This window comes from Sciurus vulgaris (assembly GCF_902686455.1).
Source record: "Sciurus vulgaris genome assembly, chromosome: X".
Taxonomy (NCBI): Eukaryota; Metazoa; Chordata; class Mammalia; order Rodentia; family Sciuridae; genus Sciurus; species Sciurus vulgaris.
The window spans coordinates 47,122,345-47,266,523 of NC_136471.1; the positions used below are offsets into that span (position 1 = coordinate 47,122,345).

The following is a 144,179-nucleotide window of genomic DNA, read 5'->3' on the forward strand; positions in this document are numbered from 1 at the left end:
TTAAATTCATGTGCATGTTTTTTTCTTATGAAAAGAGATTTGTTCCATATGTGCCATATGCAATTCCTTTCCATTATAGCTTCTCTTTCTTTTCCCCAGTTGGCTTATCTGGGTTATTTTCCTTTAAAAAGACTGTTCCTTCATAATAGAAACCTTGATGTCAACTGATGAAATAATCAATTTTTCACTTCATTCCTCTCATACAAACATGATCACTGTTAATCCCACAATACACAAGGTCGGTTTGTTATACCCATTTCACACATTAGCAAACTCAGTCTTTTGCGGTGCACTGCTAGAATTGGGAGAGCTTGGATGCAAGCTTAGTCCTTCTAAATCTGAATCTAGTGGGCTTCCTACTACACAAGGATATTACTGCAGAGAGAATATATCAAAAAATGCTAAGCTATGTACTAAAGACCATTAAAGAACAAATATACCAGGTGTGGGTTTGGAAAAATTGCTATCAGGTAGAGGACTCCCTGACTCCATGAAAGGGCCTACTTACTGCAGGCTAATATTCTCCCTCAGGCTAGCTCCAGAGCCAGTAAAGCAGAGGTCAGTGTGTACAGTAAAATCATAGACCTCCAGAAAATCTAGAACACTGAATTCCTGAGTTTTTTAGTCTAGGAAGCACTTTAAAATAGCCCAGCTATCACACTTTTGTTTTATTTTTGAACATTTTTTTCTTGTAGGTCTTACATTAGTGCAAAGAAGTGAATAAAGTGAATACTATTCCTATGTCCAATTTACAGATAAGCAAACTGAGTATCAGAGAATTCAAGTGACTTACCTAAGGTCACACAGCTAGTAAGCTGCAGAAGCCAGAATGTACTACTAAAGAGCATCAGGAATACACCTTGGGCTGATCAAGTTGGGTTTGTTTCTCCTTTCAGCAAAGGGAAACACCCCCACTGTTCCCTGTTGTGTGCATTTTCCCTCACAGCAACAAACAATAAGCATGACTGGGTCAAGCAAAGGTGTGCTCCTTGTGGTACTTGGTGGGAGGGCATTGATAGAAATGGAGGTTCATGGAACCTTCACCCTGCAGAAGTCCTCACTAGTTTGAATCCAGATCTTTCACTTAGTAATAGTGACTTTAGCTTTGGACTTTTTCTAGAAATTAGTTCCCTTGGGGAATTTTTGTTTATCTGATCAGATTCACATGGATCCTTGGTGAAACAGTTTGGAGGCTTATATCACATGCTCCTATGGTCTGTCTGCTTGTCTAATGTCTTTAATGATTTTGCTTTATGAAAGGAAAAGTCTATAGGGAAAGGAGAGGCACAGATTCAATAAGCTTGTCCTTGAGCTGTCCCTGGAGATTGAGGAGTTCAAAGGGCTTCTCAGACCATGTCCTTTGGAGGAACTTTGCCTCAAGTTATTATTTCAAAACCTTACAGAGATTTCTCAATATTGTCTTTGCGTCCCTAAGAACTGATTTCTTTAGTTTCATCTACCTAGAATCAGAGGATTTTGTCTGGTCCTGATCAGCAATGATTGGCCTTTGGCCAAGCACTAGAAATATAAAGTTCACCACCACCATCTTTACAGACTTTTGAGTTCTCCTGGGGTGTTCTCTGTCTAAAAATATACTTCTTCCAGGCTAAGCACCTGCTTCCCTCATGTTTTCTCACCACAATGCTAACTTGTACGCTTATCCCTCTGACTGGCACAATTTCACCAGGGACAATTTAAAATTGCAGTAGGCACTTTGGGGAGATTTGGACATGAACCAAAGAGGTACTTTAGAACAAAAAGCAAAAGAAACCCCCAGGAGGAGATGGTCTTTTTGGTCTACGAGAGATCATTATGTTTCATGTAGAAGATATCACTTCCTAGGTTTCTATACTTTAAAAATTAATTAAACAGTTTGATAAAATTGTCAAGGGCCCATGTTATGTCAACACCAGCTATATGCCACTCTTTCATGTCAATATCTCTCAAAGTCTGTATTTCTACATCTTAGTCATCTTCTCATAGAGAAAACATAACAAGTTTTTTTACAGTGGTAATTGCATGTTTGACTGTACCTAACTCATCCTTCTGTTTTGTGTACATTTTTTTCTGTTCCATTTCCTCTCTTTTTTCCCTGTCTTGTGAAACTTTAAAGATTAGTTGATCAAAAATTCAGTTGTCTTGCATACACTCCACAAATATCTTGTCCAGATAAAATCAAACATATCTAAAAATGTTTTAAATTTATTAAACTATTTTATTTTTTGTTGTTTTTAGATATACATTACAGTAGGGAAACTTACCTTTTGTGTGTATGTAAAAGCATATTTACATAATCACCTTGTTACTATAGATTTAAGAAAATAAGAGGCTTCAGTTTCAAGGCAAAAGAAATTGGATGTGATTCAGAGTATTGCCACACTTTTTTGTTTTGTTAAATTTCTCATAATTCAAACTTCTTTAATTTCTTATGTTGGTTTAATGAATTAAATTACCACTCTTTCTGTAACTTCTTTAAAATTAAATTATATGCATGAAATTGTCTTCAACTAAATGAAATCATAACAAGGAATATTGTTGAAAGGGGTTAATTTTGTGAAATTCTTTCAATGCCAGAAGTAACAAGGATTAAGTGTGTTAGTTAAATTGTAATTTCTTTATTTTTATTTTTAGTTGTAGATGGACACACTACCTTTATTTTGTGTATTTATTTTTATGTGGTGCTGTGGATCGAACCCAGTGCCTCACATGTGCTGGGCAAGTACTCTACCACTGAGCTACAATCCCAGCCCAAATTGTAATTTCTTTTTGTTCTTTATATTTATTCTTTAATTATTGATACATATTTGTATTATTTCAATTTGCACATAAAGCTAGTGTAAACATTCTTTCACATGATGACCAAATTGTAATTTCTTGATTCTCAGTTAACATTAAGATCTTAGACCTAAGTAATTATAATTAATTGAATATCTAGAAAGTTCAGAAAAAAGAAAGCAGATACACATAGATTTATATGTGTGTTTTTAATGGCAATCAACTAAGAAAATGTGTAAAAGCTTTTGGATAATATTTCATATATATTGTCTCCTAAAATTGTTGGAATGATAGTAAATTATTTTTTGTGGAGAAAATATAGCTAAACAATCCTTAATCTTCTACACTCTAGTTTTCAAAGAAAGAAAAGTTGATTACATTGATTAAAAATAAGAATTAAGAATGAATAAAAATGGTCAGGTACAATAAGAGAAAAATAGAAATATATATACAAGGTAATGGATATTATTTTCAGTTTCCTTATAAAGTTGTCATGTTTATTCAAATGATTAATATGAGATAGTTTTATTTAACATACTAACATTAATGATAGTTAAAGCTATATTTAAAAGCTTATGATTATAATCTATTTTATATTTATATATCTGTGTATAAGTATATACATATAAAGGTATATTAGTAATATTTTCCTATACATGAATAATGTGCCAAAAGAGTAAAGTTTGAATTTGATTCTTTTCTCTTTAGAGTAACCTCTTTTTGGCACCAAATTATTCTGCTAACTCCCAGAACTTTTAGACATATTCTGAAATCACTTTTTGAAAAGGTATTTACTTTTACACAAAAAGCTAATATCCTAATAGATATTGTGTATTGCTGAGTGGATTTTACAATGTTGACTATAAAGTTTTCTTGCTTGAGATATAGATATGACTTATACCTTGTCCCTCCTAACAGCTATTCTTAATTTTGCTTTTATCTAAATGTACAATAATGAAATAGTAAGATGCCTTTTATACTTGAACTGTCTTTGGAGTTTTCTAAAATGGCCATTAAGTCACCTAAAGATTTACCCTTGCATCTTATAAAAAAAATGGTAATAAGAATAATTAGGAGAAATTAAATTTCTCCTTTACTTAAGTCAACTGTTATGAAAACTTTGTCTACCAAACTCAGTATTAAAATAACTGGAAAAATTAATAATAGAATAATTGGCCAGATAGAAATAAAATATGCAAATATAAATATCTTTCAATGATGGAATACTTTTCAAGTTAAAAGAAATATAATAATATTTAAGTACAAAGTCTACTAAAATATCTTTCTGTCCACCCAAATTTTTTTCAAGACTTTCGATTCTAAAACCCTTTTTCCCTTTTTGTTCATGAAGTTACTGGATAGCTGCTAAAGGTACTTACTTAATTTCATGAGAATGGCCAGAAGTATATTACTTATTTCTGGCTTTCATTAGATTTAGTAGCTAAAGCATAGCTCTTTTGTCCAAGAGCTATAATAGCAATAGCACAACACATAAAAATTTCAATTAGCTTATTTATAGATCACCACTAAATGTGATGGTTCCCCATGCTGTGCAAACTCTTCTGGTTTTGTTTTTTTTTTTTTTTTTTTTGTGTGTGTGTGTGTGTGTGTGTGTTTGTATTGAGAATTGAACCCAGGGACACTTAAACACTGATTCACATCCCCAGCCCTTTTTTATATTTTATTTTATTTTATTTAGAGACAAAGTTGCATAGGGCCTCGTTAAATGGTTGAGGCTGGCTTGATCCTCTTGCCTCAGCCTTCCAAGCCACTGGCACTACAGGAATTCATCACCATGCCTGGCCAATGCAAACTCTTCTATTGACAAAAAACTTGTAATACCTTTCAGCTAGTTGCCTAACCTCCTATGAAAAATTATTGCTTCCCCTTTCACACCATCTCTGGGATACTCTAAACCCAATCGTGCCTCTTAATTTACTTGAAGAAGGAAAAATCCACAATTGCTAACTTTTATTAGGGAATTCATATCCTGCACAGACCTTCAGAGACATTTCAGCTCACTTTGAAGGAACTGTTTAACTCTACTAAAATTTGGTTAACTTAGAGGGACACAAAAATGGGTTCGCTCCCCTTATAATAAATGATACTTTTCCTGTCAATATAATCTGTGTCCTACTGGTTACTAAAGATATGTGGACATCAGGTATCAATGTCACATCCTAATGTAGTCCGTGTGTTCAGAATAATTTTTAGAGACTTTTATTTTTTAAGTTTTTAAAATCCGTTCTTTTTAGATATACATGGCAGTAGAGTTTATTTTGACATACATACATGGAGTATATCTTATTCTAATTAGGATTCCATTCTTGTGGTTGTACATGATGTGGACATTCACTGTGGTATATTCATATATGAGCATAGGAAAGAGACTTTCAGATATTTAAAATTACCATTCCTTCAAAAAATCATGTTTCTTTAAATTTTTTTAATTATCCCCAAATCACCCAATGACCTCCCAAATGAGACACACACATAGGCTACTTTGGAGAGTTATCTCAAAAGGGATAACTGATTACCTCTTCATGCATACTCCACAAAATGAGATTCCCACATTAGGAATAATATAACTGGCAAAAATGATGTTGAACTTGCTTCTGACCCCTAGCACCAGTCATATAACCTCTACTGTGAAAGCCCAACAAAATATTCTAAATTCAATAGCTAACATTGTTATGGACAATCACATTATCCTTGATTTCCTCTTAGTCAAAGGGAATTGTATGCCATCACAAATTCTTCCTGCTATGCATATATCCTACAAGATAAATAAAACGAGTGAAATTTTTTAAAAAACATTTGTTTCCTGGGCTCATAATCATTTCATTCCTGATGGTTGTTAGATTTTTGGTTGGCTGATGTGTCCTGTCCAGTTTCGAATGCTAGTGTATAACCATAGTTATATTGGGATTCAACTAGTCCTATAACAAAACGTGCAGAACAGACCAATTCTTGTCTTACTACAGACTACATTCTCTAAAGATATCTTGGAAATGGTGAAGATCTGGCTATTACTGATTTGCAGTCTGACTTTGTCTGCCCTCAGCTATAAGGAAGGCCCTAAGAAAAATACGAGCAGGCCCTATGAGTTAGGGCCTGGTCTGATCCTACCAGTTGGGCCTGGCTGCTCTCCTGCTAAATAATTTCACAGAACATCAATATCAGACAAGGCTACTCTATGACCATGGAAGATTAAGATGAATGGAAACCACTGTGTAATCAGATCTGAACACAGTCAAAACACGAATAGTATCTAAACCATAAACATGACCAAACTCCCCCTATTCTGGCTAATATGAATTATTGATACTTCTTTAATTATATCTATCTCTGCTTTCATATCCCCTTCTTATAGATGAGGTTTATTGTGCCGCCCAATTATAGAATTACCCTGCTTCCTGACAACATCCAATCCAGAACAAAGCCTTACTTCCTTTGGCCCTCCCCCAAATTATTTAAGACAAATCCAAATCCTAAAAAAATCATTCCTAGCTTTCTCTTTTGAGGCACCACATGATTCCCCATGGTGTGCATTCTCCCTCACTGCAATGAATAACGCATATATTACCTCTCTTTTATCCCACCAGGAAGACATTATTTTCATCCCCATTTTACAGATAATGAAAGTGAGACTCAGAATTTAAATAACATTCCCCAAACTACCCAGATAGTAAGCTGAGAAACACACAAGAACCCAGGACTCACTCTTTGCCTTGTGCTACACTGCCCTGAAAAAGAGGCATAATGGGAGATTCTACTGGGTTCTTGGCAATTCTTCTAAAGAAAATTCCATTTTCCAGTCAGCTATTTTTAGTTGACATATTGGCATATCTTCTCTGTGATAACCTTTGGCAACTTTAAATGCTCCCATTAACCTTGCACACAATAGTTGCTCGTTAAATTTGTGTATACATGCAATGAGTGGGTGGGTTATGATTTATCATGATGTGTGATATGATTTGTTTTGTGGCTGCACTTGGTTAATAGAATTACTGCCACCCTATCTGCACAGACCAAAATCAGGCAAACCTCTTTCTTCAGGTCCCTTTCAAGCTGGCCCTAATAGAGCTGAGGAGCTCAGCAGGCCATGGTGTAGTTGCTGCTAGCTCAGCGTAGGAGATTCCAAGGAGCATGAAAGGAGAGGCCAGAGCTCCCACTGTGGAACTTCTATTTAGTGCTGACAGAAGCAAACTGGCAGTCAGTCTCCCCACAAAGATGGAATGAATTCTTACTACTGTCAGCTTCCTGCCCACCTTGTGGTAGAAACAAGGAGTAAAGGGAAGGGTAAGAAGGGGTATAAGATATGGTGTTTGCTCTGGGAAGGGTACTTTAGCCACCCCCACAATGGGTACGATCTGCTCTCCTCTCCCTCCCATTTGGGACCAAGTGTTGAGATGCTAAGGGAAACACTCTTAAGGAGAGGGGAATGGATGTGCTGGCTGATACAGGCATGAAGCCCAGCCATGAAGGTCTTTAGATGAAGAAATGTGAGCATTCATTGATCTAGATGTCTACTCTGAGACAATTACCAGCCAAAAAAGTCTCCAGGTACAGAGGGTAGGGAATATGGGGGGGGGGGGAGGATGGAATTTGTAGTCATTTTTATGCAACAGGGGCTTGGGTATAGAAATCTGAAATGTGTACTAGAACAGGCTGCATTTGTTTAAGGGTAATTTATTTGCATTATACTGTCTTTTGGGGTGGCTTGGTAAACAGATGATAGTTAATATCAGTAAGAGTAGAGCTAAAGCTGTTCCCAGACATCCCTGCTTTTAGGAGTCATGAGAGGGGCTCCTTTTCTGGACAAGACAGGCAAAAGAGGAAATCCAAGAGAGATGAGACCAAGGAGGAGGTTGTGGAGTCTTGAAAAGAGGCCAGCAGGGGACAAACTATTCTCAGATATAGTAGGTCCTTCTGAAGGATCAGTTGGTAGATGGATGGAACGGGAGAATATCAAGCTAAGTGAAATATGCCACTCCCAAAAAACCAAAGGCTGAATGTTCTCTCTGATTTGTGGATGCTAACCCAAAACAAGGGAGGTTGGGGAGGGGAATAACAAATTCATTGAATTAGACAAAGGGAAATGAAGGGAAGGGAGGGGTGAGGAATAGGAAAGACAGTAGAAATAATTGGTGATAACTTTCCCAGCCTTGTATTTGTATACATGACCAGGGTAACTCCGTATCATGTACAACCACAAGAGTGGGATCCTAAATAGAATAAGTTATACTCTATGTATGTATATTCTGCCCAAATACATTCTAATGTCATGTACAACTGAAAAGGACAAATGAAAAAAGAATCAGCTGGGATAATGGCTGTTAGGATCTGCCCAAGACCATATTTAGAACCTTTTCCACAAGGGCACTGTGGTGGTAGTGGGAGGGGTGTGTGCTAGATAGATCTCACATGTTGGGGTTATAGGGATTACACATCCACTGTACAATTCCCTAGACTAAAACAGTGTCTTGGCATGGCTGCCTTTATGAAATAATCAGAGAATATCATAGATACAGGAGAGTATTAGGATCATTTGAATTATCTAAATTTCTTGAGATTTGGTCTTCCAAGCTTGGCTCTAGAAGGTTAGAGGACAGACTTGGCCCATCTGGACTTCCATTCTGCTGTTTATCCACAGCCACCACAGCTACCAACCTAGTTTGTGCTCTTTCTTGTAGAAAGGCCCAACCCCAACAATAACACAATGCCTCTTTCTCCTTCCCCAGCAGCTCAGCTGATACGGTCTGCATTTTTAAAAAGAACCTCCCTCCATCTTCCCTTGAACAGGAGATAATGAGTAGAAAAGAAAGTATCAACTAAAATCCAGTAAAAATAGTTACAAAGCACTGACAAATTATATTAGAGTCTTTCACTGGAAGGAAAGGGGGAGTTTCCCAACAAATGTTTCACAGAGTAGCAGTTCCACAGGATGGTGAAAGGGGTAATACAAAAAAGAGTGTTTTGTAGGCAAATATCTTTGAGAAAGGCTGGTACTATAGTTCAAATATGGTTTGTCCCCTCTAAAACTGATGTTGAAATTTGATCCCCAATTTGTAACCTTGTTGAAAGGTGGTGGGATCTTAAATAGGTGGTTAGGTAGTTAAAAGGGATTAATGCCTTTCTTGCAGCAGTAAGCTCTCACTCTCACAAGACTGGATTAGTTATCACAAGAGCAGGTCTGTCTCTTCTGCACATGCCTGCTTGCCCTTCCACTTTCCATAATTAGTTGAAGAAGCATAAAATCCTCACTACTGCCATGCTCTTTAACTTCCTAAACTCCAGAACCCTGGGCCAATAAATCTCTGTTCTTTAAAAATTACCCAGTCTCAGGATTTTGTTATATCAATCATAAAACAAAGCTAGCTAACCAAAGTTTTAAAAAAATTTCTTAAGAATTCTCAAAACTTCTACTATGTGCCTATGGTCTCCAAAAGATGAACAGAATAGAATTTACAGCTTGATGCCATTTATTAAGCACTTATTGTATGCTGCACTGTTTCATATGTATTAATCCTCATCACATAAGATAGATGCTACTATTATCTTAATTCTATAGATGAAGAAATTGAGGCACAGAGAGGTTATATAACCCAGCCAAGATCACAAGCTAGTAAACAGAAGAGCTGATAATTTGGGGGACTGCAGTAGAGAGTACTGGATCAGTGTGGCAGAGACTGCAAAGATGCTCATGGAACCCATTTCTTCTTAGTCCACCACTAAATTATACTTCCCAGACTCCCTTGCAGTGAGGTGGTCAGTCCTTTACTTCAGAATGTTGGCAGAGACACTTTAGTCCTCACCAGCCTGAAGAAGTTCAGAATGGGTTTGTCCCCTCCATATTCTCTCTTCCCTCACCTGTTGGCTGAATGCAGAGGAGCTACTGAAGTTCAAGAACATAAAAGATAGCTAAGCCACAGTATGAAATGAGTTTGGGTCCCTGAATGTGCAAATTAGAACCCACTAGCTTACCTCATCCCTACCCTCTCCAAGCAGCACTGCACTGTCATATGGATAAGAAATCATTGCTGATTGTATTAAACCAGTGATATTTGAGAGCTATTTGTTACAATATTTATCCTATGCCAACATATTCTATGCAATCAGAACATTCTTTTTTTCCTATAGCTTCTGCTGGAACAAAGATACTGAAGCATTTGTTTACATTGAGGAATGACAATGTAGTATAGTGAACACTAGCTTTGAAATCATTCAGAACTACATTAAAATCTCAGATCTCTCATCAGCTATGCAATTTTGTGCAAACTGCTTAACTATTCTGAGCTTCTGTTGCTTAATTTAAAAGTGGAGATGTTAGTGCCAAACTCACAGAGTAGGCATGATGATTAAATGAGATCACATAGAGAAAGTGTCTGACACATAGTAAGTGCTTTTTAAAAAGTAGCTATAGTCATTACAGGGAAGCCTTGGCACTCTACCTTACACATAATAGTAAGGATTGAATAAACAGAAGTCCCTTTTCTGTCATTCCTTCCCACATCCTGATAACAAAAGGGCTGGCTTGGCTTGGCAGCACCCTGTCTGGATTACTACCCTCCAAGCTCCCTCCTGTTTAATATTTTCTTGGCAGTACGTCACTTTACCTAATCCTTAGCAATGGTTCCATGCTCCATTCTCATCCTATTCCAGACAAATGCCAAGGCCCCAAGTGAAACTATTCTCTACTGAGAACTTGGCTCTTTAAAGAGTTTTGTGAGATGAATTATGCTCCTCTTCTAGACTCATGCCCTGAGCTCCACCTACTCTGGTGTCCTCAGAGCTGAATCCTATGCCTGGAATGGGCCAAGACTATGTTGCCTCCTCCACTCCTGGTGTCGAATTTAATGCCAGCTTCTGTGCATAGGGGTCAAATGTGGATTCTTCAAGTGTCAGCCAACATAGTGCCACTGAATGTTGCAAAAAGGCATGTGTAAGTCTTGCAAAGAACAGAAGAACACCATTGCAGAGAGCTGGTGCATGTTGGGAGGTGTCCACTGCAAGGGGATCCTTGATCTATGGCAGTATGTTATGACCCTGAACAGTGATCTAGAAATCTAAATTCACACCCACCCACCTCTGGGAGGTGGAGCAGGCAGGACAAATGTTTCTTGTGGCCTGTCTGTTTCCAGCTGTCCTCAGTCACCTTCACTATGACACAAAAAGAAAAAAAAATCATTTATATACGATATATATATATATCATATATATGTATATATATGTGTGTGCGTATGTATATATGAGTGTGCATTTATAAAAAGTTCAGCTATTTTTATTTCTGTTTCTCTAACGAAGGCCTGAATTTCTCAACTGTTTCTCCTGTGCCCTCTATGTACTGGAGTTTTCATTGACTTGAGACTCTTGTTCCCTTAGGCCTCAGGCTGATGAAGATCCTGAGGTAACCTCTTCCATGTGTCATGTTGGTGGGTGTCACTGAGTTGCATGCTCTTGCTGGGGGTATGGAGGGACTTCCCTCAGCCCCTGCATGCCATGACCACCTCCCCAACTCTCTCTTATATTTCCTGTTGTTCTTAACTATGAGGCCTATGGGCACATGACCCCTACCCCAATATAGATTATTCTATCTTCTGTGTAAAAACCACTGGGCCCTAAGCCCTCGGAGCCAGCACAGGAAGCACTTCCTAGAGGTCTTCAAGGCTTTAGGGCTGATCACACTATGCTGAGGTTGATCCAATGATCCATGGACAGAAACCTTTAAAAGATGCCATGGCTCCTTATCAGAGCAGGCGTCTAATAGGAGCTCTTTGCAGCTTGGAAATTTGGAACAAATCCTCCTAAACCTATTCTATAGAAGGTAGACTACATCTATTTATAGTTAATAGTTACTGAGTGTTTGTGTTTAGTAAATGCCCAACCCTGCTCTAACCACTTTATAAATAATTATGTACTGAATCTGTAAAAGCCCCTATAAGAAAGATACTATTATTATTCCCATTGTATAGGCAAGGTAACTGAGGCCCATAGAGGTTACATAGCTGGAAAAAAGTTTGGAACCTATACAATCTTCCTTCCAGATCCCACACTCCTAACCACAATAGGCACCACCTGGCTAGTATGACTATGCATAGACAAACCCCCATGGTGCCCTCCACCTCCTGAGTTAGCCATTCTTCACTCAGGTCCTGGTTTCCAATGTCTGGATGCTTTATCCACCTCAGAGAATATCCTAGCGTTTTGTTCTAGTAAGACCTCAGTACCATGTAGTCTTAGGGCATAGAGCAGGGAGACCCTCCCAGGAATATGAAGTGGGCCTGAAAAGGAAAAGTTAGTGGGGAAGGGATAGCAAAATCAAATATTGAAGAGTGAAGCAGCTAGTAAGGTAATGGGAAAGCAGAAGAGAATCCCCTTCTTTCCCCAGGCAATGTAACTGCTGCCCCAGCCTCCCCCACAAACACACATATGCATACAATCACATGCACATACTTCAGTGTTTAATTATTTTAGCAGAAGCGCAGAGCCAGTCTGCCAGAAAAGTGATTGCTTGTTAGTGAAGGAGCTTGGCAGATGTGCCCTCTAGCTCTGCTTTTGAAAGAAGCAAGAGCACTGGGGGCTGGGTGACCTGCAGAACTCCCTGGGTTCAGTGAGCACCTCCAGGGAGCACAGATGCTGGAATGACACTTGGCTACTCTGCAAGACTGGCTCATTCAAGATGTTGTGAGCATAGGGGGCCTCCTGGGCTTTTATTCTGGAAACTTCCTGAGGCTAGTTCAATAGAGTTATCCAAAAGAAGCCTCATTCCCTCTCAACTCTATTTATCCTCCTTCTTCTCAAAAAGTGGGCTACCTGAGGATAGAGCTCAGTCTCCATCAGTTTCCTAGGTTTTGACTCCTCTGTGTAAATATGCATTCTTGATGACTCCTCGGTACCCCAAGAATAAGCAGGCTAAACAGTGAAGCAAAACCTTTCCATAGTGCTTCTCTCCCAATGGTTCACCATCCTGTGTGATTAGAACCTGTCAACCTTACGTCATTAGATATCTCTCTTGGCAACTGGCACCTACTCTTCTTTCTCTTCCCTTACATTTACAGGCACATTGTCTCACATGTATCTATGTGACTCAGTTTACTCATTTGAAAAATGAAGATGATATTGCCCAGCATATCTCCTAGAAATTTTATTTTGTTTTATTTTGCTTTTTGCAGTGCTGAGGATCTATCCCAGGGCCTCATGCATGCTAAGCAAATACTCACCACTGAGCTCCATTCCCAGCCCCTCTTAGAAGTTTATGAGAATCTGATGAAATAAAGTTCTGAATGCCCTGGTCAAGTCCACAAAATGCTGTATGTGCTAGAGAACATGTTGATCTTACCCACCAGTCTGTGAACTTCTCATATGCCTGATGGTTGCTTTCTTAGTGCCCAGAAGAGTGCTCTATACATAATAGATACTCAATAAAATGATGCTTTATGAATTCAAACTATGACTGGGAGCATAGCATTTCAGAACTGCAAATAATTTTCAAGTCTCTGTTACCATAAAGTGCTTCACAGTTCAAACTGTAGACTAAGCCCTTCCCACAGTTCCCATGAGCAGTGTTAGGTGACACCAAATGAACCTAATTTCACTCATTTTTCTTCAGTGGGAGTAGGTCTACACTAAGCTCTAAGGAGATTGGGTCAAGGTACAGTTTCTTTTCTTCCCCACCATATATTAACGACAAGGAGGAAGCATGTGGCAATAGGTAGGGCCAACATTGATGGTACAGTATGATAGAGGGACAGCAGGAAACATGGAGACTCTTTGGTTTCTGGATCCTTGTTCACTTCAGATCTTTTTAGACACAGTCAATGTAAACACAGTGAAGGAAGAAGGCTGAGAGGGACAAGTTCACTCTAGTAGCAGGCAGATGGCCTAAGACTCAAGAGAGGGGAAATGATCAAAGACCCACAGATCTTTGGGACCTTTGAGATCACCTCCTTCATTTTACAGTTGAGGCCCAGAAACATGAATTAATTTATTTAAAGTCACAGAACGAAGAAGGAATATTGAAACTTGACTTGAACCCAAGCAGCCCAACTTATAGACCAGGGTTCATTTTATTCCCCATCATCCCAATGGGGGGTAAATATCTTTTCATTATATCATATCCTGTAGCCAATTCAATTTCCACAGTAATCCCAGGAGCTTGGAAGGGCAAAGGTTGTCATTCCCACTTATGCCAGAGGAAACTTGAGTTCCGGGAAGGTTTTTGCATTAATAATCACATGTATGGGTGGCATGACCAGGAGCATAAGCTAATGCTCCTGATAAGGCTGCTCTGGGGCTAAAGGCAACACAGCTGGAATCAGACAAACCTGGGTTTAAATCTCAGTTCCAAAGATTTCTGTCCATGAGAACTTGGGAGAGTTGCCTGCTTGTTTGTTTTTGCTTGTTTGTTTGTTTGTTTGAGGCTCAGTTTTCTCAATTACAAACTAGGGAATGATAATAGTACTAACCTTTCCAGGCTGTTGTGAGTGTTAAGTGAAGCAAAGTATGTAGAGTTCCTGGCATAGAAGCACAGAGTAAGTGCTCCATAGCTCACCAAGGTTTTCTTTTTCTCTGCACCCTCCCAAACTTAGTGTCCTGTGGGAGAAGGAGGGAAGGAAGCTGATAACAGAAGCTGAGAAAGTGAACTTTGGGACATATAACTACCAGTGTTCCCTTATCACCTGGACAGACCCCTTTCCTCCCTCCCTCATCTCACCAAGGACACTGGACTGAAGAGTATCTGGAGTGAACTGGATACCATTTGTGTTCCTGGGCAGGCAGCCTGCAAAATCTTTAAATACATTTTTTTTTTAAATCAGCAAATCCCAATTGCCTGACCTTGGAGGCAAAGAGACAGACAGATAGACAACAGATGTAGAGGCATGAGCCAGAAGGACTGAAAGCCCCACAGCTTGTGAGTGGGGGAGGAGGTAGAGGCAAAAACTAAGGCAAGGAAATAAATATGCACAAATATGGATGCTCGCCACATGATCGAGTCCCTTTTTCCCCAGACATTCAAGCAGCTTTTTGGCCTGGTAGGACCAGACTTCATTTCTCTAAATACCACTAAAATCAAGGTCAGTGACACCAGTTCAATAAGAATCCTACTATCAGGAGTTTGGTTCAGAAGAAGTGAAATGGAAATGATAAGCAATCACACTTTCTAAAAGCCCTCCCCCTTTTGTTCCCCTGTGTATACCTGTCTGCTCCTCTCCCATCTATACCACTTTCCTTGGTTTGTAGAAAAATTGGCTTGGTACTATCTAGAGACCACGACAAGGCAGTGTTATCCCTCAGTTATAAAATATGTCAGAGCCAGACTGGAAAATGACATTCCTGTCTGGATGCCTCCTTTGTCATGACTCAAGTCCCAGAGATTGCTCTTGGTAAATTATGCCCTTGAGAGCAGGGCTTTTCCCATTGCTTTTTACTTCTTCTTCTGTTTTTTTTTTTTTTTTTTTTTTTTGGTACTAGGGATTGACCCAGGGGCATTTAACCACTGAGCCACATCCCAAGGGTCTCACTGAGTTGCTTAGGGCCTCACTAAGTTGCTGAGGCAGGCTTGGAATGCCAATCCTCCTGCCTTAGCCTCCTGACTTTCTGAGATTACAGGTGTATGCCACCACACTGGTCCTTTCCTTCTCCTTATTGGCAGCAAATCCCTAAAGTCTATTCTCTTCAGAACCAGCCCTCTTGGGTTGAGACCTAGTTGAGCAAATCTGATGGGTCTCCAGCAATCAAGGCCGAAGCAGGTGAAAAAAGCACACTTTTCAGGCACTTCACTGCTAGGGATTCTTCAGCTTAGTGTTTGGGCTGTCTTCAACCAAACAGTGTCCCTGCCTTTGGGGTCATTTAGTATGTCCCTATTCAAGGAAGGCAGTTCCCCCAGATACCAGATGTCTTGGCTCTTGGGTTCCTAAGGTATATATTGAGCCTATCTCCCAGATCGCCTAGGGTAATCTCTGGGTAAGCATAGTGTTGGCTCTGTGAGTAGAAAATGTAAAGCTTCTCCTAACTCCTGAGAAAATGGGGAGGCTTTTCTCACCGATCCAGGACTGGCAGGCTGGCCTTACTGACTTACTGACTGGCAGCCTTACTGACTGGGCATCTTGGGTTAAATACTCAGCTCAAAGATGCTGGGATTTAGAACATGATGAACAAAGGCAGCTCACATCCCAATGAGACATATTCAGAATATGGAGGGCTCATGAAGGTCTCTAACCAGGTAACCTTGTTTCATTTCCAGAGCCCTCCAATAGGGGCATCTCCAGGTAGTTGAACTGGCATCCAATGACAGTGACAGATCCAAATGTCCAGGTTCTGTGGCCTGAATGTGTCCCCCAACATTCATGTGTTGAAAACTTAATCCTCAAAAAAATATTGTTGGGAGGTGGGCCCTTTGGGGAGGTGTTTAGAAGTTTTAAGAGCTTAATCTTGAGCCTCCCAGTCTCTAACACTGTGAGAAATAAATTTCTAATTTTTATAAATTATCCAGTCTGTGGTGCTCTGTTATAGAAACACAAAATGGACTGAAACAGCAGGTGTTTGGCTTCTGGGCTCTTAGTATTCCTTGCTCACTACCATTTCCCATTATAAGAAGAAAAAGAGTGAAGCAGGAAAAAAAAAAAAAAAAAACAACTTACATTTAATGAACAAATTGGTTGCCAGACACTGTCTTGAGCATGTTCTTACACTGTATTTCATCCCTTCTTTCTATTTTCTTTTCTGTTTTCTTTCCCCAGGATTGAGGAATGTGCCCCAAGTGCAAAGAATAACATTTAATGGAATTCTGTTAGTCACACTGTCACCATCAGTTCATGCATGGCTCACTTCCTTTTATATTTCTATTTTGTTTTTTTATTTCTTTCCCTCTTCATCATACTTGTTAGTCCCAAATCCTTACCTGATGGACATTCACTCTCATGTATTTGATTTACATAAATATTATTATTCCATACATCTTTTCTGCTTTTTTGCTTCATGTAATATGAAATTATAAGAGAGAGATAATTCTATTGATATCTATGGATCTAATGTGTTCATTTTAACTACTGCATAGTATTTTGTGATTCCACATGTTATATTTTATTTATTCATTTTCCTGTTGATGAATATGTAGGTTGTTTCCAATTCCTCCCTGTTACAACATTGCAACAAAAACTTTCATGCAAGCCATCATGTGGGGGATTTGTATTCAGAGGTGAAATTGTTCTGTCAGGATGTATATACAAATTTGAATTCTCTAAACACTTCCAAATTCCTCTCCAAAATGGCCATATCTATGTACATAATCCGTAGCAATATCTGAGGATTCCTGTCTCCCTATTTTGTTACTAATATTTATTAGTTTCTTCTTTTTAAATATTTTGCCAGTCTTGTGTGTACAAAATAAAATCTTGCTGGCTGGGCATGGTGGTACACACCTGTAATTCCAGTAGCTCGGGAGGCTGAGGCAGGAGGATCATGGGTTCAAAGCCAACCTCAGCAACTTAGTGAGAATCTAAGCAACTCAGTGAGACCCTATCTCTAAATAAAAAATAAGAAAAGGGCTGACGACGTGACTCAATCGTTAAACACCCTTGGGTTCAGTCCCCAGCACTCCCCCCACCAAATAGTATTTTACTGCTGTTTTGTTTTTCCCTGATTAAAATGAGGTTCACCAGTTCTTCAGATGAATATTATCTGTTTATTTGAGCTTCCCCTTCTGTAAGCTGCCTTGCCCATTTGTTGTTTTCTCTATCAGATTTCCGGTCTCTTTTTTGCCTCACATTTTCTGGATATTTATTTTTTTGCTCATATATATCACAAGTATTTCCTTCCAATCTGTCACTTTTCTATTCAATATGCCCACTTTGTCCTTGGTAGAACAGAGATCTTTACTTTAAATGAACTATAATCAAATCCACCTACTTTTCCCCTTATGATTTGTGCCCTCCCCACTTTAATAGAACCTTCCTACCAAATGCTGCAAAGATAGCCTCCTACATTTTCTGCTAATAATCGTTTAATTTTGCCTTTTATGTTTAAGTCTTCAGCACTTCTAGAGTTCACTTCATATCTGATGTAAGATAATAACTTAATCTTTTTTTCTATTTAATAAGTCAATTTTCCCACTATTACCACATTATGCCTGTTATACACAGCATGGGCCTCTCTTGTGGCTCTCAGTTCATGAGTAGTAAGTTAAGATACATTCACTGAGTTCCTACTGTGTTCAGAGCCCTGAAGAGGGATACTAGTGGAGCTTATGATGCAGAACCTGCCTTCAGGAAACATGCTCATCTAGCTGGATAAATAAAACATGGACACATAAAAGAATTTGAGAGTCTACATAAAGCCACAAATAGATGAAGTCAAAGCCACAAATAAGTGAAGTTTAAAAAAAGTCCTTGGAAGCTGAGAATACAAGTTTGGGAAATTCAAAGGGAACAAGATACCTATTCTAGGCTGGAGTGGATAAAAGGGCTGGATTAGGGGTACAGGGACACCATTTGATATCTTCTTCTCTCTGAGATGCTCATTCAATCAAGGTAGCTTTATGCAGTTGCCACAGAATGGAAAAGGAGAGAAAAGACACTGAGTCTTTAACATATGCCATGTTTTGGCCCTGCCAGTGCACTAAAGGTTTCCTTCCCTTCGTATTGCTTCTCAGCCCCAGGGTACCAATTAAAAAGGAAGCAAAATCAGTTCTGACTGCAGTTCAGGTACCTGGTCCACACAATCTCCCTGAATCAGCTGTCTCCCTTCTCAGAGGCATGGATTGAATTGAACTATTTGTAAAATAATGATAATAGAAATAGTAACTATTATTATTAGTAGTAACAATATTACTAATTATTATCATTATCATTAGCAATAATTATAAAAAGTAATCGTTATAACAATTATTATAAAAACTTCACAACCTTTCTGGAGCCCATATTTCCTTGACAAATCTGCTTTACCTTGTCACCAGTAGAAAGGCAGCTGATTGAGAGAGCTTGTGAACTGGAAGCCTGGACCCCAGGTCAAAAAGAACCTTTGAGTGTGGGAGACACAGGACAGAAGTTTCAGGACTGAGCTGCCTCCCTTCAGCCTAAACTATTGGCTTTTAGTTTTCCTATGCTTCTCCTATTCTTTGGTCAGAAAGAAAAATCTATAAAGGTTTTAGAGAGCTTCAGCATCCCACCCCCAACAGTCCTTCCCTACCTCAGGATATTACACCATGCCACAAAGGTATCTTGTGTTCCAAACTTGGCCCTCCCAGGTGTCTGCATTGCAAAGAACACACCAATTATCCTCAGCAGGGCAGCCTGCATTTAGTGTAGCCTGCATCAGGAGCTGATTTTGCTCCTAGTAATCTTCTGCTTTAGTGGTTTGAGACTCTAGAGGGGCAGGCAAGAGGGGAAGGGGAGGTGGGGGAAGAAAAGCAAACAGAACTTCATCAAAACCAACAAGCAAATATCTCAAACTCCCAGCTCCTTAATCCTCCCAGGGCCTACTCCTCACCATGGCAACCAGTAGGCTTCCAGGCCTCCTCAGTCCTCAATCCAGTTGTTAGTGGAAAGCGGAGGCTGACTTCTTTGCCTGGGATGATTTCAATACTGGGTAAATTAAACTGGTCCTGGGGAGATGGGAAGCTGAAGAAGGGAAATGGCAGAGAGAAGGAAGGGAAGACTGAGGTGACAACTGGCAAGTTTCCATTAGGCAACATCTCTCAGGAACTCTCTTGGGAAAATGGTAAGGATCTCTAATGACAACTTGTATTAACCCTCAACAGTCTTGGTGACAACCAACCCTGCCTCTGTCTTCCCAGTCCCCTCAGGCAAGACTCTGCAGTGTAAGGGAATCTGCAGCATGTGTGAGTACTAGTCAGCTCTTTGCAGTACAAAGGGATTTGCTTTTTCCTTGACCAAAAGTAAGAAGAGGAAACAGAAAGTAAAAGTCAGCGGGGTACCCACTTTCACCTTGCTAAGGAGGTAGCTGGTCAATGGTGAGAGTATAACTCTCCAAAGAAACAGGAAGTACACTCACTCCTCAGGAAAGATTCCTGGCAACTGAGCATCTCTGACCTCCAACTCTGCCTCACCAAGCTTCCCCAAAGTACTGCTGCTACAGGGCTCATTTGCTTCTGTCTGACCACTACAGGACACTGACCCTCATGGACAGACAACCACCTTCCACTATAGGCAGTCCTTCAAGTCACATCACAAGCTGTATGATTCCAACTGGCTATTACCTTGGTAGCTCTTTTTCCTAAGACAATGAGGCTGGAGTTGGGCATGGGGCAGGTTCCAGATTCACTTACCTACCCAATGACCTGTGAATTGACTTAGTAATCAAACAAGAGGTTAGTCCCCAGGTATCTCACATTGGTCCTGGACCACAGAAGTATGAATAAATTCTTAGAACCTTTCCTAAATTCATGCTTTGATAAGGAAAGGCAAGTTAGTAAGTTGGGGGGTGGGAGTGGGCAGAGAACTCAGAGGAGGACCTGGATGTTTTGTTCATGTCCACAGCTAGTAAAGGGCTACTGCTCATTTGGTTTTCCTAGTGGTCTTAGTTTCTCCCTTTAAGAAGGAAAATAGACATCCATTATTCCTTAAAAACAGTATGATTCCCTGTGTTCGATACCATGTGTACATTCTTCCCCATTTCCTTAATGAGTAGCTGAGTCCCAGAATCTGAAAAAATAATCATCTTCCCTTCATCCTCAACCTCCAGGACCCTAATAACTTAGAGATAATAATTTATGAGCTGGAGTAGAATCTTGCTTTTGCTCACTCACCAAATATTTATAGAGGGTTACCAGACTAAATTCCATAAGGGCAGGTGCTTTTGTTCACCACTGTGTCTCCAGTGCTTATTGGCACACAATATTCAGTGAAGATTTTTTTGTGTGTGTGTGAAGATTGTTTTTGAAATGAAATGTACTATGTATATAATCTCAGAGTCTGTTGATCACTTAGCATAACAGTAGCATGTAAAGCCTTCTTTTATTGAAATACTACTATGCACCAAGACCTGTTAAGTAGTTTATGCGCACACTAAAATTTAAAACTGAATACAACCCTGCATGGCAGAAACTATTTTTTTTAATTTTTTAGTTGTGGATGGACCTTTATTTTATTTACTTACTAAGTGCTAAGGATTGAACCCAGGGTGTCACACATACCAGGCAAGTTCTCTACCACTGAGCCACCAACCCAGCCCAGAAACTATTATTTATTCTATTCTACAGATGAGAATAATGAGGCTCAATGGTTATGAAATTTTCCAAATTCACATGGTTAAAAAATGGCAGATCTTGGTGCCAAATTCAGATCCCTCAGACTCCAATCCTGCCTTTCCGCCTTTCCTATACCACTGGTGTAAGGGAAGTGCCTTGAGACTAAGGTCACTATTTGTGTCCCTGACATGCCAGTTAGCTTTCCACAGACATAGTTCCTTGGCCACATTCTTTATTACAAACCTTAGCAAATTAATTTGCTCAAAGGGGCCCAGGTAAGAGCTTGTGGGTTTCTAAGTGCACCTTTCAAATTGTAAATATCCCTGACACAAGCAAAAAATTTCATGTTTTACAAAACACTTATTTATATATCCTATCATCTTAACAGCAATCATATGAGGGAGTTATGTTAGCTGGTACTCATTTTACAATTAAGGATATCGAGGCTCAGGGAGGTTATGACAATTGCCTAAGGTCAATCATTCAAAAAGTAGTAGAGCTGAGGCTCAAATCCACTCTTTCTTGATCAGAGAACATCAGAGCCTGAGACAGTGGAAACCCTTGGCACATAAAACATTGGAGATTTTATTTTTTGTCATGTGTTAATTCCCATTAAGACACTGCTGCCTTCTCTTTAGACAAGGGTGAGCTAGGGCCCCAGTGCTGTGTCCCAGTTGGGAGGAAAATTTGCATCTTCTATGCTCTGTCAGATTTAGGAACAAATCACCTTGTAGTAAAAGCCTTTTTTGTGTGTTCTTCACAAAGGTGCTAAGAATGACACCCATGGCTTCTCCCCAACAGGAACATGCAGTATGAGCTGGCAAGTTGCTTCTGTGTTTTTTTTTTCCCTTAGCACCTAAGTAAGCACTAAGAATGCATGTCACTCCTTCCCTCCATCAGTACTTTTTGAGGGGTGGGAGGATTGAACTCAGGGGCCCTTGAGCATTGAACCACATCCCAAGCCCCCCTTTTATATTTTTATTTAGAGACAGGGTCTTGCTGAGTTGCTTAGGGCCTGGCTTTTGAACTTGTGATCCTCCTGCCTTAGCCTCCCAAGCTGCTGGGATTACAGGTGTTCACTACTGTGCCTGGCTACACATCAGTACTCTTTCCCCTCAGAGTACTCTTAATCATTTGAAAGTTCAATGAATAAAGAAAACAGGCCACCACCCCTAGATATGACAATACTACTCTTTGGAGTTAGGCAATGATCATAAAGAGATCAGTGCTTCACTGGGGAAAAGTCACTAGATTACTGGGGATTTTGCACCAGCTGAAGTAAGATTAACTCCTAAGTGGCAAAAAGGATTTGACAAGGATCCCTTAGAATTCTGCCAGTGATTCCCATGTGGCCTTTCTCCTGCCACTGACCTCTGCTGCTGTCACACCATCCCCCCATTCCTCCCATAATAAGATGCAGTGGTTCTCTGCCTCTCCCACTGTCAAGGGACTCTTCTCTGAAAGGATAACATTCCCTGGGCTTCCTTCCCTGAATTATTCATCTTTGCTGCCTGGGCATGACAAAACTTCTCATTAAGAGCCCTGGATGGGAGGGACCTACTGGGCCCAGCCCCCAGAGCTAAGCCAGAGAGAAAGTCAAGGGGAGGAAGACGGGCAGTGGCAGGATGGGAGCAGCTCCCAAAGGGGCTATGAGAGGGACACCCTGACACCCAAGGCCTCGGAGGGCAAATGGAACCTCTGGAGGCTCGTGGCCACGAGATGAGCACAGTGCTAGTCTGGGCTGCCATCCTTCTCCAAAGCTTGGTTCCCACCCAGAGGCCTGCTCCCACCAAGGTTTTCCAGTCTTAGACTCTTCTGAGTGCTGAGCAGTCAAAGAAAACCCAATCATGAGACTCAAGAGACCTGGGCCTGACTCTGGCTGGAAACAGGGATGAGTTATCCATATTGTAGAGATGGGAGCCATGTGGTGGGAAGGACATGGCGGGATGGGGAGGGGAGACATAATTGCTAGCTCTAGTTCAGCCATTAATGGGCTGTGTAAGCCCAGGGCCATTGCTGGTCTTCCCTTCCCCTGAGTCCTTAGCTGTATGAGGAGGACACTATGTGGAGAAGGGATTCATTGTATGGTATCTGGGGAAAGACTGCAAGGTTCACATCTCAGCTCTGGGATACAATAGTGCTACCTTGAAATATTGCTACAAACATACATAAAGCAACCAGAACCCAGCCCTAATAAATTCTCAATAACTCTTGACTACTTGCATTTCCTAAGTCCCTCATTCTCTAGAGCTTGAACTATTGATGCACTTTCAGGTCTGTCTTTCCAGAGGGACCATCACATTTGTTTGCAGCTTGTCAGAGTTACCTCTTCAGAATACAGACAGATCAATACCTATCACTTGGGAGTTTATGCAAATGTTAATGTTATGCCCTCATTTCCTAGACACCCTTGAAAGCACTGCCATAGAGAACAATGCTCCTACCACTCACCCAGATTCTACACATAGTAGGGGTACACAAACATCAAGGAACCCCTCAGGGAGGCACAGAAGCTGGAAAGTCAGAGCAAGATGGGCAGCAAGAACCAGGTGCTCTCCTTCTTGCCCAAAACCTGGCTGCCTTGGCTTCACTGTAGTATGTTTTAGGAGTGACTTAAGATTCTGCCTAGGACTGGAACCTATGGAGAAAGGGTTCAGTCCTTGCTTTGTCACCTTTGAAGATATTAATAGTTGCTACAGACTGAATGTTTGTGAAATTCATATGATGAAGTGCTCACCCCTAGTATGATTGCAGATGGGGCCTTTGGAAGGTTTAGGTTCAAATGAGATTATGAGGGTGGGCCCCACACAATGGGATTATCATCATAAGAAGATGAAGAGAGCAGAATGCTTGCACTCATTTTCTCTCTATATCCTATGTGAGTCTCTCTTTTTTCTCTTTCTCTCTCCTATGTGAGTGCACAGTGAACTGGCAAGCATCTTCCAGTTAGGAAGTGGGACATCACCAGAACCCAGGCACTCTGGTCTCAGACTTCCAGATTGCAGAACTGTAAGAAACAATTTTCTGTTGTTTTTAGGTACCTAGCCTGTGGTGTTTTTATGGCAGCCCAGCTGACTAAGTCAATGGCATTGCTGCAAACTTTGCCAACTGCACTCCCAGGACTGGCCCCATTGAGGTACTCTCACCAGCATTGTCCACCAGATTGGGATGGGCACCAGTGTCCCCCCATTCATTCTTTCATTCATGTATTCATTCAACAAGATTTAGCTGGCATATACCCTGTGCTGGACCCTCTGCTACATGCCATAAGATGCACAGCAATGAGATAAACAGGCCTGGGCCTCAATATCTTGGATTCTAAATCTAGTAGAGAAAGGAACACATGAAGAAACATTTATATGGATATGAGACTACAAATTGCGATAGACACAATAGAATCAGGAAACAGGATGTTGTGACAGCCGGTAAGATCAATTAAAAGGCCAGGAAAGAACTCAGAGGAGGTAATATTTAAGCCTCTACCCCAGGAAAGAAAGAAGACACAAGCTAGTCAAGGGTAGGGGAGATCAGGCAGGTGACAATGAGATATGTCCTTGCCCCTGAGCCAGGGCATTCCTGAACCCTTTGTCTAGATAGAGTCAGGCTCTTTGAGGTCTGGATACATGCTGGCTTTCACTTGTATAACAAAATCTCTGGCTACCACCTGGGTTTTTTCAACCCTTCCCCATCAGACCACAAACTTCTAGAACCACTAGGAAAACTTTGTGAAGGTAATGACCAGGTTGCACCTCCTCCAGAGAACATAAATAATCAGTTTCAGGGTGAAGCCCAAGAATTTGCATTTTAATCAGGCCCCCAGGAAAGTGGTTCTAAAGTTGCTGGTATCTGGAGAATCTTCTGGATATAGGATGGAGAAGACAAGTTAGTGGCAAAACCCAAGCTAGTAAATGATGGCCAATGTTTAGAAGCCAGTGTGAAATTTCTGTGTTTTTTCTTAAGCTGACCAATCATCCTGGTTTGCTTTGTACCCACACAACTTTAGCATCAAAAGTTCTAGACCCCCAGGAAATCCTTTAGTCCTCAGCAAACCAGAATATTGGATCACCCAACTTTCCTAGAGAAATGTCCACCTGGATTCACACTGAAAAGGGAGGAGTCACTAAAATCTCTCCAATCTCTCTATGCCCAAGGGGCTAAGTTTGCCTTCTTATTCATCTGGAAAGAGGCGAACAGAAGGTCTTCCTCCAGTTCCCCAGCATGCACTCTTTCTTTTCTTTCTAGACAGGTGTCATGAAAAATGAAACTGTGACAACAAGTCAGTAGTTCCCACAGCATAACCAAAATACTGAAGATGAAAACACCAATGCTTCACCAAGGGCTAAACCCTGGTATTAAAAACTAAAGCAGAAAGAAACCATCAACTGACAGATTCACAGGGTAATAGAAAAGAAGACATATAGAAAAGAAGACATATTACTATGGCAACCAGCCTCCAAAGGCCCTCAGCACCTGCTCCTTTCTACATGAGATTTCCCCAAACAAGGATATTTCTTACTTCCTTGTTTCTCTTTCAATAAAGATGTTAATTTTATTTCCCCTCATTTGTGCTTAATGTTCCAGGAGCAATTTAGCTTCCTCTCAACTCTCATAGCCATTCCCTCTCTCTCCCAAACCTTTTCTTCCCCTGCATCCCCATCTTTTCCTTTCCCTACCATGTCTCCTCTGTTTTTTCTCTGTCCCTACAATTTCCTGCCCCTCTCCCCCAGGGCAATATTTCCAACTATCCCTTTTCCCGGAGCTAAGCCCTTATCCATGATGTTTCATCAGCTACAGTTCTAATGGCCTAGTAAGCACTGGTCTTTGCTCTGGGTGTGTTCTAATGCCCACATCCTCTGTTCTGGTATTCCCCCAACTCCATAGCTGGGGGACACAGTGCAAGTAAAACCACTTCAGCCCACAGAGCAAATGAAGGGAAAGAAGAGCTCCAAGGTCAAGAAAAGTAATAATTGCCATTTATTGAGTGCTGAATATGTGCCTGATGCTACTCTAGAACTTTATCATCACATTTAATCTTCACAATGACCCTAATGACATAGATATTGTTTATTATTTCACTTTAAAAATAGGGAAATGGAGACTGGTTATGAGGCTTGTAAAAGTCACATGGCTAGTAAGTGGTAGAGCAAGAATTTAAACCCAGGCAGTGTAACATCAAAGCCTGCACATTTCTGACTATTTTCAAAAGAAGTTTCAGGAGGGAGATCTTCCCTTCTTCTTTAAATGAGAAGACTGGTGTCTAGGCATATCCTTTAATTGGTATTATCTAAAATGTGTCTGGTTAATAAAAGGCTCTGGACAAAACATACGCACACACACACACACACATGCACCTGCTTTGGTCCACAGGAACAAGGAATCAGAAAGGGGAGTAAGGGAATGCAGGTGTCCCTCATTGTGAACCCCTCCTTTTTTCAGACATTCATTTAATACATATTTAGCCAATATTTCCCGTAAGCCAGGCTCTATTCAGTGTATCCAGAGGCCTCTGTATTGTTCAGTGGCAACTGTTAGGTACCAAAAGCCCTGTCTGTGAGGACTGGCTCTCCATTTGCCATCTATGACTTGTTTCTAGGGATAGTGATACTTACTAATTGACCAAAAGCATGACAACAAAAGTACAGAACATGGTGCCTGACAGAAAAGGGTCAACTTTGTAGAGACAGAATCATTTCTACATAGGAAAGTTCCATCCAAGACAAAGGGCAGGCTGAACTTTCCCAGAGATGGGATGGGTCTAGGGTACTGGGTCCCCTACTAACTCTCTCAGGTTGCACTTTCTCAAAGTTGAGGAACCCAAGGCTACCTACAGAATCTGCCTTCTTTTTTAAAAAACATTTTTAGGTGTAGCTCGACACAATTCCTTTATATATAATTTTTTATGTGGTGCTAAGGATCAAACCCAGTGCCTCACATGTGCTAGGCAAGCACTCTACCACTAAGCTACAACTGAAGCCCAGCATCTGCCTTCTTACCTCCTGGAGAGGGCTGCTTTCTCTTTCTACTTCTTGTGATCACACACCTAGGCCTCTGGAAAGTACAACACTTGGTTCCAAAACCAGTGTTCCATCCTGATAAAGTCTCGAGTTTAAGAAAGATGATGCCAAGACAACTTAATTACTGTCATCATATTGGGAGAAGACATGCCCGAGATTGGAAGGAAAAGTGGTCCCATGAAATAAAAGTTTAAAGAAATGGTTTGGCACCATTTGACCCAGCTATCCCACTCCTTGGCCTATACCCAAAGGACTTAAAATCAGCATACTACAGAGATACAGCCACATCTATGTTCATAGCTGCTCAATTCACAATAGCCAGACTGTGGAACCAACCTAGTTGTCCTTCAATTGAAGAATGGAAAAAGAAACTGTGGTATATATATACAATGGAATATTACTCACCTATAAAGAATAATAAAATTATGGCATTTGCAGGCAAATGGATGAAATTGGAGAATATCATGCTAAATGAGATAAGCCAATCTCAAAAAACCAAAGGACAAATGATCTCGCTGATAAGCGGATGATGACACATAATGGGGGGGGTGGGAGGGCGGCAAGAATGGAGGAAGGAAGGACTGTATAGAGGGAAAAGAGGGGTGGGAGGGGTTGGGGGGAAGGAAAAAATAACAGAATGAATCAAACATCATTACCCTATGTAAATGTATGATTACACAAATGGTACGTCTGTACTCCATGTACAAATAGAAACAACATGTATCCTATTTGTTTACAATAAAAATAAATTAAAATTAAAAAAAAAACGAAATGGTTTGGATAGAGGGGAGAATGCCAGGAAATAGACAATTCTGTTTCTCTTTCTTGCTTTCTCCTCTCTTATCCTCTTCTCTTCTTCCTCTCTTTGGCTCTGTTGTTTGGAGAACAGTTACTGAGTAAACAGTAGAGGAAGGAGTTTGCATGTGCATAATTTGCTGACTTGTGGCTTAATATAAAGGGACTCCTTTGAATTTAGTGCTGAATCTTTACAGCAAAGTGGCAATATGGGAGGACCAGACTGCCTGTGCCTTTTCTCCTCTAGGGAGCTCTCAAGACTACCAGGTGCAGAGCAGTCTAGGTATGCACACACGTGTCTTGTATGAAGAGGGAATAGAAGAAAAGCCACAGAACACAAAGCAGAGAACCAGTTTGGGCTTTTTGGTGGCAGACAGCAATGTGGCAGGGAACAGTTGGCTTCTGAGCCAATGTTTCTGAAATCTAATCCTAGTTCTGCACCAAATCACAGGATCACCTTGAGTCTTTTTCTTTTTTTTTCTTGATTTTTTTAATTTAATAATGTATTTTTTTATTGTAAACAAATGGGATACATATTGTTTCTCTGTACATGGCGTAAAGGCATACCATTTGTTTAATCATAAATTTACATACAGTAATGTTGTTTGATTCATTCTGTTATATTTTCCCTTCCCCCCATCCCTCCCACCCCTCTTTTCCCTCTATACAGTCCTTCCTTCCTCCATACTTCCCCCCTCCCTAACCCTAACTCTAACCCTAAGACTAACCCTACCCTCCCCCCCATTATATGTCATCATCCACTTATTAGCAATATCATTCGTCCTTTGGCTTTTTGAGATTGGCTTATCTCAATTAGCATGATATTCTCCAATTTCAACCATTTGCCTGCAAATGCCATAATTTTATCATTCTTTATGGCTGAGTAATATCCCATTGTATACATATAACACAGTTTCTTTATCCATTCATCAATTGAAGGACGTCTACGTTGGTTCCACAGTCTGGCTATTGTGAATTGAGCAGCTATGAACATTGATGTGGCTGTATCTCCATAGTATGCTGATTTTAAGTCCTTTGGGTATAGGCCAAGGAGTGGGATAGCTGGGTCAAATGGTGGTTCCATTCCAAGTTTTCAAGGAATCTCCACACTGCTTTCCAGAGTGGCTGCACTCATTTGCAGCCCCACCAGCAATGTATGAGTGTACCTTTCTCCCCACATCCTCGCCAATACCTGTTGTTGCTTGTATTCTTGATAATCGCCATTCTAATTGGGGTGAGATGGAATCTTAGGGTGGTTTTGATTTGCATTTCTCTTATTACTAGAGATGGTGAACATATTAACGCTCTATCTGAAGTATGATTAGCAAAGATATACTCCCACTCGGTAGGCTCTTTCTTCGCATTGCTTATAGTTTCCTTTGCTGAGAGAAAGCTATTTAGTTTGAATCTATCCCAGTTATTGATTCTTGCTTTTATTTCTTGTGCTATGGGAGTCCTGTTAAGGAAGTCTGGTCCTAAGCCGACATGTTGAAGATCTGGACCTACTTTTTCTTCTATAATCTGCAGGGTCTCTGGTCTGATTCCGAGGTCCTTAATCCATTTTGAGTTTAGTTTCGTGCATGGTGAGAGATATGGGTTTAGTTTCATTCTGTTGCATATGGATTTCCAATTCTCCCAGCACCATTTGTTGAAGAGGCTATCTTTTCTCCATTGCATATTTTTGGCACCTTTGTCTAGTATGAGAAAATTGTATTTATTTGGGTTTGTGTCCGTGTCCTCTATTCTGTACCATTGATCTAACTTTCTATTTTGGTACCAATTCCATGCCGTATTTGTTACTATTGCTTTGTAGTAGAGTTGAAGTTCTGGTATTGCAATACCCCCTGTTTCACTCTTCCTGCTAAGGATTGCTTTAGCTATTCTGGGTTTCTTATTCTTCCAGATGAATTTCATAATTGCTTGCTCTATTTCTGTAAGGTACGTCATTGGAATTTTAATTGGAATTGCATTGAACTTGTATAGCACTTTAGGTAGTATGGCCATTTTGACAATATTAATTCTGCCTATCCAAGAACATGGAAGATCTTTCCATCTTCTAAGGTGTTCTTTAATTTCTTTCTTTAGTGTCCTGTAGTTCTCATTGTAGAGGTCTTTTGCCTCTTTTGTGAGATTGATTCCCAAGTATTTTATTTTTTTCGAGGCTATTGAGAATGGGATAGTTTTCCTAATTTCTCTTTCTGAAGATTCATCACTTATGTATAAAAATGCGTTGGATTTATGGGCATTGATCTTGTAACCTGCTACTTTACTGAATTCACTTATGAATTCTAAGAGTTTACTGGTGGAATTTCCAGGTTCCTCTAAATATATAATCATGTCATCAGTGAACAGGGATAGTTTGAGTTCTTCTTTTCCAATCCGTATCCCTTTAATTTCTTTGGTTTGTCTAATTGCTCTGGCTAGAGTCTCAAGAACGATGTTGAATAGAAGTGGTGAAAGAGGGCATCCCTGCCTTGTTCCAGTTTTTAGGGGGAATGCTTTCAGTTTTTCACCATTTAGAATGATATTAGCCATGGGCTTAGCATAGATGGCCTTGACAATGTTAAGGAATGTTCCCACTATCCCTATTTTTTCTAGTGTTTTGAGCATGAAGAGGTGCTGTATTTTATCAAATGCTTTTTCTGCATCTATTGAAATAATCCTGTGATTCTTGACTTTAAGTCTATTGATATGGTGAATGACATTTATTGATTTCCGGATGTTGAACCAACCTTGCATCCCTGGGATGAAACCCACTTGATCATGGTGCACTATCTTTTTAATATGTTTTTGTATGCGATTTGCTAAAATTTTGTTGAGAATTTTTGCGTCGATGTTCATTAAGGATATTGGTCTGAAATTTTCCTTCCTTGATGAGTCTCTGTCTGGTTTAGGTATCAGTGTGATATTGGCTTCATAGAATGAGTTTGGGAGGGTTCCCTCCTCTTCTATTTTGTGGAATACTTTGAGAAGTATTGGAATGAGCTCTTCTTTAAGGGTTTTGTAGAACTTGGCTGAGAACCCATCTGGTCCCGGACTTTTCTTTGTTGGTAGGCTTTTGATGACTTCTTCTATTTCATTACTTGATATTGGTCTATTTAAATTGTTTATGTCCTCCTCGTTCAGTTTAGGCAATTCGTATGTCTCTAGAAACCTGTTGATGTCTTCGAAATTTTCTATTTTGTTGGAGTATAGATTTTCAAAATAGCTTCTAATTATGTTTTGTATTTCAATCCTGTCTGTTGTGATATTTCCTTGTTCATTCCGAATTTTAGTGATTTGGGTTTTCTCCCGTCTTCTCTTTGTTAGTGTGGCTAAAGGTTTATCAATTTTGTTTATTTTTTCGAAGAACCAACTATTGATTTTGTCAATTTTTTGTATTGTTTCTTTTGTTTCAATTTCATTGATTTCAGCTCTGAGTTTAACTATTTCCTGTCTTCTACTACTTTTGGTGCTGGTCTGTTCTTCTTTTTCTAGGGCTTTGAGCTGTAGTGTTAGGTCGTTTATTTGTTGAGTTTTACTTCTTTTATTAAATGCGCTCCATGAAATAAATTTCCCTCTAAGTACTGCTTTCATAGTGTCCCAGAGATTTTGATATGATGTTTCTTTGTTCTCATTTACCTCTAAGAATTTTTTAATTTCCTTCCTAATATCTTCTGTTATCCATTCATCATATAATAGCATATTGTTTAATCTCCAGATGTTGGAATAGTTTCTGTGTTCTACTCTTTCATTTATTTCTAACTTTAATCCATTATGATCTGATAGAATACAAGGCAGTGTCTCTATCTTCTTGTATTTGCTAACATTAGCTTTGTGGCATAATATATGGTCTATTTTAGAGAAGGATCCATGTGCTGCTGAGAAGAAAGTGTATTCGCTCTTGGTTGGATGGTGTATTCTATAAATGTCCGTTAAGTCTAAATTATTGATTGTGATATTGAGATCTATGGTTTCTTTGTTCAATTTTTGTCTGGAAGATCTGTCCAGTGGTGAGAGAGGCGTGTTAAAATCACCTAGTATTATTGTGTTATGGTCTATTTGGTTTCTGAAATTGAGAAGGATTTGTTTGACATACGTGGATGAGCCACTGTTTGGGGCATAGATGTTTATGATTGTTATATCTTGCTGATTTATGCTTCCCTTAAGCAGTATGAAATGACCTTCTTTATCCCTTCTGACTAACTTTGGCTTGAAGTGCACATTATTGGAAATGAGGATGGATACTCCAGCTTTTTTGCTGAGTCCATGTGCATGGTATGTTTTCCCCCATCCTTTCACCTTTAGTCTATGGGTATCTTTTTCTATGAGGTGAGTCTCTTGCAGGCAACATATTGTTGGATCCTTCTTTTTAATCCAATCTGCCAGTCTATGTCTTTTGATTGATGAATTCAGGCCATTAACATTCAGGGTTATTATTGAGATATGATTTGGTTTCCCGGTCATATGGTTCATTTTTAAATTTTATTTATTTATTTATTTGACACAACTTGGTTCCTCCTTTATTTGACAATTCCTTTAGGATAATTCCTCCCTTTGATGATTTGCTTCTTTGTTTTTCATCTCTTCCTCATGGAATATTTTGCTGAGAATGTTCTGTAATGCTGGCTTTCTTTTTGTAAATTCTTTTAGCTTTTGTTTATCTTGGAAGGATTTTATTTCATCGTCAAATTTGAAGGTAAGTTTTGCTGGGTATAAGATTCTTGGTTGGCATCCATTTTCTTTCAGGGCTTGAAAAATGTTGTTCCAGGCCCTTCTAGCTTTTAGGGTCTGGATTGAAAAATCTGCTGATATCCGTATTGGTTTCCCCCTGAATGTAATTTGGTTCTTTTCTCTCACAGCCTTTAAAATTCTGTCTTTATTTTGTATGTTCGTTATTTTCATTATAATGTGCCTTGGTGTGGGTCTGTTGTAATTTTGTGTATTTGGAGTCCTATAAGCCTCTTGAACTTGATTTTCCATTTCATTCTTCAGATTTGGGAAATTTTCTGATATTATTTCATTGAATAGATTGTTCATTCTTTTGGTTTGTTTCTCTAGGCCTTCCTCAATCCCAATAATTCTTAAATTTGGCCTTTTCATGATATCCCATAGTTCTTGTAGATTCTGTTCATGATTTCTCACCATCTTCTCTGTTTGTTTAACTTTGTTTTCAAGGTTAAATATCTTGTCTTCAATGTCTGAGGTTCTGTCTTCCAGGTGTTCTATCGTACTGGATATGCTTTCTATGGAGTTCTTAATTTGGTTTATTGTTTCCTTCATTTCAAGGATTTCTGTTTGTTTTTTTTTCAATATCTCTAACTCTTTATTGAAATGATCTTTTGCTTCCTGTATTTGCTCTTTTAACTGTCGATTGGTGCGATCATTCAATGCCTGCATTTGCTCTTTCATCTCATCATTCAGTGCGTGCATTTGCTCTTTCTTCTCATCGTTTGCTTCCCTGATCATTTTAATTATGTACATTCTGAACTCCTTTTCTGTCATTTCTTCTGCCATGCTGTCATTGGGTTTTATTGATGTAACATCTAGATTTGTTTGCGGCATTTTCTTTCCTTGTTTTCTCATATTATTCAGGTATCAGTGGACCGCTGAGATATTGCAGATTTCCTCTATTGACTTCCAATGTCCTTGAAGATTTCTATATATATATATATCCCCTCTTAGCCTTCAGTAGGCTGAAGTCTTGGAGGAAGTTGATAATGTAGTGCGCCACAAAGAACCTGCCTCTCTAGGAGTGGTGGCCTTCAGGTGGGGTATATTCCCTGCTAGTGGGCAGAGGAGCCTCCACTTGTTGACCAATGGTCGTCTAAAGGGGAACTAGGCTGCGGGCTGAGGCAAGGCCTGTTTGGGCCTGTGTCTCTGGTTTTACCGTGCTTGTGGGGAAACCTCACCCACCAGGGAAGACTCACCTGGTGGGGAGGTCTTGCTGGTCAGTTCCCTCCTAGAGGTTCCCCTCAATTTACAGCTACCGCCTGGGCTGGGCTGCCTTCCTCTGCACAGTTCCCAGGGCCCGACCCTACCTTCTGGGCTTGGGAGCCTCACCCTTCACAGATGAATCTCCTTAGGCTGCCCCTCCTCAGAGAATCTGCCCACAGGCCTGGAACCTTTGCTCCGCCCTAAGCGTGTCTCTGTGCGGCTCTTCCACCAAGAAGCCTCCTAGATCCTGGGACCCTGTTCTGCACCTAATCGCCTGGCTATGCGGCCCCTCCTCTGAGCAGCCACCTGGGGGCCCGTACAATTGCTCTGTGTCCCAGAGACCTGCCGCACGCCTCTTCCTCCAGACAGCCACCCAGTATTCCGGTGCGATCACCAGGAGTCCGAGCAACTCACTGTGTGCCTCCTCCTCCCACCAACCGCCCGTAGCCCTGGGCAATCACTCTGAGTCGAAGTGACCCTCCCTGTTCCTCCTCCTCCTCCAGGTAACCCCCCGGGTGTTCAGTAGCGGTCGCTCTGAGTGGCTCTGAATCCACGTGACCCTCTGCATGCCTCCTCTGGGCAGCCGCCTGGACCTCTGGTGCGGCCACTCGAGACCAAGCAACCCACCATGCTCCTCCTCCAGGCAGCCCCCCTGTGTTCAGGAGCGGTCTCTTTAAGTCCGAACAACTCACCACTCACCTTCTCCTCTGAGCAGCTGCCTGGAGCTCTAAAGCAGTCACTGCGAGTCCAAACGACCCACCATGCTCCTCCTCCTCCTCCTCCTACTCCTCCGGGCAGGCCCCGGTTTTCAGAAGTGGTCTGAGTCCAAACAGCTCGCCGCGCCGCTTCTCCTCTGGCAACTGCCTGTAGCTCTGGTGCAGTCACTTCGAATCCAAGTGGCCACGCTCCTCCTCCTCCTACTCCTCTGGGCAGGCCCCGGTGTTGAGAAGTGGTCTGAGTCCAAACAGCTCACCACGCCGCTTCTCCTCTGGCAACCGCCTGTAGCTCTGGTGTAGTCACTCCGAATCCAAGCGGCCACACTCCTCCTCCTCCTCCTCAGGGCAGGAGTGTTCAGAAGTGGTCGCTCTGAGTCCAAACAGCTCTCCTCGCTGCTCCTCCCCTGGGCAGCCGCTGGAGCCCCAGTGGTTGCTCCGAGTCCCAGCGCTGTGCCGAGCGGCCTCCTCTTCAATGCTCCCAGTTGTTCGAGTTCACTGCTCCAGCGGGGGGAGGGGCGTCTCGCCGGCAGCTCTACTTCACAAAGTTCCCTGCGTTCCGGGACTACCTCCCCATCCGGGACGCCTCCCCAATGGGAGAGACTCACCCGGCTGCTTTGAGTTGGTCCCAAGTCTCTCAATATCTCCTCTTTTGACTCCTGAATCCTGGATCAACATGAAATGCAGCCACCCTCTAGGCCGCCATCTTGAAACCCCCACCTTGAGTCTTTCATTGTACTTTTCGGGTCTCTTTTGTGGCTTTCAAAATGAGAGGTTTGTATTTGATCTCTCAGATCTAGTTATTTCTACCTTGGTGGTTTTGCATGAAATTTTGAGGGGATGGAAAATGCTAGCCCTTCTTCCTTTGCCCTATGCAACCCTCTCCTCTCAAATTTAAGTCATTCTCCCCACTTCTCACCAAATTAATAAGCTTCAGGCACCAAGTGGAATCCACAAGGCATTTCTAAATCACCTGAGAGGACAGTCAAAGCTGCTACAATCTCTGTTCATGGTTGAGGTAGGCCAAGCTACAGAGCAGGGTTAAAGAGAATTGGTTCCCTGGGGCAAGAGGCTATGGAACAATGAAGAATCCAAGCCTTTAGAAAAAAAATACATGTTCACTTCATCTATGATTCATCTGGTGGCTGAAAGAGCCTCCTTACTGGGATGGAGACAACTTCCCTATTAACCACAGCAAAGTTTGATTTGGAAGTTTTCATTTTTGAGGGGGTTGGTACTGGGGATTAAATCCAGGGATGCTTTACCACTGAGCAATATCCCCGGTCCTTTTGATTTTTTTATTTTTGAAACAGGGTCTCACTGAGTTGCTTAGGACCTTGCTGAATTACTGAAGCTGGCCTTGAACTCATGATCCTCCTGTCTCAGCCTCCAGAGTTGCTAGGATTACAGGCATGTGCCACCACACCTATCTTGAAAGGTGGTATTGATGAAACTATCCACTGTCCCATAATATTCTTTTGTTCCATAATATTTTAAGGAAATTTTAAGGATCTAGTTTGCTTCTCACTTGACTAGAACAGTCAGTTGGAGCCTACCTAGCTTTGTCCCCTGATTTGATGGTCAACTTGTTTGATCTTTGGAGAAAAGCCCTATATCATGACCAAGTTCTGTGGAGCACAGGCTGGAGAATGTGCAGTTTATTCTATAAAAGCCTCTAGGGTGGCCTTTGATTCTTTTTTGGTGGGAGGGGTGATAACGGGAATTGAACTCAGGGGTGCTTAACCACTTAGCCATGCCCCCATTCCTTTTTATTGTTTATTTTGAAACAGGGTCTCGTTAAGTTGCTTAGGGCCTTGCTAAGTTGCTGAGGCTGGCTTTTAATTCACCATCCTCCTGCCTTAGCCTCCAGTGTTGCTAGGATTACAGGTGCACACCACCATGCCACAGCTGGCCTTTGATTCTTAAAAAAAAGTAGGAAACCTGTCCTTTCATCACTTTCTACTCTCTTCCTGAGATCAGGGGAGGTACATGGCAGAATCAAGTGCTATGGTGAATAAATCATTCTTCCCCTCCTATCATCCCACTTGTTTAAATGAAGAGATCAATCTTGACCCTTGCTGACCATCAGGAGACTTCAATTCATCTCTAGAAGATGACACTCTGAGCATGCTAATTAGTAGAGGTTCAAGTAGGTACAGGACAATGGAGAGGGCAGAGAATGAGTATGGATTTGGACATTAGAGAGACACCTAAATTTTCCCTGGCTACTACCTAAAAAAAGGAGGCCTTGCATCATTACTACTTGCCTATCTCCATTTTCACCAAGTTGTGATCATGATACAGTTATGTTTGAGAAAGTGGAGGTAGGATGTTAGTAGAAGTACAAGATGAGATGGAGAAGACAGATGTACAGTGTTTAGCGTCTTCAATTTCCCATCTGTAAAATAGATCTAGGAAGGACCCATGATAGCAGATAAAATTGAACTTAGGAGGTAAAGATTCTGAAAGGTACCAAATAATTTTTCTGTATCCCACCAACTTGAAACAAAGAGTCTTCAATACCTCTGACATTACATTTGGATGCCAGAAACTTTTCTCTCATAGTAACTGCATGCACAGGGATGAGACAATCCCCTCAAGGCAAAGGGACTAGGAGAGCAGTTTGTTTCTGCTTGATCTTGAGTGGGATCTCAGCAAACCTTATGCCAAATTTAGGTCATCAAAAAGGAGGAAGAGGAGGAGGAAAAGAGGAAGAACAGGAAGAGAAGGGGAAGAAAATTACTTCAAATTATTTCCCTCCGGTAGCTGAGAATGAGTTAAGTTACCCTGCTCTTATTTCCAGTTTCTTCCTGGGTGCTTCTGTATAGGGCTAAAATAGTCATCCCTACTCAGTGAACCTTCTAAACCATGTCCTTCTACTTTATCATTTCATTGGCCTATTCTGTACATGGAGAAGACACGGTTCCCCAAGTACGTTTGCTTAAGGTAATGCAACTGAGCAAATTTCCTGGCTATGCGTTACTGCTTGCCTGAAAATGTCAAGACCTCAGCATCCTATTTGTCTTTCCTGAAACTGGAAAGAGGCTAGTTGTACTAAGTTTGCAGTTGTGAAACAGCACCTGCCTTTGACTCAGCAGTGGGCACACCGCTGTGGAAAGTGAGGGGATTATAGAACACGTGGGAGGTAATGCATGGTAGAAAGGCAATGTGAAGGTTACAGAAAGAAACTGACAATGGGCAGAAAAGAAAAGTCAGAGTTCTCAAAGCAACACTCGTTGTTTGACGATGATGTTGCTGACAGTGCAGGAGTGGATGGCAGCAAAAGATGATGTGTGTGACCTTCCGGGATTTGAAGTAGACTGTTGTCTGACTAGTATCTCTGGTAATTTTTTAGGAGTGCCTATCATTGATTATAATTTGTTACTTTGGGTCATATGCAGCATAATTTTGCAAAATGAATAATGCCCCCATACAAAAAGAAGTGGTTCAATTTGGCACCATACCTAGGAATTCCAATTATTCTGGGTAAGTGATTTGACTGTGGCTAGAAGGACTTCATTAGTATAGTTAATGTAGAGGCCACAGTCACAAATCAAAAGGACTGCTCATCACACCCCAACTTCTTTGGCCATAGTCACACTTTTGAAATATAATTGCTAGCAGCAGGGACATTACCCTCATATTATGACAAAGCATTCTATGTGTGTGTTTGCATGCACACTTGTATAGATATACAAATGATGGACCCTATAGGAGGACAAGGTTAGGCTAATGGATTTTTCATAATGTTAAATTTACAATTCTTGGCATATAAAATTTGCAGACTTAACTATATCCACATTACTGATATAATTAATGCAATTTCAGTTTTCTGTGTAACTCTTTGTAATCATCCACCAAACTTTTCCTTACTTCAGTGTCCAGTGTCTTATTTCAAAAAATATTGAGGGCTGGGGAGATAGCTCAGCTGGTAGAGTGCTTGCCTCACAAGCACAAGGCCCTGAGTTCGATCCCCAGTACTGCAAAAAAAAAAAAAAAAAAAAATTGAATTTATCCATGGTAAAAGTGAAAAAGAAAGAAGAAAATATAGGAGGATGAACAGACAGGAAGGTAGAAAGGAAGGTAGAAAGGAAGGAGAGAATCCTAAATAATTGGAGACCACTCAGAGAAACCCCACAGCTAAGAGTTTTGTTAATGTCACATAATTCTCCTAGTGAGGAAGGTGCTTATTAGCAGTTGCAGACAAATATGTATGCACCATGAGAGACAATTATGAGATGCAGACATGTGTATTCTGTAGGAGTTGGATTATTATAGGATAAGCTTCTTGGGAGGGTGTCTGGCAGGTGATGACTTGTGTGATGTGACTAGCAGATATATTTTGAGATGGATGGAGATGACACCCATTACTGCCTGCTGGAAATTAATCCATTTTCTAGGCCATGTACGAAATGATCTACTCAAATGGTAAGAGAAGCACTCAGGTCTGGCAGTTGATGACCCATGCAGAAGCCTTCTTTGGGAAGGATTTATATTGCAAACCCACTAGAATGTAAGCTACATGAAGGTGGACTTCTGCTGTGTTCATTACTGTATCTCTGGCACCTAGAACATATGGGAGATGATTTGCACTCAATATATATTTGTTAAATGTATGCATGAATTAGTGGAAGTGAGATTCATTCCATACAGTAAATATTTACTCATCCTCCAAGTTCTGTTGTTTTTCTTATGTAAGGACATACACCTCACACAGCATGGATTATCACAATCTCCAAATGAGTGAAATAAGATATTCGAGTGCATGATCACAAGTATAAACCAATTTACCTTTGAGGAGAGGTGTGACATGGTCCTATCATCCCCTAACAAGAAGGCTGCAGAGTTATGAGAGCCAAGAGACAAGGAGAGTCAATGTAAACTCTGTGGGAACCTTAATGAAACTCTTCTGCATGGGTAGTGAATTGCTCTCAAGTGGCTAATTGGATGAGTGATGATTCTGAGGGTCCATCAAGGGAGAAATGATGCATACCAGGATGTTGTCAATATATCTTCCCTAGCTGGAGCTCTACCACTCTGTCGTGCCTTGGGCACTGAACAGAGAAGCCAGCAGCAAAGGCAGGGACACTAGATTACTGGTGCCACCCTGGTGTTGATATCTGATGTGTCTTTGAAGATGGGAAGGAACTTGGTTACCCCCTTCAGCTGCCTCCCCCAAATTCAGACATCCCAGGTTTTTTCTACAAAACCTATAGTTAAAATTTCATTAAGCTGGGCATAGTGGTGCATACCTGTAATCCCAGCAGCTCAGGAGGGTGAGGCAGGAGGATCACAAGTTCAAAGCCAGCCTCAGCAACTTAGCAAGGCCCTAAGCAACTCAGTGAGACGCTGGGTCTAAATAAAATATTTTAAAAAGGTTGGAGATGTGGCTCAGTGGTTAAGCACCCCTGGGTTCAATCTCTGGTACCAAAAACAAACAAACAAAAAAAAAAAAAAACATTTTTTTCTTCATTAAAAGAAGGTTAAGTCTTTGAAATGTCAAACTTAAACCATTCTCCCAAATTGAATATGTCTAACACACCTAAATTTTGGTTCAACCTTGCTCCATTTGGGTCTAGGATTGAAAGCCTCACAGCCACAACTGCCCACAAACACATTCGGCCCCATCTTCTTAAGTCTTGAGGGCTAAAGTGCTTCCTGCCTCTGCCACCAATGCTTCTAAGCATAAGTAGATAAGCCCCCACTTAGGAGTACACTGTCACTTCCTTGGAAGTTGAAAATGACCCTGAAAAGGAAAATTCACACATAGCAAAAAGATGCAGACTTGTTCCTTAGAGATCCAAGTGCAATGCCCCAGTAATTGTCAGCAAATTTTTTAAAAGGCATCTTTTATTTCAAATCCCCTCCAATTTCTTACCCCAATGCTTCTAAAATGTGACTAAAGCTCTGGGAGTTTCCTCAGATTTGGAATACAGTCTGCCTTTTAAGGTACCATGCAGGCCACTTTCTATTTCAATGAGATAAGGAATGGTGGGGGCGGGGGCACACCATATGAGTAATTGGAGTTGGATTCAGGAAGCTATATCAATTGATTCTCCAACTTTGCCCCTCAAAATACAGCCCCAGAAGTCATTGAATTTAAACAATACCCATCCCAATATGGACTTGCTGCTTCTCAAATGGAGGGTTCAGGAAGGCTGCGTGTCAGCAGGGTGCAAATGCAATTTTTCCTGCATAGGACTGAAATGGGATGTACTCTTTCCTGGAATGAAAGATTTATGAAAATGTGCTTAATCCATTTTTAGCAGCTTGGAATTTTTTTTTCATGACAAAATAATGTATTTCATCCTGAAAGCATGTTGACTATTGTAGCTTCTACACCAACTCATCACAGCAATGAAGTTACTTCTCAGACCAGCATGGCAGCTACGCACCATAGTTTGGTAACTAGGAGGAAAACGTTATGGGGCAAGGACAGACACAACTTTGTACCCTTTCCACAGCAGAAGATGCTGAGTTCAACTTCAGAGAGTGTAATTTCCTTTTGGCACAGAGAATTCTTGGAATTGGCTTATTCAATCCCTTGCAACAGCTTACCCAGTTCTTTGTCTCCTTTTCTCCTGTCTTTACCAAGGGTTTGCTTCTAGCACTTTAAGAAAACTATACATCTTCATCATGCCAGTCAACATGTGCTCATTGCTTCAGCCTCACACAAGAAGGCATATGTCCTTTAAGAAACTGACCCTGCCATGCTGTCAGCACTCAGGGATCCCATGGGACACATGGGAGGTGAGACCTCAGACAATGGATCCATCCCCTAATTCTTCCAGTAGGCAAGAATTCGAGATGACTGAGTGTGAGGCCATAGGCCCAAGGGGCAAGGGAATAAAAACTGCTTCCTTGTTTCTCCTTATTACCATTGCCTCATAGTGGCCCTCTCTCTGTGTGTCAAACTTATCATTATTTGACATAAAGAGATGAAGAGGCAGTGACCTTGAGAAAGTGTCCCTGGGTGCCCAGGATGCATCTTTTAATAAATGATCCCTAACTGCCTATAGTGTGCTGGGGGTTTGGTGGGTAATATGTCTTTGTTCTCAGAGAGCTCTCAATATAGTAGGGGGAGAGAGGCAAGTAAGGGGAACTGTGGTAGAGTATGACCATGCTGAGAAGGGTGAGGGTCCTGGAAGAACATAGGGACGGTCTCCTGACTCAGATCTAAGGGTAGTAGGGGAAGTTCAAGAACTCATCTTTGACAAAGTGACAACAAAACTCAGTCCAGAATAGAAAGAGTGGAGGGAGGAGTACTTTGTAGGGAACGACATGTGAAAATACCTAGAACTGGCCAGGCATGGTGGTCCATACCTGTAATCCCAGTCACTCAGGAGGCTGAGGCAGGAGAACCACAAGTTCCAGGCCAGGATGGGCAACTTAGTGAGACCCTGTCTCAAAATAAAACAGAGAGGGGCTGGGGATATAGCTCAGTTGGTAGAGTGCTTGCCAAGCATGCACAAGGCCCTGAGTTCAATCCCCAGCACCACCAAAAAAAAAAAAAAAAAAAAGAGAGAGAGAGAGAGAGAAAGGCTAGGGATATGCTCAGTGGTACAGTGTTTGTCTAGCATTTGCAAGGCCCTGCGTTCGATTCCCCAGTTCTGTGTGGAAAAAAAAAAAAAAAAAAAAAAAAAAAACACAACACTCAGAATCAGAAAGACAAAATAGACAACTCTAGACACATCAGTGAAAAAAGAGGAGTAACCGATCAAACAGAGTCTTGGACTGCAGACTGAGAGCAGGGGAAGTGACATGATTGATCAGGGTTGTCAGAGGCAGGAAGTTACACAAAGGAGACAAGCGCCCCCCCCCCTTAATTCTCCAGCCTGAAGCTCTGCCCTGATAGGTTCTGTAAGGCTCAGTTCAGGCCAGTGGAGTGGGATTGCTATACTTGAGAGAAACAAGGAGGAAGGGTGAGTAGACAAAAGGGTGGATAAAGATGTTTCTAGAATAAATAGTTTTTTTTTGCTTTATGTATCATATAGGCATTATTTGAGCTTATAATATTATCAGTCCCAATCCCAAAAGCTCAGCTCAGTCATCAATATTTCAGCATATATTCTTGAAAATGATCTTCCCTTTCACTTGTGGTTTGAAAATTCCTCTTCCTTAGTAATACGACAGGCAAAGGGAGATACTGCACAAATTCCACACATGCATATTTTGTTATTAATCCCTTTATATAGCCAATGGGCTCCTGGAGAAAAGCTTCCAATCCTCACAAACTCCTCTCTGACCAGGTTGGGGAGACTGCAGTCAGCCTGAGGACTGATCCATGTAATTTGGCATTGACCCTTTCCCCAGTACACACTCAAATTCATCAGACCTGCCAGGTGTGGTGGCGCATGCCTGCAATCCCAGCGGCTAGGAAAGCTGAGGCAGGAGGATCACGTGTTCAAAGCCAGCCTCGGCAACTTAGTGAGGCCCTAAGCAACTCAATGAGACCCTGTCTCTAAATAAAATACAAAAAGGGCTGGTAATGTTGCTCAGTGGTTAAGCACCCCTGGGTTCAATCCCCAATACAAAGAAAAGCAAATTCAGCAGACCAGGTGGCTGAGTTTCTACTGAAGAAGAAATGAAAAGCCTTGGCTTCTTAATGATGTAATTTAGGAGGAAAGAGTCTGAGACTGAAGGTAGAGAGAAAAGAAAAAGACACAGAAGGTGAGATGCAGAGAAGAAGCAGGAAGGGACACTAGAATGGAGAGAGGAAAGATGAAAGAAAACTTCAGTGAGAGAGGGAGGAAAAGAAGAAAGGAGAGAAAAGGCGGGAGGAAAAGGCACTGTGTGGGAGGGGGTCCCAGAGCTGTTTAGATGATGTACACATGATGCACGGGAAACTTTGGGCAAGGGTCAGGCAGGAGAAAATGGAGCTGCTGAAGCACCTGAATGCCATAAGCAAATGTGTACAAGGCAAGAGAGGAGGCAAGCCCACCCCCTCTGCCTCTTCTCCATCCAGTGCTGGAGATGGTTAGGTCTCTATGCTCTGCCCGCACTGGGATTCCTCTGAAACTTGCAAAACCTGCAGTGTCCCAACCTTGCTCTGCCCTGCCCCCACCCAGGACAGTTGTCTCTTCCCTTGAGCAGGGCTGAGGAAGGAGTGTCAAGGAGGAGGGATTATGAGAGCCAGAGGACCCCAAGCTCCCCAGGGAGGACCTGAGAGAAGCAGGCAGGGAAAAGAATGCACAACTGTAAGGATGAAGGGGGATGGGGCAGACAGACAGAAAGACTCTCAGGCAGGCAGACTACAAAGCAGAAGGGCTCTGAAGTTCCTCTTTATCATCCCTCCTCTGTGCCTCCATCTAGAGGGTGGAGAAATGTTGCCCCTGCCCTTCAGCCTCCTCCTCACCTCCTTTCTGACCTAAAGCTATTACCCTGAGGATACCCAGTGGCTCTTGCTAACCCTTTGAGGTCTTTTCACCCGTTAAAAAATCATTGGAACTTTACTGCTGGGCCCCAGCTTGGCTCTAGAGTAAAAGGAAAGTGTTGAGTGGGGGGCAGCAGGGTCACTTATGTACCCTCCTCCAGCTGGAGAGTTGGAACCTGGACAGAACACCTCCAGCTCTTCCCAAGCAGTAGCGGCAGCTCAAGCTCCTCCCCAGCACACGGACACGCTCTGAACCCCACTCCAGCTGCTGGTGACTGTGCCTTTAAATTGCTGCTTTCGGAGGGTGCATCTAGGGGGAGGTGGGAGGGAGGGAAACATCTTTCCACCGGTCTCCCTCCTCCCTCCCCTCCAAGACTCTCCAGGGTTTAGAGAGTGATTGCTGCCCAAAGAGAATCTTTTTTGGCTCCCTGGCTGGCAGGCTAAGGCCCTCCGCAGCCCAAGGCGAGCCCAAGCAGAAGCCGGTAGGGTTATCTGTGTCAGGATCATTTCCAGGGGAATAGTTCTGGTCCCTGACTGGTAAAGACAGGGCAGAGAAGAGGCAGAAGAAGAAAGAGAGCGCAACTCCTAGCCCAGCCCCACGGGCTCCTTGGAGCAGCGCAAGTTGGAGGAAGGTTCTGTACTTTTGGCGTTCCCGCAGGGATATCCCCTCTCACCTTGGCAGCCAGGCTGAGAAAGGGCTCCAAGGTCCCCTCGGAATGACAACTCTTGTTCCTGCAACCCTCTCCTTCCTTCTCCTCTGGACTCTGCCAGGGCAGGTCCTCCTCAGGTGAGCTGAGTGGGGTGAGAGAAGGTGCATGCAAACACTGGCAGGGGGTTGGGGGCAGCCTGGGCAGCTGGCACAGTTTCCTCTAAGTTTACAAAAAGCCCACAGTCTGGAGGGCTCCAGGGGAGGACACACCCTCCCCCACTCAGTACCCAAGAGTTTTCCATATGGAGATGTCAAGGCTGGTGGGAAGGCTTCTGCATGGGTGAGAGTTTCCTGGGTCTGGGTGGGGGCTAGGTAGCAGAGCTCCCAAATGAAGGTTATCTAACTTGCCACCCAATCCAGTTTCCCTACCAGCTGGGTCACATACTGCTCAGTTCCCTAAAACAACAGCAATATCTGACAGTTGTCTGCACAAGAGTCTTCAAGTAACATGGGTTTGCCCCAAGACCACATGAAGATGGAGATGGGCTGCCCAAACTTTAGCCTTCTGCAATCACTCTGACTGTGCACACATGGCTGCTCACTGTCCCTTGAGGGGCACCAAGTGGCAGTCATTTCCTGGGCTTGTGTGCAAGGCATGCTTGGGCTCCTTGTAAATATCCCCCAATCAATTGCCCCTTTCTTGTTAGATCAGGAGCCAGTCTAGGCTGACAGGGTGAGCTGAGCAGGAAAGATAGGTATGGCTTGGACTGAAGTGGTCATAAGAGGAGTATATCCCAAGGCAGAAAAAGCAAGTGCCACTGCAGTATCCTCCTCCTCCTCTTAAACCAAGGAGCACCCCAGACCTGCTTGTGTCTGAGGAATCTCCTATCCTACTGCTTGCAGATACATTGGCTGGCAGGCAAACAAGGATGCAGAGCACAACAATAAACTTTGGAGGTAAAAGCAGCTCAAAGTGGAATGGCAGTTCAGCTGGAGTTGACAGGAGGATACAGAAAAAAAAGGGGGACAGGGGGACATGAAGCTGGCACTCCTAGAAGAGAGGCTGCCACAAAGACCCAATCTCCAGTGGCAGCTTTCCCACTTAGGTTTGGTGACTGAAAGCAATTAGAGCAAAATGGGCAATTTGATATGCCCATGTGAACAATATGGAAACTGAGGCCTAAAGAGGGGGAATGACTTGGCCAATGTTGTTCTGGAACCTAGTAACTGAATCAGAGTTCTCTCACCCCAACCCAGGGCCTTGCATGAGAAAGATTATCAGTTCTGGAACTTCCTAGGTCCTGTCAGTGTTTGGGACTTTTGCAGGAATGAAAGGAGAAAGGAGTGGGTGCACACAGTCGCTTTCCACTCAGGTCCTCAGGCAAAGTAGCCCCAGAAGTGGGGGCCAAAACAGGAACTGGGGCTGAAGTCAGATGAGCCCAAAGCCTATCCCAGGGTCCCAGGGATGATACTAGGGGAGAAGTGACCTGAGAGTAGGGCTGAGGACAGTATAGCGTCTGGTTGCTCCATGTGCAGGGCCATGTGGCCTCCCAGAAGGCAGGTGGCAGGTGGCCAGCAGCAGCAGCAGCACCTGGCTAGTGCGGACGTCCTGTGGTGAAGTTGCAGACTTCTGCTTGCTCCAGCAGCCCCATCAGCCTCCTCAGATTTCCATAGCCTGCTCAGGCCACCTGCTCTGGCTGCTCCTGCTGCAGGCCAGGGTAGCCTCTGTCTCCAGGGTAAGGGCTTTCCCCTGCTTGGGGGAATGCAAGGAGACAGGAATCTAGGAGGTCATGGTGGATCTGCCACTGACCTTCCCCAACTCTGGTTCCTTGGCAGCTCACCCTGCCATGCTTGCATCATGGTACTGTGGTAGATTTAGTCTTGAATTCAGTAGCTCTGGATTCAAACCTTGGTTTTACCACTGACTGGCTGGATGATTGTGAAGACATCACCTCATGAGTCTTTAGTCTCCACATCTATATGTAATTGGCCCTTCATAATCATAGGTTCCACATCCATGGATTAAATGACAGGTCAAAAATATATTAAATTAATAGCACCTGTACTGAACATGTAGACATTTTTCTGCCATTATTGCCTAAAGACTATAGTATAACAAGTAATTGCTTAACATTTACATCATTTTTGGTCTTATAAGTAATCCAGAGATGATTTAAAGCATACATGAGGATGTGCACAGGTTATATGTAAATACCTTATCATTTTATATAAGGGATTTGAGCATCCATGAATTTTGGTGTCTGAAGGGGGTCCTAGAATCAAGCCCCCATGGATACCAAAGCACAACTGTAACAGGAACGTTCAGAAAGGACTGGTATAAGAACTAAATGAGATAATGTGTGTGGAGAATTTAGTATGACATCTTAGCTATTTTTATTATCCCATCAGTCACTGGCTGGTACATGGGAAAGAAAGGCGACTGGCTCAAAGGAGACTAAGATCCAGAAGGACAGCAGTCACCCTGCTGCCCAGCTCCATGGTACAGGAGCATCCATGTCAGCAGTGGAGCTGGTTGTCATACATGGCACAGGGATGACACCAAGATGAAGCAGGAGACACCTGGCCCAGCCAGAAATCCAGCATGAGCTCTGTCCCTGCCCCCAAGGTTTTGCTGAGTTTCTGGTCCCTAGTCTATATACTGGCCAGTAAACTGGTAAGCAAGCATGCCAAAGGGGCTTTGCTGGACTTGAAAAGAAACTTCTCAAGGGAAAAGAAAGCTGGCTTCTAGGCCAGGCTAAAGAATACTGGCCCCTTCCTCAAAATCAAGCTGTTCAGGAAAAAAGATGGGAGTTAAGCTTCTTTGCATGACCACCCTACTGGGGGTTTTCCCCACGTCCATAGAGCTTCCTCACCATAGTTGAGTACACCTGCCAGCAGTGGCCATGGCCCTGAACAAAACAACTCAAGACCTAGCTTCCTACTACAACAAATGCCAGGTGCAGGCCAGATAGCCCATCTCATAGAGTGCCTGCCTCTCATGCGGGAGGCCCGGGTTTGAGTCCCCAGCACTCTGAGATTGTGGAAATAACAAAAAAACAAAACCAACTTACAACAAATGCCAGAAGCCATGCCTCCCTCTTCAGAAGTGAGCACTAGGTCTTGATCATTCTCATGTGAATCCCAAGCAATTGACCCCAACTCTCAGAGATGCAATCTGCCCCTAAGTCCCTCCCATCCTTGGTCAGTTCAGATTAGCCAAACACCAGTGGCCCCATTATGAGAAAAACATTGCAGTGAGATGTCACTCTTCTTTGAGTACTTTCAAAGCACCTTTACAAAAAGAACACTGTATGAGGCCATAGTATGGCATTCCAATTCCAACCCTATGGCTCACCAGCACTGAGACTTTGGGAAAGTCACTCCTTTTTGAACCTCCATTTTCTCATCTATAAAATGGAAATAACGATCCTCACCTCCATTTCAAAGAGAATTGTAGGATTAAAAAGATCTAATCTATGTGAAAGTCATTTCCTAGGACTAGTGGCTGAGCTGCCATGTTGGCTTATGGCTATTATTGTTCTCCTCACTTTGTACATTGTTACTCAGAGACCCATTCTCTCATCCTTCTGCTTAATGAGGAGGCCAGTCAGAGGTGGATGAGGATGGGAATGGAGAATCTCTGACACATGCAACTGGCCTGAGACTTCTTTACCTCTCCTGTCCAGAGTGGCTTTGGCAAAAGAGGATGTCAAATCTGGAACCAAGGAGTCTCAGCCCATGTCCCCTTCTGATTTCCTAGACAAGCTTATGGGGCGAACATCTGGATATGATGCCAGGATTCGGCCCAATTTTAAAGGTAAGAATAAGTCATCCTGTAAAACCACTCCCTCCTTATCATTTTTTGTGACACACTACCCAGCCAGCCACTGTGGCCTGCCCCAAGGAGGAGACTGGAGTTCCAGGGCTAGTTTTTATACCTCAGAAATAGCCTCCCCTCCTTGTTGTCCACGGGCCTGGGTAGCTGGCACTGTCTTCTCCCAGCAGTGCCCTAGCCTGAAGCTCAGGGAGGGAGTCCTCAAAACTGTTCCATGCCTCCTGGAATGCCCTGCCAATGGGCTGTGCTTTGCTACCCTTAGGCCCACCTGTGAATGTGACCTGCAACATCTTCATCAACAGTTTCGGCTCCGTCACTGAGACCACCATGGTAAGGGGTCTTCTTGTTCCCCATTTCCACTGCAATGTGAATGGAGAAGCCCATCAGGCCATATACATTTCATACCTCTGCTATCCACTTCCTGCTTCATGGTCATGGCTAAAGCCATAGGGGTCTGAATCTGACCACTGGGAGATATTTTCCCCTAACCTCAGACTTCCATAAAGATAAACTAGCTAAGCAATAGATGGTCAAATATGTGAAGCAGCTGCATGAAGACAAGCTTTGGAATTAGACAAACCTGGGTTCAAATACTGACTCTACTACCTAACAGTGGTGTTAGGCATGTCTACTTAAATCTCTTTTGGTCTCAGTTTCTCATCCATAAAATGGAGATCAAGATAGCACTCTCCTCACAAGATTGGTGTGAAATTTAAATGAGATGATGCATATAAATGAAGTACTTAGCAGAGAGCAAGGCACATAGTAAATGCTTAAACAAATGCCTTTTCCCTTTCCATCTTTGCTATATCAGCCTGGAACAGGCTCCTCCAGTGGAAAATGCCTAGTGTCCCCAAATATGCCCCCCAGCATTTCCTCCTCATGACTCTCCTGCCCATGTAGGCTTGCTGAGCCCCTGGGAATAACACTGCCTCTGACGGACCCATATCTGCACCCTCCCAGGACTACAGGGTCAACGTATTCTTGCGGCAGCAGTGGAATGACCCACGCCTGGCCTACCGAGAATATCCTGATGACTCTCTAGACCTCGACCCCTCCATGCTGGACTCTATCTGGAAGCCAGACCTTTTCTTTGCCAATGAGAAAGGGGCCAACTTCCATGAAGTGACCACAGACAACAAGTTGCTGCGCATCTTCAAGAATGGAAATGTGCTCTATAGCATCAGGTGCACCTGGTGGATGGCCAGGAGAGTTTGCATCAAGAGGAAGAAGCCAGATGGAGGCTGAGGGTGGGAGAAGGGCCCCCTGTGCAGTGCTGGATCCCAGTGAGCTGATGTCACTTCTTTCTTACTGTCACCACCAGATTGACCCTCATTTTGTCCTGCCCGATGGACCTCAAGAACTTTCCCATGGACATCCAGACCTGTACAATGCAGCTGGAAAGCTGTAAGTGTCTCCAGAAAGTCATGGAGTAAGACCTGAAAGAGCAGCTAATTAATCCCCATCCCATGATATCCTATGTAGTAGAAGGGTCTCTAACAGTTGGGACTTATCTACCCAAGTGTACCCAGATAATTCTTGGCATAGATGATACTAGAATCCACAGCTTCCTGACACCCAGTCCAGTGCATTTTTCCATTCCAACGCTATTTTCTGGTATGGATGTTACAAAAACAGGGACATGGGAAAGCATAAGCCTGATACACAAATATGCTTGTGATGACTATGGAGGGTGATTGAAAGGTGTCCTCTGCCCAAAGATATGTTCCCTCAGTGCCTAAAGTAGTTTTACATTTTTTCCCTGAGTTAAGACATTGAGGATGTCTATAAAAATGCCACTGTTGGGCAGGATAGGGGTACTCCTTGAACTCTGATTCCCCATGAACAGAGATAACCATTATAGAGAAGGTGAGGACAATTTCAAACATAGAAAGGGACTAGAAAGGAGAAGCCACTCAAGGGTTCCTCTTTGACAGAGGTACCAGTCTATGGAGGGCTGTGCTAAGTGCAGAGGAGCCAAAGGACGGCAACGCTTGGCCATCACCTATTTCCATTCCTTCCCCATCTCCTGGGTGAGGTAAGACTGCAAAATCAGAAGACATCCACAAGGTTCTCAGAGAAGTCTCATAAGACTATTTCTAGCATATAATAACAGTGATGCATACACTGTATCCTGTAGTCAGCTCTTTAAGAGTTCTTAAACCACAATCACATCCAGGTTCCCATCATCCCTTCACAACAACTCTGAATACTAAGTAGAGTTGGGCACAGTGGTGCATGCCTGCAATCTAAGCAGCTCAGGAGCCTGAGGCAGGAGGATCACAAGTTCAAAGCCAGCCTCAGCAACTTAGAAGCAACTTAGAGCATGTCTCAAAATTAAAAAGGAGCTGGGGATGTGGTTCAATGGTAAAGTCCTGGGTTCAATCGCTGGTACCAAAAAAAAAAAAAAAAAAAAAAGGAAGAAAAGAAGAAAAATAAGCAGAGAAGGTGCTGTTCTCCTCATTAAACAGAAGGGGAAGTGGGGAAGTAACTCACCCCAAGTCACACAGTTACTCTGGGTCAAGGCCCTACACTGGATTCTGTGAGTCTTAGTGGTTTTGTTTCCTTCTTGACTGACATGTATGAATTGGTCCTACATGTGGCATGAACCTTCATGCTAGCTATCTGTGAGAGAATTGCATGTTCAGATAGTAACTCTAAATTTGTCCCAATTCAAGGCCCTGGCTAGGAGTCTGTGGTATGCACATTGTCCCATGCATGACTGGCAAGATATAAATAGCTCTCACTTCCCTGAGGTGAAGTGGCAAAAGCCCTGGCTCTGAGGCTGGCTCAGCTTAAGACATGTGGTTTGTACACATGCTTGCTCCTCTGGGCTTGAGATATAGCAGGATGTTCCCAGCTGGGGTCCTTGATATCATTCCAATCCTCTTGGCCTTCATTCCAGGTCTGCCAGAATAATTTTTCTTTGGGCCTTTATCAAGCTTTAGAACTTGGTAGGAGAGTAGGAGAGGAATCTGGAATCTTCTCGAATTACCCACTTAGGACAGGCCCATGAGAAAACTGAACAAATATCCTTTTAGGTAAAGTTTCCTTTCCAAGATGAGCTTCAGTTCCTAAACTCCAGGACAAATTCTTCATCTGTTCTTTCCTGCTAGTAATAACACTACGTCTACTCCTATCCAACATCCACTCTGCAGCTCTCTGTCATCTCTGTCCCCTGCAGTTGGCTACACCATGAATGACCTCGTGTTTGAGTGGCTGGAAGATGCTCCTGCTGTCCAAGTGGCTGAAGGGCTGACCCTGCCCCAATTTATCCTGCGGGATGAGAAGGATCTAGGTTATTGTACCAAGCACTACAACACAGGTAAGAACCAGGTTTTTTACTGTCTATGAGGAACAGAAGGGCCTCCAGATGGGAACCAAAGGGACAAAGCAGCCAACCTCTACAGAAGTCCCAGTCTAGGTGAGATATGATACTGTGTGCTTCATATACTTTATCTCATTGTGGTCATGATTATCAACACCATACTGAGGTTAAATTATTTGTGCAAGTCTCACAGCTTATAACTGGCAGATTTAGAATTCAAATCCAAATCTAAATCCAAAGCCCATGTTCTTGTTCTTGTCATATGAGGTACAGCATATGGGCCTGTGGCAGTGAGTGACAGGAATGCTCCACTTTTCCTGGGTCCCACTTCATGCAAGAGCTGGGAAACCCACATTTGGCAGTATTCAATGGCTGTGATGAACAGGGAACAGGCCTGAGAGCAGCAGTCAGTTTACCATCCATATCTTCCATGTGTGAAATCTAGGCCCAGATGTGGAGAAGGGCTGCTTTTCAAGCCTGAGCATCTGCCCTCTGCAGTTTCTCTAAGAGTTGCCCATTCCTCATTTCCCCTGACAATTGGACTATAAGGAGCTCAGACACTAAGATAGAGGTAGCATACTGAAGGAAGGGAGATTCTGGGTCCCTCCTATGGTGTTCTGATACACTTTGGATGCTCCTTGTCAAAATGTGTGTGCACATATGTGGGATGCATGGGTGTGGAGAGAGGAGAGAGAAACAGTTCACTGAATTCAGCAAAGTCAGGTGGAAGTAGACATTGATATAACATTCTGGGGCTAAAACATTGGCAATTTTTATGTATGTCAGTGTTTTTCAAAATTTGGTATGTAATATATTTCCCTGGGGAGTCTGTTAAAGTGTTGATTCCTGGACTCTACCTCTCAGGGATTCTGATTACACATGCCAGAGGAATAATGCCCAGAAATTTGCATTTTAATAAGCATTCTGAAGATTCTGATGCAGGTGATCCAGGAAAAAATGGTACTTTGAGAAACTTTTTAATCTAGAAGTTAATTTTTTTGTATATGTTTATCTGGGAATTCCACTCCTTGGAATGTATTTTAAAGAAATGTTCCAAAATATCACAATGACTATAGACCCCCAAAGGGCTCCTGGGTCACTGTTTATACTAGCAAAAATTTGGAATTATTCTTAATATCCACCAGTAGGGCAAGATTAAGTAGATTATGTAGTGTCCCTGTTTGGTATAATGCAGTGCAGGCATTAAAAAGATGCTTGCACTGGGTGCAGCGGTGCACACCTGTAATCCCAGTAACTTGGGAGGCTGAGGCAGGAGGATTACAAGTTCAAAGCCAGCCTCAGCAACTTAGTGAAGCCCTGTCTCAAAATTTAAAAAATAAATAAATACAAGGGCTGGGAATAAGCTCAGTGGTAAAGCACCTCTGGGTTCAATCCCTCAATCCCCAATACAAAAGAAAAAAAAGATGCTTGCAAGGTGTATTCACATGGGAATGTACAAATTTTAAAAAGTAAGATTCAAAGTTGAATACACAAAACGATTTTATTGTGATAAAAGGAACAAATGAAAAACATGCATTTAAAAATCCTAGAAGGAAATATGAGCACTAAATGTAAAGTAGTGCAAGATATGAGCAAGATACAGATATGAGCAAGAACTTTGGAGTCAGATAGTCCTGAGTTTGGATTCTGGCTGCACTATTTACTAGTTGAGTATACTTGAGAAACATAAAAATCTCTTCATGCCTCAGTGTCCCTGTCTGTAATATGGGAAATAATAATCATGCTTGCCTCAAAGAGTTGCTATAGGTTTAAATGAGACAATATCAGGGTACTTTTTAAGAGCTTCATAAATGTGAGCTTATGAATATTATCATTTTTCCTTTTTTCTAGTGCAATGGCCTCAGGGATCTGTACCAATGCTCTGCCTCCCCTGCCAGCTACCTTCTAAATGAGTATTAATTGCATAATGAAAAACAATTGCTATTACAGGAAATGGAAGAAATGAACAAGGGGAAAGAAAATACGGGTACTTAGTAAAGACATGTCATGGCAAGAATCTCAGGGTGGACTCAGGGAACAGTAGGTAGTCATAGTGTTACGCAGGTTCTCAAAACCTTAATCAGTCATTGATGAAATCACTGGGCTTGAGGAATCTGGTAGGCCTGATAAGAGTAAGCCTGGTTCAGGATAAAATAACAATACATGGTTGGCCCTCCATGTCCGCAGGTTCTACATCCAAAGATTCAACAAACTGCAGATAAAAAATATTCAAGAAGAAATTGCATTTATGCCAAACATGTACAGATTTATTTTCTTTTTTAAATATATTTTTAGATTAACACAATACCTTTATTTATTTATTTATTCTTTTATGTGGTACTGAGGATCGAACCTAGTGCCTCACATGTGCTATGTGAGCACTCTAACACTGAGCTACAACCCCAGTCCCAGAATTATTTTCTTTGTCATTATTCTCTAAGTAATACAGTGCAGAAACTACTGTCATACCACTTATACTGTCTTAGGTATTATATGTAATCTAGAGTTTATTTAAGTATGGGAGGATATGCATAGATTACACACAAAACCTAGGACATTTTATATAAGGGGCTTGAGTGTCCACAGGTTTTGGCTTCTGCAGAGGGGTCTTGGAACAAATCTCCCATAGAAATCAAAAGATGACAATATACATCCCCTCCATTTTGCCTGGGATGTCTTAGGCTTCTGCTTCTGGAGAATCTAGAAGCATCTGTTTTCTTAGCCTCAAAGCCATGGGAAGCAGGGTAAAGTGAAGATGGCTGAGCACTGGTACATTTACCTGAGGTCAATGTACCTTTTGTTGGTGGAACAGAATGCTGCTGCCTGATGCTCTATGGGAAACCACTGCCCACTGTCCAGAGCCAGTCTCTGTCAGGCATTGTTTACAGATGTTTGCTATATGATTTTCCTCACTTGCTTAAGACACAGGTAGTGTTTATCCCATTACTGTTGCTACACAGCTTCTAGAATACTAGCAAGTGCAAGCAAGGCTGCTGAGATCTGAGTAGTCTGAACTAATTGCTTTAATAATGATAAAGCAATAATAATAGCTACCTATGAGTTCAACACCTCAAATACATCATTTTGTTTAATTTTTCCAATAGCCCAACGATGACATTGATATTGTAACCACTCTGTTTTACAGGCAAAAAGACTGAAGTTCAAAAAGCTTGGGTGTTGTGCCCAAGGTCACACAACTAGTAAGTGAAAGGTTCAGGATTCAAACCCAGTCAGTCTGACTCTGGAGCCTTCTTGCTGTGCTATCACTCAAAAGACCTCCAGCTGGAAGCTAGTGCTGGGAGTAGGAGGGCATGAACTTTATGGTCACTCTGGGAATTTTCTTAGTACCTCCGCAGCACTAACTGTGGCCATTTTCAAAGGTTAATTTATTGACCCAACTGAGGTGCCCAGGGGCTGGTCAACAGAGATAGGAATACCCTAGTTCCACTCCTCAGGATCAGGAGAAGGCTGAGGACCCAAGGCCTGATACTTCACCTCTTTCCTTGCAGGAAAATTCACCTGCATCGAGGTAAAGTTTCACTTGGAACGGCAAATGGGATATTATCTGATTCAGATGTATATTCCCAGTCTACTCATCGTCATCCTGTCCTGGGTTTCCTTCTGGATCAACATGGATGCTGCCCCTGCCCGCGTAGGCCTTGGCATCACTACTGTGCTCACCATGACAACCCAGAGCTCTGGTTCCCGGGCCTCTTTGCCAAAGGTGAAGAGATGCGCAAGGGAACCTGCTTGCCATCAAGTTCCCCATGTCTTATTCATCCCATGCTCCTTCCTGCTCACTACTGACCTTAAATTTAAGGTTTAAAAGTGCCATTGAGTGAGAACAGGCATCCTACATGCTCTCTTCCCCCACAATATACACTGATACTATAGATAACAATGTGGAAGCTGAGGTTAGGGACTCTGTCTGGCTAGAGAGGGAATACTTTCTTCAGGAAATACTAGTATGTCCAAGATCAAAAGACCCTTATCAAGTATAAAGTCCCACGCCCTCATGGTACAAGTGAGGATACAGCCCAGATGGGTAAAATGACCTTCTCAAGGTCATGTCTCACCAGAAACAACTGAAGTAATATCAGGATTTTGAACCAACTTCTGTCTTCCTACTATGTCAGAACCAAGATATACTATTACAAAGAGCTCTAGATTTAGTGTCTATTCTTTGAGGATGAAAAAATTTTGAGGTAGCAAATAGCAATTAAAGGCAACAGATTGTGATCATCTGGGGCCTAGTGAAGTTTGGATTACACAGAAAGATTTCTGCTGATGGGACTGCCTCATGTCTTGCTGTAGGCAATTTAGAGGTCACTTCAAAGTCCTTACAGCCAGCAAGGCTCTGAGTGCATCAGGGAGTTAGACCATTCATTTATTCAATAAATATTTATTGAATATGTATTATGTACCAGACACTGTACTTGATCATGGAAAAATAACTGAAAGGAACAGAAACACAATTCCTCCTGGATCTTTCAGTGAACACATTCCCTCTTGCTCTGATTTGTTAGGAACCAGGACCTATGATTTCCCTTCTCTCAGTGCTTGTTCCTAATTAGACATTTTTTACTGGGGACTTCAGACAGGGGTAATCTGTGATATCCATGGCAAATTTATGAATTTGCTATATGGGGGGAACAGTGGTTAAGTGTATGAAATTAGAGTCAGGTCAATTTGGGTTTAAATCCCAGACTCATCATTTACTAACATTGTGATCTTAGGTAAATTCCTTAACCTCTGTCTTGCTTGTAATATGTGAATAAGAATATTATTGCAGCTGCATACAGTGGCGCACACCTGTAATCCCAGTGGCTCGGGAGGTTGAGGCTAGAGTATTGTGAGTTCAAAGCCAGTTTCAGCAATTTAGCTAGGCTCTAAGCAATTTACCAAGACCCTGTCTCTAAATAAAATATAAAACAGGTGGGGAATGTGGCTCAGTAATTAACCAACCCTGGGTTCAATCCCCAATATCAAAAACAGAAAAAAAGAATGCTATTGCTAAAAAAATACATAATGTATCAACATACAGGACAGTGTTTGACAGTAATAACCACTCAATAAATGCTAAATATTGTTATAGTTATGTCTCAGATTTGAAAAAAATATGAGTGGTGGATATGGGAAAGCAACTAGTATTGACCCCAATTATTTTTGATTTGCTGAGAAACCACTGAGTAGTTCTAGAGGTAGAAACAATGACAAAGCTCAGATCAGGATTAAGTGTCCAAGGAGAAGTTGTTGGGGTCACTTCCTGTAAATATGTTTCCTAAATGGTCAGGGATATTGATGAGGCTCTGAGAGGCAGTCTGGATTTAGACAAGGGCCACAGGGGCCAGGCTGAGCTGTGGTAGCTATGTTATGATAGTGGCCTATACCTAGACCAGAGGCAGTAAAGTAGTTCAGCCCTAAGAACTCTGCCCTAGTTTATTGCTTCTGCCACATCAAGGAGATTCTTCTCTAACTCAGGGAGCTACTGCAATTTATGCCTTCTTCTTGCCAAGAGAACTTCCTTTTCTGGCCCCCTCCTGTGAGTGAGCACAATCCATCTGCTCCCAGGAATCACTTAGTTTCCTCATTTGGAAAAAAATAGACTTTGTTGGGAGGTTGTTTGTTTACAACATTTGGTACCTTCTTGTCTGATTTTAATGACTCTTTTTGGCCTCATTGGCCAGTAAGCAAAAGACCGAGGCATGTACCCCAAATGAAATAGCCACATTAGCCAGTCCCACAGAGCAAGGAAATCAGTAAGCTAGGGAGCATCTACTCACTCTTGATTTGTGTAGCATTAAGTTCAGTGGAAGCCCAGTGGAAAGAGATGAGGCCAGGCCAGGAGCTTCTGAAAGCTACAACAATTCCACCCCATGACATGACTTCAATGTCCTAGATAAAAGTGGCAGAGATTTGCTTTTGTAGGGGGACTCAGTTGGGATATCCATTCTCCACATTCCCATGAAACCACTCCTTCTTTGCCCTCATGGGGGACTTCCAAAGACACTGACCACTATCTTCTTGCCAGGCCCTTGATCTCCACAAATGCAGATGCCACAGAAAAGAGTAGAAGGGTTAAATGCAAGTTTTTTTCCAGGTATTAGTGATTAGAAATAAAGTTGTAGAATCAGCAAGGACCCAATTCCCTCTAGATCTTGTAATCTAACTAGCCTTTAGCTATTGGGGCAAGTAGTGGCAAAGAGGACAGAGAGAGCAAGTAGAAGCCAATAGAGAAAAACATATTGCTAAATCATCTATCCTTTCATTCATTTAAAAAAAAATTAACTGTGTACCAAGAACTCACCTGGGCACTGGGACTAGAACAGTGAAGAGCATATACATAGTCCCTGCCATGGAAGAACTCAGTCTACAGTGGAGGGAATGGTCAGGTATATAATGGATGCTAAGAAGGTAAAGATAACCTGGGCACATATAGCAGGGCAACCAAGACAGACTGGGAAGATCAGGGAAGGCTTCCTAGAATATGTGGTATCTAAAGTAGAAGCTGAAGGATATATAAAAATTATCCAAGTAAGGAACAGAAAGAAAAACAGAGATTGTCTTCTTGGAAAACTACTAAAATAGTTTACCATGGTGGATCATAGATTTCAAGGAGCATGATGAGGCTGTAGAGATAGGTAGAGGCTCCATGTCAAGGTTAAGTGGAGTATGGACAATAGCATAAGGGTAATAAAGAACCGCAAATGGGTGTAAGTGGGCGGAGGGTAATATGATCACATTTACATTTCATAAACAAAACTCACAACTGTTTAGAGAACATATTGGAGGTGGCAAGAGTAAAAGCTGGGAGACCATTTAGAAAACTGTTGTAGTCCTTCAGATGAACTAGAATAGTGGGGGATGGATTCCTGAGATTTAAAAAAAAAATGTATTGATACAGTCATCATTAACAAGACTTTCTTCCTAGTGCTTAATGTGTCCTTTCCTTTGATGGTGCAAAGCCCTTCATTATGCTCCCTTGTCATTGACTCATCATTGATCTTCACAGCATGCATTTGACATCCCTGGGGGCACAGTGGAACTGGGAGATGGAGAATGAAATAGAATGCCTTCTTAGTAGGTGGCAAAGTGGAGACGCCAAGGGATACCTAATCATGGTTGCCTAGCAGCCCATCCCACCTTTTGTGGAATTATACTAAAAGAAGTAGAACAGGATTTCTCAGCTATTGCCATTTGGGGCAGATAATTTTTTGGTGTATATGCTGTAGGGAAGGGCTGGACATTTGTAGGATATTTACCACCACCCCAAAATTGTACAACCAAAAATGTCACCAAACACTGCCAAATGACCCTAGGGACTGAGTAAAGTTTTTCTCAGTTAAGAACCACTAAGGTCAGGGGTTGGGGATATAACTCAGTGGTGGAGTACTTGTCTAGAATGCCCTGGGGTTGATCCCCAGCACTAAAAAAAACTAAGGTAAAGAATTATCCCAAGATACCTTCTCCTTACCTGGAATGCATAGCACCCTTGCTGCCCAAAATAATAGAAGCTGATGAAAGAAGTCATGAGTCCTGAATTCTATACTTTCTGGGAAGCCTTAAGGTATGAGCTCAAAACCAGGTTGAAAATTATATCTGGTTAAGGAGGTGAAAGGATCTCAGAAATCTGAGCACTTCCCTCCTCCAGGCCCCGCTCAGCTATAGCCTTGTTCCAGGAGAGGTCAATGTTTAACCTTCACAGGGGTAGTAGGAGAGAAAAGTACGTAAAGACTGCCAAGGCAGGTAGTGAGAGGACAGCACTAGAGAGTGGATAACTGCATGCCAATGGTGCAACCCCAGGATACTGCCCTGTTTTCCTCTCCAGGGTAAGTTCCATTCCTAAGTAGGCACTCTTGGAAAGAGCAGGAAAAAACAGAAGGACAAGGGAAGAACTGGGTAGAGGAGGAAAAGGAAGGAGCTCCTAGTCTGTCAGTGAGGTTGCAGTCTAGGTAAATGTCAAGGTCACTGAATTGAAAACCTAGAACCCCCAACAGACACCTTCTGGTTGGATAATGTTTGCTAAACCCTTCTCTCTGACCCTTAAGTGTCCTCATGTCTCTCACATGGGCATAGTGAACCCTGCCCAATTACCACCAGGACTGTGAGAACTTCAGGAGATAACAAAGGCAAACAAATGCAGTGCTCATGATCATTGCTATTTATTGAAAGAAAAGAATCAGAAGAATGAAAAGAATAATAAAAAGCACAAGCAAGCTCACTGCAGTGGTGCATGCCTGTAACCCCTGTGGCTGAGGCAGGAGGATTGCGAGTTCAAAGCCAGTCTCAGCAGAAGCCAGATGCTAAGCAACTCAGTGAGGCACTGTCTCTAAATAAAACACAAAATAGGGCTGGGATGCGTCTCAGTGGTCAAGTGCCCCTGAGTTCAATCTCTGGTACTCCCCACAGAAAAGCAGAAGCAGAAGTAGAAATGCAAGAAGAATAAAGGAAGAAAGGAAAATAAGTACAGGTAAGAAATGCAGATGGAAGTAGAAGGTGGAGAGTGCAGAGGGGTGAAGGATGATAAGTAACTCAATCTCTTTGACATGGGCCTTCAGACAATGGGACATATGGTGGAAAACTTCTTTAAAAACCAGAAGAAATTCAGGAAAAAACTGAAGAACATCAGGCAGTTGATACAGGCTAGAAATCCACTGGATAGGTCATGGAAAGACTTCAAGATGGATGACTGCACTATTGGTGGATGTTCTAGGTATCCTATGTGAAGGCAATTGACATCTGGATGGCCGTTTGCCTGCTTTTCGTGTTTGCTGCCCTGCTGGAGTATGCTGCTGTCAATTTTGTCTCCCGTCAGCATAAGGAATTCATGCGACTTCGAAGAAGGCAGAGGCGCCAACGCATGGTGAGTAAAACGACAAGGTGTCTGCTTTCTTTTTCCTTTGGACTCCTTCTTCCTTACTACTACTCCCACAAACCAAGACACAATATAAGCTTCAAGGACTGGACAGGCAATCAGGAACCCTGGATTTTAGTCCCAGGCTGGGCACAGTTAAGCTAAATACTTTAACTCTTTGGTTTTGTTTCCTTATCTAGTTCAATGGGACATTAACCCCTATAAGGCAGTATAGTAGAATTCATAAGAGCATGGGCATAGTGCCTGGCATAAAAGAAGCACTGAAAATGTGTCAGTATTAGAATATTATCAAGTTAGTTCATATGACATTGCTTTGAGAAGCAGCAATGTTTGCTTCTGGCTCTCTCTGCACCCAGAAGAAGGACCCCAGGTTTTCTACACTAATCAGTGGTAAAGAATTCAATAGTCAGACACTGGTGCCTTTCTAGGGAAGCATTATAAGAGTGTACCTATAATTAAGCTAGAATTGAAAGACACAACTTGCCTCTTCTGGTTGTTGGATTTCTTCTTAATCTTCATAGGGCACATCAGAGTTGTTGGGTTTGAACTATTGTTCTCCCTCACTCTTGTTTGTTAGTCCCATTTCTTCTACAGTAGAATGATCACCTAGGGAAATATAAGAGGAAGCTTGTTGTCATGACAACAGAGGCAGTTTACCCTCAATTGCCCAGAAAATAGGTGCTAAGTAAGTTGTCATGACAACAGAGGTACCTGGGTTATCCTCACAGAAGCAAGCCTCCAATTATGAGCAAAGCTAAAAAGTCTTTGCTAAGCTACATGCTAGTTGCTTAATCTCCAGGGACACAGAGTTCTGTTCTGTCTTCAACTGTGACCTCATGTTTTCTGCCTAATTTCAAGACTTTAAAACTAAAGGGGCAAGTGTAGAATGACCTCTAGGGGATAGAATACAATTATAATTACCTAGGATATGTGGTGCCATAGATGTGACCCCCAGTGCAACACAAACATACAGAATCCTTGCTCTAGCCAGTCTGAATCACATCAAACTCTATCTATAGTTTCATGCTCCTTGCTAAGGCCCTTCTATGCAGAGACCAGGGCTGCTGGATCATGTAGGGGTTTGTCCAAATTTATCTACTCTTGCCTCACTTCATCCCTTTAATTAGGCCCTGGGCAGCACGCCCTCTAGTGGATTGATCTACAACTACATGTTCTTGAGTATGACTTTTTTTGAAGACAAAAGCCTTTCCAGTCCCATATTGAGGGTTGGGGTGGAAATACAGAATTGGCAGAGGAAAAGAAAAGAGGATTCTCCCTTTTCTAAGCTATCTGTCCCCACCCCTTCTTTCGTTGGGTCAAATCTACCTCCAGCTACCAAAATCTTATTCTTATAGGGGGTCTGACCTTGATGACTTCTGAATGCCTTCCCTGGAAAAGAAAACAGGTCCCCAGGCAGTCCAGAGTGGTTTTCCCAGTTATATTGCCTGTGTTGATGTCCCAGCCACCAAAAGATTGCTAAAGTTACTGTAGGCCTACCCCAGGTTGACAGTAGTCCCACCTCTTTCCCTGCACTCACTCAAATCCTGACTGCCCACACCCGGTCCCCTCCTGCTCATATATAGTTTGACCCTGAGCTCATAATGGAGTCTGTCATAACCAGTGCTCAATTATTACAAAGTTATAACAACAGCTTGGGGCCTGCTTAGGACCCTGAGCCTTCCTGAAAGTAGTCTGAGGTTTATTATTAAGGTGAATAAACCTGTGCCATAAATCATGTTCCTTTTCAAGTCTCCTAAAGTTATTGCCATTCCAGTAGAACTGTATGTAGCAGGAATCCTATAGGCACTAGGAAGGCTGAACAAGTTGATGGAGAGTTCACCTATTACTAGAACCTCTCTGGGTCCTACTGTTTCAGTAGAAGGAAACCCTTGACCAAGAAAAAGATAGGGGAATTCTAGGAGCCAGCCAGCCAAGGGTCTCCAGGCTTAATCCTTTTCTTCTCTAATCTCTCCTCAACCACCCATTTCCACTATGTAGAGATCTCCTTCTATGTCACTTATTAAAATGTTTGAAGTTTTCCCCATGTGCTTCTGCTTTATCTTCCCAGTTGGTCTACAAGATTCACAGGGAAGAATGTAGTTCTATTTCTCATCACCTCTGCAGGCCCTCGCATCAGGTTCTAAACACAGCAGTCACACAACCCAGACCACCAACTTTTGCAGCCTGTTTGGTAAGAGTACTCTGTCATATTGGGCAGAGAGAAAACCTTGCCATTTCATATTGGGCACAACAGAATAACTTGAGAACTGAAAGAACTTTCAAAGTACTGCCAAGTTCTCTCAGGAACTTGGTCCCAGAACCCTGCTCATGTTTGCCATCCAGCTCCCTCCCCCATCTCCAATCTCTTTTTCCTGCCTCTCTCACTTCAATACTGATTACTTCATCTCCCACACTGTGCCTTCACTCCCCAGCTTGATTTGGAATATCTTTTCTCTAGTTTCTCAGCCCTCCTCCCCTACAGATATCTGGAAAAAATAGAGTTCTGTTTCAACAGCAATGGAAGTCACAAAGTGGTATTTATGGCTCCATTTTCCCTCCCCAATATACACATGTGCACGCGCGCGCGCACACACACACACACACAGACACACACACACAGTTCACACACCTCAGAATTTGCCCTAAACAGATAAGACACAAATCCAAGACCCTTGGATTTCAGTCCACTCATCTTTACTCCCCCAGCTACAAGAAATACCTGTTAAAATCAAAAGGACCTAGAGCCATTAACCCTATTGGCTGTATTTTCTCTCCTATACGAAATGGCTTTTTATGGCCTGGGGATTATTTCCAAATAATTCCTTTTAGATTTACTGTGATTGGAAGAAAGAAGAAATAATTGGATATAGAAACAGAAATACCAATTGTAACCAAATCTCCCCTGTAGGAAGAGTGTGAAAATGAATTAGAGAATACCTGTGAAATGAGCCAAGTCCTTTGGCGAACGAGACAATGGGAATAATCTGGAGCAGAGAGCTAAGACTTCCCTACTACAATCACTTGGGGTTGTACAATCACTTGGGGTTGAGGTATAACCTCAGTACCGAATTACCTCTGACCTACCCACATACAACTCTTCCCACAAAGATCCTGATGAATCAGGGATAGGGCAGCAAAGCTCTCAGGTGGGCAGATTCTTTTCTATGCCAAAATGCTAATACCTTTCTGGACATCAAAGAGCATCAGACCATTGTGCAGTGTGGGTAAGGAGTAATTATTTTTCCTGCAAAGTATTTTGTAACTCAGGGAGATTCACTTCTGTGTAAACTTTGGGTTTGAGACCTTGAAAGGATGCTAGCTGCATAAGAACAAAAAGCTATTCTCTTCCTATATTCTGAAGCATGTGGTTCATCAGTCCATTTGTCCACTCCACAGAAATCTACTGAGTGCCTGTTATGTTTCAGGCATAGGAGTAGACACTGGGAATATAGTAGTCAACAAGACCAACACCATGCCTACTGATAGGTCTGCCCTTGTGACAGGTCATTTCTGGTGATATAATAATCGAGGGCTACTAGGACTTATCACACCAATTTCCAACTGATATTTCAATGTGCTACCATAGGTGTAGAGGTCCCATTATGAAGATCCTATGATGTCCCTCTAACAGCGCAAAGTCTTTAAAATCTATTTGTCCCACATTTTAAATATATCTATGTCATACCAATACAACACACCTGTTTCTTTTTCTTATAATTATACTAACTACTTTAGGTAGGTGTAGGGTGTTTTAACTTTTTCTTGTTTGCCTTGGACTTCCCTAGTTTCAGCACTGAAAGACTCAAGTCTAAGGAACCTCCTCAGTTTTGGGCAAATAGAGATGGCAGTTGGCACTTCAGATGATTTCTTTTAGATAGTTGAAGATTTTGCCCCAAAACCTTCAATACTTTTTAAAATTATAAACATCTTTCAAAAATGTATTTCTCAACATTGCCCTTTAAAAGGAGATAAAATCAGGCTTGTTTGGGTCTTATATAGAATAAGAGTAAATAGGTTCTAAATGGGGGGTGTCTGAGAGCCCCTTATATTACTAACACTCTATTGATCACTCAGGGGCTTTTGTCTTCTCTTTATTCTCTCTCTTTCCTATATCTATCTTTCTGTCTTTACTTGTGGCTCCCGTCTGACTATTGGATCAATGAACTTTCTGCAGTCTGCCATATTACTTAGTGCTTATATAAAATTTACCCTCTCAATGTTAATGTGCTATCATAATGCATGTATTATATATGAATGGAATATGCATTGGGTAATAAATATTGCCTCAGATGTATTGACCCTTATGTCAAATCTGTTGCTCTGCTTGTAAGTACACATATCTGTAACAGAGTGATTAGCTATACTCTGTTTTGGTAAACCATTATTTAAAACTTTGAGAATTCTCAGCTTTGAATCAAGATAATTTAAAAAGACACTATATTCAAGAAGTACTATTTCTGAAGCTTTCGAAATTCATAAAAAGTCAATTTCATCAAGTCTAAGTATCTTAGCTTCATTATCTGATGTTTTATTTATTGGAACCAGGAACTGAACCCAGGGGCATTCAGCCACGTCCGCAGAAGTTATTTTTATACTTTCAAATTTCAAGACAGGGTCTCACTAAGTTGCTCAGGGTCTCAATAAGTTGCTGAGGCTGGCTTTGAACTCACAATCCTCCTGCCTTAGCTTCCCAAGCCACTGGGATCACAGGTGTGCACCACCATGCCTGGCTGTCTTTGTTTTATTGTTAACTACCAGAGATGACTTGATATTGCAATGTCCCTTACAGTTAGCATTTCACTGAATTTTAAATGACTTTAAATTGTTATGCATTTTAAAAAGGCAGCTCAGAGCCTATCTGTAAATATAGATATTATGACATATCATATGTAGCACATACAGCTACTTAGCCTACATCTACTTCAAGAACAGTTTTGTGCCCATCCAAAAGCTTGGGCCTGGTGGATCTGGAGATCATCATTCTAAGTGAAATAAGCCACTCCCAAAAAACCAAAGGTCAAATGTTTCACTTATATGTGGAAGTTAACCCCCAATAAAGTGGGGTGGAGGGAAAGGAGAGGAGTTCAGTAGATTAGACAAAGGGGAATGAAAGGAAGGGAGGGATGATAGGAAGAGGAAAGAGTGGAATGAATCTGATATAATTTTCGTATGTACATAAATGAAAATACCTAAGTGAATCCCACCATCATGGGGTCCTAATTATAATAAAATATAACTATGCTTGAATAATTTTTATCAGAATGGATTGTACTGTCTGTATGACTAAAACTTATTAATTAAAAAAAAAAAGCTTGGCCTGGCCTGTATACACAGCCACCTTATCTGCATTAAGCTACATATGAGGAAATTATGTGTGGCCTGGTCTTTATCCCTCTGCTTTAGAGCTTTGACCTCAAATTTTGTCTTTTCTTCCCTGTAATTCCAGGAGGAAGACATCATAAGAGAAAGCCGCTTCTATTTCCGTGGTTATGGCCTGGGCCACTGCCTGCAGGGCCGGGACGGAGGTCCAATTGAAGGTTCTAGTATTTATAGCCCCCAAACTCCAGCCCCTCTTCTAAAAGAAGGAGAAACCATGAGGAAACTATACGTGGACCAGGCCAAGAGAATTGACACCATCTCCAGGGCGGTCTTCCCTTTTACCTTCCTCATCTTCAATATTTTCTACTGGGTTGTCTATAAAGTGCTACGGTCAGAAGATATTCACCAGGCACTGTGAATAGGGTGGGGGTTATAGAGTCCAGCTTATGGCTTTCTGCTTCTTCCTGGGTGGGCTTTCCCTCCCCATTAGAAGGTCTTGGACAGTTCCTTCCCTATCTCCCATTCAGAATTTCAACTACCAGTCCCAAAGCTATGTGAGCCAGTATTGCATGGTGAAAATGGTGGTTGTACTTATAAAGATGGCTCATCTACCCTAGTTCATATTTTCTCTATATTCTCTATTTCTCATGAGATTAAGGTCTGGCCTTGTTCCTGGGGCCAGGATGACTTTCTGCCTTTGCTGGGGGCCCTGTTTTCAACTACTCCAGTGGAGAATATTGAGACCATTGCTACTGGTTTCTAATGTTTGCCATCTTAATCTATACCAGTCCTTATCCTATAACCTCCCACCCAGAGCCAAACCCTTACTCAGCTCTCTGTCACTCCTATTGCAACCTCAAATAGAATGTCTTTCCCATACACAAGTGCTGCCCTGTGTGACCCAGTCAGGTTTCCTTACACTGAAAGGAAGGCAGAGAAACAAGTTTCCTTCCTCTTAACAAGGATGGAATAGTCATAGGCTGTACTGGGCTAGGAAGGTATTGTGAACATTGGGAATATGGCCCAACATAGGGCTGTTCAAGTTTTCTGTGAGAATTGGGGCAGAAACCCTTGGGCCCTCAGAAAGATCACCCTTCCATATCCACCTGAATTTCCTGGTCTCAGAAATATCTGTTCTATTCCATACTTAGCATGGTGGCACAGTTCATTAGGCTGCTGGATAGTGTAAACAAAGAAAAAAACACTTTTCTCAAAGAAAAAAATTCCTTAAGAAATATATGATAAAAAAAAGAAACATATGATGCTAGGAAACTCAAGAAAAGTGACTTCAAAGGTAGTAGAATTCAGGAAAAATATAAATACAGAAACCATCCTCAGAGTCTGTTGTTGACTAGGTTATCATTTGTTTCTTCTTTTTGCTCCAGTCCCTTTATTCTCCAGGACCCTCATTTAAAACTTCCTTTTCCTTCATTTCCTTTTAGTGAACAAATAATGGTGCCACACAACTTATTCAGAATAGAGTGGGCTTAAAAATTCCTGGGAAAAAACTAGGTATATAAAGGACCACTATCCTGGACAAACATTGACTCAACCAACCTCAGCATAGTAGGTGTAGAAGTTAGCGAGCCATAATAAGGTTGTTTGTTCACCCTTCTTTTGCTTCCCTTTCTCCTTCTACAGCAAGGAACATTGAGAGGTATAGCAGTCAGTTAAAGCTACCAGAAATGTCAGAATAGAGAGGGTTGGTATGGTATATTTCAGGCCTAACATACCACTGCAATGTGGGGAAGCATGGGCCTGGTGCACTAAGTTCTTTGAATTGACCTAACTATGTAGGAACAAAAACAAGATGTGAGAGATTAAAGTGTGGGAATAACAGCTGGACCAAGTGATCAAATAATCTCTTAGACATCTTGACCTTTTTTCTGGAGCAAGAATAATTAACTATGTGAGTCCAATCTTCTCTCTCCCTGTCTCTCTCACTCCATTCTCTTTTCCCCTTCCCCCCCTCACTCACTCCACATGGTGTTCCAAATTGAAAGTCAATAAACCCAATGATCAAAGTAAATGCTACAGTGAAACCAAAAACTCTGCTTTCTTCCTTGAGCTTGTCTGCTCTTTCCTGTTCACACAAATGCTCTTCTTGTTGGTCTCTTCATTTTGAAGAGAATATTCTAGGATGACCAAGGTAGCTTTTTTTAATATTATCACTCTGGTGACAAGAAGACTCAAAATTTACAAACTGGTTTAAAGGAAAGATAGAATTGAGAATAGCAGATAGCCCCTGTTTTCCCATTTCTGCCCAGGTAGTGCCAATGAATGAGAGGCCTCAAGCAATACCCCTTTGAAAGGAGCAGAGACTATCTCTTTGATACTCTCCATGGTGGGGCTGGGGTGTCAGGCTGCTGCAGCCCGAAGGCGGGGGGTAGAGGGGGGTGGACTATGGAGATGAGCTTATTGCACAGAGCTCTGCTTGTTGTAGATCTTGTCCAGATGGGCCAACTGCACAAATCTGCCCTGTTGGAAGTCTCAAGAACAATGCCCTGGAGACAGCTACAGCACTGAGCAATAGAGCCTGCCCAACTGGGATCCAGATCAGAGCATCAGCTGGTACTGGGAGCCAAAGAATTCAAAGTACCAACCAACATAATAGCCCAAAGGAGCTCACAGAGCTACTCAGAGGCAGCACCAGGTGGAAGGTATTATTCCTTCCATTGGAATTCCTAAAAGATGGGTGATGCATTGTGTCAGAATCAGGTACACCCTTCCCACCTATGTACAGGGGCTGGAGAATGGCTAGGTCTCACTGAGAGCATTGAATGCCTAGCAATTCATTCAATCATGGAATTCTTAAACTTAGGCCCTTCTACCAGAGTGAATTGGCAAGAGGTGATATTAAAGACTCACTTGGAGGTCACTTTCATTTATAGGTATTCATGTAGTACTCACCCCTCCAGAGAACCACACTACTTTCTGCCTGGATTACATATCTGAAGTGATTTTGAAATTTAAAATAGCATTTTTCAAAAGAGGAAAAACTTCCTACATAAATAAAGTGTTTGGAGTGTTTTCATTAATTCGTTTTTAATATTTAATGTCAGTTAAATATTTCATACATATAGTTTTCCAGAGAAAAGGCTTTATTTATTCAGTTGTTGTTAAAGCTATCATCTCCCCTTGAGCATGCTTTTCTCTTTGGAAAAACAGTGCTCTGTCTTTCTCTTTCCCCTTAATCCACTAGCTGGGGTTCTGGCTCTCCCAGAATTCACAAGCAAAGCAAGAAGAGCTTTCTATGTGGAAGAAGGGTAAAATTTATTCCTTTAACTTTATCCCATAAGCATTTTCCCATACCTATCACCAAAGAACAGGCGCTTTTCTGTTTAAAACGTTAAGCTGGCTTAAAGTTATTTTCTCTTTTCACTGAGGAACACAAATATCCCAACATTGTGCAGAATACATGACCTCCTGGAAATCTTTATATATATTCTCACTTGCCTCTCTCTGCTCTCATTCTACTATTATCAATGTTGTAGTTCTTCTTATCTCATCATTTCTGGCTACCAAAATCTTAAATTTGACTTCACTATACTGGGATTAATGATTTTAGGCTGCTTCATTCATTAAGACAAAGCAAACAAGCATGGGAACCACCTAGGGATTAGGAAACCAGGTAGTATTATTGTTGGTTCAGTGGAAGAAATGTAGAATATGCTCTTTGAGGGGAGGAACTGCATCTTATACAACCTGTTAGCCCACACAGCTCCTAGTGTATAGCAATACTTAATATGTGCACTGAATAAAAGCAAGACTTCCCACTTTCCTTATCATATACCATACTTCTGTTCATTCCATCTCCATGACTGTACTGATCACAGAAAAACAGACCTGGAAGAGATCTTATAAAAACACAGAGTTCACACACACATACATATGCACACAGTCTAATCTCTGGTTAATTAAAGTTAAGAAGACAGCAAACCCTTATAAATTGCATCACTGAATTAAGAATGATAATGAATTAAGAATCATAATATTGCCAGACACAGTGGCACATATCTGTAATCCCAGCAGCTCAAGAGGCTGAGGCAGGAGATTCTGAGTTCAAATCCAGCCTCAGCAATTTAGCAATTCCCTGTATCTAAATAAAATATAAAAAAGGGCTGGAGATGTAGCTCAGTGGTTAAGCACCCCTGAGTTCAAACCCCAATACCTTAAAAAAAAGGATCATAATGTTCTTATTAAATTCCATATAGACAGCCATGGTGGTGCACCTGTATCCCAGGTACTGGGAGGTTGAGACAGGAGGATCACCAGTTCCAAGGCCAGCCTCAGCAACTTAGTAAGATCCTCTGTCAAAATAAATAAAACAAAATAAAATAAAAAGGTATGGGGATGTGGCTCAGAGATAAAGCACCCTGGATTCAATGACTAGTGCTGCAAAAATGGTAATAGTAACAATATTCCATATATGAAGACTAATATCAAGGTGTTTCAAAACCAATCACCAGAGGACCCTGGTGGTGGCAAGCAAGTATAGTAGTGGGGATTTTGGTATCTGCATCTACATCTTGTCACCCTACTCCACACATTGTTCTTGCTGGGGAGACAGTCACCTCTGAAGGGAAAGCAATTAAGTTGTTCTTCCCAGCCTCATACACTTTGCTACATCACAATTCTCAATTATAATACACCAGATGTGGGTTGGTGGCATCAGAACAACCCTCTTAGCAAATTGTAGGATTAGGAGGAAGAAGGACATCTGAGCCAATGCACCCTCACAGAGCAGTCTTCCTATGGAAGAATGACAAAGAATGTCTGCCATCACATTGCTACCTGAAGAAGTCACATGAGAACCTAACTATTGCCACCCATCATAAGTAGCTATTTTTTGCAGCCTCTGTTTTCACCATGAGTCTTTGTTCAAAATACCCTGGAGCATTATACCATGAGGTGATTCATAAAGGAAGTGTATGCTTTTCATGATCACTTTCCTGGAGTGAGGGCAAATTCTTGCCATCACCAAAATTTAGGGAGCCTAAATTTTTTGCCTTACAGAGCTGAATTGAAAAAAAATATATATACACATAATCTCTATTTTAGTAGCTTCCATTCATAACAGTATGGTGATTAAGATAGTGTGGTGGCTATCCTGGGTTTAAATTATAATTCCAGCACTAGACACAGGTTCTTGGAAAAATTACTTCACCTCCCTTGGCCTAAGTTTCTTCCTCTAAAGGGTCATTCGAAGTCTTGAAAAGATTCTGCAAGCAGTAACTATGTGGCCTTGAGTAAATTATTGAACCATTCTGTGCTTCAGTGGTAATAACAGTATGTATTTCATAGGGTTATTGTGGGAGTTAAATTAGATAATGCAGGTAAAGTGCTTAACTCAGAACTTGGTACATAGAAGTACTCAACAAAAATTACATATTACATGAGCAAACTACATCATCATAGTCTCTCTTCTACACCTGTCAAATTTCTAACACATGTGCCTATTTGGAACTTCAAATTTCCATTTTATGAGTTATCTTCATGAGCCCACAGTCACAAAAAAGGTCAAGCTAAAATCATGTTTTACATTTTTTATTCTCTTTACCTGCACCATGTTCTTCCTGCTGGTATATAACAAGCTTACAAATTATCTTCCCATGGAAAAATGCTTAATCTCTCTAAGCTTCAGTTTTTTTAGAGAGATGATAGAAGAAGAACAAAGAAAGAAGGCAGAGGAGGAAGGGGTGGAGAGGTGGTAGGAGAAAAGCCATCTCTCCTCACTGCATGCCTTCTGCTTGGTTGTTCTTGACTATTTCCTCCATTCCACAAGTACTTCAAATTCCACATGTCTAGAGTCAATTTGTGATCTCCTTCAAACTTTCTCCCCAACACATTTAAAAACTTTTCAATTATGGGAGGAAGAAATCATGAGTGAACACTGACTTTTTTTTTTAAATTAGATGTCCACACTCCCCATAGAAAGGGGATACCTCAAATCTTGGTAATCATTAGGATAATATTACAGGGGTAGAAAGGTCATGCTGAACTCCAATTCTAGAAATGTGGGTCCTTCACTGGAGTTTCTTTGTGAATTTATGAATCCCATAGACTTATACTTCTTTTTGCTCTTCCATAGTAGAAACATGTTATCATCATTTGATTGACTTAAGCTTCAGGATGGTCCTTTAAGGAAGGAGACAATGCAGTTTCTCATTAATATAACATTATCCTTCAATGAAGTGCATTCCATTGATTTTTTTTTTACTCAACTGATTTTTAAATTCACCCTTCTGTCCCATCTCATTAGGATTTCAAATTCCAGTATTATGAACACTTTTCACCTAAAGGCACCTAACAGAATAAATCATGGGAATTAATGTCATTCATTTCTATCTGCTACTTCATAGTGTCCCTCCCTAATATGCTGATAGCGGAGTCATGTTCAGGGTAAAGGATTCAAGGCAGAGAGAGAGGGTCAAAACTAATGAATTTATCTTCAAAGTGTCACTGAGAACAATGTCTGATATTATTCTTGAACCCAGAGATATGTAATTAGGACTGTAGCTACAAAATAGTATGTTTCTTCCTTTCTCCCTTCCTTCAGACAGGAGTCAGGGAGTGAATGGGGTGGGTATGCACAGCTTCTCTGACATCTTCATTTGCTATCCTCCTAACCACCTGGGACCTGAATCAGAGATGAACAGAAACCAATCCCCTGGCATCAATGGCTACCACAGTGTGAGGATGGTTGTTTTCTGAATTTGGGAGCTTTCTTGGAATCATGTCATTGTTTCATCGCCCCTCAAGTATAGGGCAGCTTCTCTATTTTTATTGAGAAATCCCATTCCTTTCCCATTCCTTGAGTTCCTCAACTTGGCTTCATTTAAGAGTTGTGCCTTGGTGGCCCATTTGTATTAGTAAGGTAAGTTTAATAAGGTTAAAGAATGGCTACTGCCTGAACACCCTTCCAGACATTTGCTATCCTTCCATTTAGAAAGGGGGAAATCTGGTCTAAATTGCCATGTGCATTTCTTTTTGGAATCTCATAGAGTCCCCAGTTTACAAAGTATCTACCTCTGAGATTGAGGTCCTTTGCCAGCTTGTCTACCCTGAAAAGTCTCCCACACTGGGCCCAGGTAAGGCAAAGCCCAGAAGTTTGAAGCTATCAAGTAAGTGATCATTTTAAGGGGTTTACTCAATTGTGAGCCTGATTAAGGAAAGGAGAAAGTTTCCATCATCTGCAGCTATGAGTACCATACTTGGAACAATGGAGGTGGCAATAAATGTCAGCTGAATGAACTGGGGAAATAAATGCATTTGACCATACTGCCAATCTCTCTGGACAGGAGCACCAATGAGCAAGTATTCTCGTGTTTTTGGAGGAGGAAGTGAGAGGAAGTTTTGGGGGGAACTGCAAAGGAGATAACATGGGCCGACAGAAAACTAGGATGCAAAGGTTTGGGGTAAGTTAAGGTTGGAGTTCTCTCGGTTTTGTTATTTCAGAAGTTAGTGTTCTCTCATAAGCTGGGGTATAGCTCAGTGGTAAAAAAAACTTACCTAGAGTGTTCAAGACCCTGAGCTTGATGCCTAGCACATCCAAAAGCAAACAAACAAGTTAGTGTTCCCTCATGATTTCATTCTCCCATAAAAACTTTTAAAGATATCTCTTTGCACATAGGTATAAGATCAATCCTTTAGGCTGGCTTTCACCTACCAAAGCTGCCTCATCTCCTTTGAATTCATTCACAAATCTTTGTGAGTACCTACCACAGTACATCAGGCACCATACTAAATACCAAGGACACATAGTGAAGAAGAAACACCTCCTGCTTTCAGAGGGTTTAAATTCTGGCTAGGGAAACAAACTTGAATTAAGTTGTTGGAGAATAGCAAAATGGAGAAAATGTTCAGGAATTATGGAAATATATAAAAGGAGGACTTGACATATTTGTGGTAGAAGTTGGGGAAGAGGATGTCATGGCAGGCTTCCCTGAGAGATAGACAGTTTAAGATGTTATCTGAAGGAAAAGATAAAGGGAAAAGAGCAGGAAGGACAAGAGAGGAGAAGGAAGGAACAAGAGATAGGAGAGTTTTAAAGATGGAAGTAAAGGAATGGATTTGTATTTTGCACAAAAAGTTCTGATTGCAGAGTGGAAAATTGTAAGGAGACAAGAGGAAGTCATCAGGTGAAAATGGTTGTGTCTTGGAAAGGGGGAAGTAACTGGTGCTATGGAAACATTCAGCAAGATACTTAATTTAGTCCTGGAGATCAGGGAAGGCCTTGCTGAGGAAGTGACATTTCAAGGAAGACTTAAAAGCTTGGTTAGTCATGGTGAGGAGTGTTAGAGAGTGAGGAGTGAAGGGAATCTCTGGCACACTAACTTTCTGCTTTAGCCAAAACTGGCCTATTTTTACTAATTACTTGGTCATGTCTTGGAATGCCATGCTCCTTTTCTTTCTAGTCAAATTATGTCTATCTTTCTACAATCCTCTCAAATTCCACCTTCTCCAATAATGACCAGAGAGGACTACTGTTGCTTCTCATCTCCTGTTTTATATTTTTCACTTAGTATTTAAGGAGCTACTATTTGGTATTGTTACTTAACTTCACCAACATTCCTAAACTCCTTGTAAGATCCTTGAATGTACATGTTGTCTATTACTTCAGCATCACCCATGATACTTAGTGCAGTGATGGGCACATATGGTACTCAATGAATGAGCAAATGAATGAATGAATGATGCACCCAAGTCTCTGTAGGCCTTCTTTAGTAAATCACTACTATTTGTGAAGTTGGCACAAGGATGGGGAATGCTTTCCCTGAAAGATTCCTACTACTTGCATCCAAAGACCTAAAATCTAAAATTTACATCTCCTTCTCAATGGTCACTGCTTCTCAACCCCTTGTAATCTCCCCCAACCTTCTATTGTTTCCTCTGTCTCCTGGTTGTCAGCCAGGATGAAAAAATGGTGTAGCTGTCCTCAGAGACTTACGCCAGCCTGAACTGCTCTGCAGTGCCATGAAGGGCCAGGACTTTTGTTTACAGCTGGGAGCCTGGTGAGGTGGTAAGCACAGCTGACAGCCCCACACTGGAGCAAACATCAATCTTCCTCTGTCCTCTCAGCCAAGTTTCACAGACCAGCTCTATTGAAAGTTGGCTGTACCCGCCTGGGTCCCACTGACATCCCACCCACAACTCTGGTCTGGGAGCAGCTGGGTGAATCTCGGCTTTGTACCTTTTAGGAACTGCTCTTGCTCTCTTCTCTGTCCTCAATTTCAAATTACTTTATCTCAATCTCAGGGCCTTGAAATATGTCCTCTGAAGTCTGCATACCCCACATCTCCAACCATATCTGCTCACTCCAAGCACTGCGTGAACACCCTCATTTGCTTAGCTACATGGTAAAAATACAACAACAACAAATTAGAATGAAACCACAGTTTCAATGTGTATGCTGTGGAACCTGTCTTTCCAAGCTGAGCAGTTATCATGTCTTTAAAAGTGTGTTGCCAAGTACAGTAGTGCATGCCCACAATCCCAGTTACTTGGGAGGCTGAGGTAGGAGGATCATAAACTAAAGGACATTCTGGGCAACTTAGTAATACCCTGTTTCAAAATAAAAAATAAAAAGGGCTGAAGATGTAGCTCAGTGGTGAAGTGCCACTGGGTTCAATCCCCAATGCCAAAAATATAATGTGAGCCTGTGTGCACAAACACACAATCCATGTTTTCAGATGGCTTTCCTACTCTTTAAAAACCACAAACTAGATGGGAGATGGCACCTTCCAAAGGATTCCCATGAGGTCCTGAGTGAGGGACGTTGTCACATGTTCTACTCCCTGGTCTCTTCCCTCCTTAGCAGCTTTGTCCTCTATAGCACTCATCTAGGGTGAACATAAATGCCCATTACACTCCTAGTTCTCTCTTGCCCCCAGATTCCCTTTGCCTGTGTTTCTCTGCCTGCTGGCTGACATGGTTTTCACCAATTATCTGAGGCCTCTTTCTGCAGTTTTCAACCTCCCTCCACTACTAAATGCCTGAGGGATCTAAGACACTTCTTTTCACTAACAGTGGCTCATTACAGTGATGCTTCTTATGGAATCTGGTGGAGGGGGACTGCAGGCAGGAGGAGATTTCCTCCTAGGAGACTTTATCAGAATTTCTGGGGAAAAGGCTTCTTCAATCTGAAGTCAACCCTCCCCAAATTCTTACATGGTCCATTTCTATTAACAGGCATCCATTTCCCCCAAATCTGTATAGTTAATAAGGTGACTTCTAAAGAGAAATGCATGTGTGTTCTCTTCCCCAGAAATAATAAAGCACTTTTAATTTCTTTCTCTTTTAAACATATTTTATTATGGAAACATTCAAAAATGCACAAAAGGCTGGGCATGGTGGCTCACTCCTGTAATCCCAGCAGCTTGGGAGGCTAAGGCAGAAGGATCACAGGTTTGAAGCTAGTCTCAGTAACTTAGCAAGGCTCTAAGCAATTTAGCAAAACCCTGTCTCAAAATAAAAAATGAAAAACTGGGGACCTGGCTCAGGGGTTAAGCCCCCTTGGGTTCAATTTCTGGTACCAACAACAACAACAAAAAAAAACACCCACAAAAGTAGGAAATATAGTATAATGAACCTGCATACCTGCACTAAGCTTCATTAATTTAGATGTTAACACCTTAAGTACTAGTAGCTTGTCCTTGTTAAATGATATGACAGCTGATATTTTCAAATGCCATAGCTTTTATCATTTCCATTGAAAAGAGGGCTGTAGGTGGAGGTTATAATCATAAGCAAACTTAACTCTGGAAAAATGGCTCAAAGCCATTTTTGAGGCAAAGCTCAAATTACAGGCATCAGTGAACACTGGTAAAAATCAGTTCTCTCTTTGTTGGTTGATGTGTAACACAGTCAACTTTACATGATAATTCTAAGTGAAATGCAATGTTCATAAAACAAAAAAAAATTAGGAAATTGCATGCTAAACTATTAATCCAGGAAGAGGAAAATAGGATAATAGGCAAGTCCGGTATCCCAAGGTCACCCAGGGATGTTATTAATTAGGTTCAGGTTCTCAGTATTTTCAGTCATTTGAAATACCTCTTTCTGTCAAACAGATGGGTCAATCAGCAGTCAAGTTAACTGCAGGAGGAGAGAACAGGTATTACTAAAACAATAAAATTTTCCCACTACTACTTCCTATTTTTGCTCTGTCACAGGCTAGCAAACTAGACTGACCCAGACTATTTTTCTGGACTGGTTTTATGAAATTCCTGTGGAATGAGGCAGGTATAAATAGGAAAACGCCATCTTTAGAGACCGTTTTGCTTAGGCTTAATTACTACATTTTGTTTTTAACTTTCACATTAAATAAGCATTCTCTTAAAAAATGTCTAACAAGCTAACCAGAAACAACTTTTTTAAAATGCCAAAACCCTAGGATACGCCAATTTCATCTACTACCCAAAATCCACAGGAGGACACTGGTGTCTTTTCCTCCCCTCCAGAAAAGACTACTACCTTTCAAATCTCAGAAGGCTCTTAGCAACAAGGTACAAGTAGGGCCAGCAGATAATGTCAGGCAGGTTGTACCTTGTACAGAAGTAAGAGAGCACAAATTTAGGCTGAATTTTTTTTTCAACTGCCCGAGTAAGGCTGCAGCAGTCCAGAGGGGAAAAAAGCATTTTTCTCATTGTTCCACTGGAGTGGACACATCTCTGCAATTTGTCTGCCCCCAGGTGGCACATGTTTCTAATTAGCACAAAGGCATTGTATGAGCTAATGGTGGCCTTGCAAATTAACACAGGGTTCTTGGAGCCACTGGGTGTACTGTGAAGGCTTGGACCATAAATAGTTTCTTTCTGGCCTTGGGCCTTGGAACCAAACGAACCTAAACTATCTTTTCTTCCAGTTGAGATAAAAGTGAAGACAATGGTTCAGCTGTAAATTCTAAAGAATAACAACTAGCATTTTCAGAGGAACTACGAACCAGGAATCTGCTGAAGCCTTCTACCACTAGTAAGTGGAGGTGAAGGGGAGTATTCATAATGAGGAAGTAGTATGGAATAGTAAGAAAAAAACCTGGGCTTTAGAATTAGAGAGGTTTAAATTCTTGCTCTGTCATTTACTTGCTGAGTAACTAGGAGTGAATGTTTTAACTTCTCTGGGCCTCAGTGAGGATTTGCTAATATAATAGATGTAAAGTGCTGGGCACAGTGCTGCCTGGAACATGGGAGGTATTCAGTTACTATACCTTTTTCTGCTACCACTCTGACTCCAAAGTTAATTCACATTACCCATGTCCTTGGCCTTGAATCTCACTCAGTAAAGAATAAGAATGGGTCTACCAGACAGAATGTTGGAATGACACAGGAGACATGGATCCCAGTGCCAGACATGCCTCATTATTAGAGAACCTTAAGTAAGTTACTCCTGTATCCTGATGCCATCGAAAAAACTGAACACCCCTAGCACTGATACTGAAAGGAATAAGCAGAGGAAATTACTCTTTTGGGGCACTTACCATGAGACATTTAGTATAGTAAGCCCTTTTACATACCTTATGCCCTCTAAATCTGTACTGTTTAGCAGAACTGTGATGGTGGGATTATTTTGTGTCTGTTCTAATAATGATAGCCACTAGTCATTCAGAGCTATTGAACCCTTGAAATGTGGCTTGTATAACTGAGGAACTTGTTTTAGACTTTTTACTTAATTTTAATTATTTTAAATTTAAATAGCCACATGTGCTAGTGGCTACTGGATTCAATACTGTGGCTCCAAGATTTTGAAGCAGAAATATTTGTTCCCATTTAATAACTCATGCCACTGAAGCTTATAAAAGTCAGAGAATTTGTTAAAAAGAACTTAAATAGTAAGTACCTATATCAGATTCAAAGCAGAGTAGAAGTGTAATAGAATCATAGAGTCAGATATACCAGAAATTATAAAAGCACCACTACTTACAAGTTATATGACCAAAGAAATATAATCATAGGCTCTAGAACTCACTTTTAGCATCTGTAAAATAATGATAAGTGTCACATAACTTACAGGCCTATTGTTAGGATTAATGGGTACAGAGCAATATAATGTGTACCCAATAATAGGTTTTCAACATGTCTGCCTCCACACCACACTGGTTCCTCTATCACACCTAAGAAACTCAGACATAAAGTAAAACAATAAATGCAAAGTAGAGACAGCACTGAGAAATCAAAAAGCAAGAAGGAAAACATTCATGAGTTTTTATGTGACAGTAATAGAATGGAAATGAGGAAGGATATAAAAATCATCAGTATATTCCATTTGCTTGATTTGCTTTCTTACCCTCTTCTTGATGCTCCAGTTAATATTAGCCAAAGCAGGGTATACCTCTAATATATTTAGAGGCTCTGCAAGACAAGCTATCATGGTTGAACAAAAAAAGTACTGTTATGGGCTTGGGCTCCAGAAGCAGGTAAAGTTCAAATACTGGTCCCCATACTTGTTGATTACATTGGGAAAGTAATCTGACACCTCTACACATTAGTTCTCAATCTGTAAACTGGGACTGATAATAAGCAGTGACTCAGAATATACACTTTTTTTTTTTTTTTTGGCTTTACATTCTGTGGCACCCTCTAGTGGTGTGTACAAAAATAAGCATCGCACTTCTGCCTCACCATGCAGAGGTTTTCAAACTTCAGCGTGCATTGGAATCACTGGAGCAGTTCATAGCAATACAGATTGTCAAATCCTATTTCCATAATTTCTGATTTGTTAGATCTGAGGTGGGACCCGAGAATCTGAATTCCTGACAACTCCCCAGGTGATGCTGATGCTTCTGGTCTGTCCAAGAGATACTTTTGAAAACTAGGGCTCTAAAATAAAATCCCTGGCTGATGTGTGTACAAGTATAAAGGATTAATAAGGGAAAGAAGTTATTATTGTTGTTTGATGAAGTAGTACACATCTAATGAGAATCTCAGGAAGAAAAACAAGAATATCTATGTAAAGGTTATAAAATAGCATTTAAAATATAGAAAGCATGCCAAAAACTGAGGATCACAACTTAAACCATTTTCCCAGGGTCAGAGGGCTAATAAGTGGTGAAAGAAGTTTTACAATTAAGAGTCCAGCTCTAAAGATACAATAAAATTTAGTACTACCACTACTGAAAATAGAGTGTAAGCACACCTGATAAAAACTTCCAAAAAAATCAGTTTTCATCTCCAGGGTCTAATTTTGATCTCTGACTTGTTTCCCATCTTTATTGACTAACTAATGTCATCTTTATTTTCCATCTGGGGATATTGTGAGCAAAAATGATTAGGATTTGCACCAGCATCAGCACATAGGGTCACTCACCAACAGTGACTAAAAAGTGCAAGGGAGCCAGGTTCCTAACAATCAGAGACACTGAGGCAAGAGGATTGCAAATTGGAGGACAGCTTGGACAATTTAGCAAGACCCTGTCACAAACTAAAAAACAAGCCAGGTGCAGCAGCACACACCTATAATCCCAGCCGACTAGGGTGGCTGAGGCAGGAGGATCGCCAAGTTCAAAGTCAGCCTCAACAACTTAGTGAGGACTTCAGCAATTTAGGGAGACCCCGCATGAAAATAAAAAATAACAAGGGCTGGGGATATGGCTCAGTGGTTAGGCACCCCTTGGTTCAATCACAGGTACCAAAATATAAAAGTAAAAATAAATAAAAAACACAAAGGGGCTGAGGATGTACTCAGTGTTCAAGTGCCCCTGGGTTCAAGGTTCAATCCCCAGTACCAAAGGGGCAGGGAAAGCAAGGTAGAAAAGGGAGAGGGGAAACTGACAAAAATATTTGGATTTTGGGTCATAGTCCCCTGGCTAACAGGGTTATTTACAGACGCTGGTTTTTATTTTTCCTTAGAAACATATCCGTGGCTCTCCCCTACCCCATTGTTTGGAGAGTCCAGCAAACCAGGAAAGTGGGGGGAGGAAGGACAAATCCCATGATTCCAGGGACCAAGCAGCCAATCCTTTACTGGGATTTGGCGGCATCTAGCGGCAGGCTTGAGAGGTATAAACCTCGCCCAGAGAACTTTCTGGAAAATTAATTGAGTGCGTATTTGATTCAAAAAGGGCACAGTGCTGGAAGACCAGGACAAAAAGGTAAGAGAACCTCGGCCCTCAAAGAAATCTGGAATCGCTAGTGGAGGGGATGTCTGTATATATATCATTAGAAAATGCTTTTGCCAAGAGAACTGCCGGCAACTTGGTGGGCGGGGTGGGGAGGGGGGAGGATACTAGGGAATTGAAGCCGCCCCCTGTTGCTAATATGGGAGTGGGAGGGTTCGATTCTGAACTATTGGAGAGCTAGTTTAGAACAGGATTTTGGCACAAAGAAAAATGTGGGAAGAAAGTGTACTTTTAGAGTCTCAAATTAAATCGGTAGGGAAAGCCGAGTTACTTCTAACAAAAGTCCTTTATTTCTTTTATGCTCACCTTGCCTAAATTACTTTCCTTGTCGTTCGAACGTATACAAAAATAGAAAACCAACATCGAGCGGCTCACGTACACACACGCTCACTCTCCTCTATCCCCGCCCCAAAGCCAGGGGCATACGCCTGCGCACATCCACCACCTCCAGCGCCACGAGGGCTGGCGCGCGCTCACACCCCATTCCCCAAGGCCACGCGAATTTGCCCGCGCATATACACCCAGGCTCTCGCGACAGCGGCACTCACCACCCCCATTCGCGCACACACATCAAAACTTCGATTTCGCCTTTTTACCCCCCTGCTCGGAGAATTGCGCAACAGGCTCGGGGGCGTGGCTCTACTTTGACCTCGCTCTTCCCCACTCGCAGGAACGTTAGCTCATTTCCGCCTATCCTATTTCCGCAGGCCACGTAGACACTTCCTTTCCCAGTTGGGGGAGGGGCACAAACCCATAATGCCTCCCTTCCGGAGCTGGGGGTGGGGGAACCTCTGGTCAGGGGAACTCTGGGTGGTGAAAACAGGCCACGTGAACACTCTGCCCTATAGACTTATGACCCAACGGCTGTCGCGCTTCGGAGGGTGGGCTAAGAACCTAAGAGGGGGAACGTCATTGGCCGAAACCCACACTAAAGAAGGAAGATGGTTGGTTTGTTTTAGGCCTTAACCATGAAGAAGCAGGTTGCTAGCGCCCGCCTTCACTGCGGCGAAGTGTCACTGCTGACGTGGGGTCGTGGTCCAATCATTTGGTTATGGAACATTCTAAAACTTAGGCAGGACGATTGTGATTGGTTGGCGGGCATAGGCCCGCCTCCAGAGTGACGTGTCTGCCTATGGATATCAGTTGCCAGAGAAACCTGGCTTTACTATGGCGGTTGGAGGAACGGCAGTGATCACACGTCGGCTGCTGGAAAGAACTGGATTCTCGTTTCAGGTTTCGGGGTGGGGGTGGGGAAAAAGGGTCGATGATTTCCTCTTCTCATCGTGTATCTAGACAGGATAAGCTAGTGGCTTCACGATGGGCAGAACTGGATTCATATTCCTGTTCGCCAACGCCCAGCCTGGGCAAGGCTCCTGTTCTTTCTGTGTCTTGGTTTCCATGTTTGTAAAATGGTGATAATAATAGTATCTACCTCAGAGCCGTGTACTCAGACGTGTGCTGTATTATAGTGCGTAGAAGGCACCTAATAAGAAACCTGGCTCTTAAAGATAATTAGCTATTGTTAACGGAGATAAATATTCACGTAACAGAATGAGAAAAATAATTTACGTAAATTCGCTCATTATAGTGCCTTTTCTGCATATCATCATCTTTCCTAGAAGAAATTTGATAAAAGGGATATATTAATCTTTACCAATGAAATAATGTGCTACCTGAGAATTGCCTCATACGACGGGGATTGGAATTTTCCCATATCGAAAAGTTAAAAAACGGGGGGAGGGGGGAGATTGAGAACGAGAGCGAGGTAGAGATGAACCATGCGCGATAAGTAGGCCTTGTTTGGATCCTGATTTTTGCAAAGCAACTGTAAAAATCCGTTTAAGATGCATCGGAAAAATTTGAATGCGGATTCGATATTTGATGTTTGTTAAGGAATTGATGTCAGTTTTTTAGACATTGCAGTGTAATTGTGGTTATGTTTTCAAATTGTCTATTTTGTGGGCAGATATATATATAAATGCTTAAGGATTAAAAAATTTGGTGTTTAGGATTGGCTTCAAAATATGTTGAATGACTAGGATTTGCGTCAAAATAATTACAGCGGTAGAGGGAAATGGGGAGGAGGGATATAAAGGAGACAAAATTGGAGCCCTAAATTAATAATCATTTAAGCTGAGTGATGAGTAGATGGGTTTATTTATATTAATGTATTCCTTGGTATATTTTTGAAATTTTCCATACTACAGAAATCAACTATTCGGTGAGCTAAAAAAGTCGGGGGGGGGGGAGCAGTGGGTGGGGTTACAGATGAAACAAGATGGCCTTCAGTTGGTAATTATTGAAGCTAGATGATGGATTCGTGGGTTCATAATACTGTTCCCTCTACATTTTTATTCATTTGAGATTAACCTTAATAAAGAGTAAACATTTTTCAAAAATTAAAGATACAACAAAGTAAATTTGAAAATATAACCACAAGAAAGGGAAAAATCACTTTTATATTATTTGTCAGCTTTGGTGTCCTTTGTGTGTGATAAAATTGCATTGACTAATGAAGAAAAAAACCATCATCTCATATATTTTTATGTCCTTTCCTGTCCCTTTGTTTGACCTTCCAGATCACCATCAGAAAAGCTAAGTTTGCCATACAGTAAAGATCAGGAGATCTGATCCTGTTTGCAGAACCATCCCTGATTACAGAATTTGGGGTAAGTACCTTCTCCTGGCCTCAGTGCTCAAATAAGAAAATACCACATAATCCTCCTAACTGTCCAAGAACATTTTGAAGATAAACTCCTGTTGGGAAAGTAAATTCTGAAAAAGGAATGATGGAGCTAAGTCTGTTGCTGCCTGTAGTACAGAAAGTGAATAAGCATCTGAAGACTGCATAATCTTATATCCCTCAATAAAAAATACTAAAATGGATCCCCTGTAGTAATTTTACATATCCAAATTTACTACATCTGCAGAATAGTTTTGTAGTTGAGCTTAAATACTGATTGCTAAAGTTAAATTCTGGCTCTGCCATTTATTTTGTGAATCCTAGGAACAATATTTATTTTGTACATAAGTTTTCTTGTTTGTAAAATACAAATAATAATAGTAGTTCCTTTTCATATGATCGTTGGGGGGATTACATGTAATGTAACCAAAACAGTACCTAACACATCCTGTTTCCCCCATGTACACTTATCAACACTTCTAAAAACAGTGGATACCTTTTTTGAAATGAAAGAAAATTAAAATTGTTGGTTTCTTTAATTTTCCAGAAAAAGAAGTTACTACTAGAATTCTGAAATTATGGCATCTGGCTTAACCTAACAATCTAAAAAGATTTTAACTATATTACATTTATTTGTGAGGAAATTTTCAAGAGCCATAATTTTAACTAGCATATCATACCTTCACTCTGCTAATAGTTTTTATGTTATTCCTCCTTTAATCAGACTTATATGATAAACATGAAGGAAATGTTCCAGGATTCAAAACAGAAAATTGGCATAAATGTTACTGACAATGGCATATGTGAATTTGAAGATTTATTCCAAGAAACTAGGAATTATTAATTGTACTCATTTGTGGTACACACATACACAAAAGATGTTAGACTTTGGAGTCTGGTTCACAAATGGCCTGTTGCTTACTTGAAGAGGGGAAGGAAGGTTTCTCAGTCTCTTGAAAGCTATATTTTCTTAGGAGGGTCCTTCCCTTGTTGGTGGAAGAAATAAGTTAGGTGGGTAGGCTCAGAACCCCTATACATAAGACCATTTTAGAGAATGATTAAAAGCTGTGGGTGGTAGTAGACCTTTGGGATCAATAGAAGCTCAGAGAAAGCAAGGGCCAGAGTGATTGGAAATAGAGCAAGCATCAAAGAGGAAAAAGTCCTTGAATTGGACCTCTAAGGATAGGCAGAACCTAGAAAGAGTGGGAGTCCAGTCCAGAGGACATGCCTACAAAGTATATGATATGCAGTGTTAGACCAAAAAAATCAGACCATGTGTGATCTGTGGATAGGAATAGATCAGAAAGTCAGTGTGAATTTTAAATATATGTAATGCATTATAAATTTGTGATGACATACTTGATGTGAATAGTCCCTAATAGAGTGAACTCAATTTCTGCTTTTCTAACCTTCTCCAGTTCTTTTACTCTCCCTATAATTAATCACTTATTATTTTGCTCTGTTTCTTTCTAGATCACTGAATTGTGTACCTATCTTGTTATGTATGTGGATATGTGTAAAATTGGTTTTTTTGTAAATATGGTGTCATTACAGGTACCATTTTGCAACAGGCTATTTTTATTAACTAATTATCTTGAATATCTTCTTATCTGTTCACAGAGTTGTGATTTCTTCTGTAGTAACATTTGTTTAACTAGCATGATATTCAATAATATGGTGATAACATTTTATTTTGCAAATTCACTATTGATATCCATGTAGATTTACTCCAGTGTTTTGCTCTTTCCAATAATACTGCATCCAACATCCTTAGTGCCCATTTACAAGTGTTATTCTAGGGCAGCATTTATGCCTTTAAACTGATAATTAAACCAACATGATATTGGTATGAGAACATTCAAATATAGCACTGGCACAGATGGAGTCAACACGGTGATACATTTAAAAATTAAATAATCAAAAATCATTGGGAAGAGCTGGGTGCAGTGACACACACCTGTAATCCCAGCAGCTCAGGAGGCTGAGGCAGGGGAATTGTGAGTTCAAAGCCAGCTTCAGTAGAAGCGTGGTGCTAAGCAACTCAGTGATACCTTTTCTCTAAATACAATACAAAATAGGACTGGGGATGCGACTCAGTGGTTAAGTGCCCCTGACTTCAGTCCCCAGTACCCCCAAAAAAAATCACTGTGAAGAGTGCACCTTAAAAGACACATTACTGTGGGAATTTGGAATGTTAAAAATAGCATTTCAAATCAGTGTAGAAAAGATGGAATCTTCAGTAATGAGTATTAGGAAAAGGTTGTTATAGATTTGGGGGAAACTATAATAAGAGATAATACAAGAAAGCACTTTTACAATATTGGTTTGGGAGCCTTTTCTTAAGGATGACAAAGCCAGAGGTCACAAAGGGAAAGACTGACCAATTTTGTCTGTGGTAATGAGATAATGCATATTCACACAGTCTCATAGTATGACATCATTAAACACACTTATAATATTTTCAACATACAAAAACCTATAATTATTATAAATAAGAGACAGCAAATGACCTCATAGAAAAGGTAATGGAAATACAAGAAAAAGATAACATGGCTATTTAATGTACAAAAAGATATTCAGTACTTCACATTCAAATGAAAGTAACTATGAGTTAGATTGAGGATAAAAACAACTTTTTTCCCAGAAAGCTCTTTGGAGTATAGTTAAGTGCTAGAGAGCTTGCCTAGCATGCATAGGGCCCTGGGTTTGATCCCTAGCACCATAAATTTTTTTAAAAAGGAAGAAAGAAAAACGTTTTACTGTTGCTGAAGGTGTGAAAGAATGAATACATATATTTTTGCTGGGAATACAAATTAAAATAGTTTTAAGGTGAATCTGGTTCTCTTCAAAGTTATAAATAAGCAAATCTTTGCACTGAGTTGTTGTTCTTGGAATATATTTTTCTGAGATAACTTACCTAATGCTCTAATACATCTATACACTGCTATCTCTTAGTATTATTATAATGAATTATTGGGAACAAATTACATAACATTAATAGGCTGGCTAAATTGTGGTATATAAGAGATTATACAGAGGATGAGATGTGGCTATTAAAAAGAAGAGTTTGGTATATACTGATGTGAAAAAGCACCTGTGATAAATGGCAAAAGCAACATGCAGAACAGTATGCATACCACGTTGTCAAAAGAAATGAAGTAAATGGATATTTTATACTCACATGAATTTTTATATGTATGTAATAACACAAGTTTAAAGGGTTTTTTTAAAGAATTGAGAGTACATACTCTGAGGGATCCTCCTATGATTGGGGAGGAGATAATAGAGAAAAATGTCCACATCTCTATATAGTTTGATATTTAGAAGTATATAAAAGGTGCCACAACACTTAATTGGTGGGAAATAACAGATAACTGTTCATAACATTCACAATTCTAAAGGATTAAAATATAAAATCTATGGGGCTGGCATTGTAACTCAGTGGAAGAGGACTAAACTGGTGTGCATGAAAACCTGGGTTCAATCCCCAGCACCACAGGAAAAAATATACAAAATCTATAAAATGACATCTTTTTTATTAATTTTTAAACTTAACAATCTTAAAATCAGACTAAAAGAACACCCTAGGGGAAAATATTTGCCCAAAATATTTTAAAGAAATTCTGACTCGGTGTGGTGGCACCTGTAATCCCAGGAGCTGGGGAGGCTCAGGTGGGAGGATGGCAAGTTCAGAGTCAGCCTCACCAAAAGTGAGGGGCTAAGCAACTCAGTGAGATCCAGTCTCTAAATAAAATATAAAATAGGACTGGGTAAAGTGTCCCTGAGTTCAGTCCACAGTACCCAAAAAATAAATTCTACAGGTGTTGAAATCACTTAAAAATGAATTTAAGAGCAGGTATGGTGGTGCATGCCCATGATCCCAGCTGTTCGGAAGGCAGAGACAGGAGGATCAAAAGTTTAAGACCAGCCTCAGTGACTTTGCAAGGCCCTAAGAAATTTACTTAGACCCTGTCTTAAATTTTTTTTTTAAAAAAAGGTTGGGGACCAGGGGTGTTGTTCAGTGGTTAAGCACCTCTGGATTCAATCCCTGGTGCCACCACATGACCCCAGCCAGGAACTCAAGGACAAAAGTATAAATGGGCAGTGGACATTTTAAAATGTTAAAATAACATGAGTACACACTGAACAACTAAAATGACCCATTTTTCTTAAAACATTATTAAGTGAAGGTTCTCCATTGCTGGCCAGTGTGGGATATGATTTCTGCTGTGCTGGGGATTGAACCCAGGGGCACTCTACCAGTGGGCTTCATTCCCAACCCTTTTTTTTTTTTTATTTTGAGTCAGGATCTTGCTAAATTGTCTGGGCTGACCTTGAACTTGTGGTCCTAGTACCTCGGCCTCCAGAGTTGCTGGGGGAATTACAGGTGTGCACCCAACAATGATCGACTTTATACCCTCTACTTTTAGGATTTTAAATTAGTATAACATAGAGGAGGGAGAAATTTTGGCAACATTAAGAGCCTTAAAAGTGTTTACACAGTGTTTAAATAATTTATTATAGGATGAATAGCTGGTAGAACACAGGCTATTTCCAGAGGGTGAGTGGCTAAGTTAAGGAATGCCCATTCATAACAGCTCTTAAAACGTATGTTATAACCTTAACATGGGAAGTTGATTAGTTGGAATAGTTTTTTTTTAAAGATGAGATCTTGAGTTTGATATTATGAGCTCATTTCTTTAAATGTAGAGATTAAATAAACATAAAATTAAAGGGTAACTATAGCAAACATAAAACATGTTTTCTCCATTTCTGAAACAGGTGGGAAAATAAGTGACTTATCCCTAGTTTATGTCCTCACTTTCTCAGTGTTGGAGCATATCCCCTCTAATTCACTGTCTATTGCATCAGGGACCTAAGTCCCTGTTCAAAAGCAGGATAGGTATAGTACAAGCCCTAAGGCAAATTGAAATGAGTAATAGAGTTCCATAAACAAGACTAACACATAAAAGATTTAGAAAATTAAATACTAAGTTCCAGAGTACTGTCAGTTTTCATAGGTTTTGGAGGTAGGAGAGATGGTCTAGGATAGGAAAGATTCAGAGAGGAGGTGGGACTTTTCTTGATATTTAGATAAAGTTTGGTGGACAAAGAGAAGGTATGCTGAGTGAGTAAGCCATATTAACAGTATGAAACTCAGACACATACTCAAAATTTAAAACAGCTTTTTAAAAAGTGTTAAATGGCAGTTTGTAAGTGAAGAATGTGCAGAGTATCTCTCATGGATCCCTAGAGCAGTGTTGTGCTTGTGTTACAATTAAGAGCCAGGTAAAAAGGACAGATTTTTCCCTTTTAACATTTGACTCTTGGGTAGTAGTGCTTGCTTGATGTGTAGGACACTCAGATGAAAATAAAAGTCACTGAAAGGCAGCTCTACTGGCTTTGTTTGCTCAGACCACACAGGCCTTGAGTGATGGTACGAGTATTTTTCTAGAACAATGTCAGCTACATTCAAAATGCAAGGATAGAATAATTTGTAGAAAATGGCTGAACATAGTTGCAGTTTTTCATATAGGAATGTATTCAGTCAATACCAAGTATATGCAGTAGGTTCAACTATCAGGTTCCTCAGCAAGGAATTGGTAATGACTTCCAAAATAGTTCTGGTCCAGCCTAGCATGATTTTTATGTATGTTAGAGTCTAGTTCCTTTTGGTGTTTTTTCTCTGAGACAGGGATCTTGCTGTGTTGTCTAAGCTGTTCTCAAACTTCTGGGCTCAAGCATTCCTCCCACTCCAACCTCCCAAGTAAATGGGATTATAGCCATGTACCACCTCACCCGGTTTATATGGTATTTTAACTGTCATACTTTGGTTTTTTGGAACCTCTATATTATATTAGCCCCAAGATGGCCTTTCTGGATTTTATTCATATTAACTAATTTCTGATATCCTTAGATACTTTTTCTTCTAAACATTTTATGTGATAACATTGTGACATATGCCACTATCAACCACTATCTGAATCTCCACAGGATGTGTCTATCCTTCTCAACCAGGTTTCTGATTCCCACAGGGTCAGTCTCCATATTCATAGATTTTGTTACTTTGAAGGTTGGTTTCGCCCTTCACTGCCTGCCCAGAGCTTTGTGTCCTTCCAGTTAGAAGATACTGTTTGCTCAGTGATACTAAATAGTAATATTATCTCCTAATCCTCTTCCCAAGGACTGGCTTTCCTAATCCAGGGTTCTCATTTTCAAGCATGTCTTAACTTTGATTTCCCCCTTGGGCCTTCCATATAACTGCTATAAGGCCTTTTGATTGGCTGGTGACCTTCTCTGGATGAAACTTATTACTACAGACAGCTGGCTTAAGGCTGGTTGATCATCATCCCTTTTTCAAAGTTTACCCTGACTTGAATGAGCTAATATTTATGTCTCGGTGTCTCCTATATATTATCCCACCTGTTTAAAACAAATGAGATCACACTGTTCATGAGAACTGTCATGAGACTGATGCTTAATTTTACCTATGCTATCTCTCCCATCTCATTGTACATAGTAGTATTGTGGTAACTTGCCTATTTACCTAATGACATATTGAACATCTTTCCGAGTCAGTCATGGATCTCTGCTTAATTCATTTGAATGTTCTGCGGTGTGCATACATAATTTATATTATTTCCCTATTGAAGAATATGTAGAAGTTCCCAGTTCTTCTGTTACAAGCCCCACTGCAACAGGCATCCTTGTATAACATTTGCTTTGTATCATACGTTTTCATGTATGTGCTATATCATATACATGAAATTCTTTAAAATGCCTGTGAAGACTAGGAATAATACAGGCATAAATGAGAAGAGCCTGATAACATACTTAATCTTGCCCAAGGTCTCACAACTTGCTGTTGAAACCTAATTGGAATAAATGTGTCTTACAAACTGAACTCTTGTATTTTATTTCACCTCTGTTGAATTTCATGTTTATAGAAGATATTTTTATTAGATAATTTCACAAAACTTCATCTTCATTGCAGATACCTGCTTTCCTTCCTAGGTCGTGTCTCCCACTTCATCCTTCCAGACCATCCCAGAAGATCTATAAGACTCCATCTGGGAAATCACTAGAGTTCTTGGAAGGGAAAGAAGGAGGATTGTGTAAGTCAAAGGAATCTGTCACACCCTAAGAACAGTAGGGAGAGTGTTTTCATCCTTAACTTACTAGTTCTCTCTCCTGCATTTTTTTCAGTGTAGATTATCTCTTTCCCTTGAAATTCTCCATTTCTTTGGCTTCCAAAATAACATTCTCCTAATTCTGTGGCTACTCAGCATTTTTGTTTCATTTGTTGTCTCTCACCCCTTAAGTTTCTTTCTTCCCTAGGTTTTCCAGAATTCCATACATGACGTTCCACCTCTGTTAAACCTGAAAGATTTCACTGACTCCCAGTGTCCACTACAAGCTAAATAACAGTTACCTTTTAACCTCCATTTATGGCTCCGACCTCTCAGCTGAGTTTTAAAGTCATGTGCTTAACTGCACAGTTCACATGCAATATGTCTTAACACTAAACTTTCCCCTGAAGTCAGTTTTCCTTCTATATATAGCATCTCACTTGGTGATAATATTAATGACCTAATCACCTGTCTTCCACCTGTCATCACCGGCTCTTCCCTCACTAATTTTCCACCTCTAGCAAGAAGTCAACAAAAGGGGTATCTTATGCCTCTTGTGTACTCCAAAAATATTCCATGCCTATAACTATCATTGTATTAACTTGCTTTATAATTGTTGCTTTAGATATTTGAATCACTGGCATATATAGTATTTATTCAGAAGCAGATATGCAGTATTGTATGACTGAGTAGATTAACAAATGAATTACCAGTGCTTTCATTTTCTGCAGATTTCAAACTGAAAATCTGTTCTTAGTTAATTTTATTAATTACCCAGGCTTAAAATGACAGAGTAATTAGACTCCTTCCTCTCCTCAGTTACTATATTCATCAATATAAGTTCTGTAATTTCTGAAGAATTCCCAGTTTAAGCTTCACTGTCATCACAGTAGTTCAGGCCTATCTGGACTTGTCTACATAAATCTTTACTCTTATTTTGCCTCTAGTCAACTAAGTTAATTTCAATTCCAGTGCCTTTATGATTTGCCATTTAATTCCTTCTTTCTCTAAAATTACATTCTTGTGGATGGCATTGAAGAACTAATTTATGGGCATATTTGATGAGTAGTTGGATGGGGTGAGAGTAGCAGGTACTAGTGAGGATCGGGCATAGGGGGAGGATGTAGAAAGTCACTTATAAATGGTCCTGAAATAGGATTTGAAATCCACGTTCTATGAGAGTTAGTATGTATTGTGCTCTGATGGGCTTTTATGAAGAGTAAAGGTCACCACAGAAAATAGTCAAGTAAACTACTTTATATATTACAGTGGTTGGAATAAAAACAGGGTTGAATGAGTTCCAGAAAGCAGGGTTCTCAAACTCGTGGACAACAATCTGCCGAAGAAGACAACTTTAAAAAACCAACTCGAAGCAACATGCAGAGAAGTAAGATGAGAGGGGCCCCCTCGGGAAAGAAGACAGCTGGTCCACAGCCAAAGAATCTTGAGCCTGCTCTCCCAGGAAGATGGGGGGGTCGCTCTGCAGAAAACCCCCCTTCAGGATCCGTGAGGAAGACAAGAAAGAACAAACAGAAGACTCCTGGAAATGGAGATGGTGGCAGTACCAGCGAAGCACCTCAGCCCCCTCGGAAGAAAAGGGCCCGGGCAGACCCCACCGTGGAAAGTGAAGAGGCATTTAAGAATAGAATGGAAGTTAAAGTGAAGATTCCTGAAGAATTGAAACCATGGCTTGTCGAGGACTGGGACTTGGTAACCAGGCAGAAGCAGCTGTTTCAGCTCCCTGCTAAGAAGAACGTAGATGCCATCCTGGAAGAGTATGCAAATTGTAAGAAATCACAGGGGAATGTTGATAACAAGGAATATGCAGTTAATGAAGTTGTGGCAGGAATAAAAGAGTATTTCAATGTGATGTTGGGCACTCAGCTGCTCTACAAATTTGAGAGGCCCCAGTATGCTGAAATCCTTTTGGCTCACCCTGATGCGCCAATGTCCCAGGTTTATGGAGCGCCACACCTACTGAGATTATTTGTAAGAATTGGAGCAATGTTGGCTTACACGCCCCTTGATGAGAAGAGCCTTGCATTATTGTTGGGCTATCTGCATGATTTCCTAAAATATCTGGCAAAGAATTCTGCATCTCTGTTTACTGCCAGTGATTACAAAGTGGCTTCTGCTGAGTACCACCGCAAAGCCCTGTGAGGGTCTACTGACCACTCACTATTATGTCTGGTATCTGTAAACACTTTCTGTTCTTAGTCTTTTCCTTGTATAATTGATGTTCTTTAAAATTGTTAATGTATAACAGGGCTTATGTTTCAGTTTGTTTTCTGTTTAAACAAAATAAAAGGAGTGCAAGCTCCTTTCCTCATTTCAAAGTTGCTACCAGTGTATGCAGTAATTAGACAAAGAAGAAACATTCAGTAGAACATTTTATTGCCTAGTTGACAACATTGCTTGAATGCTGGTGGTTCTATCCCTTTGACACTACACAATTTTCTAATATGTGTTAAATGCTATGTGACGAAACGCCCTGATTCCTAGTGCCAAAGGTTCAACTTAATGTATATACCTGAAAACCCATGCATTTGTGCTCTTTTTTTTTATGGTGCTTGAAGTAAAACAGCCCATCCTCTGCAAATCCATCTATGTTGTTCCTTAGGCATTCTATCTTTGCTCAAATTGTTGAAGGATGGTGGTTTGTTTCATGGTTTTTGTATTTGAGTCTAATGCACGTTCTAACATGATAGAGGCAATGCATTATTGTGTAGCCACAGTTTTCTGGAAAAGTTGATATTTTAGGAATTGTATTTCAGATCTTAAATAAAATTTGTTTCTAAATTTCAAAGCAAGAAATTTTGCAGTGTGCCTTTGATGTTACTGAGGCTGACGAACTCAACAGGCCCAGGAAAGATCTAGGTGATACCACCAGAGTTCTGACTCCCAGATGAAAAACTTCCTTTTCCTGCTAGATACAGCAACCAGGTGTGTGCCTTATCAAGCCATTTCCCATCCTCTCTCCTCAATGTGGCTTCTCAGAGTGCACTGGTTACTATAGTGCTGCTTGTGTGAGCCAGTTTTGTCCCTGATAGTCGTTACCCTCTGAGTCTGGCTGGTATAATGGAACATTTAATGGGTACTGTAACACGAGACCTTACACCTAGAGAACTTTGCTTCTTCCCATCAGAGGAGGTGGGAGCAGCCACCTTAAGTATTGTGTCCATCAGATATTTGCAGATTTTTGGTCAAGAATGTCAGAATTCCCTAGTACCAGTGCAGGTGTCATGTTCCTGATTTTTAACCCTTTATATAAAATGTTGGGAATTCTAGGATAGAGGATCTGTGGAACACAGGTAGTACTGGATGCCTATGTTTACAATTCTATCCTGATGTGGAAATTTCCCAATCAAACCAATTTTTTTCATGACCGCGCTTTTCATGCCTTTAGCAAGAAAAGTATGATTATTGTCGAAGTTTTGGAAAATATAATTAAGCGTGAAAAGAAGAATCATATATAATCCTACTGGAGCAGTTAGGGTTCCAACAAGAAACAAGTGAGACTCAAAATGGATGTATTGAGGAATATTTAATAAGAAATTTTTTCCATGTTGTCATCAGAGGCTTATGGTTATTGTGTGTCTTAGCTCAAGCTGCCATAACAAAGTGCCACCAACTGCTGAGCTTAAACAGGAATTTACTTCACAGTTCTGGAGGCTACTAGTCATGTAGTTGTTGGCAGAGTTGATTTGAAGCTTCTCTCTTTGGCTTGCATATGGCTGTGGCCTCCCTTTGTCTTCAAATAGTCTTTTCCTTTGTACCTGGCCATATCCTAATCTCTTCTTAGAAGAACATCAGTCTTTGAATTTGGGTCCTACCCCAGTTGCCTCATTTTTACTTAGTTATTTTTGTAAAGTCCCTATTTTCAAATACAGTCACATTGAGTTACTAAGGGTTAAGACTTCAACATGAATATGTGGGGAGACACAATTCAGTCCATCACATCAGGTTACTACCCCTAGGGAAAAGGGTGAGATGGAGTGGGAGGAGAAGGGAATCAGGTGAGGGGTTGCTGGAATGGTGTACAGCTGTATGGAAAGGACATCCTCATAGCAGCTGTAATCTTCAAGATGGAGTCAGCCCACAGTGACCCTGAAAGAATCCAGGATGAAGAGTAAGTACCTGACCCCACTCTCTTCCTTTATTCTCCTTTGGCTAAAGTGGAAGCCGGAGGACAAGTGAGACCTTTGACGTAGTCTGCATTGGTCATCCTGAGGTACACAGATAAGGGAGGAAAGAGGATGGAGGGAGGCTGGATGCAAATTGGAGGTATCTAGAATACTGGTAAAACTATAGTTACTCTTTCAGTATATATCCATATAATTATGCATATGTAGCTATAAGAACACAGTTTTTGACCAAATTAGGATCAGACTATACATAGTTCTTGCTAAATTGATAAAGATTCAAACATAAAACCAGTTTATTTTTAGGTGACTTAATAAAACGTAAAAATTTCTAAATATTTTATTACTGGCAAGGTGCCTACAGGAAAAGTCAAGTTAGATCATAGCTTACATGTGTACACATGTAAGAAATACCTCATTTTCAAATTGCCTTAAAATAACATATATATGACCTATTGTGCTGGTGGGAAATCAACTTCAATTATTAGCAGTGGTTCCCCATCTCCATTAGGTGTACAAATGTCCTAGAGTCTTAGCATAAGACCTGTCAACTGTCTGTTCCCATCCATCTATCCTTTGTAGAGGAATCTTTGTCAAGAATAGACACTCAGGGCTGGGATATATTTCATTGGTAGAGTACTTACTTGCCTGCCATTCATGAAGCCCCATATTCGATCCCCAGCACTGGAGTCCACCAGTCTTCCTGACATGAAGAAATGCTCATGTCTGCTACTAAAGTGACCTACAAACCCTGACCTCTCTTGCTGGCTTCCAGTGCCCTCTATTCCCATCCAGGAACATTGGGCTTGATAACTTCAATGAAGATAATCCTTGTTAAAATGTAGAAAGTCTGGTTTCAAGCAGCTTCTGCTTCCAACTGTGCCACAAACATCCCTCTCCTAGATCTCTGCTGGAAATGACAGGAGATAGAGAATATAACATGCATGTTAATATCTCAATAGCTGATAATTTAATATTTTACAGTTAAGTTCATAGGCAGTTTCTTATTTTGGCTGGCTTTGTGTTTCATTTTTTTTTTAATTCTTAACGAATATTCAGGAAAGATCTAAGATACTTAATAAGGCCCTAAACTGGACCATCCTATTGATTAAAAAAAGGCAATTCTAGTGAGTGTATCCAAATTCTTACCTGAATATCCATTGATTCAGGAAATTTCTCTTTATTGAAACTACATAGGTAGTTTTCATCTATCTAGGAGGCTCAATGGCCTCTCTTCAAAGAGTAGAGGGTTTTGTTGTTTTCTGTGATACTAAGGATTGAATCCAGAGCCTCACACAAGATAGGCAAGTGGTCTACCACTGAAGTACATCCCCAGCCCCTTTTTTTTTTTTTTTTTTTTTTTGAGATGAGGTCTTACTGTACTGCTGAGATTGACCTCAAACTCATGATTTCTCTTGCCTCATCTCCCAAAGTAACTGGGATTACAGATGTAAGCCACCACATCTAGCTTAAATAGTAGTTTTAAGAATATATTTACTCCTATGACATACGGCACCTAGCTAATATGAGTCCATAATAAGTGGCTATTATGATTGTTATTATTGTCAGTATCAACAGCATGAATAGCACTGATTTCCATTTAGGAGGAAGCATGTGGATTGATACAAAAGCATGTTGTGAAATAACTTACATGACACGCATAAAACATCTAAGAATAAAGGTAGCTATTGAATATAAGACTTTTTGCCTAAGGCAAATTTCTGGCACAGAACAAATGTACAAAAATGATAACTCTCTTTCCCTTCCCAAAAGAAAGGGAGAATAATATATTCCTAAAATGAGTAGTTCTCAGCCTGAGGTCTCCAGACTCAAGGGCCTTTAAGGATACCATTAAGAGTTGAAGAGTTCTGGTCTTCATTGTTTTTTTTTTCCCTAGTTCATTATAGAGGTAACACTTGGCTGAGAGTTTTCTAGAATCAAATGAGGTAATAATTTAAAGTGCAAATTTGTTGTAATCCCAGGACTAGAGAGGCTGAGGCAGGAAGGTTGCACGTTTGAAGCCAGCCTCCTCAATTTAGCAAGACTCTATCTCAAAATTTAAAATGAAGGAAGTTGAAGATGTTGCTCAGTGGTAAAATACCCCTGTGTCTGATCCCTAGTGCCATAAGAAAAAAAACCAGCATAATTAACTGCAAACTAAAATGATAATGATTAATAGTTCACTGTTTTATAGAAATGTCAATTATCAGAATTTATATTTTTTCCAAAATGCAAGAATCTGTCCAAGAAAGAGGATAGAAATGAGAGATATTCTAGATTTTATTTAAAAATCAATTTAGAAAAATATTTATAATAAGCACTTGAATATTAAAAATAGAATGTGTAACTGGGTATGGTGGTATATTCCTATAATCCTAGCTACTCCATAGGCTGAGGCAAAAGGATTGCCAAGTTCAGGACCAGCCTCACCAATTTAGTGATACCCTATCTCAAAATAAATGAAAAGGGCTGGGGAGTTGTAGCTGAGTGGTACAGCACTCCTGGATTTAGTGCCCAGTATGGAAAAAAAATCATAGGGTGTAAATTCCCAAATTCCAAAGAAAACTCCATTGGTCCAGCAGTAGGCAGGAAAGGAGGGGAGGGGAAGATGCTAAGATAATACATGGTAAATAGAAAACAAGAAGATGAAGGTAAACATTAACAATATGTCAATAAAAATAAATATGTGTGGATTGAGTTCACGTACGAAAAGAAAAGCTCAGATTGGGGGATTTTACTGGGCAAAGATTCTAGTTTCATTCTTTTTCCCAGAGATATGCTTAAAAGTATCCAGAAAATTTCAACAGGTGGAGTGAGATGTGGAGTTGCACACCTGTAATTCCAGCCATTTGAAAGGGTGAGGCAGGAGATTTCAAGTCTGAGGCCTTTCTGGGCAACATAGCAAAGCCCAGCAAAGTCTCTAAATAAATAAAAGGATGGAAAGACAATGTTAGAGTGCTTGCCTAACGTGCTCAAGGTGCTAAGTTCAACCTCCAGCACTACAAAAGATGTTAAAATATATACAAATAAATATCAGGCAAATAAATACTAAGCAAAAGAAAGCTGCTACAGCAAAATTAATGCAAAAACAAAAGTATTATTCATCCATAGGAGTATACCACATGACAAACACCATACCAAGCAAACAGTCAAAATACAAGAACTACTGGTGTAATATCATCAAAATGCAACTTTTGTCTGATACTGTACCTTTAAACAAGTTTTTCTCAGTCCGATGGCTTTGCTGCTCACTCTAAAGAACCCTATGTTCACTTTCAATCACAAATTAAGCCTCAATTCAGTGATTTGGATGCCTTTTACCAAATAATAAAGAACTCTTTAATTTGATTTAGAATTAAATGTTCTCTGCCTAGCTAGCAGCAATTTAAGGTGACCCTCCACCATTAAGGGAAGCTACATGCTGAATTTCTCCTTTTTCCCATCCTCCTTCCCTAGCTTGCTAATATTGACTTCAGGCCTGTCTGGGTTTTGAATGGAGGGAATAAAAGGGAGGAGCTGTATGTTCTTGACTGGTCAAATAGTAAGTTGGCTTCACTCTTAGTTAATCTAGCAGATGTTTAAAGCTGACTCTCATCAGGGCTCCCCTACTACCATTCTGGTATCCACCATGAACATTCTGTTAATGTTTCCTCATGAGTTCTGGGTTTTCCAGCTGTCCATTCCATAGAGTTTCTCTGCTGGAATCCATAGCACCCCGAATGGTTCTCTGACAAGCCTCAAATGTCCAGCACCTTGCTCTCCTTCCTGACCCACTTCTGGTACATGGAAAACATGCATGCATCTTTTGCCACCAACAGATTGGAAATACATACAGATCACAATACAGTCAACTCTCCTTCACTCCTATCACTACCACAGCCACATTCTCTAACCAATAAGATTTCTTGTGCTGAAGTCAGATTGCATTCCACTGTGCCTCTGAATTCTAAGAGGTACATATCAGGTTTTAAGGGACCCAGTTGAACCTAGTGAATTTAAGGGGGAAGCACCCCAGTCTACTACTGTACAAGCCCATTCCAAAGAAATTCTCCTCACGAAAATTTCCCTCTTTTTATCTCTTCTTTTGACCCTTTTAATCCTTGTGGGGGTTTGGTTTATTTGTTATTTTGGTACTAGGGATTGAACCCAGGGACTCTTAACCATTAAGCTACATCCCCAGCCATTTTTTTTTTTTTTATTTTGAGACAGGGTCTCCCTAAGTTGCTTAGGGCCTTGCTAAGTTTTTGAGGCTGGTCTCAAAATTGCAGTCCCTCTGTCTCAGGCTCCCTAGTCACTGGGATTACAGATGTGTGCCACCACACCTGGCACCATTGATTATTCATTCTCATTTTATCATAGACAAGTCTATGTATAACATTCATACCTCCTTCATTCATTGAAAGACATGACTTGACATATTCTACCATAAAGAATATTTGCAAATAACTGGAATTGGAAAACATAACTACAACCTTTGGCATAATTTCTGTATTCCAGAATAAGTTTGTTTGTTAGATACATAAATAAAGGAAAGGGAACAATATTATCACACCATTTTTACTTTGGTAGTTACACACCCAGTGGAGTTGAAATTAGGAAATAAAAATCACATCATGCTATTTGTCTCATGTGTTTTCCTGGAACTCAATTTAGGTACTAGGTTAAAACAATAAAGCAAATATACTTAAGAGCTCCACAAGTTTAGAATGAGAGTTCCATTGGCAAACTCAACCAATAGCTATAGGATCTGGTAAGATCTTTCCCCTCCTCTGACTTTATCAAAGATAACAAAAATAACTGATATTAATTACATACTATGTGTTGACCATAAGTGATCCATGTAATAATGTAAACTTCACAACAACCCTAAGAGGAAGTAATGTGATTATCCCCATATTACAAAAGGAGCACAGAGGGCCTATGAGTATGGCTTCATGGTAGAGAGTATGCATAGCATGGGTGAGCCCCTGGTTTCAATCCCCAGCACCAGAAATATGGGAAGGCACAGAGGCTAAGGGCACACAGCTAAATGTGGCAAACGTGGGGTTAGAACCCAGTTAGTAACTGCTATAACTACTCTTTTTAAAAATAAATTAGTTGTAGATGGACCCACTACCTTTATTTTGTTTATTTTTTATGTGATGCTGAGGATCAAACTCAGTGCCTCATTCATGCAAGTGTTCTACCACAGAGCTACAACCACAGCCCTATAAAAACTCTTAACTACAATATTATACTACTTAAAAATCTAACAGCTATTGAAAAATGTGAAAATTGAAATCTCATCTCTTGAAGTACCCTATGTGAGTTCAGGTATGACCTGTGTGAGATAAGGCCCTCCTAGAATCAGATGCCAAGACAAGATCAGACATATACAAGCGATTTGTTTTTGTTGAGGAAACACCTATGATAGATGGGGAGAAGGCAAGAAAAGATGAGCAGAGTCTTCAAACTATAATGCATATCTTACATCTGTGAAAAGAGAAGGAAGAAGGATTAGGTAGGAAGAGCCTTAAACTACAGTACATTAGTGAGGATCCATAACAAGCCAATGAGAGTATAAGCGAAAATTAAAGGAGTCCCCATCAAATAGGAAATGTCTAGCTTTAGTGGCCCAGCTGTACTGGGTCATAGTGTGGGAGCAGTCTGTGGAATGTGAGACCTTAGAATCAATCACAAATATAGGGTAGATGCAGTGACTATTTCTTTGTAGTCACTCACATACTTTCTGCTGAATGAGGCCTAAAAATGTTGCTGCAATCCTGAGCCTAATCCCTTCTTCCCTGCTTCAATAGACTCCTACTCTTTTTGTTGTTGTTGCTCAGTACTAGCTATTGAACCCAGGGATGCTTCCACTGAGATACATGCTGAGCGCTTCAAATTTTTTATATTGAGATAGGTCTAAGTTGTTGAGGCTGGCCTGGAACTTGTGCTCCTCCTATATCAGCCTCCCAAGTGACTGGGATTATAGGTGGGCATCACAGAGACTGGATGAAGGGTTCCCACACTAACACACTTTCTCCTAAGAGCAAGGAGATCCTAATTACCAGAGAACTCACTCTCTAGTGTCTCAAATGTTCAATGCTTTCTGCTCTGGAAGTGGCCAGGAAAGTCACTTCTTAGACATGTGATTGACATACCAGCCTCAGTGTGAGCAGGGTGATGGTAAGGGCCTGCCTTGGGTTTACTCTGCTATAACACAACACCTGAAACTGGGTCATTTATAAAGAACAGAAATATATTCTCCCACAGTTTGGGAGTCTGGGAAGTCCAAGGTACCAGCATCTGGTGTGTGCTGTTCTACTATGTCCTCAGGTGTTGGAAGGTGGAAGGGCAAGAGAGAAACTGTGTGCTCACAAGGCAGAGAGCAGAAGAGAGAGAGCCCACTCAGGCAAGGCCTTTTTCAGCAGCATTAAGCCATTCATGAGGACACAGCCACCTCTGATTAGGCCCCAACTCCAGAACATGAATTGTGGGGGGCACAGTCATACCACAGCAGGAGCCCGGAGAATTGGGCTCTGGATGCTGCTTATCCTCCAACATCAATGCCTTAAAAAGTATCTTTGCACCTGCTCATAATCTGACTGCCTTCATCCCCAAGCCAAGGACTGGGTTTACAGTGCATGTGTGCTTTCAGACAGAAGGTGACACCTCTCTTCTCCCAAGTTGCAGGACCATGTGCCTTTTGTGAGCTCCCTTTACCTGGGGTCTCCTGTACTCCTGGGTCTGGGCTGACTCAGACTTCAGATGCCCTGTGCCAGGCAGACACAGAGCTAAGTCATCACAGAACCAACAAAACAGGCCAGGGCATATCCTAGGCCCTTCCGGGAGTCTGGGCAAGGTGGGTGGGAGAGGGATGGGTGAGGTCTTGTCTACTGGCTAACCTCATTTTGCCCAATTGTTTTGGAGGCTACTTCACTGGATGCTGAGGGAAGGGTCATCCCACCCCTGCTTCAACCCCATCTTATCTGGTCTCACCAGTGCAGACACCTGTCTGCTCAAAGACTACCCTAACCAGTTTCCAGCTATGAAGCTTTGGGGCCTCCTCCTCTCCAAAAAGATCCCCCAAAGAGGAAGGGCAAAGGAGGGAAAGGCAGCATGCTCTGACCTGCAGTGTGGACTGTTGTTCTCCTCCAGGTAAGTCTGTTCCTCACAGCTCGGCCTTTGGCTGCAGAAGACCTGATGCCTACTGCAGGCTGGAGCAGAGAAACCAAAGGCAGACCCAGTCTGGAGAGGAGTGTAGCTTGAGGGAGCTCTTCCACAGACTGCCTATGCCCTGCTACCCATGAGTGCTAGGGGTTGGATGTCTTCTGTCTTATAAAACTGGCACAGTGAGTCCCTGGAATCTTATAGAATTCCAGCTGTTCCAGCATCCATCAGGCTGCCATGACCTTGAAGAATGGTCTGGAGACATGAAGAGCTACCAAAATCACATCACAGATAGAAACAAGTGCAAAGGGCACTTCATGTTCGTTTTGCTTCATGAAACCAAGTTACTCATATTACACTTGTTGATTTGTCTTTATGATTTTTAATTTTGGTTTTAGTGCTTTAGAAAGGCAATCCCCCTTGAAGTCTTATGAATATTTTCTTATAGTTTCTTTTTCTCACTTTCCAGTTTACACTCCTTCTACACAGAAAACTATATTTTCTCATACCTTAACACCCTAGTCCTTGAGGTGAAGCCCTTGGTTAATTTTAGCTAATCAGCTGTGAACAGCAGTAACATATTATTTCTAGACTACTGTGTAGTGGCTGATAGATTTTTTCATGACTCTCTCTCCTGCCACAGTGATCAATAATGTCCCAGGTTATGAAGTCTGTTATCTTGGGTCCCTAAGAGACCATGTAGAGCAGAGCTCCTTTACTCTTAACATGTGTTGGGCATTTAAATGTGAGCTTGAAATAATCCTTTGCTGTATTGTCACTAATATTTTTTTCCAAAAGGATTGGGGAAGCAAAGCAGGATTGTAGGGAATATGGTCTCAAAAAACATCCAAAAGTTGTCCCCCATTTTCCACTCATGGGAGCTACAGGCACCAGTCACTCTCATTACCAGGTTTCAGGGTGCTTACCTCATTTCTGTCTTCATCAACATGTCCACAGCTTCCACGAAAGGAAGCTGGCCTATACTGTGTTCTGCTCACCTCCCTAACATTCCCACTTGCACACCATTTTCTGAATCAAAATGGACAGAGGTTATAGATGTGTTATGGAAACTGCTGTACATGACTATTGACATACTCCTTCATTGCAGGTATTCCCCCCCCCACCACCCTGACTTGAAGGGAGTCAGGGCATTTTCTTTCTCCTATTTCCCTGGGCCAGAAGCCAACCTGTTTTCATTACAATAGGGAGATGGTACCCAATCCTAACCACCATCCTTCTCCCAGATCCCTAGCCAAAGTCCAACTTTTTTTTTGCTGTAAAATCAATTGGAGTAGGGGCAGGAAATGGGTAAAGATATGCAGTCTCAGTTCCCTTGTGGTCTTGATCCTCACCTTTACCTAGCCTTAGGACCTCCTCTGGTCATTCAAACCTCTTCAGATCCAGAGCAGGCAACAGTCTCCTCCTTTCCTATCTAGTGGCCAAAAGTGTGCAAGCCTGCTTCCAAGGCCAAAGGGAGATAGTGCTTAGGTGGACATGGACTATAAAGTGACTTTAATATATGTCAGCCCTTTGTCCAGTGAGATCTGTGTTAAAAGTGAACTCAGGTCTCAAATTAACCCAACAGCTCTTCAACAGGAGCCATCTCACTCCTTCTCATACCCCTGCTTGACACTGATAATCTTTTCTGAATTTGCTGAATACACTAAAGTGTTTCACCTTCCTGGAATTTCTCTTCACCTTTCTCAGATTGTCAGGGAGGATCTTGGGGTTAATAGACCATGTCTCTTTTATTCTATCCTACTCCCTGGACTCCCCACTGTCCCTCTTCCAAGACCCTAAGGGATACCATTTCCCTTGAAATCCTGTCCAGGCAGGAGATAGGGCTCAGGAAGCGAGGCCAAGAGTGATATTGAGAGACTTTTACAAGTTATTTTCAGTATTTGTTCCTTGTACTTATTATTATTCTATTATAATTATTATCAGCCTACATCCGGCTCATTATTAGAAAATAGAAAAGAATTATTTTCACTTGGGAAAGAAAGATAGATAAAATGTGGTGTGGGTAAACAAATAACTCAGCCACCTGTTTTTGCTACTCAGTGATAATACAAATATAGATCATCTACGCAGTCACTATTTTAGATGTTTGAAATATACAGAGCAGCTGGAGGCTCCCCTTATGAGGGGCCCCTGTGTGATGAGCTGTTCCATGAAGTCATTCACTGTGGCCACATAATCCCACAGTAAGGAGGACACTTAGGACTTTCAGATTTTAAAAGCTTGTTTCAATGTTCTGGTCTTCAAAGATTGCATTGATTGAACATCTGCAACTGCTATATTTCCAAGTTCTTTACCAAATCCACATCCCTATTAACCCTTTTACAACACATTATAAAATTTGAACAGCTGCCATATATAAAAACACCCAAATTCCAAAAAAAAAAAAAAAATGCTATTTTCTTAATTAACTGCCTGGGACACTTATATAATGATTTTTCCCCTACTATTTTTGGCTACAAATGATTCAATCCTCTCTTCATATGACATTTTGTAGTATTCTTTTCCCTAGAGAAAAATTAAAAGATAATCCAATCTTTTTTGGCACAATTAATTTTCTTTTTATTTTTAAATTTTCAGTTTTATAGTTCATTATTGGTGATAGGTTAAATTTTTAGTATTGTCAAATTTGGGGAAACCACTACCAACCTCTGTCAAATTTCTTTATTATATGTGTTTAGGATTTCAGAGCATTTCAAGTTTTCTTGAAGTGCTACTAATCCTAAATATTCTCTTTTTTTCAGTTCTTGGATGAAACCATGGGCTTCATTCATGCTAGGAAAGTACTCTACCACTAGGCTACATCCCCAGTCTATAATCCTGAATATTCTTAACACACATAAACCAGTTCAATGTCAATGTCCTCATTGTATCAGTCCATATCAGTATTTCACACCAAATCACCAAGAAATAAATATGAACCTGTGTAGATGTGATTGGACAAAGCCATAGGCATGGCTGGCATAAAAAGTGTCAGGGTTTCATTTTGAATAAATAATATGTACTTACCAGGCAGTAGTGAGAGGTAAGACTAAATAGGTAACTTGGAATCAGAGAAGGAAGTGGGAACTATTATCAATTGCTGAATAAAGACTGAGATATAACATCATGCTTTAAAATTGTGGTATGAGATTTGTTGATTATTTACAAAGCCTATGAAAAGGCAATAGAGTGTAGCAGTTAGGTCGATTAGCATTAGAGTTGGACAACCCTTGTTTGAATCCTAGGGCTTTCACTTCCTACCCTGTAATTACCCTTACTTGTAATTACTTAATTATACATGAAAGAGACTTAGAAACACATGAAGAAATTATCTAACTAAACTTAAAGCAAATGTAATTCCAAATCAACTACCTCTTACCCCAACATGCCCACATCCATCTCATCACTATCAACAGAAGAGGAAGTCAAAGTAGAAAGAGGAAGTAGTCCCAAATTCTGGTCAATATTCTTGTTTTTGCTAACCATACAAAAGTATGAGACATAGTTATGGTCTGTACATTAGTTTTCTATTGGCATGTAACAAAATACCACAAACTCGGTAGCTTAAAATAATGCCCATTTATTTGGCTCACAGTTGGGTAAGTCACAAGTCAAGGCATGGTATAAATGGATTCTCTGTTCAGGGCCTTTTAAGGCTGAAATCAATGTGTGAGGCTCCATTCTCATTTTGAGCTTGTGTCCTTTTTCCACATTTACATGATTGTGACAGAATCTGGTTCCATGCATATGGAGCTGAGGTCCTACTTTCTTTCTGGCCATCTAGTAGGGGTTATTCTCAATTCCTAGACATCACTCATACTCCATGACCCATGGACCCTCCATCTTCAAAGCCATCAATGGAATATCTCCTTCACATCAAATCCCTTCCTTGCTTTAAATATTATTAACGTAAGAGAATTAAATATTATTCCCTTTAAGGAATAACCTGATGAGGTTGGGCCCACTTAGTTGTTGCCTTTTTGATTAACTCAATGATTTAGAACTTTGATCATATGCGCAATAACTCCCTTGCTAAATAGCATAATCATGGGAGTGATAGCTCATTATATTCACAGTTTCCTTCTACAGTCTAGGAAAAGGAATTATATAATTGTGAAATCCATTAGAGATTTCCCTTTCACAATCCTTCACAGAGGCCTTATATGGTGCCTGTACAAATCAAAGGGACCCTGAAGCTTAAGTTTCATTAGGTTCAAGGTGAATTCACCTCTCCACTACCTCTAACCATTCAGTTCAGTTTTTTCACTTCTATCTAACTGTATTCCCCTAATGAGCCCCTAAACCACATCCTTATGTAATTATAGATTAGTTAACAAACACAATTCTAACAGAAGTTACATGGTAAATTGACCAATACTGTTTTTGTTTTGTTTTGCAGTTCTGGGGATGAAACCAAGGGTCCTGTGCATGTCAGGAAAGTACTCTACCACTGAGCCAGATCCCCAGTCCTGACCAATACTATTTTCACTGTTAAGGTTTTTAGCATTTATCTATACTGGGAATGATAGATTTTTATATCATAGGCACTCAATAAAAGGCAGTCATGGGCTGGGATGTAGCTCAGTGGCAAAGCGTTTGCCTTGCATTCACAAAGCCCTGGGTTCAACCCCCAGTTCCAAAAAAGACAAAAAACGAACCCACCAAAAAAAAAAAAAAGATTTTAAAAAAAAGCAGTCATATTATCTTACATATCCACTGGAGTACATCAGGTTGGGAGAGACACAAAGGCCAACCACAAGGAAACAGTACTTTGTCCTCTAGAGACCTCTGGGCAACTCACCATTTCTGAGTTTCTGACATGTGCCTCACATGGAGACAGCTGCTTTATGTAGGTCAGTGAGCTATCCATGTCCCTACTCACCAGTCTGTGAAGCAGGAATTATTACCAGGTCAATAAGATTTGGAAAAGATACATTCCAGTGTGGACTTGAGTTATTACAGAAAAATTCAAAGAACAAGTAAATTACTAAATCAATCTATTTCCTGATTTCATCTTGTCATTCTCCTGCTTTCAAAGGCTCTGACATTTAGGGCTCTTTGAAATTCAATCTGAGTCACAAATTCTAAACTTTGCTGTTCATTTGTTCTCTACTTTGTCCTCTGCAGCAGCCAAAAGACACTACCCAATCAGTGTGAACCACATATACTTTATACACTTTCCCTCTGTCCCATTCTCCTAGAATGAGTAATTTCTCCAGGGCTAAAGCTATAAAGACCTACATCACTGTACTAGTCATCTTCTCATCACTGTGGCAAAAACCTGAGGAAAACAACTTAGAGGAGGAATGGTTCATTTCATTCATGGTTTCAGAGGTTTCAGTTCATGGCTAGTTGGCTCCATTGCTTTGGGCCCGAGGTGAGGCAAAACATCATGACAGAAGGGCATGGCAGAGGAAAGCTGCCCAGTTCATGAAAGCTGGGAAGAGGGGGTGGGGGATTTGGACAAGGTATAGTCCCCATGGGCTTTTCCCCTGTGACCTACTTCCTTTAACCATGCTCCACCTGCCTATAGTTTTTGCCGCTCCCAGTAGTATGTTCAGCCATCAATTCATTTCTCCACTGTCAAGGTCAGATTTCTCATTATCTAATCACTTCCTAAAAGCCCCATGTCTGAAATTTGTTGCATTGAGGACCAAGTCTTCAACACATGAGGCTTTGAGTGACATCCCAGATCCAAATCACAACAATCCCATAAAGTATTTTCTCCTTGGGATGTTTCAGAAGCATTAAAATAGATAAGCTCGGGGAGAACCGTTATCAGTCGGATCTGTGACAGCACAGGCTTTACACCACTGTTTATGGAGAGAACCACATGGTTTACTCAGGCTGGTGAAAAAGGGATTTTGCAGATCATTGTGGACCCATTGCTTGGTTTGTGCATCTAATTTCATAACTGCCATAGTATACACAGTTCTCCTTCACTTGGAACGTTTTTTCTTTAACCTCTTTCCATTGTCCCTCATGCCTCCTCTTAGCTATAAATTTATCAATTCCTTTCCATTGGCTCTTTAAATAAATACTCAAGGACATTTCTTCTTCCACACTGAGCAAAGGTAGAAAGACTCTTTTCCTACTGAAGTAGATTGAGGTCAGCCGTGTCACAAAAGGTCCCTAAACTGGCATGATTTGAAGGAAAATTTCTTCCTTGTACAATGAACACAGAGAAGGAGAGATGGTCTGAGTCCTGTCACAGAAAGAATATCAAGGCCAAGACCCTGTACATTAGGTATTAGTGAAGTGATTCAGTAAGTAGCAGATTTATTGTGGTGTAGTCCAAAGTTATTACTGAAACTGATAGCACTATAAGATTAAAAAGCAGTAAACTTGGGGCTAGGGAAATAGTTCAGTGGCAGAGCACTAGCCTAGAAAGCATGAGGCCCTGGGTTCAATCCCCAGCACTAGAAAGAATAAAACAAACAAAACAGTAAACGCACAGTTTTCCCTTCCTCTGACTCTGTGGGTGTCTCATGTTACACAGCTGCCAAGAACAGTGAGCTATGGCCACACCTGAGTGACTGCAGGACCCAAGGGATTGCTGCATTTAATCACTTGCACTGGCATCTCTTTTTGAACCTTTGCATTACATTTGCCACTTCAGTATTAATAAACCCAACACCATTTTGAACCAAGTCCAAATTATCATTTTTGCATATCCTTGAATTCAGACAAGATTCTGAAAATATTAAGTATATATTTATCAGTACTCCAAGGATACAATTCTTTTAATTTTTAATTTAATTTAATTTATTTGGTGCTAAGCACATGCCATCTCAAGGACATAATTTTCAAATATCTTTTTGATCTCATTTACAGATGAGAATATAGAAATAAATTGACATTAAATTAATTGCTAAATTCATATAGGAAGACAGAAAACAATCCTGGACTCCATGTTTGTGGCCTCTGATTATTCATTCAAGTCTGTATGACTAGCCTATGTGATAGTCTTTCTCCCCATGTCTCACCTAGAGTTTTTCAGAATATGGTATAGGCACCCATGAAGTGGCACAAACCTGTCAATCCCAGGTCTTAGGAGACTGAGGCAGGAAGATTGCAAGTTTGACTCCAGCATGAACAACTTATTGAGACCTTGTCTCAAAACGAAATTTTAAAAGGGACAGGAGGGTGTAACTCAATGGTAGAGTACTTGCCTAGAACATGAGAAGCCCTGGGTTCAATCCCCTATGGAAGAATAAAAATAAAAATAAAACCTAAGCAGGTGCTGGGAGCATAGGTCGAGTGGTAGAGCACTTGCCTAGTATACAGGAAGCCCTGGGTTCCACCCCAGAACTACAACAACAACAACACAGCAGTGTGACATGAGAGATGGTGCCTTTAACCACCTTGTAAAACTTAGCAGTGGGTTCCAGCCACATTTATATACAGCCAGGATGGGCAGCACAGATATTTTCAGGAAGCAGGAGCTGAAAGTATCAGAAGGCAGACAGAGCAGCCATGCAGAAAGGAGGCAGGCAGTCAGCCTGGACAACTGCTGCCATGACAACAGTCTCCAGGGCTGTGCCCTTCTCTGGGGAATCTGAGGAAGCCCAGGGTGGGTTTCTGGTTCCTGGGTCTCTGGCCCAGGGATTCCCATTCTTGGTGGGGCTGCACTTCTGTGGTAGGAACAGAGACCCCCCTCCCTCTGAGTCCCCTTCATTTCACTTGGCAGGGCCTGTGAGAAGCTCTGTCCTCCCCAGCCCAGGGTGCCCCCTGCTGCTGCCTCCTCTGCTTTCTTTCCTAATGGCTCTTCTGGCAGTAGTTGTTCTCAGACTTGCAGCTGTTGACTGCACCAGGCCCTGTGCAGCCTGTGGCTCTCCTGCTTTCCTTCCCCAGTTCTGCCCCAGGGGAATTCTCCAAGTGGGAAATGCAATGACAAGAGCCTTCTCTTTTCTACTTCTGGCCTCATCCTAATAGGGGCCTAGAGACACCAGTGCACTCACAAGTGGCCCCTGAGCCCACACGTGTATGTGCTCAGAGAAGCAAGGAAGGGGCACTGAGAAAAGGTGGGCTAGCAGCCGAGTCTGCTAGAAGCACTCAGGGAGAGAGAAGGCAGGTCCAGACCTGGGCTGAAGGGAGACAGTAGCAGCTAGGTGCTGGGTTGGACTCCTGCTGTCACTCATCCACTGGGGCTCTGGAGACATGAGAGCCTTCCAACCCTCTCCTTGCCTCATTTTATGACTTTTTTTCTCCCGGAAAAGATAGGTAGGTCTGAACTAGAACCTTGAGTGAGGTCTCTTCCAGCTCTAGGATGCTTTGGACTCCTTACTTTCCGCCATGCTGAGGAGCGGCTTCTCTTAGGAATAAAGTCAACTAATGGGTTAACTTGTCCTTTGCGAACTTGCTTTTTTTAACCTTTTACCCAGCTTTTTAAATTCTAAAGAAAATTCATACCTAAATGATTAATATATTAACTGCTAGAAGAGCTAGTGATGTAGCTCAGTGGTAGAGTGCTTGCCTAGCATGCATGAGGCCCTGGCTTTGAACCACGGTACTGCAAAAGTAATTAAATATTTTAACTGCTAGATTCCATTATTCCAGGGAAAAGGAACAAGAACTTTGGTCATAAGACCTCTAATTGGCAATCTTTGTTTTAGATTTATAGAATCCAGAACTTCTGGTGATCTTCATATAATTCAGAATGTGAGTCAAAGAAATGGACCACTGTAGGATTGATGATTACTCTGTCACCCATCCATCTGTGGCTAAAAATATATTCCCTTAAATTACTCATATAAGCTTGTCACTTTCCGTTGTTAGTTGACATGGTCCTTGGGACAACATTTTGGCCATTTTCACATCACCTGGCTCACCTAAATTTCTTTCTCCACCATAGCCTTGCCCCTTGACTAATTGGCTTCTGTTGTATAGCAAGGAGACCAAACTTTTTGCTCGGTAACTGGAACACCATTCGGCCTTTGTGGGTACCTCTTCCAATTGATAGCTGCTTCCACCTGTCCTGGAATCCAGGCAAACTCAGAGCACAGAACTTGCCCTATGCTGGCCTGCCCTGCTGGGCTCCAACACACTTACAGCTACTCTTCACCTTGCTTACTCTCTAAAGGGTCCAGAACAACCCCAGTCTGAGATGTGGGTGGCAAAGTTTGGAACAAGGAGATAGTGCCAGAATCTTGAATAAATGGTTCAATAAACTCATACTTAATGACAGTTTGTTCTATCCTCCATCATGTATATGCTGATGTATAAGATACAGGTGTCCTCATGGTATTTGTTGATTTATAGAGGAAATAAAAGCCTAAAATAGTTGTAACACATAATAATAATAATAAAATCTACATCACTTGATACTTTTGAAGCACCAGTAAAGGATATCTAAATCAGCTTGCTTTGGTGGCTGTCAGGAACATCCTAGGAATAAGTGAAACTTCAGTTGAATTTTAATAATTGAATAGAATTTTGCTGAACAGAAAAGTGTGTGCAGGGCAGTCTAGACAGAAGCAGCAGCATAAGCAAAGCCCTGGAGGCTTGGCCTTAAAGGCCTGACTAAAGCAGAGGAGTCAAAGTCTGAATTCAGATGACGAGTGTCCATTACAGAGGCCGATTTGGCAGTGTACGCAAAATGAACCTTATGACTCAACAAGTCTACTTCTAGTTACCTATTGTAGAGAAAGACTCTCTTATTCATTTTACTCATGAATAAAATGGTATGCACAAAAAAGGCATCCTAGCATGTTTGTAATAGTAAAGCACTACAAACAACCTGAAACTCTATCATAGGTAACATGCTGCAGCATGTTCAGTGTATGTAATATGTTCTTCAGCTACATATGAACTAGATTTAGATGTAACAACATGGATAGATTTCCAGGATATACTATTTAGTGAAAAAAAGAATGTTTTGTTGAATGACATGTACAATATGATGTCACTTGTGTAATACCATTTGGATTCTATAAATATATGCATTTAAATTTATATGTATGTGTACTATAATATGTATAAATATATTATATATAATATATAGTTTATGTATGTGCATGTGTGTACATATACATACACATATGCATATATATGTGTGTGTGTGTGTGTGTGTAAAATTTGTATTGTGTCTCACATGAATTAACTTCTCCATGTACTTTATTCATCTTCTATTGGGTGAGTATTTTTATTTCTAAAAGATATCTTGATCTGTAAATACGTTTTTGATATTTCATTCCAGTTTCTCATGTGCCATTTAATATTCCTTGTGATATATAATTTTTCACTTTAAATAGTTTGAAAGAGATTGGGGAGAGAAGAATGGGAAAAGTTTGGGCAAAAGGTACTCAGTTACAGTTTGGAGAAATAAGTTTTGGTGTTGTATTTCACAGTAGGGTAACTATAGATAATGATACTGTACTGTGTATTTCAAAAAAGCTAGAAGAAAGGATTTTGAATGTTTCCACCACAAATAAATGATAGATGTTTGCAGAGACAGATATCAGTTTACCACGATTTACATATTATACAATATATACATGTTTCAAAACATACCATGGTACCCTATTAATATGTACAATTTTTTCCTGCTGTGTTGAAGATCAAACCCAGGGCCTGTGCAAGCAATATGACTAAGTTATATAATTTATATATGTTAATATATTTATATATACATATATTATATAGTGCTGCTACTGAACCAAATATGATTTTAAGTGTCAATTAAAATGCAAATCAAAAAATTAAAGAAAATTTTAAGAGATAATCCTTCATTGATTTTTTTTATAATTGTAAAAATGTGTTCATAGCAAAAATTCAAACTATACAAAAATAAGGCAGGAGAATAAGGGAGCATTCATAACTTTTCTGACATTGGAAAGATGTCATTAGACTCAGCAATAAGAGATAAAGTGTGAAATTTTAGTAATAAAAAGGTATAATGGCTAAGAGATATGACTTAAGAATCAAACATATTTGAATTCAAATTCAGGTTCTTTGACTGGCGATATAGCTCAGTGGTACTACACTTTCCTAGCATTCACAAGACCCTGGATTCAATCCCCAGCACTGCAAAAAATATATAAATAAATCCAGGCTCCACCACTTACTGGCAGTACAACCCTGTATAAATCATCTAAATTTTCTTGGATTTAGTTTACTCATCTATAATAAATAACACTTTTTCTCAAAGAGGTTTACATTTTAAAGGAGTTGTCAACTATGAAGTTAATATCCTGAAGCTTGATCATTTGAATTTCTTTCCTCAACTCCAAAGTTGGTTCACTTTCTTCTACCTTATGTTTTTTGGGGGATCTGTTCATTCATATGGTATTAGACGTAGATCTCTCAAAGAGCATGATTTTATTTTCATCATTGACATTAGCATCAAGGGGTGTGGTTCGGGGAAGACCTATACAGATGTATATATGGTACATATGTAAATAAAAATAAAGGAATAAATAAAATATATGTTCTATAAGATAAAACTACAAATACATAATGAAGCATTTTCATGTTCAATACATTAATATGTAAAATAATATGCATGCATACTAAATAACAGAGTAAATTGGTAGAGTACTTAAAAGGAGATATACACACACAATGTAAGTACATGCACCTCAATATTAACAATGACTTCCTCTGGGGAGAGGAAGAATAGGTGCTTTATCTATTCTTATAGTTCTATGTATTTCCATATAATTTGTTGTTGAAACATATAGCTTCCACAATTAGAGAAAAAGTGATAATGGTGTAAGACCATTCATTTTAAATACACACACACACACACACACACACACATAAGCATGCAAATACTTATCTTGCCTTGAGACAAGGAAAAATCACCTAACTGTATGCTGCTTCTTAGGTGACCTCAAACCCCAGAAGGCGCCCCATACTCGTGTCAGGCAGGTGTCGGTTAGAGTTGAGGCATTCCTCTACCAAATATCAACACTGCACCATCCCCTAAGCTTCTCCCTCTCCTTTGTTAGGTATGTTCAACCGGCAATTCTGGCTCTGAACACCAGATGGCACTTGGCACTCTTTCTAAATATTTGAACAAAAGGTATTGTCTTCACGAAGAGTTAAAAGAAAAATCTTTTTTTTTACCCATGGGTTATGAACCAATGCGTTCTTTACATTCCCACTTCTTTTGAAAAATACATGGATAGAAAAGTGTAGAAGGATCCATAACTGGATTATTCATTCAATTCTGCACATATTTGTAAAGTGCTTGCTATGTGCCAGATATCACCTGCCACAATCCATATCTCCTTTCCAGCCTCTATCCTAAATTTCAGACACTTACGTATAGCTGCCTACTGGATATTAGCTACAGCAAAACAAAAATGTGAAAACTCACTAAAACCCACACACCAACAAGGATAACACATTACTCAGTATTCCCTGTGCTCTGAAAAGCTACCATGAAAATTAGAGGTAGTGCTGTAGATGGCGAAAACACAAAATTTGATGCAAACGAATCTGAGAGAGAACATAGGACCTGCCTCCTAAATATGTGTTATCTTATTCCTCAATTATAAAAATAATTGTTTGTTTACATTTTGCTATCTGAATGAGAGAAAGAATTGTCTCTGGTTTCTTTACTAGGACCCAGGTTGAGCCTGATTTCTTCCACCTGACTCAACAGGGGTGCTCCCACTCTTTTGATTTTGTGGGTGGGGGGCGGGGATAAAACCCAGGGCCTTGTGAATTCAAAACAAATGCTATATCACTGAGCCACAAGAGGATGCATCCACTATAATTCACTGTCTTCTAAGAGCAGGGGGATCCTATTTACCAGAGAACTCACTCTCTAGTGTCTCAAATGTTCAATGCTTTCTGCTCTGGAAGTGGCCAGGAAAGTCACTTCTTAGACATGTGATTGACATACCAGCCTCAGTGTGAGCAGGGTGATGGTAAGGGCCTGCCTTGGGTTTACTCTGCTATAACACAACACCTGAAACTGGGTCATTTATAAAGAACAGAAATATATTCTCCCACAGTTTGGGAGTCTGGGAAGTCCAAGGTACCAGCATCTGGTGTGTGCTGTTCTACTATGTCCTCAGGTGTTGGAAGGTGGAAGGGCAAGAGAGAAACTGTGTGCTCACAAGGCAGAGAGCAGAAGAGAGAGAGCCCACTCAGGCAAGGCCTTTTTCAGCAGCATTAAGCCATTCATGAGGACACAGCCACCTCTGATTAGGCCCCAACTCCAGAACATGAATTGTGGGGGGCACAGTCATACCACAGCAGGAGCCCGGAGAACTGGGCTCTGGATGCTGCTTATCCTCCAACATCAATGCCTTAAAAAGTATCTTTGCACCTGCTCATAATCTGACTGCCTTCATCCCCAAGCCAAGGACTGGGTTTACAGTGCATGTGTGCTTTCAGACAGAAGGTGACACCTCTCTTCTCCCAAGTTGCAGGACCATGTGCCTTTTGTGAGCTCCCTTTACCTGGGGTCTCCTGTACTCCTGGGTCTGGGCTGACTCAGACTTCAGATGCCCTGTGCCAGGCAGACACAGAGCTAAGTCATCACAGAACCAACAAAACAGGCCAGGGCATATCCTAGGCCCTTCCGGGAGTCTGGGCAAGGTGGGTGGGAGAGGGATGGGTGAGGTCTTGTCTACTGGCTAACCTCATTTTGCCCAATTGTTTTGGAGGCTACTTCACTGGATGCTGAGGGAAGGGTCATCCCACCCCTGCTTCAACCCCATCTTATCTGGTCTCACCAGTGCAGACACCTGTCTGCTCAAAGACTACCCTAACCAGTTTCCAGCTATGAAGCTTTGGGGCCTCCTCCTCTCCAAAAAGATCCCCCAAAGAGGAAGGGCAAAGGAGGGAAAGGCAGCATGCTCTGACCTGCAGTGTGGACTGTTGTTCTCCTCCAGGTAAGTCTGTTCCTCACAGCTCGGCCTTTGGCTGCAGAAGACCTGATGCCTACTGCAGGCTGGAGCAGAGAAACCAAAGACAGACCCAGTCTGGAGAGGAGTGTGGCTTGAGGGAGCTCTTCCACAGACTGCCTATGCCCTGCTACCCATGAGTGCTAGGGGTTGGATGTCTTCTGTCTTATAAAACTGGCACAGTGAGTCCCTGGAATCTTATAGAATTCCAGCTGTTCCAGCATCCATCAGGCTGCCATGACCTTGAAGAATGGTCTGGAGACATGAAGAGCTCCGAAAAATGGCACCATACAGTGAAAAAAATGAAATCAAGCCAAAGTCAAAGGATCAGGGTTTGCTCAAGCATTTTGTAAGTTGATTACTAAAGGAAAGCTTTGAATTTATTTATGAAGTATTTCACTCACATTAGAATGAGAAGGCATTACATAAAGTTCATCATAAAAATGCATCTACCTAATAAGTCGTGTCTTTGCTTTTTATTTTGTGTATGATCTTGCTTTGCTGTAAGAAATCTAAATTTTATGTTGTAAAATCGGTGATGTTGTCTTCAGTTTGTTACTAAAAATATGCTTGAATAAGCCTTCCACTTCTTTTTTGGTAGTGGGGATTGAACTCAGGGGTACTCAACCACTGAGTCACATCCCCAGCCCTATTTTGTATTTTATTTAGAGACAGGGTCTCACTGAGTTGCTTAGGGCCTCACTTTTGCTGAAGGCGGTTTTAACTCATGATCCTCCTGCCTCAGCCTCCTGATGAACCACTGAGATTACAGGTGTGCACCACTGTGTCTGGCTTACCTTTTAATTCTGATGCCATTACCTATACTTTCATGTCGTAGTTTCTTGTTACTACAATTAATAGTACATTGTATATGCCAGTGGCTTTCCAACTTTAGTGTGCTAATTTGCAAAAGAGCAGGTTTAGTAGGTCTAGAATAAAGCTCAGGTTTCTGCATTTTTAAGAGAAACACTGATATATAAAATATATAAACAACATTAATGTTGAAATTGAGGAAACAATCTTTCCTCCCACTATATTCCTTTTGAAACTGCAGATCATAATTCTGGAGAAGTGCACACACTTAAAAGATGCTTACGTAGTGAAATGAAAACTGAGTTTATGACAGGTCATAATTTTTTAAAGAAATTATTAACTACTATTTGTATTTCTAGCATTAACAGGATCAACAAAATAAAAATCTTGGGACTTACTGAGGTAGTTTAATGAATAATTCATAACATCTCATATATATATGTACTTTTATATATATATAATATTTCAATATTTTGCAAAGTACTTTTTCATGTTTCTTGTTGATATGCAGTAGTGTAGATGAAGAATGTCTGAGTTTGAGTCTAAGCTTTATTTTCCTGTTTTATTCATATAAGTCAGATAAATTGGTCAGATCAATTTCCCTGAAGCCCCTGAGAGAACTTATCAAAGGCAAGCTAGGCAATTTAAATTATAATTATTTTTGTATTTGGTAGGGGGGCTTAATTCTGAATACACAGCATAGTGTCATTCTCACAAATTTGTCCTAGCCCAGGCCCCAAGTGTACTCTTGTTTGAATCCAGGGAAGAAAATGGAGGTTTTATGAGAAAAAAATGGACAGGACTATGTTGTTAAGCATTTCCTCCCACCCCATACTGGGCATTGAACCCAGGGTGCTTTACCACTGAGCTACATCCCCAGTCCTTTTTTTTTTTTTTTTTTTTTTCTGATTAGCGATCTAGCTAAATTGCTGAAGGTCTCACAAAGTTGCTGAGTTTGGCCTTGAACTTCTAATCCTCCAGTCTCACCCTCCCAAATTGCTGGGATTAGAAGAACACACCAACCTTGCTAAGCATTCTTTTAAAACATTAAGGTCTAAGCAGCATATGGGATGGTATACACTTTAGTAAGAGTAATATCCCAGCTGGAAGAGGGGAATTCTACATATATCCATAGGAGACAAAGTGCAACTTTGGTTCAACAGGGACTGCAAAACAATCACTGAGGCTTTGCACTTTGGGGACATTAGCAGCATGAGGGCTAGTGAAAGGAGCAGGACCCATGAGAACGGGCAGCTTTACCTGGTAAGTATGGCAGTATCTGAGAATAAAGTAGGACAGGAACAGAATGTGGCACGCAAATGGAATACCACAGGAATTTGTGAGCATGAGTGAGAACACCTTTTAATACTATCCTGTGTTTGAAGGGAATCTATAGTAGTTGGGGTCCTGCACGTCCAGGTGGGGAAAGAAAAGAACACAGCTCACACAATCTTTATCTCATTTTGTCCCAGAGCAGCACTGTAAGGTGGGTCTTATTCAAATGAGAAAATAAGACTCATATATAATAAATATCTTTTTTATATTCCTAAAAGATTCAGAAGAAACATATGAATCACTTTTCTTTAAGTTCTGACAAAGATTTATTAAAGGTCACATTGTCTTTATAAGTTGATTGACAGGGTTTTATTTTTTTTAATTGCTTTGCATTTTTTCATTACATGGTTTCTTTTGCAACATAAGTAGAATGTGTTTTTCTGGGAAAGTGGGAATTTCAGACAAAGCAAAAATTAAAAAGATAAAAATCACCTACTATACTGCTCAGATAGCCATTGTTAAGTCTTTTAAGTATATACTTTTAGTTTTTTTCTTTGAATATTAATATATAAATATACATGTGGTCTTCTTTTTTACAAAACGGGATACTATATATACCTTTTGAAAATTGCTTTTTTTCACTTCACAATATATAATGTACACTTTCCATGCAAATGGGTGGGACTCAGATTTTCGGAGGCAAAAGAGCCAATTTTATGCCAGTTACAAGCCAGACACGTAAAAGAAAACTGCACACAAAGATAAAATAAAGACAGGAAAAAACATAAGAGAATGCAAACAGAAAGTCCAGGTGGCAATACTATTATGAGACAAAACAGAACTAAAGGCCGAACACATTAAATAGGATAGGGACGGCTCCGTTTTGCCTTCCAATGCATTATCATGAGTTTATTTCTTACTCTTTTCATCTCTTCCATCTCATCTGCTGCCTGTATCATCTCCTCATTGCTTAAATTTCTGCCATGGATGTCCCCTCTAAACTGCGGGCGAGAACGGGCCAGCCTTTCTTTGAAACTTCCCTCTTCCAGCTTATGTTTGCCCACTCCACAAGGAGGCTGCTCCATGGGAGGGCGCTCCGCCAGCAGGTCCTTCCGGGAGACGCGCTCCCGCGGAGGGCGCTCCTCACACAGCAGCAGCTCGGGCAGGAGCTCCGGCAGGAGTTCCTCAGGAAAGAACTCCTCCTCGGAGGACTGCTCCTCGGAGGACTGCTCGTCCTCGGGACACTGCTTTTCGGGAGGCTGCTCCTCCGGAGGCCGCTCCTCATCGGCCTTTGGCGAGCTCTGTGGCTGTTCTTCGTTTTCTTCGCATGATTTTTCCATGTTGAGATTTTTCTTCTTGGAGCACAGTTACTCTTAGGAGACAAGAAAAGGCAGTCGAGTCACAATACTTGGCAGCGGGACCAACACCCCGGCCATGGGTTCTGCTACCTGCATTTCCCTAATTCAGGGCCAGGTCCTTAAACCTGCATTTACTCAGAGGCTCTCAGGCTCGCCTCCCCAGGTCGCTTTCTTGGTTGCCCCCTCCTTCCCGAAAGCCCACCATTTTCCCAGCAGGCCTTGCCACAGGCCTCTCCCGCAGTGACAGGGGCGGGGCAGTGGGGCCCTGCAGACTCCGTTCCTTTCGTCATCCTCCCTCGCACCCCTATCCGGGGCCACTGCCCACCCTTCCCCGACCTGGACCTCTCCCACCCGTGCACCCCTAAGTCGTGCCCTCCTCAAGGTGCCCCGCTGAGACCTGCAGACAGACGCCGGACAGGGTAGGGGGCGGGGAGAGGGGAGGAGGGCGGACTGACTGACGCACACCCCCAGTTTCAGCTGCCGCCCCCAAGCTAGCCCATAGATACTCGCTTCCCCACTCAGACCCTACATCAAGCTTTGTCCTGTATGTCCCTACTTCTCCACCCTGCAAAGCTGGTCATTTCTTTTTAGGCGGGAAGTAGAAGCGAGGGTTACTTAGAAACTGTTTCCAAGTGTTTTCACCTCCCTCCCGGGACGGGGGTTTCACTCGCCTCCTTCCCCCAACCCCAAGACCACCATTTTCTGTACCAAAATTGTGGGCGGGGGAGGCGGGGCTGGAGCCTACCGAAAGGCCTGGACTCAGCCATCCGGATCTGTTCCCAGGAATTACAAGGCAGCACCAACACTCACAAGGATTCCAGAGGATCGAGGGAACTTACTTCCTTCTGCTTTCCCTCTCGACCAAAGGGTAATAGGGAGACGGTGTCTGGACCGGCAAAAAGGACCAGGACGAGAGGGACTTGGGCAGACATAGGCTCCTGGTCACGTGAGGGCCGCGCGTCACTGCCGAGCTCAGATCCCCAGTTACCACTTTGACCGGCGCCCGTTCGCAGCAACCTGCCAGAATCTCCTGACCCCAGACACACCAGGCATTGTCACTCACCTTTCTTTGTTTATATTTGCCTGTTGCTAGTTACCAGAGATGATTAGCATCAGGTCTCGGTGCTTATTGCTACCCCTCTCCCACCACCATCCCTTCCTCAGCCACCAAAGCCAAAGCCTCTGATTTCCCCTGCCCTTCAGATTCTGCGGTGCAATTTGACCTTCATGAATCAGTATTGTATGCTCATATCCCAACACTCTCAGGTTTAATCCACATCCATAACTGTGTCATGTCCATTTAAGCTCCATCAGCTTGTTTTCATTTCTTGTTACTTTCATGGGAGGCAATCTCACGTATTTCTTTGACATCACTATTTTTTGTGTTTTGAGGCCCCAGACCTGTATCACAAAGAAAAGCTCTGATATAAATTGATAAATGTTCAGTCCTACACTTCTATAAAGAGTTGTTTGTAACGTATGCAAATCTAAAAAGACTCGGTACTTTAGTTTTCATAAATCAAAATATACATTTGTCCACCTAAGTACAAATAGTCAAAAAAACATATTCATTATTTGAAGTGGGAGAGTTCTTGATGGACAGCATGGTATTTTTCTTTCCCCCCCTTTATATACACATATATATGCACACACATACATATATGTACACATACACGCACTGAATAACTTATATGTGTATCCTAATTACTCAGTAGTTACTATTCATAACAGAAAAAAAAAATTTACTGGAAATCTTAAAGCCTTACCCAGCCAGTTATTGGTGCCTCTGGTTGAGACAGTTTATATTAATTCATTAAATCAACAAATACCTTGATTCTTGGAATTGCTGGACCCCAAAAGTTAGATGCAGCAGAGAAGACAGCCAATAGTAAACCATGCAATAATTCGGTTGACCACATACTGAGAAGCAGAGTTCAAATCACACTAACATACTCAATTGTCATTACAAGTACTAAATATTTTTGGATCTGCTTTGAGATCCTCAACCTCATGCCTATATCTTACCTATTCAAAAAGCATGGGTGGTACTTTCTCATGCAAACGCCCTTTCTTCCAGAGAGTAGACTACCTCTCTCTCTTTTACACTTCCAGGGTATGTGGCCATCAGATCTGTGAGGATTCTGGAATCTTTTTTCTTTTTATTTTAAACCTAGGTTGTTCAGTAAGTTTCTGAACATTAATTCATATGTGAAATTTCCCATTTCATGAAATTTTGTTCATTTTTTCCAACATCTAATTTACTTTGTGTTGACATAGCAATTAGACCAATATTAGTTTACCTTTATGCCTTTTGCTTAATTATTTTAATTTTCAGCTTTTCTGTAATGTGTGTCTGTAAAGCCAAGTTTCACTACACCTTCATTATTCTTCCCCCAATGGTTGGTTTCTCATTTGCTGGTTTCTTTCGTAGAGAAGTCCAATTTCATTCATTGCTTTATTTATTTTTTTATTTATTTTAATTAAAAATCATAAATTTACATAGGGCAATGTTGTTTGATTCATTCTGTTATTTTTTTCTCATTCATTGCTTTATATCTATTGTTATTCTCCTTTTACCCTGTGATGAAAAACTCACTACTTTATAAAACTTCTCAATGAAATTTTAGATAGTTCTAATCATTTGGAGTTCATAGGTTAACTAATGACATTTGTTGAGTTGAAATCTGACTCCCAGTTTTCACACATTGGTCCTGGCTCTGCCCCCTGAACTTGTACAATAAAATAATTAAAGTGCTTTTTACCCTTGATACCTTGAACTGCCAGTGTTGTCCTGGTTCTTTCCCTTTCTCATCAGAAAAACACACTGGACAACCTACTTCAACTTTCTGTGACTCAAACTCCTCGTCTGAAAAATTGGAAACAATCTGGGCTCTGTGGCACATACTTGTAATCCCAGCAGCTTGGGAGGCTGAGGCAGGAGAAGCGTGTGCTCAAAGCCAGCCTCAGCAATTTGCCAAGGCCCTAAGCAATACAACAAAATACAAGGTCCTAAGCAATATAATACAGTGAGACTCTGTCTCAAAATATATAAAAAGTAGGACTAGGGAAAAAATTGGAAATGATAGTAGTTTATTTTTATATCTTTTCCATAATTGTTTTAATTTTCTTATTTTCTCTGATATGTGTCTTTAAAACAAAGTTTCACTCTGTCTTATTTTTATAAAATTTTTTTGGTACCAGGGATTGAACTCAGGGGTGCTTAAACACTGAGCCATATCCACATCCATTTTTAAAATATTTTATGTAGAGACAGGGTCTTGCTGTGTTGCTTAGGGCCTCACTAAGTTGCTGAGGCTGGCTTTGAACTCACAATCCTCCTGCCTCAGCTTCCTGAGCCACTCGGATTACAGGTGTGTGCCACCACACCCAGCTTGTCTTTATTCTTTTGTCAAGGATTGGTTTCTCAAGAGTAGTACCTACCCCATTGGATTGGTAAGTGGAGTACATGAGTCAATGAGTCAGTATATGTGCCAGATCTGGAATAGTACCTAACACACAGAAAGTGCTGTATGAGGATTAAGTATAATAATGGGAAGAAAAAGCACTAACAATACTACTAATTATTATTCCTTTATTATAAATATTGAAACCAAGAGAAAAACCTAAATAAACCCTCTAGCTTCACTTGTTTTTAGTTGACTTTTAAAATGATTAATTTTTGGAGGTCATGCAGATGAGCAATATATTTATTATTAGTCTCCTACTAGCTTTGCTATAGATAACACCTTTGACGTGTGGGTGACGATGATAACGATTGCCTAGGTTACTCTTCGGGGACTTAAAGGTCACTTTTGCTGAATTCACTGACTCTTCACTTGGACCTGCAGGTGTCCAGTGGGTGACTAAAACAGGATGAAAAAGATTGGCGCCTCTGCCTTCATATTGCATCTGTTTCCTTTGGTACCCTCAACTTCGAGTTAGATTTCTGCCTAATTCTGCACATAGACATGTTAGCCATTTAATGAATATTAGCCCAGAACTGGCAGTGCAAATTGGTGCATCAAAACCTCCCCAATCTCCTTTCTTGTCAAATAGAGGGTGACAAGATGAAGATAACTAAAATATTTTCAAGGCTCACAGGGGCATTATGACCTTGCATTTGCACATATACCAACCACCAATTTTCACAATGTCCTATTTCAGACCACCTGAATGATGCCTCAGAAGTCCCCAGTCATCACCGTAAGCCCTCCTTCCGTCCTCCTGCCTAGTAAAAGGAGCTTGAAACCTAGACAGAGTCAAGGTTTGTGTTTTGTTTTGTGATAGTACTGGATGTTGAATCCAGGAGAGTTCTACCACTGAACTACATCCACAGATTTTTTCTTTTTTTTTTTTTTTCATTTTGAGACAGGGTCTTTCTAAGTTGCTTAGGCTTGCCTTGAACTTGTGATCCTCCTGCCTCAGCCTACCAAAGAAGCTGGGAATACAGGTGTGCTCCACTGTACCCAGCAAGATTTACATGAGTTCGGTAACAATAAAAATAAAGCTTTTTTTGATGCTGGGGATTGAACCTATGACCTCATGCATACTAGGCAAGCAATATATGACTGATCTACATCCCCAGATCCAGAGCTATTTTCAATATGCTATTTCATGTCATTCCTTTTTTTTTTTGAGGTCACAATACCTTTATTTTGTTTATTTATTTTTATGTGGTGCTGAGGATCAAACCCAGTGCTTCACATGTGCTAGGCAAGTGCTCTAACACTGAGCTACAACTCCAGCCCCTCATGTAATTCTTAAGTAATATGTTCTCACCAAGACATTTTTCTCCAGTTACTTAGGCTATTTCAAATGTGACATACTTTTTCAAGCTCACTCACCATTCAACATGTTCCTGAACCTGTAAATGTCTTGGATAATACCACATATTCTGCCTAAACTGGGCATGGTGGCACACACCTGCAATCCCAGCAACTTAGGAGGCTAAGGCAGGAGGATCACAAGTTCAAAGTCAACCTCAGCAACTTAGTGAGGCTCTAAGCAAGGCCCTGTCTCAAAATAAAAAACTAAAAGGCCTGGGGATGTGACCAGTGGTTAAGCGACCCTGGGTTCAATCCCTGGTACCAAAAAAACCCAAAATATTCTGCCTAGTGTAGAATGATGTGATTTTATTACCCATGCCATTCTAGAATAGGCACTATACGTATACAGATGAAACCTAAATTTGTAGTAGATTTTGGGGATGCCATATCTCAAAATTGAATCTAGTTTAAGTTGTAGTCAATTGATAACCCCTTAGTGTGTTTCATATATCAAGCTATTAATGCTTTTCTGTAAACCATTTTAATCTTAATCCAATTACATAAAATTTTGTTTTTACTGATAAATGTTATTGTGTTAGATTCACTTCCTCATTCTTTGAATCGAGACTCTCATTCAGTATATTAGCTGAAAGTATTAATTTAAGGTATGCAATCAGTACTAAACAGGATGATAAAGTTAGTAAGCTTAGGAAATACCTAGGGAGAATCTCCTCAGAATTCTGATTCCAAATTTTTAAAAAAATCCTTTTCCTTGTTATGTATGGCAGCCCTGAATATGCCCCTCCTGGCTGGTTCCCCTCATGTCATCTCAGCGAGACTTCTCAAAGTGGCATCACTTCCTTTCTAGTGCTCCTGATAGAAGACAAAATTGTCCTGGAAAGTCCTCAAACCAGCTTAAATTAACCCTTGATGAGAATTTGGTAAATATGGGGGTGAGGTAGATAAGAAAATTGTGAGGAAGCAGAAGCAGAAAAAGAGGAATGAAGATAGAATCTCCATATAGGCTCTAAGTCTCTGCCCAGCAGTAGCTGATTTGAGGTCCTCTCAAAAAGGCTCAAAAAAGGGCTCTCAAAAATGGAATAAGGTGAAGGTTGTCCTGCTGTAGTGAAAATGATTTGTAACAAAGGAATGCGCTGCACCAATTGTTTTGATAGAGTTGGAGTGCTAGTACAAGGCTGAAAAATGAAACTTCTGATGAATTTAATTTGCTACTGGTGACTTAAGGTACTGGGAGGGTATATTGCTTGGCTCACTATCATTAGCAATGGTTTAGTCCTAAGGAACCCATAGTAAAGGTAAACTCTGGGAGACTCACAGCCCCTGGGACAGGAGTCCCCTTTGTTTCACCTGTGCTAGCAAAGCAATAAAACTTCTTTTTACTTTTTTCTCAAAAAAAAAATAAAGGTAAACTCTGGGAGGTTGCAAATTGTTCCCGTGGAAATATAGTAGCAGAGATGGGGTTTAAAACCTTGTCAGATTTCCTTGCCATGTGGCACATGCCTGCAATCCCAGCGACTCCATAAGCTGAGGCAAGTCGATCACAAGTTCAAGGCCAGTCTGGGAAACTTAGTAAGACCCTGTCTCAAAAAAAAAAATTTAAAAAGGGGCTGGAGATTTAGTTCAGTGAGAGAATACCCCTGGATTCAATCCTCAGTACCAATAAAAAAATAAATGAATAAATAAATAAAACTTAGGCAGGGGTAGGGGAATACTGAGTAATAAAATCTACCAAATTATGCTATGTCTATGTACAAATATACTACAATGAATCCCACATACATATAATGCACTAGTTAAAATAATAATAGTAATAGAAGGGATAAAAGTAGAGTAGAGAAAGTGGATCAGGTGGAGAAGAGGAAGAAAAGGGAAGGTACTGGGGAATGAGGTTGAAAATATTGTGTTATGTATGTGTATGAATATGGCATAATGGATCCCACTATTATGTATAATAATAATGCAACAATGATAATTTTAAAAACCCCACCTAGGCAGGAGCCAGTGCAATGGTGCATTTCTGTTATCCCAGGAAATTGAAAAGTTTAACTCCAGCCTGGACAACTTCGAGACCAAGTCTCAAAACAAAATTTTAAAAGGGACAGGAGGGTGTAACTCAATGGTAGAGTACTTGCCTAGAACATGAGAAGCCCTGGGTTCAATCCCCTATGGAAGAATAAAAGTAAAAATAAAACCTAAGCAGGTGCTGGGAGCATAGGTCGAGTGGTAGAGCACTTGCCTAGTATACAGGAAGCCCTGGGTTCCACCCCAGAACTACAACAACAACAACAACACAGCAGTGTGACATGAGAGATGGTGCCTTTAACCACCTTGTAAAACTTAGCAGTGGGTTCCAGCCACATTTATATACAGCCAGGATGGGCAGCACAGATATTTTCAGGAAGCAGGAGCTGAAAGTATCAGAAGGCAGACAGAGCAGCCATGCAGAAAGGAGGCAGGCAGTCAGCCTGGACAACTGCTGCCATGACAACAGTCTCCGGGGCTGTGCCCTTCTCTGGGGAATCTGAGGAAGCCCAGGGTGGGTTTCTGGTTCCTGGGTCTCTGGCCCAGGGATTCCCATTCTTGGTGGGGCTGCACTTCTGTGGTAGGAACAGAGACCCCCCTCCCTCTGAGTCCCCTTCATTTCACTTGGCAGGGCCTGTGAGAAGCTCTGTCCTCCCCAGCCCAGGGTGCCCCCTGCTGCTGCCTCCTCTGCTTTCTTTCCTAATGGCTCTTCTGGCAGTAGTTGTTCTCAGACTTGCAGCTGTTGACTGCACCAGGCCCTGTGCAGCCTGTGGCTCTCCTGCTTTCCTTCCCCAGTTCTGCCCCAGGGGAATTCTCCAAGTGGGAAATGCAATGACAAGAGCCTTCTCTTTTCTACTTCTGGCCTCATCCTAATAGGGGCCTAGAGACACCAGTGCACTCACAAGTGGCCCCTGAGCCCACACGTGTATGTGCTCAGAGAAGCAAGGAAGGGGCACTGAGAAAAGGTGGGCTAGCAGCCGAGTCTGCTAGAAGCACTCAGGGAGAGAGAAGGCAGGTCCAGACCTGGGCTGAAGGGAGACAGTAGCAGCTAGGTGCTGGGTTGGACTCCTGCTGTCACTCATCCACTGGGGCTCTGGAGACATGAGAGCCTTCCAACCCTCTCCTTGCCTCATTTTATGACTTTTTTTCTCCCGGAAAAGATAGGTAGGTCTGAACTAGAACCTTGAGTGAGGTCTCTTCCAGCTCTGGGATGCTTTGGACTCCTTACTTTCCACCATGCTAAGAAGAGGCTTCTCTTAGGAACAGCATCTGGCCTATGTGAGGACCTCTTCCAGATTGTAGCTGCTGCTTCCATCTGTCCTGGAATCCAAACATGTTCACAGCACACAATTACCCTGTGCTGGCCTGCCTGGCTGGGCTCCAACCGACAGTTTACTTATCACCTCAGGGACTCTTAAATACCCAAACCTGAGACTTAAGAGCAAACACTGGGACAGCGGCAGAGCTGGCTACCTAATTTGTGGGGGCTGATTTAAAATGACAATGAAAGTCCCATTGTCAAAAATCAAGGGGAAATGCATTAAAGGTACTAAAATGTAAAGCTTTTCTCCTCTGGTCTGTTTTTTGATTTGCCTTTATTTTTCTTTTAAAAGAGCCTTCTTTTTTGGAATTGTTTTAATTTATAGAAAAATTGAGTGCGTAGTATAGAGTTCCAATATAATATTTCCCACAGTCCATTTGACCTATTAGCATCTTACATCAGTATAGTGCATTTGCTATAATTCACGGACCAATATTGATATATTAACATTAACTAACCTCTATACTTAAATTTTCTCTGCTTTACAGATGTACTTTTTCCTTCCAGGATCCCATCTGGAATACCATATTACTTTTAGTTGTTGTATCTCCTCAGATTTATTTTGGCTGTGACATTTTCTCAGATTTTTTTTTTTTTTTTTTTTTGGTGGTGCTGGGGATTGAACCCAGGACCTTGTGCATGCAAGGCAAGCACTCTATCAACTGAGCTATATCTCCAATCCTCAGATTTTGTTTTTGATGACCTTGACTATTTTGAGTATTACTCAGATGTTTTATATACTGTCCCTGTATTGGATTTTTTTCTGGTATTTTTTCTAATAGTTAGACTGGAGTTATGGATTTTGAGAAGTAGTTTACCGAGGTAAATTGCAGTTTCATCACAGTATATCATATATCAAGGATACCTGCCTCATGGTGATTGATGACTATTGATTTTTTTTTTTTTATTCTGGGGATTGAACTCAGGGGCACTCAACCACTGAGCCACATCCACACCCTATTTTGTATTTTATTTAGAGACAGGGTCTCACTGAGTTGCTTAGCACCTTGCTTTTTTTTTTATTTATCTTTTAATTTTTTACAGACTGCATTTTGATTCATTGTACACAGATGGGGTACATCATTTCGTTTCTATGGTTGTACACGATGTAGAGTCATATGATTTGTGTAATCATACATGTACATAGGGTAATGATCTTTGCCTCATTCCACCATTTTTTATACCCACTTCCTCTCATTTCCTTCAACATAATCTATAGTTCCCCCATACTTCTATCCCTCCCCACCCTCCACCCCCATTATATATAATTCTCCACTTATCAGGGAAAACATTTGGCCTTTGGTTTTTGGGGATTGGCTTATTTCACTTAGCATGATATTCTCCAATTCTATCCATTTATTTGCAAATGCCACAATATTATTCTTCTTTATGGCTGAATAATATTCCATTGTGTATATGTACCGCAGTTTCTTTAACCATTCATCTTTCGAAGGGCATCTAGGTTCTTTAAAGTTCTTGTAGCATTTGGCTGAGAATCCATCTGGTCCTGGGCTTTTCTTGGTTGGTAGGCTTTTGATGGTTTCTTCTATTTCAGTGCTTAAAATTGATCTGTTTAGATTGTGTGCATCTTCCTGATTCAGTTTGGGAGGATCATATTTCTGTAAAAATTTGTCAATGATTTCAATATTTTATGTTTTGTTGGAGTATAGATTTTCAAAGTAGCTTCTAATTATGTTATGTATTTCAATGGTGTCTGTCGTGATCTTTCCTTTTTCATCACGAATTCTAGTAATTTGAGTTTTCTCTCTCCTCTTCGTTAGTGTGGCTAGGGGTTTATCAATTTTGTTTACTTTTTCAAAGAACCAACTTTTTGTTTTGTCTATTTTTTGAGTTTTTTCTCTTGTTTCAATTTCATTGATTTCAGCTCTGTTTTTAATTATTTCCTGTTTTCTACTATTTTTGGTGTTGATCTGTTCTTCTTTTTCTAGGGTTTTGAGATGTAATGTTAGGTCATTTAGTTGTTGACTTTTTATTTTTTAATGTATGAGCTCAATGCAATCAACTTTCCTCTTAGTACTGCTTTCATAATGCCACAGAGATTTTGATATGTTGTATTATTGTTCTAATTTACCTCTAAGAATTTTTTTATTTCTTCCCTGATGTCTTCTGTTATCACTGCATCATTCAATAGCATATTATTTAGTCTCCAGGCTTATGCGTAGTTTTTGTTTGTTATTTTATTGTTCATTTCTAATTGCATTCCATTATGGTCTGATAGGATACAGGGTAAGATCTCTATTTTTTTGTATTTACTAATGGCTTCTCTGTGGCATAGCTTATGGTCTATTTTGAAGAAGGATCCATGAGCTGATGAGAAGAAAGTATATTCGCTTAATGATGGATGAAATACTCTGTAAATATTCATTAAGTCTATATCATTGATTGTATTATTTAGTTCTATAGTTCCTTTGTTCAGTTTTTGTTTGGAGGATCTATCCAGTGATGAGAGCAGTGTGTTAAAGTCCCCCACTATTAATGTGTTTGGTCTATTTGATTCTTAAAATTGAGAAGTGTTTGTTTAATATACATAGGCGCTCCAGTGTTTGGAGCATAAATATTTAAAATTGTTATATCTTGCTGTTTTATGCTTCCCTTAAGCAGTATGAAATGTCGTTCTTTATCCCTTCTGACTAACTTAGGTTTGAAGTCCACTTAATCTGATATGAGGATGGAGACCCCTGCTTTTTTACTGGGTCCATGTGCATGGTATGTTTTTCCCCATCCTTTCACCTTTAGTCTGTGGATGTCTTTTTCTATGAGTCCCTTGAAGGTAGCATATTGTTGGGTCCATCTTTTTAATCCAATCTGCCAGTCCATGTCTTTTGATTATTGAGTTTAGGCCATTGATATTCAGGGTTATTATTGTGATATGATTTGTATTCCTGGTCATTTTGGCTTATTTTTGGTTTTTAACTTGACTTGATTTCTCCTTTGATTGGCTTTTCCTTTAGGGTAGTTCCTCCCTTTGCTGACTTGTATTGTTGATTTTCACTTCCTCCTCATGAAATATTTTGCTGAGAATGTTCTGTAGGGCAGGCTTTCTATTTGTAAATTCTTTTAACTTTTGTTTATCTTGGAGAGATTTTATTTCATCATCAAATCTGGAGGTTAGTTTTGCTGGGTATAGTATTCTTGATTGGCATCCATGTTCTTTCAGAGCTTGAAATATATTGTTCCAGGCCCTTCTTGCTTTTAGAGTCTGACCTTGCAGATTACCACTACCTCTCCTTTGGAGGGGAGATCAATACCAGTAACACCCAATACAGAGAAAATGCAGCCCTGAACCAGATAGCCCCTGTAAAGACTTTAACGTTATTATAATGAACAGGATCAGTTTGATTACTGTTTACATTATTTCTAGTTGTGAACAAGAGGATGGTGAAAAAGGGTGTAGGATGTAAGTGAGTAAATAGAGGTACCTGCCAAAGGGCCTCCAGTCTCCTGTAGGTGTCTCAGGAAGGGAGCCGCCCTTCCAATGATGATGGTCACACCCTCAAGAATAATTCAAAATGTTTGCACCAGCCTCCAAAGAAGGTGGGGAGCACCATCGAGGGTGCACTGAGCCAGCACGGAGGCAGGCGCAGTATCCCTCAGCAGTAGGGGGGCAGGCGGTCAGGCTCAGCTACTGGCCTCCGTTCTCGGTGTGGGGGCAGGCTGTGGGGCTCAGCACCAGTGTCTGACCTTGGTGTGTGGCGGGGCAGGTGGGGTCAGCGATCACCTTGCTTTTACTGAGGCTGTCTTTGAATTCTCCATCCTCCTGCCTCAGCCTCCAGAGCCACTGGGGTTATAGTTGTGCGCCAGTGCACCCACCTTGACTATTGATCTTGACATTAACATATGTTTTTACTTATTATATAATGACATTCTAAGTAAAGTAAAAAAAGTTGAACTTATCAGCATGAAGTATACAGGTCAACTTGCTATTGTACAATGCCAGTTTTAAATGCAAGTATAATACTGACAGTGTAGGCTAGGATTAGAGCACTTGTCTAGCATGTGTAAGACCATAGGTTCATTTGATCTCCAGCAACACACACACTCACACACACTGTTATGGTTTGAATGTGAGGTGTCCCCCAAAGGTCATGAACGAAACAAGGCAAGAAGGTTCAGAAGAGAAATGATTGGGTTGTGAGCGTCTTAACACAATCAGTGAATTAATCCCCTGATAAGGATTAACTGAGTGGTTACTGAAGTGGTAGGTTGTGGCTAGAGGAGGTGGGAACTGGGGGCATCGCTTCCGGGTATAGGTTTTGTATCTGGAGAGTGGAGTTTTTCTCTCTCTCTGACTTCTGATCACCATGTGAGCTGTTTCCCTCTGCCGTACTCTTCTGCCATGATGTTTAGCCTCACCTCGAGCCCCAAGGAATGGAGTTGGCCTTCTGTGGACTCAGACCACTGAAACCATGAACACTCAAATAAGCTTTTCCTCCTCTACAATTGTGCTGGTCAGGCCTTTTAGTCACAGTGGCAAAAAACTGACTAAAACACACACACACACACACACACACACACACACACAAACTCACACAAATATAAGAGCATTTGACTTGCATGCAGAATCATCAGAAAAACACATTTCATATTTTGTAGCTTTCATATATATTTCTTTCCTTTTTTTGTGTGTGGTACCAACAAAGATCAAACCAAGGGATTAGCACATGCTAGGCAATTTCTCTATGACTGAAGTACACACCCAGTCCATTTTTTAGATTTTATTTGGAGACAGGGTCTTACTGAGTTGCACAGGCTGGCCTTGAACTTGCAAACCTCCTACCTCAGCTTGCAAGAGTAGCTGGAATTATAGTCATGTGCCACCACACTGACTGTATTTACTTCTTATCAGAACAGTGACATCAATGCCCAAACCAACTCAGAAGTTTTAATTTCACTTCTTGATGTGCACACATACATATTCTGCTAACACTCTCCACTTTCCTCTTTCTCATGAGTAAGGAAGGACTGAAAGGAAAAGACTTATGGATTTCTCTATATTTCCCTTTATTTGTCATCATTTTCAATATAGGTGGTTAGTGAATACAGAGGAAGAAAACGTGAAGAAAAGATATCATTGGATATCATGGTTGTTTCTGTTTCTTAGAATGTGATTTTGTGTTTGATTTAATTTCTAAATGGGTACAAAAGGATGGTGTTTCTTGGCTTTCAGCACCCAAACCCTGCTCCTTTGTCATAGATGTGGTCTGCTTACCTTTTACTTGAGTCTTGCTGAATGAACTCTCATGCAACACAGAATCACTGGAAGTTTGTGCCCATGGGAAATCAGAAATACTATAAGCAAATGGGAGGCTGGGATGGGAGACACACAATATGTGCATGCCCTTATAAATTTTATAACCAGTTTGTAAATTTACACACATGCATACACACACACACACACACACATGCACACAAACCTGCTGGGATCTTAATTGGAATTACAGATCACTCTTGGCAGAATTGCCAATTTGGCAATATCTAGTATTCTGATCCACGAACATGATATGCTTCTTCATTTATTTTGGCGTTCCATAATTACTTTGAGTAATGTATTATAGATTTTAGCATACATGTTTTCACTTATTTCATAAATTTTAATCCTAATTGTTTCATGATTTTGATGCAATTGCATAAGTATTTGAAGTTTTTCAACTTCAAATTTTTTACTTATAGTATCTAAAAGATAGAGTTGATTTTTGTATATTGTTCCTTTACTCTGAGATCATGCTAAATTCACTTAGTAGTTCTAGTAAGTTTTTAATAGATCCTTAGGGAATTCTATGTACATGCTCTTGATTCTCTTGCAAATAGTTTTTCCACTTTCATTCCCACCTATATGACTTTTTCCTCCTTGCCTTATTACACTAACTAGGATTTTCAGTATGTTTTTCTTTACTCTTTTTTCTTTGTGTGTGTATATGTGTGTGTGGGGTACTGTGGATTGAACATAGGGCCTCATGCATGCTAGGGAAGTGCTCTAACATTGAACGACATCCCCCTCCCTTTATTTATTTATTTATTTATTTATTTTTTTGCAGTGCTGGGGATTGAACCCAGGGCCTTGTGCTTGCAAGGCAAGCACTGTACTGACTGAGCTATCTCCCCAGCACCCCCATCCCTTTTTAAATTTTGAGACAGGATCTCACTAAGTTACCAAGGCTGACCTCAAACTTACAATGCTCTTGCCTCAGCCTCCTAAGTAGTTGGAATTATAGTCATGTTCCTCCATACTCAGCTTCCAGTACATTTTTGAATAGCAGTTGTGACCCCCAATCATAGGAAGAAAATATTCTGTCTTTCACTATTAGGTATGATGTCAGCTTCAGTTTTTCCATAGATGCCCTATTTCAGGTTAAGGAATTTCCTTTCTATTCAATTTCCTGAGAGAATTTTTTTCAATGCTGTGTATAGAACCTTTTATAACCCAGTCTCCTGAAGGATTTGATCATAAATGAGTATTGACTTTTATCAATATTTTTTCTGTATCTATTGTGATGCTTATGTTTTTCTCCTTTATTATGTTAATATGTTGAGTAATATTGACTTCCAAATGTTCAACCAATTTTTCATTCCTGGAGTAAACCTCACAAGGTCATAATAAATTTATATAGTTATAATATATTGCTGGATTACATTTCCCAAAATTTTGTTAAGGATTTTTGCCTTTGAGAGGCTGGAGATAAGCTCAGTGGTAGAACACTTGCATGAGGCTCTGGCTTCAATCCCCACCCAGTACAATGCGTATGAAAAGTAATAAAAATAATATTTTAAAAATCTGTATTAATGAGGTCTATAGTTTTCTTGTACTGTTTTTGTATTAATATCAGGATAATTCAACCTTATTGTATATAAAGCAGATCTCTTCCTCTGCTTTCTGAAATAATTTGTTTAAAATTTGTATTATTTTAATCTTAAAATTTTGATATCATTCACTAATGAAGACATTTGAGCCTGGAGTTTTCTTAGGAGTTTTTCCATAACTTGTTTTCTTTTATAGATATAGTTAGTGGTGGACTGGAGCTGGCTTGTATCAGCCAATGAGATCTGATTATTATCATCTTTTTATTAATCCACATTCAGTGATGACACATTTACAATTTAGAATTGGCTGTGGTTTATATGATGCAAATTAGATAGTTTATGAATTAAGGTTTTTATTTTCTTCTAAACACCACTTTTTTATTCTTTTTTATGAGCACAATCTTTATTTTATTTATTTATTTGTATGTGATGCTGTGGATCGAACCTAGTGCCTCACACGTGCTAGGCAGGTGCTCTACTATTGAGCCACAACCCCCAACCCTAAACACTACTTTTATGCTCAGATTTTCTATTTATACTTTGAGTGAGCTTGATAATTTGACCATTTTATCTATGTTTATTAAGTTTATTGGTCTGCATTTGTTCCTAATATCCCCATTTTATCCTTTATTGTTAATTAATTTTTTTGTGGTGCTGGGAATTGAACCCAGGGCTTTACATATGGTAGGCAAGAGTTCTGCCACTGGGTTGAATCCACAGCCCTCCCATACTTTAAATGTTAAATGTTGGAGGATCTATAATAATGGCCCATTTTCTTTCTTTCTTTCTTTCTTTCTTTCTTTCTTTCTTTCTTTCTTTCTTTCTTTCTTTCTTTCTTTCTTTTCTTTCTTTCTTTCTTTTTTGGAGAGTGGTGCTGGGGATCAAACCCAGGATCACATGCATACTGGACAAGCACTCTACCACTGAGCTAAATTCTTAGCCCCATTTTTATTTTTAAAAACAGCTTCTTTTTTTTTTGCAATGGAGATTGAACTCAAGGGCACTTTACCACTGAACTGCATCCGCAGACCCTTTTTTATTTTTTGTTTTGAGATAGGGTCTAACTAAATATCTAAGGCTGAATTTTAACTTGAGATCCTCCTGCTTCAGCCTCCTGAGTCATTAGAATTACAGGTATGTAGCATTGCACCCAGCTTAAAAATAGCTTTATTAAGATATTGTTCATATAATATAAACTTCGTTTATTGAAGTAGTGCAATTCAGTGGATTTTAGTATATTCATGGATACATGTAACAATACCAAAGTCAATTTTAGAACTTTTTATCATCCCCCCAAATATCATACCCTTTATTTATGATTCCATACCCCTAATCCTCCCCAATTCTAACCACCCAATGATCTACTTCCTGCCTCCATGAAATTGCCTATTCTTTACATTTCATATAAATGGAATCATATAACATATGTTCTTTTTATGATCAGCTCCTTTCACTATCTGGATGAACCTCATTTTTTATCCATTCATCAATTAATGGACATTTTGATTGTTTTCACATTTTGGCTATTATGAGTGATGTTGCTATAAACATTCATGTAAAAGTATTTATGTAGATATGATTTTTTTCTCTTAGATATTTAACTAAGGGTAGAATTGCTGGGTCATTTGGTAACTCTGTGTTGGATATTTTGAGGAACAACCATTTTACATTCCCTCCAGCAATGTATGACAGTTTCCATTTATTATCATCACCAACACATTATTATTTAGCTTGTTCATTGGAAATATAAAGAAATACAATTGATTTGTATATTGTTAGGTACTTTACCACCTTCCTAATCACATTTATTAATTTTAGTGGATTCCTTAGAATTTTCTATATAAAATTATGTCACCTGTGAATAGAGATTGCTATAGTATGAATGTTTGTATCCCCTCAAAACTTGTAGTTTGAACTTAATCCTCAATCTCATAGAATTAAGAGGTGGGACATTTGGGAGCTGATTATGTCATGAGGGCAGAGCACTATAAAGAAGTAGACCTCTTGTAAAAAGTCTCAGGGAGCTGTTTGCTTTTACCACAGTGAGAGGACAGACCCAAAAGCTGTGGTCTATAAACCAGAGATTGAGACACAAAATCTGTCAGCATCTTGATCTTGAACTTACCATCCTCAAGAACTTAGTGTGGTGGCACATGCCTGTAATCCCAGCTACTTGGGAGACTGAAGTGGAAGGATCATATGTTCAAGGCCAACCTGGGAAATTTAGTGAGAGCCTGTCTCAAAATAAACTTATAAAAAAGACTATAGGGGATGTAGCTTTGTGATAAGAGGACATGAGATCCTGAGTTCATTCCCTGATATGGCCAAAGCCAAAAAATATACAAAGGAAACAACAATAAAAAAAAGAAAACCTGTAAAAGTCAGGCTTGGTAGTGCATGCCTATAATCCCAGTGACTGAAGTGACTGAGGCAAAGGGATCACAAGTTCAAAGCCAGCCTCAGCAATTTAGCAAGGCCCTAAGCAACTTAGTAAGACTGTCTCAAAATAAAAAAACAAAAAGGGCTAAGGATGTGGCTCGGGGGTAAAGCATCCCTGGGTTCTATCCCCAATACCAAAAGAAAACAAATAAAAAATAAATTTCTGTAGCTAATAAGTTACTCAGTTTATGATATTTTGGTGTGAACTAAAACAGAACTAAACATGAACTAAGACAGAGTTAGTTTTACTTCTTTCTTTCTAACCCAGGTGCCTTTTTTCTTGCCTAAGTTTCCATGGAAAAACCTCTAAGGACAATGTTGAATAGAAGGGGAGAGATTATTTCCTATGTTCATTTATGACTACATGATCAGTGAAAATCCACAGCATATACACCCACAAGAATGGAATCCTAATTACAATTAGTTATACTCTATGTATGAATAATATGTCAAAATACACTCTACTTTTTCATGTATACCTAAGAAGAACAAAAAAAACCTAATGAAAGTAAAAAAAATAAAAATAAAAAAGTAAATACATTAGACATCCTTGTCTCGTTCCTGATCTTGAGGGGAAAGAACACAGGAGAATATGTTCATAGATTTTTTGGTTTTGTTTTTTGTTTGTTTTACTGTGAGATGTCATTTTTTATTTAGGAATTAGGGGAGATTCAAGTCATATAGAGTCATACTCTAAAATCTTCACACTTGACTTTCTAGGATGTACATTGTCATATAGACCAGTCTCCTTTTGGTTTCTTTAGTTAAGTCAAAACAGTATGTTCTTCCTTCCCCCATAAATTTTTGCTTCTTAGTGTATTTCTTATATTCATTTCCTTGCTGCGAAATGTTTTTTTTTCTTTTTAATACTTGGAGCCACCAAGTTGTAAAGGTGTATGTTTTTACCTGACATGTGTACTGCAGGTAGACTGTTGACAAGAGTACATTGATAACTTATATTTGTTTTTAAAATTAAATTAATCATTTATAAAAGTGACTTTTTTTTAGAGTTAGTCCTTGACCACTAGTTTGATACCATCTGCATTTAGGTGACCTCCTTCACCAGCACCCTTGTAACTCTCTATGACTAACTATTTAAGTGCTTATAATGGAAGAATTTGCTTTTCTACATAACCCCATGCTGGTGGGGTTATTTAGTATATAATGTTCATCAAACCACAGTCTCTGGATTCTCAAAGAGTTGCTTGTATGACAGTTATTTTCTATCATCTTTGACTGTCAAGAGTAGAATTAAATACAATAGACTTGGAGCTATAGAAAAGAGCTTTACTCCTTCCCAGGGAAAGTGCAAGACATAAAACATTGAACCAGAGGTGCACAGACCAGTCTGTGATAAAACGATATCCTTTTGAAGTCTATCCCTAGAGAACTGTACAAGCTTTCAAGTGTCCAAGGCAGTATGGAGAAGAGAATTTAAGGCATAATTTAAATTTGAAAAAGGTGCCTGAGTCTCTTCTCAAAAGGAAGTTGAATCTCTGAAGTATGTTATTCACTGAGACCTGCACTTAGAAGTTAGAAACATTAAGTTCTGAAAGCTTTTATCATAACATGCCATAACCAGATAACATGCCTGGTTCTTTCCAGTCATTCAGTTTTTGTTTTAATTGAGCAGACCACTCTGACCCAAAAATACTTAAGCTCTTTGGGAAAAACTGAATAATATTAAACCATTAGCTTCAAATCTGGACTAGTTACTTTTCTCCAAATCTAGTTGTTTTAGAGTATAATGAAATTTATCTTGACACCCTTTGAATTTGTGGTTGAACCAGGGACACTGTACCACAGAGCTACATCTCCAGCACTTTTTGTTTATTTTTTAAAATTTTGAGACAGGGTCTCATTAAGTTACCCAGGCTGGACTTGAACATATAATCCTTTTGTCTCAACCTCCTGAGTTGCTGGGATTACACACGTGATACTGCTGTTTACCGGTGATGAGTTCTGCTTCCTCTAATATTGAAGTTTGAACACTAGAGAAGCACTCCAAGGCAAACATATTAAGCAGGTTTTATTTAAAAGTAGTAATAATACAGACTTCTCCTGAAAGGGAGAAGGAGGCCATGACTGATGTTCTAGAATCCCAAGAAGTAAGCACACCGTACATCTTTTATAGGTTAAGGTCTCTTTTGTTCTCCAGTTTTCCCCCCTTATCTCTCCTTCCTGCCTATGTGACTAGGCCTGGTTTTGCAGGTAAGATGCATAAAGTGAGAAGCGAACGGGCAGGGGGAAGGCCAAAGTGATTTAGCCAGGTAAGGGCCCAGGGAACATTAATTAGCAGCTCCTTGCCTGTAGTCCTTGCAAAGGGCAGGTAAATTTGGTAATCAATGGGCTCCAGAGATCCTTGACATTCCATTCTCCCAGGGGCAATCTCCAACTTCCAGAGGCAGATGACTTTCATGGCCTCCATTTCCTCTATTTGACCTGATCCCCTATTTCTACACTAACTGCCTGTCCCCAATTCTGGCTTCACACCTATGCCAGTATGCCCGGCCTTAACACATTTTTAAGCATGTACTACATTAATCTGCATAGCCTTTAAGAAAAAAAATAACTCTATAAGAGGATTCATTTAAAATCTAACAGTTGGTGCAGTGACACATGTCTCCAATCCCAGCTACTCCAGAGGCCAAGGCAGGAGGATCATAAACTCAAGGCCAGCCTCAGCAATTTAGTGAAAACCTGTCTTAAAATAAAAAGGATTGGGGATATAGCTCAGTGATAGAGCTCCTGGGTTTCAATTCTCAATATTGGAAAAAGTAACAACATTTATGGGACAAAATAATTCATTCTTTACAGGCACATAAGGAAAATCAACTGCTGTTTTGACCCCAGTTTTGTACCCACAAATGGTATCGATTTGAGTCATAAGGCAAAGTACATTCTTCATAATATTGCAAGATGTGTCCATACATTTGTCCTTTTCTAAATGTGCAAATGAGGGTTGCTGCTGGAAGATAGGAGGCATTTTTCCATTCCTCAGTACATTGACATTAGTACCAGTAGCCTAAGAAATAGAATCCCGCTGAGAGTTGACTGGTGTTCTGCTTCTAGCCAATCTTACAGTCTTTTAAAACAGGTCAGTCAGTATTTGCAGTTTTCACATGGTAAATTGCTTGCCAAGTTCTGGCACTCACTTGTCTTTTTGGGAAAAAGTATGTCCAAAGGATACTTAATGATCCTTTGCTAAGAAGCGTTTTTTGTTGTTGTTATTGCTGTTTCTGGGTCACAGGTTTGACTATATACATTTTCTTCTTTCCTCCCTCACACCTTCCTTTCTCTCTTTTTTTTTCTTTGTTGTAAATGGACACAATGCCTTTATTTTATTTATTTATTTTTTATGTGGTGCCAAGGATGGAACCCAGTGCCTCACATGCTAGGCAAATGTTCTGCCACTGGGCCACAACCCCAGTGCTCTCTTTTTCGTTTCTTTTCCCTTCCCTTTCCCTTCCTTCCTTTTTTTTTTTCTTTCCCTCCCTATCTCTCTGTCTCTTTTTCTTTCCTTCATTCTGGGGATCTAACCCAGGGCCTCATGCACGCTAGGCAAGCCCTTGACCACTGATCTACACCCCAGTCCTTTATATTTTTAGTTTTGAGATAAGGTCTTGCCAAGTTGCCAGCCGGTCGGCCATACATTTATAAACAACATAAGTTGAGAGCTCTTCAGCAAGACTTTGTTCTGTTTCTGGGATTGCAGCCCACTTCTTAACTGCCTCTGTCATTCTTCATTTCCTCTAGCTGTTCCCTATAATGCCTGTGCCAGTTTCTCTCCCTCCCTCCGTGTGTCTCTCTCTCTGTCTCTCTTTCTCTCTCTCTCTCTCTCTCTCTCTCTCTCGGTTATCAGAAGTTAAACCCAGGGGCACTTAACCACTCAGCTGCATCCCCAGTCTATTTATTTACTCATTTATTTATTTATTTGAGACAATGTCTCACTGAATTTCTTAGGGCCAGTCTCAAATCTGTGATCCTCCCACTTCAGCCTCCCAAGTTGCTGGGATTATAGGTAAATACCATTGCACCTGGCTCTTCATCTAATTTTTGTCTCACAAGTGTGATCTGGTCCTAAAGGTTCCTGTTTTGCAGGTGGAGCTGCCTGATCTCTGCTTGCGGGAATCTCAGAGCATTTATCTCCTGGATCTCAGCCTGGTTTTTCATGGAACTTTGGTCCCCGCTTCTTTCTTTCCAGAAGCAATAGAAGCTGAGGCCCATATACCTCCTCCAGGGCCTGGAAGTTCTCTGCCATGAGATTTTCAAACTGCAAGCTCTCCTAGAGAAAGTACCTGTCCCTCTGACTTGGAGTTGCTTCTAGTTGTTGCAGTTTCTCCATCTGCTTCTGATAGGCATCCTGGAGCTGGGCCAGGTCCCCCAAGTGCTGGACTGCACATGCAGTCAGTGCTTCCTGGAAGTCCACAAACTGCTGGTGGCACTCCAGATGGTACAATTAGGCCATACCTTCCTTGGTAACCTTCAACAGCTCCTACTTGACTTGCTGGATCTCCCCTTAGCTGATCCCCGTCCTGGTCTGTGTGGGTGCACCATTTGTAGGGGCCAGCATGTCCTGATGTGCATGCTGCACCTCCTGCAGAGGTGGTTCATGGAACAGCATAAGCTCCTGGATGGGCTGATCACTCTCCTCTTTCAGTTGTGTCATACTTTCTCATACTGCTGGAAATGGCCCTCTGCCACTTCCATGTCCTCCATGCTCTCAGGTTCTCCTCTGTGCTGGGGCTCATTCCTGCTCCGTGGCTCTCCTCAGGCTAAGATTTCTTCTCCCTTTCAACAGTCTCTCCCTCACAAACAATCTTCCCTGGGCTCAGGCTTTTTGCTGGCTCCACATACTGCTCCACAAACATTACCTCATTTGGTTTCATAATCTCCTTGCCATACCACATCTCCCCTGGACTGACAGGCCCTTTCATGCACAGTGCCTCCTCTGGCTGTCTGGTCTCCTCAATGAATAGTGTCTCCTCTGGCTTCTCACTCTCTTCCACATAATGTCTCTTCAAAGTCACCTATGGACCACAGTAGAGAATGTGTTCTAGGTTCATGGTCCCTTCCAAAGATAGAGTAACTTCAGGTTCAAGGTCTTGGCCTCACTGAGAGATTCAGAGCTCTCCTGAAGAATAGAATTGGCCTCTGCTCTTGTTTCCAAGGCCTGGGCAGCACTGTGCCAAGGCTCTGGATGGCCATGTTTGCACAACTCCAGGCTTAGCAGATGTGTTATCAATAGCTGGCTTGTTCATTGCCATTCCAGTGCCCACCTTGCCACCCTGCTAACTGCATTGAATACCAGGTCCTTCATATTTTTTGTTGTAGTGTATGTGATTCATGACCTCTTCATTTATTTATTTACTCTGGTTTTGATTACCATTGAGTCATTTCTTATATCCAATATTGTTCTCAATATTGTCCCACATTTCTCTAAGTTTCTGTATATTTTTCTTTAGCTTTTTTGTTCTTGGATGTTCAGATTGCATGATTATCTATCAGTCTATCTTTCAATTCATTAATTTGGCAGTTCAAATCTACTATTGAAGTTCTCATTTTAGTTATTGTACTTTTCAGCTCCATAATTTCCATTTTTGTGATTTTCTGCTTTTATTCATATTTTCTATTTGAACATCCTCCTCCTCCTCCTTTACTTCTTCTTCATGGTTTCCTTTTGTTCTTTGAACATATTATGAAGCTGAAGTTCCCTGAAGAAGCTATATGTATTTAATATATATATATTAAAGAACCTATAGGCTATTTGATCCTAGCTAAGTAGAACATCATGTTTGTGGAGAGACGGAATGGTGCAGACTGAGAGAGTTATCTTGGGCTATCCTATGCCCTTTAGAAAAATAAACATTTACTTTTAACCTTTGTATCTGACCTAATATCCCCATGACTATAAGTAATCCTCTCAGAGTATATTGTTAAGCTTAGCAGACTTCAAATCTCCATCAACCCTAAAGCTAAGAATGCTATAACATCTGAACCTTATAGCAGAGATTTCCCTGCTTTGCTGTAGCCCTGAGTTAGGACAGAAGAAAAATAGCCAGGAAGAGGACAGAGAAGGAAAGATAGACTGTAGCTTTAAATCTAAAAACTCCACGAACACCATTACCCTCACTCCCCAGGCCTGTTTTCCTCCAGGTCTGAGTTCTTAAAAGTTCTAATAAGTCTTAGAGCACTGTAAGTTCAGTTAATTGGTGTCTATATGCCTTGTTAGTTTACATAATGTATTTTAGACTGATTAAAAGAAGCCTAGAGAGTGTGTGTGTGTGTGTGTGTGTGTGTGTTAAAAATCTCATGATATGGGCACAGTCCAAGTGCTATTAACTAGATAATGTCAACCTAAAGATTCTAAGAAAAACCAGGTCACCATGACCCATCTGTGCTCTGTGATGAAAAGAATGGAACTCATTATGCTGATGCCACCCCACATAACTCTCATGTTCACCATTTACAAAGTATTCTTTAAAAGTAGCCTGAGATCCCAAAAGCATATCTCACTCTCCAGTGCCCTTACCCTCTCCCTTTGAGAACATGTCTTGCTCTATTGGCTGCTTTCCTGAATAAATCTCTACTTGTGCTTTTTTTGATTCATCCTGAAATTCCTTTCTGCAGCATCCTTTCTGCCAGGGCTAAGGTATGGTTCCCTTTTCCCTTTGAGGAACTCCTCAGACCCCATTCCGTGACTCCCCCACCAAGTATTTGACTAATGCATTGATTTATGACTTCTTTTGTTCTTTGGCTATAAAAGTTCATGTAACCTCTTTTCACTTTGGAACACATCGTTCAGGGAATTTGAATCTACATTCCCAGTCTATGGTCACTCATATTTAGCTCAGAATAAACAGTTTATTTCCTTTGAAACAGAATTGTTATTTTGTGTGGGTGACATTTATAATATGTACTTTGAAGTTTTTGTTAAATCCGTCATCTGGTTACTTTCTCAGGCAGGATCTATTGTTTGCTTTTTATGGTGTATGGGTCATACTTTCCTATTTCTTTGCAAATATCAATTTTTTGGTTGGAAACTAAATGTTTTAAATAATATGGCAGTTCTGGGTACTGGTTCTTCCTTACCCATCTGGGTCTTGTTATTTTTACTTCCATGTTTATTTGTTTAGTGATTAGCTGGATTATTTTAATAAAATCTATGTCCACACACAGTGTGAAGTTCTTAGGTTACTCTTCGGGAGGCACAGCCTTGGCTATGCCCATGCTCACCCTGGGATGAGGGTAGTGTGGGCAGGACTTTCTTTGATAGTCACTTTTCCCTGACTACACCCAATTGTTAAGCTCTGCTAATTGCCCACTGATTGTCCTATTGTTTTCAACTATGCCCTGGGGCATACATTGTTCCACAGACAGATTTTTTTTCTGATCCCAGGAGGTGTCTTCCCAGCTTTCCCTTTCTGGATTGTCAATGGTGTTTAGCAGGCCCATATTTTAGTC

The 144,179-nt window shown here is 40.8% G+C and overlaps 3 protein-coding genes across 11 annotated transcripts; 2 read left to right on the top strand and 1 right to left on the bottom strand.

Annotated features, from left to right (window-relative positions):
* The first annotated feature begins 42,060 nt into the window (after positions 1–42,060).
* Positions 42,061–71,937, top strand: LOC306651837 (glycine receptor subunit alpha-4-like). Of its 2 annotated transcripts, none has more exons than XM_079124714.1 (9): positions 42,061–44,581; positions 48,130–48,260; positions 48,541–48,608; positions 49,242–49,465; positions 49,603–49,685; positions 51,463–51,603; positions 55,116–55,330; positions 60,320–60,469; positions 68,244–71,937. In XM_079124714.1, exons 1-9 carry the CDS (start codon positions 44,511–44,513, stop codon positions 68,331–68,333), a joined length of 1,173 nt encoding a protein of 390 aa, XP_078980840.1. In that variant the 5' UTR covers positions 42,061–44,510; the 3' UTR covers positions 68,334–71,937. The 2 variants fall into 2 exon arrangements, with proteins under 2 accessions (XP_078980840.1, XP_078980839.1); XM_079124713.1 differs by lacking the exon at positions 68,244–71,937 and adding an exon at positions 65,928–67,008.
* Positions 71,938–80,749: 8,812 nt separating this feature from the next.
* On the top strand, positions 80,750–93,542 carry MORF4L2 (mortality factor 4 like 2). Of its 4 annotated transcripts, none has more exons than XM_079124718.1 (4): positions 80,750–80,888; positions 83,495–83,584; positions 90,593–90,713; positions 91,998–93,542. In XM_079124718.1, the coding sequence occupies exon 4, from the start codon at positions 92,022–92,024 to the stop codon at positions 92,886–92,888; it is 867 nt and encodes a 288-aa protein (XP_078980844.1). In that variant the 5' UTR covers positions 80,750–80,888; positions 83,495–83,584; positions 90,593–90,713; positions 91,998–92,021; the 3' UTR covers positions 92,889–93,542. The 4 variants fall into 4 exon arrangements, with proteins under 4 accessions (XP_078980844.1, XP_078980842.1, XP_078980843.1 ...); XM_079124716.1 differs by having other exon boundaries at positions 90,613–90,713; XM_079124717.1 differs by lacking the exon at positions 80,750–80,888 and adding an exon at positions 82,002–82,148.
* Positions 93,543–118,310: 24,768 nt separating this feature from the next.
* TCEAL1 (transcription elongation factor A like 1) lies at positions 118,311–120,352 on the bottom strand. 5 transcript variants are annotated; one of them, XM_079123707.1, is made up of 2 exons: positions 120,138–120,352; positions 118,311–119,341 (listed from the first exon to the last, which is right to left on the bottom strand). In XM_079123707.1, the coding sequence occupies exon 2, from the start codon at positions 119,307–119,309 to the stop codon at positions 118,827–118,829; it is 483 nt and encodes a 160-aa protein (XP_078979833.1). In that variant the 5' UTR covers positions 119,310–119,341; positions 120,138–120,352; the 3' UTR covers positions 118,311–118,826. The 5 variants fall into 5 exon arrangements, with proteins under 5 accessions (XP_078979833.1, XP_078979832.1, XP_078979831.1 ...); XM_079123706.1 differs by having other exon boundaries at positions 120,167–120,346; XM_079123705.1 differs by having other exon boundaries at positions 120,073–120,344.
* Between the last annotated feature and the right edge of the window lie 23,827 nt (positions 120,353–144,179).

Coding starts and splice junctions, on each gene's coding strand:
- LOC306651837 (XM_079124713.1), top strand. CDS start 44,511: ATGACAACTCTTGTTCCTGCAACCCTCTCCTTCCTTCTCCTCTGGACT. Junction 48,261..48,540: donor GATTCGGCCCAATTTTAAAG/GTAAGAATAAGT, acceptor TGCTACCCTTAG/GCCCACCTGTGAATGTGACC. Junction 51,604..55,115: donor TACCAAGCACTACAACACAG/GTAAGAACCAGG, acceptor CTTTCCTTGCAG/GAAAATTCACCTGCATCGAG.
- MORF4L2 (XM_079124718.1), top strand. CDS start 92,022: ATGAGTTCCAGAAAGCAGGGTTCTCAAACTCGTGGACAACAATCTGCC.
- TCEAL1 (XM_079123707.1), bottom strand. CDS start 119,309: ATGGAAAAATCATGCGAAGAAAACGAAGAACAGCCACAGAGCTCGCCA.